The sequence below is a fragment of the Nannobrachium achirus genome (genome assembly GCF_963921795.1).
Source record: "Nannobrachium achirus genome assembly, chromosome: 16".
Lineage (NCBI taxonomy): Eukaryota > Metazoa > Chordata > Actinopteri > Myctophiformes > Myctophidae > Nannobrachium > Nannobrachium achirus.
Window position 1 is genome coordinate 19,355,860 of NC_137823.1, and position 123,430 is coordinate 19,479,289.

Here is a 123,430-nt window from a genome sequence, read left to right on the forward strand (position 1 = left end):
TCCCGGACCAGCTGGCTGAGGGGGCATCTTTCTAGAGTTTCTCTGTGTGCGAGTACCTTTTAAGGAGTGCATCTGGGTCGCTTTCTTTTAGGTGGTTTAGTGGTTATAACTAGGGCTGTCACGATATGACATTTTACATGACGATCAAATAATTGCGATTAACGATTTAATTGTGTTTTTGTCGTTGACAATTACATTTATGTTTGGCTCTTAGGCTTTGAAGTTGCACTTGGTAGATATGACACATAACAATATACAAAGAAATTACTGACATATTTGACAACTTACTACTTAAAAAATAACATTGATAGTGGTAATAGCGATCTATGCGACGCGTTGTGAGCTTGTATCTGCTATTTCCACTATTTCTGAAAATGTATGAACATTTTTCAACATTCACGATTATGACGATTATGACAAAATAATTGTGATTATGTCAAATAATTGCGATTATGTCTAATAATTGCGATTAGACGATTATGTAATAATTGTGACAGCCCTAGTTATAACATTTGAATGCTCTCTTTTTTTCATTTTGATTATGAGTGGGTATTGTCTTATTCTGCCTTGCATGCATTATTTGGCGTTTTGCACACACACACACACACACCCGACAATAAGTTGTAGCCACAGAATGTGTTGATTTAATAAGAATGGAATTCTCTCTTGTACACAAATAATGTGCCCAACATCCAGACCCAACACATTATGATGTATGTTATTTAAGCACAGTTATACACACATACAGGGTAAACAATATACATTCCTCGTATTTACATCAACTCAATAAATACTAAGTTCACGTCCAGAAAGACACAAAAGGAGACACGCGATACCGACAAACCCACACCCTCAAAAATATCTTCACATGTTTTAACAATGTTTCAAAATAGACACAAAAACTGAACAAAAAAATATTGTCATTGTTGGATAAAAAAAAAACATTACTTTTCAGGAAATGGACAAAAGCTCCTGTGTTTCAATGGATCCAATGTAGTTAGCCTATATATTATTTAGTCACACCTCTTGTTAATAGTTTTCATTGTTTTAACATCTATAAAACCCACACACATTCACTAAATAAAAAAGGGGGAAAATAGCAGATCTACAAGCTCACGTCGTGTTCTGAGCTTGTAGATCTGCTATTTCTGCTACTTTTGTGTGACATTAATCTAGAAAAAGGAAATTGTGGAGATACAGTATAAGGTTCCTTCCCGACAGCAACAATATATATATTTTTATATTTTAATATATTGTATTCCCTGGAAATATCTTCATTGCATCTTTTAAGTATATTTTGGCCACTCATGTATATATATATATATTTCTCCCATATACTTTTTCCTCAAACATTTTCTCTTTTTTACATTTTGAAACTATTTCTGATAAAGAAACAGAGCACAAAATACTTTGTTTTAAATGTCAAAAAATAAAGAATAAAATCCCAGTTGAGTTTTAGATTTTACATCCATAGAAATAATACCTACAGATATAACAACACAAACTATACACTAAACTGTCTGTAACTAATTAACATGATTTTACAGTGTAAGATTGGGGATCCCGGAGACGAAAATGGCATGAAATGGTGCTCTGATGCATCTCAAACGTATTTAACTCTGAGAGTGTACAAATGGAACCTACGTGTCCATTTGGTTATTTGTACACTCTCAGGCCCTGCTCTAGATTCATGGAAACGTGTCGCGAACCGGCTTGGGCGTTTCCACCAATTTAAAATAGAACCATTGTCAGGGACAATTGCAGGCAACAGTCCCCAAGTTGCCCAAGGTTCAATTCCTGGCCTGGCCAGCAATATGTTGAATATGGTCAAAGTGTCCATTCAATGCGGGGAAATTCAGTCGTCAATGGCAGTACAGTCTCACTTTTCGTTTCTTTTTTAAATGATGATTTTTCACTTGCTTTTGCCATTGTTTATATCAGATCTGCATCCAACCTGTAGAGTGGTGAGGTGACACACACAAGTTCAAGTTCTGAGCCAAATTTTAGGGTTCTGAACTGACTCAGTTTTCAGTGGAAACACTCTGAAGTCTGAACTGGTAGAAAGTTTGGTCCATTTCATTTGGTGCCATTTGTACACTCTCAGAGTTACAGACCCTTTATTAAGGTTCCATTTGTACACTCTCTCAGAGTTACAGACCCTTTATTAAGGTTCCATTTGTACACTCTCAGAGTTACCGATCCGAAATGGTCCATCTGGTGGGACCCAGACCTGAAGGTTGAGAACCACTGAACTATAAAAGACACGTGCTACTCATTAGTGGTGAGGTGTGAGCTTGTAGATTGGCTATTTTCAAAAAGCCAATTTGCAGTATAAAGGGGTTAAAGTGATTAAACAGATTTTGATGCACTATTTCGGTAGGGACCCCCAAGGGTCCCTGGACCACACATTGAGAACCAGTGGTTTAGTTCCTGTACAGCAGAATGTAATCTATTTAGAGGAAGCTGTTTTACAGCTTATAAATACTCAATATTAGTCAGTAAATACTATTGACATACTTTAGTATACTTTGTCTCCCTAATAAACCATAAACAACAAAGTACATTTCCCTTGCATTTCCAATGTGCTGCTACAGTACGGACGAATATCGGACCGAATTTCAGAGCACGTAAAATAAAAAATCAACCAGTGTGCAACCAGCTTAACTGTATGTTTTCCACAGGTTAAAACATATATATTATATAAAAAATAAGGATAATTTACAGTGTTACAAATACATGTTCAAAGACAAGTCCCGATCCCTTATTGAGCTCCAATATGGTAAATCAAGAGGAAATATAATTTTTTCGGATCAATCAACAGCAAATTTACTTTCTTTTGAACTATAAATATTTTCCCTAATCAGAAAAATATAAATTCTGATAAATCAACACAGGATCTATAGATTTGTCTGATCAATCAATAGGATCCATAAGCTTTTCTGATCGATCAAGAAGGAAATATACGTTTTTGTGATCGATCAGGAAATATAAATTGTGATGGATCAACAGGAAATATAAATATTTCTGATCAATCGATAGGAAATATACGGTAAATGGTTGACGGAGAAGACCAGAGCTCAGATGTGTCGTACACTCTGGTATCTAATTAAGAAAAAGAAAAAAAAAGAAAAGAAGAAAAAAACACATAAAAAAAGTCATCACCGGAATAAACACTTATGAATTATTACTGATACATGTGTATAAATATAATATTTACAGGCATCTATTATATTGTATTCTGTACATTACTGTAGACTCCAGTAGGCTGGGTTTGTTTAAAAGCACGTGTTTAAACCTGGCCTCCTGTTTTGAGCAAGTCATTACATAGGCAGCATTGTTCAAACATTAAAAAAGAACACCAAAAAAAGAAACGCTTAGGCCCCGTTGTTCAGATTGGCAGACTAAATTCCAGGGGGTCCCCAGCAAAAGTAGTTACTATAGCGTCACAATCCTTTTAACCACTTTATCTATTTATATGTTGGCTATTCATAAATAGCAGAACTACAAGATCTACAAGCTTGTAGATCTTAGATTTTTACCATTTGGGGGAGAGGGGGAATATAGTTTTTTTGTTGTAAACTTTTGAATTATTTTTGGATTATTATTAGCGTATTTCTGATCATACATCTTCTCTTCTGGGGGCCCCTCCCTGGCACAAAACCTTTTTCAATTAATTTACATTCAATGAATTTGGGGGTCCTTGACTTGAAAAGGTTTGGGAACCACTGACTTAAGCTGTTAATGTGTTTTTTTTAACCCAGCAGGCCAGTCTAAACACACAGAATGTATCGTTGCTGTCAAGCAGAAACCTTGTCGTTTTTATTTTGTAAATGAATGCCATACTTCGTCATACAAGAGTGCCTCGCCAAAGTAGCGCAAGTTAGCAGTTCTACAAATTGAAATTTAAAGAGTTTAAGTGTGTGTGTGTGTGTTTTATAAATGAAAGCATTAACACAAGCATGTGACTAAATAACTACATTGGATCCATTGGAACACAGGTTATTTATTTACATTTCCTGAAAAGTAGCGTTTTTACAAGGTTTCCACCTGACAGTGACGATATGGAACAACCGTCACGTGACGTTACAAAAAAGCCCCGCTGGATTTGCTATTTAAATAAAATGTATTATAATTATTTCCGTGTAAAATAAAAGTTCCATTATGTAAAAAAAAAGAAAAGAAAAAAGAAATAAAACTCCCACAGGAAGTGTGTGTTGTGTTCATTTGAGGTTCTGGAACTTTTCTCGAAGGTTTTTAACGATGCTTTGCGCTCCGTCGTCCGTCTTGTGCTCGGTGGAGTCGGGTGCGCTTCCCTCCTCACCGCTGGAGGCCCCGCCCATCTCTTTGCCCCTCCCACCTGCCTTTGGCGCCGCCTCCTCCTCCTCCCTCTGCTTGTACTCGTCTGACTCCTGATGGCAGAAAAAAAAGAAAAAAAGAAAAATGACATAAGTTATGTCCTTGTCAGGGACATGCAGAGAATGTTAGAGAGGCAGGGGCTGACATTTCTAAAGGGGCCTTTTGGTGAAAATATTGAAAATAGCAGACCTCCAAGCTCAACGCGTCGCACTGCGACAAGGCAATTCTCTTGAATGCTGCCTTCAGGTATGGCAAGGAAAGAGGGCATTTGCATTTCTTTCACCATAGTAAAAACATTCATGGTCTGGAGAGGGCACTTTTTTCAGACAGATAAAAGGGCAGGGGCTCAAGCCCCCTTTGATGTCTATGTGTGCACGTGCCTGGTCCTTGTGATTGCGATACCTGGTTGTAAATGTAATGCATGAACCCTTTCCGATGCCTAACTGGGTTGTTGAGTGAGACCTTGCATTCCATGAGATGTAGATGATCGATTTGGAACTTAGATAGCAATACTCTGTAGCAGTGTTATACCACCAATACTTACACGTGACATCATTTCTACGACTACATCACAAGTAAAGCTTTATCATTGGATGAATCCTAACAGTAATCAATAGAATAAATGCTGGACAGTGTCAGTGCCAGACTACCTGGTAGGCGCGGCACCGCTCAATGACGGCCATGATGGACATCTTCTCCCGGCTGGTGGGAGAGCGGATCTGGACGTAGTTGTCGGCGTCGTCCACGACGTGCTGTCCCACCCTCGCCTCCTCCACCTCTCTGGCTTCCTGCGCTGCCTCCGCCCCTCCCGATGGCGAGGAGTCTGGAACCTTCTCCACCACCACCAGCTTTCTGCCGCCGCCAGAGGGCAGAAGGGCCGAGCCGGAGATGTAGTAGCCGTCGTGGTCATGGTGAGCGCCACCGTTGGGGAGTTTAACCGTGTGCTGCGGGGTGGAAGAAGTATTCATAATGTTTTTACTCAAGTATAAAGCAGTGGTTCTCAACCTGTGGTTTATTTTGGAGGTCCCCCAGATGATTAACTTAATGTGCAACGTTGTAAACAAACCAACATAAGGTTTAAGTGTATACTATAGAGCAGGGGTTCCCAAACCTTTTTGTCTCAGGGCACTCCATGAATATTTTTTTAAATCCGAGGCACCCTTACATTATAATTTTAACTCCCATCACCTTATATTTATCATCCTCGTTGTCGGATGGAAACCTTGTATGTCCAAAACCGTTCGTTTTATATTTATCATCTATAAAATACATGTACTAAACTAGTGAAAACAGCCGATCTACAAGCACACAACGCCTCGCATCGCAAGGCGTTGTGTGCTTGTAGATCGGCTGTTTTCACTAGTTTTGTGCGACAGAGGTCTCTGCCTGACAGTGACGATATTTTAAGATTATGTTGCGAGGAAAACGTTGAGATAATAGCCATTTTTGTTAGAACTGACTGAAAATAACTTTGTACTTCAAGTTTGAAATGATACTAAATATTTTTTCAAGTGTCCAAATAAATTCCAAATGCTATAGAGGGCATCTCACCTTTCAGGAGGCCAGAGGCGGAGGTAGTTATCACTTCTCTCATAGACAGCCCCCCCCCCCCTACCTTAGCCCCACCCCCTTGTTTCCCCTATCCTGTACATGTGTTTTTATAACTACGATGATATTTGAATGTTTTCTTTGCTTGCTATTTGTTATGTCCATGAATTGAATACCAAGGACTTCCAACGTAAACAAGACCGTAAAAGGACTTATTTGGGATGTTCCTTTTAGGCAGGGTGTTTACTTGTGCTGTACAACATTTTTTATTGTATTGACTATACTTGTACTGTTCTCCATTTTTGTCTAATAAAATATTCAATCAATCAATCAATCTGCACATTTCTAAAGTGACAATTTAAGGACTTTTTAATACTTCTAAAATTACAAATTAAACATAGCCAAATTGACAGAAATTGTGAAAATAGCCGATCTACATGCTCACAACGCGAGTGAGCATGTAGATCGTCTATGTTCACAATAGAACCGTAATGCCTCAACTCTTAGTGCTCATCAGGTTGGGGGGCCTGCAGTTAAAATATGATTATTTTGGGGGTCGCGGCCTGAAAAGGTTGAGAACCACTGGTATAAAGTACAAAAGTATTGGCATCAAAGTACCAACAGTAAAGCTTTCACATTTCACAAGCTCGAAAGTTTACAAAGTTTGTCAAAATCTGTAAAAAATAGCACACCGGCTATTTCACAAATACCTGTAGTATAACATAGGGAAGGATTGGTTAATGGATATTGATTTGAGTGATTATTTTATTTGTGTGTCCTGCACAGTGCACACAAAGTGTGGGTTTATAAGACACGATTACAGCATGTTTGTATTCACATACGTAATGTGTGTTCTGTCTTCCCTCCCAATCTTGACATATAACATGTGCCAAAACAAAAGCTCCTTTCCCAAAACATATCTCACGCTTTTTCATAATCCTCTAACTCAAGGACAATGATGCACCATACAATGTACATGTATGTATTTAGAGAAAACCCAAACACCAGAAGCATTGTCAGAGACAGGATATACACCTGATTCGTAGAGTTGTGTATAAGTATTGTGCTGTAAGTATTGAATCCTAAATTCAATGCCGGGTGCGGCAGTGGCTCAGGAGGTAGAGCGGTTCAATCCTGGGCTCCCCAGAGTTAGTGTCAAAGTGTCCTAGAGCAAGACACTGAACCCCTACTTGCTCCCGATGAGCAGGTGGATGGTTTCCTCTTTAACATCATTGTAAAGTGCCTTGGAGAAAGGCTCTATATAAATACACCATTTACCACACCGTTTACCTAAATGATCACTATGTTTAACTTTGTTCATTACAGAGCCCAGTGTCCTGCCCGTTGACTGAGCTAGGACACTAACAGTTTCATTAAATGCCAAGATATTTGTAGTGGTCAGTATTTGACAACCGTATTGAAACACATCTGAAGTAACGGAGAAAAAGAAAAATCAAACAGCCGAGCAAAAGGACATATTTATATCAAGGAGAGGCGAAAACCAAACTGACCGTGTGTTTTGTCTCGGGGTCTCTGGGGTGGGTCCTGCTCAACCGGTGGTCCTCGGGGTCTCTGAGGGGGGCCCTGTTCAGCCGGTGGTCCAGGGAGCTGGTCCTGTGCAGCCTGGCGGACCTCCTCTCCTCCCTGCTGAGGTGGGCCTGGTAGGACGGACTGTCTGAGGACGCTTCTCCACACACACAGGAAGAGGTCCATGTTATTTATAGATCAGTAGCTGCTCAAACATTTACATGTCAAGGAAGAAAATGTGAAGTAAAAAAAACAAAAAAACAACAACTAAAGAACAATTCTAAACGATAATAACCTTGGAAGAGGTTGGAGGAGCAACTGGAGCGCCGCTTGGCGCCACCGTCCAACATCCTCTCCGGTACCGACTGGCTCCGGCCCACCGGCGGGGGCTGGCCGGGGTCGGGGTGGACGTATTTGGAGCGGAGCTCTCGTACGTGCGGCCAGTGGAAGCCCTCGGTGGGAGGGGTGGGGCTCAGAGGACTGACCCTGGCCGGGTTCTGGACCCCCGGGGAGGAGTGCAGGAGCCTGCTGGGAGTGATGGCCGTGGTGTCAGAAGTGGGAGCCGGGCTGGTAGGAGGGCGGAGCCGCTCTGCGAGGCTCAGCGGTGGCGTTTCATGGGAGGAGCTCAGAGGTAAGCTTAGCGTGGGTTTACCTGAAAGAACAAGATTATGTCAAGTTCAAAAATAATTTTATGTATTTTGAAAAGCTGAAAATAGTCAATCTCCAAGCTCACAATGCGTCCTAATAAAATAATTGATAATGGATAATTTTTTCAGAATAATTGATTAATGATTAATCCCTTTTTTGGGTATTAGTCTACTTGCCAGCCCATAGAGCCCCATTGTGAACCCGGACATATTGAGTACACCAAGGTTTTATGTTATAAATGTTGAGTAAGGGTCCCCAGCATGTAGAAACTGCCGGATGCTAACTTGCATATGTTGAGCAATTTTCATAATTTGCATAATTAGCTTTAATTAGCATAATCCCCTATAATAATGGATAATATGTCAAAAACTGATTGACCGATTTGAACAATATTGGAGTGGTTTTGGGGGTTATTGAGGATGCTGAATCCATTTTCTAAATTCAAAATGGCAGTTTTAAACCGGAAATGGCCTTATACCAACTTAAAGTGGGGTGATTTTGATACTTTTTTGTTGATTTAAGTTGGTATATTGGCCATTTCCGGTTTAAAACGGCCATTTTGAATTTAGAAAATGTCAGAAATGGATTCAGCATTCTCAATAACCCCCAAAACCACTCTCAACATATGCAAGTTAGCATCCGGCAGTTTCTAAATGCTGGGAACCCATACTCAACATTTCTAACATAAAACCTTACTGTACTCAATATGCCAGGGTTCAGATTCTGGCAAGTGGACTATATGGCATTATAAGTGAAAAAAAAATCCTTCTCTGATCCATGTTCAGTGGAAGGAGTGCTTGTTTTCGGTGATGACGACGGAGGCGCGCCGTCTCAGGCGACCTTGAGCCACGCAAGACACCGCCGAGGGAGCGAGTCGCCGCGTCGAGCCTTGCGAAGATTGCATGGGCAAACTCAGCGCCATCCGAGTTATGTCACGATATGGACAGAATAGGAAATCTTCATAACCCCGACTTTTGGCATCTCCGCGCGGTCCAGGTGAACACAGCGGAGTGCTCCCTAGCTCCGTACAGCCAATCACAAGCCTTGGATTCTAATTTATTCAACCCTGTATCCTACGAATTACATTATCGCGTTCAGTACCTGAGGAGTCTGTTTCCTCCAGGACGCAGGGCAGTGTCTTGTGCTGGCTCCTGTGTTGGACCAGCGGCTTGCTGGACTTGATCTTCTGGCTGTACTTGCGGGCCAGGTGCAGAACCTTGCTCTTGGCCTTGTCTTCGTCGTCGCTGTCCGGAGGCTCTGGGTCCCTGCTCCTCTCTCCCTCTGCCTCGGCCCTCAGCTGCAGCACCCTGGGCAGCCGAGCCCTGGGGATAGCATGGGTTAGAGCTGTCAGTCGCCATGACCGATCTCAGTCATTTTTACAAGAAAGCATAATTTTCTTTCATCTGTTAATGAACGTTTTTCAACAGATGAATTAATACAGATATATGGACTATTATGCAAAAAACAATTGCAATTATCCCAAGTAATAGGTAGGCCTGTCACAATTATTACATAATTGTCTAATCGCAATTACTTGACATAATCGCAATTATTATGTCATAATCGTCATAATCCACATTCATATATTTATAATATATAGCATATCTACAAGCTTGGAGACCGTCTATTTCCACTATTTCCACTACTCTTGCTTTTAGCTGAATGTTTAAATCCCTGTGCTGCTAATTGACGTCCGCACTGTTCTGAAATTGTTCTTCAATGTTTTATGTTTTTATTTCTCTGCTTTATTGTAATCATCTTAATTATTTATTTTTATTCTGTATTTTTTATTTTTATTTTACCTTTTCTCTGTTAAGCACTTGTGCTTCATTTTCTGCTCTGTAAAGCGCTTTGAGCTGCATTTCATGTCATGAAAGGTGCTATACAAATAAAGTTTTATTATTATTATTATTATTATCAATGTTCTTTTTTTTAAGTATATAGTTGTCAAATATGTCAGTCTTTTCTTTGTATATTTAAGTCATGTGTCATATCTGCCATGTGCAACTTCAAAGCCTACAAGCCAAACAGAAGTGTAATTTTCAACGACAAAAACACAATTAGATCGTTAATCGCAAATATTTGAGTGACATTTAATCATCATATAAAATGTCATAATGGTGACAGCCCTAGTAATAGGCTCTAGCAGTCATAATGTAAAGAAACTGTGCCCCTTCCTTACTTCTTACAGATTATGCCAATTCAGGCTCTGTTAAATTTAGTGTAGCACGGTGGTTCTCAAACCTTTGAATTCCAAAGACCTCCATAACTCTGTGTACAAATGGAACCAATGGAAGTGTCCATTTGGTTCCCGTCGTACACTCTCAGAGTTACACTCCTCTGTAAGGGTCCATTTGGAACCTCCTCAAGGACCCATGAGGCTCCCTGTACCACACTGCACAATATCAGCACCCTGACTCTGTTTGACTAGAATGGAACAGAGCCATTATCAGTATCATTGGCAACACCTTTGGAAGGAAGTAAGGAAGAGGCCCGATTTCTTTCCAATATGGCTGCTGTGCATAGAGCCTATAAGAGATGAAGCAGGGACCCCCACAACCTGTTTATAGATTCCATATAGTTTCATTGTTTGACAGCATAATCATCAGTGTATTTTCGATTCATGTCAATGTGTGTTTTCATATATTTAACCACTTGAACCGTCAAAACTTGACATTTCACTCTGTACTTAGTATGCACTTTTTCCCCTCTCTGCCAAACGTCTTAGCCGAAAATAGCCGATCTGCAAGCTCACAACGCCTCGCGCTGGCGTTGAGCTTGTAGATCGGCTATTTTTGGTTAAAGTTCTCAGGATATAGACGCTAGGATTCAAGTGGTTAATATAAAAAAGGAGAAAAAAGTTTCTATCACACAAAGATTTGGAGGACCCCCTGTAGTAACTCTGAGGACCCCCCTGCTGAAGACCCCCTGGCCTATTGGGATGTACCGACGGTGACAGGATTACCTGAGGAGCCCGCCCTCCTCGTCGCAGGACCTCCGGGCGGCCTTGAGGCCCCCGGATCGGCTCAGGCCGGCGCTCTTCAGAGGGGAGGAGCCGGCCGACTCCTCCGTGATGGTGGTGAGGTCGGAATCCCCCCCTGCGCCGTCTCTCTCACCGCCGCCGTTCTTCTTGGGGGTCTGCTGGTTTCGGTTGGGCAGACCCAGAGACCCGGAGACTCTAGAGTTCCTCGCCAGCTCCCGAGACCTTTTCTCCCTCCCTCCTCGGGGGCCCGCCTCGCCCGGCGGCGTCCCGCAGACGTCCCGCTCCATGGCCCGCCAGATCTTGATCATCTCGGACGAAGGCCTGAACTCGTCGTCGTCGACGGGCCTCTCCTCCTGGACGCGCGGAGGCCGGTCCGGACCGACAGAGTCCTGGGACGCACTGGACTCCGGGTAACCGCGAGAGCCCGTAGCCGACGAAGAGCCTGCTTCGGAGACGAGGGAGGGAGAGTTATCGCTCCAGGCCGTTTCGGGAGGCTGGCTTTTGTCCGTCGCTTCGGCGGCAGCGTCGGTTTTGTCCGAGGCTTCGTCGGCGGCGGTGTCAGGAACGCGATCCTTAGGGATGCTGTTGATCCTGGTGACGGAGTTCCTGACCAGGCCGGCGGGGATGTAGCTCAGGCTCTCCCTGCGCCGGAGGCTGAAGACGGGGTCCTGGCTCTCCGCCGTCTCGTAGTAGCTCTTGATCTTGCCGATGAGCAGCTGGTCCTGCTTGGACAGCGTGGAGTCCCTCCTCCGGCGGAGCGCCGCGGACCCCCGGAAGTCGCCGTCGAACAGGCTGTCCTCTCGGGGAGACAGCAGGTTCAGGTCGGCGGCTCCGAAGTTCTCCGGGGCGTCCGAACAGGCACTGTTCAGGCGCTGTGACCTGAGGTGACGTAAAAAGTATGTGTCGTGAGACAGAATACGATACGCATAGGCTTAGGTCATTGATTCTCAACTCCAGTTTGATATGCACGCACATTCCCAGTAAGCCAAAGAACAAATGCCCCCCAATATTTTGGCCTATTTTTTTTTATAATTCCCATGGATTCTTTGGACCATGACACAACTCCCCATTTGTTCCAGACTAGACTATCGTGTTTTCTTCTAAACACCCTTTCTGCTACTGCTTGTCCAAAACTCACACACATCATTTCTGGAGTCATGCAATCAAGACAAGGTTAAGGTGTCAATCAAGGTGTTAATATTTCTATGCTCTTTTAATGAATTATTTTGACTAATAAAGTATTCAATCAATCAATCAATCAATCAATCAATCGATTGGTCTGAAGATTCACCTATTTTAGACCCCACCTTAGCCCATAGCACTTACCGTAGCACTTTCCTACCCTCAAATGACCATACATGTAATTTAGATAGCATCTTATTTGTATTTTTATGCCATAATTTGTTATGAAGTTTTTTACTGAATAGGTGCTTTGTCTAGCAGTATTTCTTTCCATTTGTTGTATTGATGTTGATGTACTGATGTATTACCTTGCTTATTGTAAATTGCTCTGGATTAAGAGCTTCTGCTAAATGCTTAAATTGAAAATTGGGTGTCACCTGTCAGCAGGCTCTGCAGCCAGGCTCAGGGTGCTGCCGTGGCGGCTGGGTAGGCGTGGCGAGGGACAGCCCAGGGAGCGGGTGGTGTCGTCGGCGGGAACGCTGCCCCTCCTGGTGGAGGTGGAGAAGTGCAGGGCGATGACCCCGGCCTGGTCCAACACGGAGGAGGGCAGGATGGAGATCTCCTTCTCGTCCTCGTCAGACGACTCTGCGCTGCTCAGCGTCTTACTGTCCGACTCTGGGGTGCCGGGAGACGACACCTTATCTGAGGGGGACGAGACATTAGATACGATTAAGCCATTGGAATAAAAGTAGAAGAAGCGCTGCGTGGGTCCGTGAGTAGGCTAGTACAATAGGCTGAGAACAGGTGCTCTTTGGAGAGGGTATGTAGATATTGAGGCAAAAAAGATTCTAGTTCCATTCCATTGTAACAGAAAACAGTGCACTGATAAAGTGGGGAACTAAGAAAAATCCAAGGCAGCTCCGTTCAGTTCAAGGTAGAAAACAAAATGTATTCAGATCATGGCAGCATTAAAAGAAACGACCAACGCGTTTCGGCCTTGTTTGGCCTTCATCAGGGTCCGCTGCGGACCCTGATGAAGGCCAAACGAGGCCGAAACGCGTTGGTCGTTTCGTACTTAAATTGATGTCTTAAATCTGTGTCATGTTAGATGTTGAACCACTTTTTTATGCTTTAGCTATTGAAAAATAGCAGATATACAAGCTCACAGTGAGCTTGTAGATCTGCTATTTTTTCTAAACATTTGTGCAAGTCTTTGAATATTTTTGACCTGATTCTATAAATGTCTTTCTTCTCAAATCCTTCCTTATAAATCAGTGGTTCACATTTTCATGTCAAGGACACCCAAAATTACACACATTTGGCCGCAGACCCCCCCCCCCATCTCAAAATATGTTGTTCCAGGGACCCCCCGGAAGCAAATATTTGAGTTACAAATGTTCGCTTTTAAAAAGATATGTTCAAAGAAAATCACGATTTTTCAAAAATAGCAGATCTACAAGCTCGCAGCGCGGCACTTGGTGCCCCGGAAGCCACAGTCGAGTCCATGTTGTGGAAATTGACGGTCTGTAATGGTGGCCGAGTATGTTTATTTCCACACGGAAATGAAAAATCCTAACCACGGTCGATCCTCACGGCCCAGTTGTTTTTTAATTCATAATCTTTTATACAGGGTCTTATACACACAATTACTTCCAAGCACCAGTAGATGGTGCCATTATTTTTAACTGAATATTGGCACCTACTGTCGATGTCTATATGATATACCAATAAATAAAATAATGTAATAGGAAGATAAGATAATATGAATACAAGTATTTTTAAAGTCAAGGTTCACCTGCTGGGGGCGCTGTCCTGCGGGGGGATGTGGACAGTGTGGGTGGGGGGGTGATGGGGGTGCAGCCTGTGTCTGAAGGCAGGGTCTCTGGTTCGATTTTCCCCGTTGGCTCAGCGGGTTTCTCTACAGTAGACTGGACACAGAGCGGTGGTGGTTTAATGTCATCATTGTTATTTTATTCAATGTTTATCTCACCTTTATCCACTTCAACCCTCGATACTCGGTCAGCTCTTTTTTCCCTCTACGCCAAAATAATCTACCGAATGGTAACCTTTATTTACATAAAAGCCTTCTAATACAGGCCACAAAGTTCTTTATACAATAAAATAACACTGCACTAAATGACAGAGGCAGTAACACACCCGTAAAACAGCATACTGTGAGATATAGGAATAAGACTCAAAGAAATTACAACAAGCCAAAAAAAAAAAAAAAACAATCTCATTGCAACAGTTGACATTTGGTGGAGAGAAAGTGCACTGAATCCCTCCTACCTGCTTGTGTTGGAGCTCGTCACCAATGTCACCTGCTCCGTCACTGGCCATCTCTTCAGCCTTCACACAGACAGACATGAATGAGTTATTCTTGGCACAATCCCATGTGTCTCACAGACATGTGTGAGCACGCATGCACACACATGCTTGCACGCACATGCCCTACACAGGTGAAATGTCCATGGCTGCCAGTATAATAAAGACCTGTGATTCCCCCCCAAAATGGGTCTGCAGCCCAAAAGTATGGGCTAAAGTAGTTAACATAGCATCACAGTCATTTTAACCACTTTACAATTGTTTTTTGCCAATTGAAAAACATCAGATCTAGAAGCTCACAGTGCATCACTTTGTGCCGCGCTGTGAGCTTGTACATCTGCTATTTTCATTGAAAGATTCTGAATTTGTTAATAATTGTGTTAATAAATCTTCTCTTCTGGGGCGATCCCTGGCACAAAGATTTTTTAGATGGGGGTCTACAGCCAAATATATATAAATTTGGGGGTCCTTGACATGAAAAAATGTATTAATAACCACTGGTATAGAGTTGAACACTATGATGTGAGTGGAACAGCAGCAGTCAGATGTCAGATGAATGGATTAGCCTTCATTAGTAGAACCAGTCCAGAGTCAATGAAATGCACACAACACTTACAAAGTGTAACTTTAGTCAAGCAAAAGAAAGCACATCACACCCATTCTAGGAAGGCTAGGTTATGTCATTGGAACAGTTGTGTGTTTCACCCCAGACCATTGAGATTTTAAGTTGCTTGATCCCCCCCTATATAAATCAAACTCTATTTTAACCATGTACAGTAAGTCTCAATGAATGTTCGACTCATTGAAAAAACACGCCTCTGCTTCTGGTGACTGATATTGTCCTTCTTAGACAAAATAATGAATAAAAAAAATAAAAATAAAAATAAAGCACAGCCCCCTCAGGCATTAGATGGACAACTTCAGCTAACAGAAGCAAGGAACTGTGATTTATATATATGTCTGATAAAATCAGGCAACATAAAAACAGTCTGGGGTGAAACAGAAAAGCCTGAGTCGACGTTAAAATGACCCCAGAAGTGTTTTAAAGTGAAATGCCCCATTTAACCACAGCCGAGGACAATTCAAAGTCTCACAGAAGGCCCTGAAATACTTCTACTGGGACTCCCACTCAGAGCATTCTGATAGGCAGGCTATGACCGTTTTGGCAGGGGAACAGCTCCTCCCCCCGGGGTGGTCCAGAGGCAGAGGGCACAACAAACACCACCCCAGCAATGGACGGTTAGTGTCGCCGTGGTCCGACAAACCTCCTCTGTCAAAACAACGCCACCACAGAATGACACCCTTTTCCCCTCAGGTTGTCAGAGCCTTGAACAATGACTCAACTGCCTGGTCAACTGTCCTTAATAGATAGACAGACAGCCACACAGACAGACCCACGTCCCTTTCCCACACGTTATCCATAAAACTGATGGATTAAAAAAGTGTCCACTATCCACATACCTCTCTACCAGATCAAAAGCACTGATAACAAGGAGTGCATGTGGTGAACAAGCATGCTAAGAAATCACATCTTGAGTTTAACAGAGTTGTTTAAAAAGAGCATCGCAATGCATTCACCAAATCTTCACACTTTTGCGTTGATAATTAACTGCCTCGCGATTCATAGTTACATTCCAAATTGCCAGGGGACTTATGTGCTTTCAGTGCAAGTGGGAAAGGCACTAGTCGAGTAAGACAGACGGACAGACAGCCAGACAGATACCTAGTCAGACAGACACACACACACACACAGACAGCCAAACTGATATCAGACAGACAGCCAGACATACAGAGTTATCCTTGCATGTATCGAGGCTTCATGCATTGCCGTGTTGCTGTGGGTTATTTCCATGACTTTAGTATGTTATGAGCGGAGGCAAAGCAGCGGTGGGGTGACCATGCCATGACCATGACGCTGCTGACGACGATGAGGAGGAGTAAGCCATGATGCTTTGAGAAGGGAAAGCAAGGACAAGGAACTCAAGGAAGGAATGCAGGCAGAGAGCCTCACCAGGTGGTCCCATGCACCCATGGACAGTAAAGCCCTGGCCCGGTAGTGCCAGCAGGAGATGGCAGCCAGCATGGAGCTGGCAAAGTCCTCGTCTACCTGTTCATCCCGCATCAACGCGTCCTCCGCGTCACTGCCGTCTGCCGGCGTGCCCCGTCCTCCGGTGTCCTCCTCCTCCTCCGCTGTCTCCTCCGTCCTCGTCCCCTCCTCCTCCTCCTCGTTGTCGCTGCCGCTCAGGTGTTCCGGGGAGTTTGGGCGACCTTCGTCGTCCGAGTGATGATGCGCGGCGACCTCGGCCTCGCGGCGGTCACGGGGGGCGCCGTCGGATGTGCCCCCGTCCCCCGGCAGAGAACCCTCGCTGTCTGCGTGCTGGTGGGAGTGGGGGGCACACAGGCCACTTGCGGTGTCATTTTAATCGGCGTGAACTATAATGAACCCTTGGACAATGGAAGGTTTTTCTCTTTCCCCCCTTCATGTGAATATCATCTCTGTTGGGCGGAAGCTTATATATCTGCTACTTTTGATACTTTGGTGTGATGCTGTAGTGTGATCAAGTAGGGCCTTAATTTACGAAAAGAATCACAAATGTTTCGATATATGAGAGGTTTCTGCCTGACAGCAATGATACTGTATGTCACAAGCTTGTAAACGTGCCATTTTGTAAACATGCTATTTTCACTGGTAGACAGGTTTCTGAACTGCCCACAGACCGAGTAGATAAAAATGGTGCCATTTTATCATTAGTTAGGACCAATTATATGAAGAAAAGTGGTGAAGTCGTTCTTTAATGTTTGATTTAAATAGGGTGACACTGGTCAAGAATAACAGATCTACAAGCTCTGTGAGTTATTTGCAGTGCACGACAACTCAAGATTAACTCCAACCCCAACCTCTACCACCCAACTCTTCAAACATAAAACAGACATTTCTGTAGTGAGGACCAGTAACATTGTCCTAATAGCGTCTATTCCTCAACTAATACTACTATACCTTTGGTGACATTTGGTAACACGCACATATGCGCGCGCACACACACACACACACACACACACACACACACACACACACACACACACACACACACACACACACACACACACACACACACACACACACACACACACACACACACACACACACACACACACACACACACACACACACACACACACACACACGCAGTGTGTTGAGTCTTACCTTCAGGACAGCTGCAGAGGAAACAGAGACAGGATTAATGCAGATATGTACACATAATGTAGTTTAGTATGTATACACTAAAGAGTTTAATGGAAATATGACTTATTGATATAATTATCTTTAAATAATATATAATGTAAAAAATAAATGTCATGTCTTTCGTTACGACCTGGAACCAATTTAACCATTATTTTATGCTTTAACTATTGAAATACAATAGCAGATATACAAGCTTGCAGCGTGGCACATTTTAAATAGCGATATTTCTTTTAAAAATATTCCAAATATTCAAAGACAAAAATAGCAGATCTACAAACTCGCAGCTGTGAGCTTGTGTATCTGCTATTTTTCAATAGCATAAAATAATGGTTAATGAAATAATGTGTTCCAGGTCTTAATGGGTAAATGTGCACATAACTATGAATATATAAACACACATCTTAGAGTTTCATTACCTTTGCTGTTCTTCACCGTCTGTTTGTTTGGTTCTGCAAAAGGAAAGACATTTTACATTGTATTTTAGGTCAAATATGATGTGGACATTAAACGTTAAATACATTTTGCATACATTTTATGCATGGCTCTTATAGGTTATAGCATAAATTATGGTGGTAAACTAGAGCAATAATCATGCAGGTGCAGTGATACTTGCAGTCGTGTGTTCAGACAATATTTTACCACAACCCGCAAAATCAGAATCAAGGATTGGAACTATGGGTTGTATAAAGGTGCTTTATATTTTACCTGACAGAGGGCGTTCCTTTGGGCCCTCGTCTGACTGACTGGAGAGAGTTTTCTTCAGCCTGTCAGGACTGTAGCGATACTTGGACCGATCTGAACGTACAAAAAAAAATATATATTTTATGACATTTATATTATATACCTGGACCCATCTGAACGCAAATGACAACCAACAGGTTATTTTATATAACATAACAACCTGTTCCAAAAAAAACATTCGTATTTATCCAACTTTGAAAACAATCAATGTAACAATTAAGCTTCTCTTCAACTTTTTCACAATTAAAACTAATGTTTAGTCGCTGTCTGGCAATAACCTAGATTTATGCAATATGATGATCAATACATGTCAATACTTACACACTGAGTCCATTTCTAAGATGGCCTCTTTTGCCTGAAACAAATACAAATAAGAGTTTATTTCATTGGTTCCCAGTTGATGTTGGCCTACAAAGCAACCAAATGCATGGCACACCATATCTTCAGAGCCTGGTCCAACCATACAACCCCTCCCGCTCACTCAGATCAGCTAACACAGGGTATACTGACAGAACCTTCACTAAAACGATAGTTTATCCGGTGTAGTGTAATTTCTATAGTTTTTTTTGTTTGTTTTTTTGTTAAAAGGTTAAAGCTAGTGTGATAGTAATCATTACTATATAGTGTTTGTTCAGGAACAGTGTTAAGTAGCTCTATACACATACAGTACCTTCTGAGGTATAATGGCGTGGTGGTTTTCCAGAATGAGTCGTTTGATGTGATGAGTCCACTGTTTCTTCTCCTCCGCTGTCCTCGCCTGAACACAACACACACACACACACACACACACACACACACACACACACACACACACACACACACACACACACACACACACACACACACACACACACACACACACACACACACACACACACACACACACACACACACACCTAGTAAGACACCTCAGGGCGACATGCGACCTCGCCCGCATGCCGCCATCTGGCCAGTGATGTATATCGGACCAGTTACCCATATATGATAGTCAACAATGTCTAAGCCGACGTCAACATGGGGGAGAAGACGACAGCCAGCCCCATGGCCTCCCCCAAGTAACAAGGAATCTTGTGAAATTAAATGTCGTCAACCAATCATCAAAGACGATGATACACGAAAGAAGAAGAAGTCAAAAGTTCAAAACATGCCCATATATGGGTATTACCAAATATGGGCATTCCCAGATATGTCCTTAATATTGATGACATTGGGACAGGGATCTCCATATATGGGCGTAAAACGTATGTTAATTAGTAAAGCCAAGCAGGAGTTAGGGCCTGGGTTTGATGCCTCCATTTATGAACATAAGGGGGCACCCTAACATGGCATCATCTGGGAATGCCCATACTGTATATGGACATTTTATTTATCCTTTATTAATCCATATTAATCCATCTATATGGACTTAATATTAACGTTTTCGGGGAAGGTAGGGTGTAAATCAGAGTAAAGCAGGCTCTTGGGCCAGTTAGGGCCTGGGATTGATGACATCGGAAATCTCCATTTATTTATTTTATCCTTTATTTTAATAATAATATTTATCCATATACAATATATTGTATGCCCATACATGGAGATCCCTATCTGAACCAGCCACCCAGATATGGGCCATGTCGATGACATCAGGGATCTTCATATATGGGCATAAAAGGTCATCTCGACACAACTGTCAGCATGTATCTACTCAACTTGATGTGCTGATGGTGTGTGTGTGTGTGTGTGTGTGTGTGTGTGTGTGTGTGTGTGTGTGTGTGTGTGTGTGTGTGTGTGTTACCTGTACAGTAGTGGATTGTTTGGGGTATTTATAGTGGGTGACACTGAAGCACAGAGAATCCTTAGAGCTCTCTATCAGCATCAGAGTGGAGCACTGCAACACAAACACATACACACTGTAACACACATACTGGGTCACGGACCAATTTTTATGGGTCACCAAATCCAATGTTCCTTTCTTACATTTAAATATATTATATAAAAAACATATATTTTATTTTTTAAATATTATTTGTATACATTTTAAAATAAGCAAAGAAACAAATCTTAGAAAAATTCCATTAAAACATTGCGAGCTTGTCGATCTGCTATTTTTGGGTCTAGGGATAAAAAAGTTTTGGGAAGCGCTGCTCTATAGGACAGACATAGGTCCAGTCCTCTCAGACTGACCGTTATGTGTAACTTGTAGACGTAGTGGTCTCCGCGGCGCTTGGTGATGAGCAGCATGCGCTCAAACAGGAAGAGCGTGCGCTCGTTCTTGGCGCGGTGCACCTTGAAGGTGCCCTCCAGCACCAGCTCCCCGTAGGTGGTCAGGTCCGCTCCCTTCCAGTTCAGCAGCAGAGACTGCACCTCCTGGTGGACAAACACAGAATCACGCCTTTAAATGTCATTCATTTAGAACTGGGGGTCCCCCCAGCTGATGTAGCTACAATAACATCAACATCGGTTGGAGAGGAGAGAAGAGGACCGGAGAGGAAGGTTAAAGGAGTAGTTCACCCCAAAAAATGACTTAATTTCTATCAATTACACACCCCATGTTTTAGCTATTGTCGCATCCTAATAATTGCCAATTGCCAATCATTTCATGATCGGTGGACTCTTAGTACGAGACTCCAAAGAGTCTACATCGAGTACAAAATTGCGACTTGGTTGCCTTTATTGATAGGACAGTAGGTAAACAGGAAACAGGTGGAGAGAGAGACAGGGAATGATATGCAGCAAAGGACACCAAGGGTCGGGACTCGCGAGCCTATGTGGTCTACACCTGGACCACTAGGAACCCGTGTGAGCGTACCTGCAGTCTGACAGAGTGCTCGTGCTTCCTCTTCATGTCGTTGATGTACCAGGCCACGCCCGTCATGGTGAAGATGGCCTCCTGCACCACCTCATAGCCCTCCTCCTCCTCTGGGTCAAAGTGCTTGGCGATCTCCTACAAAACACAAACATACTTATTGAATTAATTGTTTAATACAACTAGTAAGGTTGCACTGAGTGTGGTTGCACTGATGCAAGTCGCAAGGATTCCACTGGGAAATTGACTATACTTGTACTGTTCCCCATTTTTGTCTAATAAAATACTCAATCAATCAAACAATCAATCAATCAATCAATCAATAAATCAATATATGATGTGAAGTGAAGCATGATCAAAAGCTTTACTTTTCTGATACAAAAATGTTTGGGAACCTCTGATATATTATGATTGTATGCACACACACGTTTACATTTGCCTCACACCCACTGTTGTGGCTGTACTTTCAGGGGGCCACACCCCACCTTTATAGACAAAGCACTATAGCTTGCCCTGGCCAGGGGGTACGAAACCTCCTTTATTCCTTCTTAGAAATGAGGAGATAAAGGGAATGAGAGACAGAGGTAGGGAGTGATTTGGAGGAGATCTATCTATCTCTCATCCCTCCTCTGCAAATGTCCAAACCATCTCAACCTCACCTCTCTTGCTGTATAACTGCATACATATCCTGAGCATATCACAAATGTCTTGACATCCATAATATGATTATGATTTCCTCTCTTAACTCTATCATGTGCTTTCTCTAGGTCCACAAAACACACAGTACAGTACTAGTATTACTGTTACATGTGAATATATTACCTGCAGTAATAAGTGGTATTATTATATTACATGTGGATATATTACCTGCAGTAGTAAGTGGTATTTGAGGATCCTCTGGACAGGTTTGAGGAGGTAGGAGCCCAGAGGGAGAGAACGTTTCAGCGTGGCCTGACGCTCCCGGAAGAATTTAGCCAGAGATTTATTCCTCATGCACTCTGTCAGGGCAGCCACGGAACTATGGACGGAGAGACAGACAGACAGAAAGTCATTTCTATCTTCAGCACTAGAGGGAGTATATTTGTTACTTTGTAGAGGAGGTTGAGCTGCGTACCCATGCCAGTTTGCCAACGTTTCAGAGTTTCAACACATCATAATTTAATTCCGTTGATCAAGGATTCCAATGCAAATCTCTTGCAGTAGACTACTAACTAAATCCTAGATTCCATTATTGAGTAGTCTACGCCTGGCATTTACTGGTACAATAGAAGGGCATGTTTGATAGCTATTGTAATTATTAGGTGTGTTGGTTCCATATAATACCCAACAGTCCCCGTCAGTTCTGTAATATCTCAAATCGCATCTTGGAAGAAAAAAAAAAGTCACAGGTCCCATGAACTATGGAATCTTCAAATACATTTTTGGAAGTAAATAGGGATGAGGTAGTCTCGTGTGGCCAGACTGTTGACTCCTGCGATTTGGAAATGCTCCCGTCATACAGTCTGGGGTAACGAGGGGTCTTCCCCACTTCCGTTTCATTTTTAACATTGGCACATTTATCCTTATATAAATAAAAACCATCTAAGCATATTTAACTTGCTGCTTAGCAGAAATGACATTTTAAAATATATTTTCATGAGCGGAAGTAATGCCAGCTTCCATTACTCGCCGTTCAGGAGCTGTAGTTCCAGACTCTACTGTATGTAGCATTCTGAGATTGTGGAATAGTTGACTGGCTATGCGAGACTAGGGATGAAGTGAGCAATGATGTGAACCATGTGGTTATGCACTGGTCTGGGATCAGCAGAACTTACTTAGGGTAGTTGGTGCAGTACTGTGTGTAGATGTCAAAGTCCTCCGTCTGCAACGAGAGACACAGGAGTTCAGAACAACTACGTCCACCATAGTGGCTATCAACCCTCTCTGAACAACTTCTTGGTGGGTCAGCAACCTTTTTGACAGGAAGTGTCATGTATTTATTTATTTTGTCAGTGTGCCATGTCAACATACATTTTAATGACACCCCGTCAAAATTCTGTCATTCTTTGATTGTCAGGACATTGTTATAACAACCATTAGACTCACCTATATCTCCTCGACTCCCTCCCCAGTCAAAGTTCAGAATTTTAATGAATGTAGAATTATGTGAAGGATGTAATTCGCTGACCACGTTTAAAACAATATTTGGTCTTAAAATATAAATCCTCTCTCTCACACTTCTGCCAGTGTGCCAGTGATCACCCTCCCCTGTGCCAATGTTGGCACCTGTGCCGAAGGCTGCCTACCCCTGCATTATAGTATAGGCTCTAACGATGCAGGAAATACAAATTAAATGATACAACGGAGCATAGCAATGTTTAACAGAGTGATTTCATTTTCAGTCGTGACCGTCTGACCTTCATGACGAAACAGCGGGCCACGGCGACCGGGTCGTTGTCACACAGATCCAATGACTGGAGCAGCTCACTGCAACACACAGCCAATCAGAGGTCAGAGGAACGCACAGCAGACAGCCAATCAGAGAGTTGTGTTGGACAGGCAATAACAATTACAATTTCAATAATCATAATAATACTCATCATCATGTACGTATTATTTCATTTGTTATCAAGTAGCACTATGATGGCGCAGTTGGTAGCACTGTCGCCTCACAGCTAGAAGGTCCTGGGTTTGATTCCTGCCGGGGGACACTGTGGGCGCTGGGGGGCGTGTTCTCACCTCCGCGCCATTAGCTCCCACAAGTGCCCACCACAGCGCCCACAGGTGGGGTTGACAAAAGGGCCTTTCTGTGTGGAGTTTGCATGTTCTCCCCGTGTCTCCTAGGGTAAGTACTCTCACAAAAACATGCAGTAATCCTGGTCTCTATACTGCCTCCCCCTGGCCAGCCGGGGTGACTGATGGAGGGGAAAGGAACTGGTTTGTTCCTTCCATGCGCTACATCCAACTGAGGAAGCTCACCCGTCAGGTGAAAAGAAGCGGCCTTGACTCCCGGAACAACTCTATCTTTCAAAACATGGCAGCCATGTTTGTTTACATTTGAAGAAAACACCTCTCAATCTCTTTTATGCTTGAACAGATTTCCAAGCGGATGTTTTTGTTTGAAAGCTCTGAATGGCGTGCACTTGTGTGGTGCATGATCAGTGCATTATCCGTGCATGACCCGTGCACCATTGTGCACATTAAAAGGTAAGAAAATGGGGGCAATTGAAGACATTAGTCGATTTTAATCCTGGGAGCAAGCTTACAATATAACTTATATAATTGGGGTGGTTATATTTTGTCTCCCTGCTCATCTATTGAGACATTTAGATCATGTCAAAGGTCATGCCTCACCTAGACACAGGATCTGACACAGATTTTGACCTGATGGTCAATTTATTCAAGTACAAGTGTCAAACATTGGTCCACACCTGTTGAATACAGAGCCTTAAAGGAACACTCCACAGTTTTTCGACCTCATCTCCTTGTCACTATTGGTAGAAGTAATAACCAATACATGATCGATTGATACCAATATCAATTAGTTACTGCAAGATACAACACACAGCCACTAAAAGGGGTGACAGACAGCCCTGCTGGGGAGGCAAGACTTTGCAGTGAATTGTGGGTATTGTAGGATGGACAGCAAAGTTTAGAATGGCACAGAAGAACTGTGTTTTATCAGCTAGTGTTGCAATGTCATCAAAATGTTTTTAAAGTGTTTGACAGTTAAACTTAACATTTGGCAGTTTAAAAACACACCTCATGGCAAGAAGCCCACACCAAACCAATCCAAACCATACACAGTACACACATCACACTCGCACACACGTACACACACACACCAAAAGCACACACACCAGTCCAGTCCGTGCATGTATCCATGCAGTTGTGTGTCGCTAAAACAACACACAGTGAGTGTCACACTGGCACTTACCGTCCCGTTTTTCAACCCTTGGTTGTGCCTATTCCGGGACAAAAACACGTTGCATTGTGACGTGTCATTAAACTAACCGAAAAATTAAAGAGATGAATTATAGTAATAATTACAAAAACAAAAAAATGGGACATGGAATGCAATCGATCATAATAATCGGTCATTATTGTGGCAGTTCGGCCTGCCACTGTTGTTTAATCACCTTTATATGTTCCCCAATATGTTTTAACTGACATTATTTCACAGTACTGGGTCACAAGTTTGAATTGCACTGTATTTATTGTTTGTTGCAAAGAATTATTGTTGTATTGATGTATTGTTTCATGATTCATTGGGTGCGTTTATATGCTCATTCAGAATGGCATTCAGAATGAACTTATTCTGAATAGAGCTTCATACCCAAACGTTTACATGGGACCTGAATACAAGTATCTCTCATTCCACTGTCGTTTACATGACCAAAGGATTCATTCGGAATAGAACTTTGGGCATGTATACTTCAGGTCGGAGAAGGGTGGGGTGTGGGGTGGGGTGTGGGGGGGGGTACTCAGTGCAACATACTTCATTTATTCCAGACAGCAGTTCATTCAGAATGGAGCGTTTATATGACAAATGTATCCCGATTGAAACGGCATAAACCACCTCTTCAGACCAGAATGAAAATTCATTCGGGTCAGACCGGAATGGCCATTCCTAAACGTTTATATGAGCATTTCTATTCTGAATGAGCAGTCATTCCGAATATAAGTGGAATACATTTGTGCATATAAACGCACCCATGAGTGCTTGGACTCCAGGGTAGGGAGCAAGCTTAAACACACCTGATTGCTCAATCAAGCTGAACCATACCAACTGTGGGTTTGGGTAAAATGGGAAATTGGGCTGTCTAAAGTGATGTAATTATTTGCGATGTTTATTATTTGAGTCGTGACGACTTTAATGTCTATGAATTATATTGTCATGGAATTGACATGGTAACTTGTCTTTGGACAGTGAAAGATACTGGTTCGTAGGTAAATTGTGGAATCAATTTAAGATTGGTATGGTCTGGGGGAGGGGCTTAGCCTATTTAAGGGTACCTGCCACCTGTGTTGAGTCAGTCATTGTAGGGCTGTGGAGCTAAACAGACCAAGTGCCAATCTGGCCAGTTTTATGTAAATAGTGTTTGAGTTGTGCTGTATTTTTTTGAACACCATTTCGTTGGACTCTTGAGGTGAATAAATCACTTGGTTATTTTCTACAAAGGTCTCTGTCTTACTATTTTTTTTTTAATATCTAGCCATTTTGCTATTTTTTGGGCTTCAATTCAAGTGCCTTTCGGCCAACACTACTCTCACTCTAAGCCAGAGTGTGACAATTATATTACTCTATTTAGAGTTTAATGTACACCACTCTACACTGCCCACTTGTGGTCAAGCTACAAATAAAGCAAGTTTCCAAAAACGTCAAGCAGCCTACTGTATAATGATGCTATGAGGATTAGATGGTGGAGTGCGAGTGAAATGTTTGTGGCTGCAAGAGTCAATACTTTTCCAGCTGTTCCTAGGAACTTAAAGCTATACTATGGAAGTTGCTCAACTACCGGTCAGTAGCGGTATTGCTTTTTTTGGCAGTTTTTCGCCCGGGGTTCGCCGCGGACCACCAGAGCCGATACACATCCGTAGAGGGGTCTCACGTCCCTTTGCGACCAGGCGTTGGGGAGTAACAGGCAAGACTCCTTCACCAGCGTAAACACTGTTGCTGAGGCAAGCTACTTCCTGAAGAGACGGCAAGACGCGCTGTGATTGGCCAGTAGTGTATGATCCGCGCTGTGATTGGCCAACGTATAAACAATATACGGAAAGATGAAGATGACGTAATTTTGCCGCGAAATCCGGTCCCCGGCCAGGATCATAGAAAACATATTTACAGAAGGCTTTTAGGGGCTGAAATTAACGGAGTGGGTGTTCTAAAACTTTAGTGATTTAATAGTTAGGACAATTTTAAGATTAGTTTTATTGGAAAAGTTACATAGTATAGCTTTAATGTATAGAGTCATGTGTCGCTTGGATGAGTCTGTGAATAATAGCATCATTGTCAGTATAATTAACCCTGTGAAGGGCTGCACTAGATATTCCTCTAGCCTTAGGAGGCATTGGCTTAACATGTTTTTGAAATGTTACATGTTGATAGTACAAATGAAGTCATTAAGACTCTGGTCGGGCTACACATTTTGGATCATAGATAATGTCATGAGTTGGATGTACTGTATATCAGGGGTTTTCATAGTGGGTGACTGGGCACCCTGGGGTGCCGCGAAAGCAGTCCAAGGGTGCTTCGAGATAATTTGATAATATTTGGACACTTAAAAAAATATTTAGTATAATTGCCAGACCCATGAAATGGGTAGGCCTACATAAGCAAATATCGGTCTGTCTGTCTGTCCTGGTTTTCTATATAAAGGGTATATATGATGATGACATGATGATGACATGCCTACAAAAGGCATGATGTCATAAATGATGATGACAGACAGGGGGTCTGGCACAACCAGGTTGACCTGTTCTAGTTTTAAACATGAAGTACAAACGTATTTTCAGTCAGTTCTAACCAAAATGGCTATTATCTCAACGTTTTCCTCGCAACATAACCGCTAAAATATGCTATAAATATAAGGTGCTGGGAGTGACAATTATGAATATAATATAGGGGTGCCTCGGATGAAAAATAAATCTTTATAGAGGTGCCCTGAGCCAAAAAAGTTTGGGAACCCCTGCTGTATATCAGTGCTTCCCAAACCTTTCAGGTCGAGACCTAAAAGAGATATTAGATGTTTGCCCGGACCAAAACGAGTGAAAACAGCAGATCTACAAGAACACAATGCGAATATCTTATTTTTTACTTCATGCAGGAAAATAAAATGTAATTCTTACTCGAGCCGTGACCCATAAAAAATTGGTCTGTGACCCACAAATGGGTCCTGACCCACTGTTTGGCAAACAGTGCTGTATATACAGTAACATGAAGCCATTGGGGTTTTCTGAGCGTCCTCCATTTACCTGTTGAACTCATAGATGTCCTCGATGTTCCCGAACAGAGAACACACCTGCTCCGGTCTGATGCTCACCTCAGCCTGGTCTATGATGTGAGACAGGTAGTCCTGCAAGACACACAGACAGACAGGCAGACACATTATATTTCTATTGTATATCAGATAAAATTGTGAGCAGGAAAGAGATATTCAAAACATAAGTCAGGGCTTGACATTAAACTTTTGAGGCACTTGTCCTTTGGACAAGCACATTTCCCATTCACTTGTCCAGGCACAAAAGTCACTTGTCCGGATAAGAATTTGCCATTTCACAGTCATTTCTTTTTTCTTTTCTTTTTTGACAAGACCCCCTTTGGCCCCTTCCACCCTCCACTCACTATCAGCATCAGTATCAGTATCATAGTCTGCACACAGCACAACAAGGCTGATAGGAACGTCACAGAAATAGTGAAACCAAGAGCCACTTGTACAACGGACAAGTACATTTTTAATGAACTTGTCCATAAAGATTTATTCGTTGTCCCGGACAACAGGACAAGCCTTAATGTCATGCCCTTATGTATTCAGTATTATCTGGTAAGGGACCATGTACTTTGGCTGCCTGCTCTAAATACTTTCTTAATACTTTGTTTATGTGTTTTCATAATGTTTGTACAGACATGGTCCGCTGTCATGCATATTTCTGGCCCGGATTTGTGTGCCCAGTCTGGTCATGTACAAACATACACAATCGTCTATGTTGGGTGGAAAGCTCATAATTATGTCCAAAGAATTTTTTTGTTACTTTTCAGGATTCAAATAAAAAAAAATAGCGAAAGTAGCAGATCTACAAGCTTGAAATGCGTCGTTCGCGCCACACTTCAAGCTTGTAGATCTGGTATTTTTGTTTTTTTTGTGTGAAGCTGTTGCAGTATGATTAAGTATGGCTGTTAATTTACAAAAAAAATAAAAAAAAATAAAAGATGGAGAAGTGAGGTTTCTATCTGACAGCGACGATATACACATCGTTGCTGTCCATATTTCATGTATGTATTTGTTTTTGGAAAGTTAATGCCCTACTTTATCATAATACAGCAGCACACCAAAGTAGCGAGATGTTGCAAATGTTTTTTTTTTTTAAGTGAAAGTGGTTAAGTAATAAGTAGTGTCTGTGTTTTTTATACTTTATACTAAACCAATTAAAGTATTAGTTAAGGTATTAACAAGGGCTTGTGATTAAATAATAACTACATTGGATGCATAATAAATATAATTACAAAGCCATTTTTCTGAATGGCTCACATCTGATATGTGCAGGTCATTTAGAGCTGCTGTTGTCTCATTGTCCCACTAGAGGGGGCACAGAGCTGCTTTTTACATTCAGATTTCAGTACAGAATTAGTTGTGAGATATGAGGGTTTCCTTACAGCAGTGGTTCTCAAACTTATCAGACACCCCCGCAGCAATAATCATATTTGAACTGGGGACCCCCCCCCCCCCCCCCCAAAACAATCATATTTGAACTGGGGACCCCCCCCCCCAAAACAATCATATTTGAACTGGGGACCCCCCCAAAATAATCATATTTGAACTGGGGACCGCCCCACCCTGACAAGGATGGACTCGGTTCCACAGATAAATATTGTAACAATGATTATATGAATGTATGACCTGTATGAAAATATGTGATGATCAAATAAACTAAACTAAACTAAACATACTATGCCTTTAAGAAAGAAAAAAAATTAAAACAAATCTGAGTACTTGTTCTATCACAGCTGTTCTCTGAGCCAACATCCTCCACACTCACTCACACACACACACACACACACACACACACACACACACACACACACACACACACACACACACACACACACACACACACACACACACACACACACACACACACACACACACACACACACACACACACACACAGGCATGTGTTCTTGCATCACATAACAAGTGTCAACAAGTTGTGTTGCAAAAGCAGCGAGGAGTTGCAGACACTCTGGCCTCACACAGCCACACGCCACACACACCCATTGCTATGTATATAATACTAAATAAAATGAAACACGCGCTTCTACTTTATTTGATTAATTCAAAAAAGTAACCGACAAATACAGAAAATAGGGTGAAATAGTCTATTCATATTGCGTAATGAGCAGGCACGTGCAGAGAATGTTAGAAAAGCAGGGGATGACATTTCTAAAGGGGCCTTTTGGTGAAAATATCGAAAGAGCAGACCTCCAGGCTTACAACGCGTGTGACACGTTGGGAGCTTGGAGGTCGGCTATTTTCGATGCTTGATGCTACACAGAGTGGGCAATTCTTTCAACATAAGATGCTGCTTTCAATTCAGGAGAGTTTGGACAAGACACAGGTATGTCATGGAAAGAGGGCATTTGCATTTCTTTCACCATAGTAAAAACTGCATTCATGGTCTGGAGAGGGCACTTTTTCACAGACGGATAAAAGGGCACTTGTGACATAGTATTTCTTCATTGTGGTATTGATACTTTTACTGAAGTTAAACCACCGATAGGAACAGGTGTGGATTAGCATAGGCACCTAACTTTTATCAGAGGTGGGGGGGCCCCAATTATCCCCCAACCACCTCTCTCTCTCTCTTGGTGTCAATAAGGATTATTTCCACTCTAATCCTCTCACGTTGTAAACTTTGACAACCAGGGACGTGAAGAGAATGTTAAGAGAGGCAGGGGCTGAAACTTCTAAAAGGGCCTATTCGTGAAAATACTTAAAAAAGCAGACCTCCAAGCTTGGAGGTTGTCTATTTTCGGTGCTAGATACTACACTGAACTAAGCATAATCAAGTCAATACTGGAGATGTGGCGTACGGCATTCAAGTTCAGGAGAGTTTGGACAATTAAGGCAATGGGGACTGCCCATAAGTCCGAAGGTTCATTAGTCTGAAGGTTCATTAGTCCGAATTTAGTTAGGTTTACTGAGGTTAGGGTTGGGGTTAGAGTAATGGATAGTATTCTTAACAAATTCGGACTAATGAACCTTCTGACTAATGAACTTTCAGACCAATGCCATGGCACCTAAGGCAATTCTCTTGAATACTGCTTTTAGGGGTTACATGCTGCCATTCAGACGTCCCCCCATTACCGCTTTTTAGGTATGGCATGGAAAGGGGGCATTTGCGTTTCTTTCACCATAGTGAAAAAAGCATACATACTGTACACGTAGTCTTATCTGGAAAGGGACTTTTTATAGACAAGGGCAGGGGCTCGAGCCCCCTTTGATGTCTATGTGTGCACATGCCTGCTGACAACTTCTTTGACGCGAGGGGGAGGCGAGTCTTTGTGTCATTTTCAGAGCCCTCCGCAACTAGCGTGCCGGGAGTGGCACCATTGGCCGCAAAGGCACAATACATCTTAACATTATTAAAAAGAGGCATGAAAATAAGTGCCGGTTGAGAAAGGAAGCCCACATAGGGCTTATACAAGGTTCTCACCTAAAGAAATAAACAAGTATCTGTTAAACCACAAGTCTAATTTCATCTGCCATTTCCATGAAGGTACATTGAGGGCAAAAATGTTGAAAGCACTTTTTCTATGTACATTTGCGGGGTTAGCATTTCTCCCCCCAGATGTAAAGGTGGGGCAGCCTGTGCTACACTAGCTGTGCTCCACAGGTCAGGTGCCAGTGTGGATAAGTTACTTTCTGTATGGTGGTGCAGCTATCATAGTGTTCCATCAGGTCGTCTTGCTCACAGTAGAACAACAAGGATTCCGGTTCAGATCAGTGAGGCTTAGGCATGAAACGATTTATCGTAAATGGATTAAAATAGCTTCAAACTTCAAACAGAAAACACAGTATTGTAAAAAATGTAAATAGAAAATAGAAGAAAATACTGGATTTGCCACTTCATGGATTCAAAATTCATAAAAACCCACACGTACACAATTAATAACTTTCAAACGGGTGTCTATTTTGGGCATGTCATTTTAGGTGAAATGTTTTTTACAAGATATTTTTCTAAATGAAAAGATGGTGTCATTCCTTTTGTGTGACACCATCATACGATGATAAAGGTATAAAATACAGAATGAATTTATTATCAAATCTAAATACTAAAACTGAAATATGCAGATACAATGTTTGTGCTAGGCAGTGACGATATGGAAAGTGAAGTGTATGGTATAAACAGAAGTCTGGTGGTAAGGTAAACTGTTGTTATGTAATCAGATAATCCTCTGTCTGTCTCTCTAACCTTAACCAGTGAGCTAATTATAGACCACTGTTACACCTGGTGTTAACTTATCTAGGGGGATGGGATTGCTCTTACCCATATGGTTATGGCTAGTGGACTCTTTTTGTATGCATTGGATTTGTATGCATGTCTACGCTGTAAAATCCTCCAGTATACATTTTACACTCTCAAAATGAAGGGCCATTCACACTGAGCACTATACATATAAAAAAATATATAGTTTTAAAACCCTTTCTAAGCCAAGTGGATGGCAGTATTCGCACCAACTATAAAACAAATACAATGGTCAGCTGCTACCCGTGACTTGTAAATAGACTAAGCCCCCATGCCCCCCCCCCCCTTTTTCTCTTTTTCTGCCTTTGTATTTGATGTTATGCTTTTGTAACTGATATTATCCTAGATAAAGTACTATGTTCTATCCGTCTGTCTTTCAATGTTATATGAGATACTTAAAGTGTAGTTCCTGTGGAAATAAGCCTCAGCTTTCTAGGATCTCCTTTTAGTTGACCTTGTACCAGTGATTTGTACTGTCATGAAACTGTACTTTTTTCTATTGCAAACTTCTAATAAATTCTTCAATCAATGGTGAAAGATATAGTTATCTTTATAGTTATCTTGCCCAGGCGCTTTACAGACCTGTAAAGGTCCTATCAACAAAGATTCTTTACATATCACCATGAGTGCCATTCTCACACCTTGCCATACAGTAGTATGAAATGGTAGTCATTTCCCATCTAGTAGTCATTTCTGAGTCTCAAAGTAGACTCAGTACTAAGTGACTACAGTTATATCACATCTCGCCAACATCCTATAATCACTGATGCTAGATCTGTTTAAATGTTTTACTGTTTTGACTTTGTGTTTTCAATTCCAGTTCCTTTATATGTGTTTTCAATTCCAGTTCCTTTATATATTAGTATAGCAACTGCCTCACTGTTGAACAAAACTAAGCCTACAAAAACACTAAACCTCCTCAAGGAATCGTGGGGGTCCCCAGACCCCACTTTGAGAGACAATTTATTTGAATAGTTTTTGTTTTATTGTATGAAATATAAACATAATTGTAAATGGCTCATGACCAAAATACATATTTAATAAATAAAATGTCCTGAAGGGGCAGTCACCTACATAATGTAACAACAGTAGGTTACACAGGTAACATAATTCAAGATACGTTTAGGATTTGCTTTAGAAATTGAAAGGTTTAGCTTTCCCATTATTGTCTGTGCTAATCAGTCATTTAGCCGGGGACTCCCTCTAGGTCCTGTAAGGGTCCATGGACCACATGTTGAGCATCATTCAGTGTTCCTTTTGAAATCATATTTTGATTTTTTAGTTTTAGTCAAAAGTCTTTTGAATACTATGTGTGATAGATGTGGTTTGCAGAGGGTTCACTGTCACATTTATTTTGGCAGTGTCCGATAATAACCACTTTCTGGGGAGATATTTATATTCAATTGGTTTTCCAGACAGTTGGAAAGTGATATATATTCAGCCAGATTGCCATTTAGCAATAATTTGGTTGCTCTGATGAGACAAGGGCCCTTCCCTTCCACCAAACACAGATGCTCAAGGCAGGTATGGTTGTTGCCAAAACATGTATTCTGGTAAACTGGAAATCTCTGACTTCTCCATGTTTCAAGAGATGGCTCAACGAGATGATCTCCTTTGCTAAGTTGGAACAAATCCGTCATGACGGACAGAATACTCAAACTAAGATGTGGAGGCCTTTCCTGGCATTGCTTGACAGTAGTTGAGCATCGGATATCTGGCTGCCATGGTGCAACTTTAATTTATCCACCTGTTTCCGCAAGACTTTACTGTCTGTACTGTAGCATTATCTGCAGGACACTTCCGGTTAACAGCAGACATACAAGCTCACGTTGTCGCAGACGTTGTCGCAGATGCAACCGTTGTGAGCTTGTAGATCACACTTCTGCGCAATGCATGATGGGATGTTGGAAAGTTGTGGATAGACTTTCACTAACTATCCCTGCTTTCTGATGGTCATCGATCCCACCCATGTGTCCCTTTTTTGTGTGGTTGTTTCTGTATGTATTGTCAAGCTTATTATATTGTCTTGTTGTGTATTATTATCAAAAAATCTAAATAAAGTCTTATGAATAAAATCTAACTTTAGCCATATTATTATTATGATTTCACCTCAGGTGGTGTAAAGTAACTAAGTACATGTACTTAAGTACTGTACTTAACACTTATGTTGCAATGATTTTTTCTCTTCAATGTCTCGCGTTGCCATGGTTACCATAGACTTCCATGTAATTGTGCAAGTGTGTAAAAAGTGCACGCCCATGCCTAGATGATGCACCACGTGTGTAGATGCTGTTCACAGCTTTCAAACAAAAAAATCCGCTTGGAAATCCGTTCAGGCATTCATGATTTATCAGCCATTATGTTTTCTACAGATGTAAACAAACATGGCTGCCATGTTTGAAAGAATGGGTTGGTATGGGGGTTAAACATGCAATTTCGCGATCGCGATCATGCCTAATACATTTCTGGAGGTCCAAATTTTTTTTTTTGAAAAAAAAACATTTTTGAAATTTTTTTTTTTTTTTTTTTTTTTTCAAAAACGGCCCAAACTCGGGAAACTCGGGGTTGGCACAGCACTAGTACCAATACAAACTCGGGAAACTCGGGGTTGGCACCATATGTGTTAAGTACAATTTTGATGTATTTGTACTTTACTTGAGTATTTCCAATTTCAAATACTTTTTACTTCTACTCCATTACATCTCGGATCCAAATACTGTACTTTTACTCCACTAAAATGTATTTTTGAACTTTAGTTACTTACAATTACAATATTGCAATACACACATTGAAGGTCGGGTGACATGGCCAAAACAGTTAATTAAGGCTATCAAATTAGCCACATTTTATCCAATCAAATTAATTTATTGTAGTTACTGTACTGAAAGAAGTACTTTCTGTACAGTAACTGCAATACATTAATTTGATTGGGTAATATGGGGGGAGGGGCGGAGTTGAGCGGCGAGCAGTATCTTGTGAAACCCAACATAACTGTGCGAGGAGGAGAAAATGCGACAATTCATAAACCGAATTTTAAAACAAGCAGTTCTAGGGGTAACATTTTTATAGAATCTGTTATAGAATCCACCTTAACCGCGTACAAAGTTCAAGTCTTCTAACAAAAAGGTGTCAGAGATTAGAACGAGGGTCCAGCGATCTCCTCCTCGGCCGCTCTGAGCCCTTTTAGCAGCCATCTCCTGCTGTCTCACCAGAGCACAGCGGAGGACTGAAGTCCGTGGCTCATACACTCTGTGTGTGTAGCCTGTGTGTGTGTATGTGTCAGAGAAGTTTGTGTGTGTGTGTGTGTGTGTGTGTGTGTGTGTGTGTGTGTGTGTGTGTGTGTGTGTGTGTGTGTGTGTGTGCGCGCGTTTGTGCGCGCGTGTACACACACAATAGCTCTCGAAAATAGCCTTGCGGTGCGGCGCTGCTACAAGCTAACAACAACGCATCACGTTGTGCGCGGCACAGCACGACGGTCGAAGTATACATTCACTACTAACTGATACGGCCCGCCTCCTTTTCAGACTGTTTGGAGAAAGACCACGTGACCTACTGTATCATAATGTTAAAATTCTTTGTGTCATCCGGCCTTTAAGAACTTTAGCCCTAATTTATACCTAGGATGCGACAAGTTGTGAGCTTGTAGATCTGCTATTTTCAAATATTTTGTGCTTTTACTTGTGGTACTCTAAGTACATTTTGATGCCAACATTTTCATACTTTTACTCTTGTAACTGAGTATTCCTATATTGCAGTATTGATACTTTTACGTAAGTAAAACATGCGAGTACTTTTTCCACCCCTGCTCACCTCCACGATCATCCTCAGGTCTCTGACGTACATGCGCTCCGTCTCTATGATCTCCATGACGACGCGGTCCAGGTAGGTCAGCTGAGGGTTGGGCGACATGCTGCCGCCGCTGTCGCCGGTCGCCGTGGAGACCGGCTCCTTATTGGTCCGATGGACCTGGTGGACCCACCCCCTGCAGTGGCCACGCCCCCCTACCGGTCCAGTGTCCTCCTCACCTGCCGTTCAACCCACAGCACATCATTCATTATTATCAGCAGGGAATTGGGGTGCAACAGCTAATCCATCTAATCCAGATGATTAACTTAATGTGCAACATTGTTTTCTCACTCAACAGTAAACGAACCAACATAAAGTTTAAGTGTATAGAGGGTATCTGCACATTTCTAAAGTGACAATTTAAGGACTTTTTAATACCTCTAAAATGACAAATTAAACATTGGCCAAATTGTCAAACATTAGAGGCAGAAATTGTGCTCACAACGCGTTGCGAGGCGTTGTGAGCATGTACATCTGCTATTTTCACAATAGGTCTTATACAAAATGTAATTCCTCAACTCTTAGTTCTCATCAGGGTGGGGTGGGGGGGTGGGGTCCCCAGTAGTTAAAATATGATTATTTTGGGGGTCACGGCCTGAAAAGGTTGAGAACCACCGGTCTGGAGCACGGCAGCTCTGAAAATGATCGGAGGATAAAGCAGATGTGACTGACGCCTCCTCGCCGCTTCCGTTTCGTGAAAAGAAATGACTAACAGATGACAGCTTCCGTTCTTGGATTTCGGGAGGTATAGTTCCAGACTTCTATATACAATAGCACAGGATTCCCCAATTAGTTTTCCCCAAGGGCCGAATCATGTCTAGGGTACCAAGCCGAGGGCCACAACATTGCAGGGGGCGACGGCAGCATTCCCGCTAGTCCAGCGACAGTTCAGATATCGTCGTTGTCGGGTGATAATCTTGTATGTCCAAAACCATTCGTTTTGCATTTATCATTTTAAAAATTATTTAAACTAGTGAAAACAGCCGATCTACAAGCACACAACGCCTCGCACCGCGAGGCGTTGTGTGCTTGTAGATCTGCTGTTTTCACTACTTTTGTGCGACGGCCTTGTATGATTTGCGAAAGAACGTACAAATTTGGAGATACGAGATTTCCACCCGACAACGACGACATACTAGTGTTGTTGCTGCTCTTATACCACCATTATTACTGGGGTTGGTGGGGGCCAGACAGTAGCCGCCTAGTATTGGGGGACCCTGCAATAGCATCTGGCGATTGTGGAATAGTTGTCTGGCTACGCAAGACTATATCATTGGTAACACCTGTGAAGAAAGTAAGGAAGAGTCCCAATTTCCGATATGGCTGCCGTGCATAGAGAGGGTAGACCATAGACCAGGGGTCTTCAATGTTTTCAGGCCAAGGACCCCTTAGTCGAGAGAGAGATGAAGCAGGGACCCCCACAACCTGTTCATAGATTCCATATTGTTTCATCGTTTGACAGCACAATCGTCAGTGTATTTTGGATTCATGACGATTTGTGTTTTCAGATATTTAACCACTTGAGCCGTCATTACCTAATAAACTTGACCTTTTACTCTGTACTTGGTCTGCTCTTTTTCCCCTCAACACCAAATCTCTTTGCCGAAAATAGCCGATCTACAAGCTCACAACGCCTCGCAGCGCGGGGCGCTGTGAGCTTGTAGATCTGCTATTTTTTGGCTACAGTTCTCAGAATATGGACGCTAAGGTTCAAGTTATAAAAAGGATTGGAAGATTTGGAGGACCCCTCGTTGAAGACCCCTGCCATAGACATTTTTTTTTTTTTGCCTTTATGCCTTTATTGATAGTATACAGTAGACTGACAGGAAATGGGGAGAGAGAGATGGGGAGTGACATGCGACAAAGGTCGTCCGGCTCGGGAATCGAACCGGCGTCGACGCGGCAACCATGCCTATGTGGCGGTGCCTATGTGGTATGCGCCTTGACCAGTAGGCCACCGGACGCCCCGCTATAGACATTTTCAACCCGTATAATTTTGTCGCCCTCTCGATGCAGCGTTTTATCGTCTGACCTGTATCTGTGTGGGCGTGTCCCTCCGGGGGGCGGAGCTCCAAGTCGATGTGGGCGGGGTTACCGCCGGCAGAGCTCTCAGAGTTGGAGGTGGAGCCCGAGGAGAGGGTGGAGATGAGGCTCACGGGGCGGGGCGGCTGACCCGCCGGCAGGGCCGGGGCGTCCGAGAGGTCAGAGGGCGTGGCGGACGGGGCGCGCTCATTGCTGCTGACGGAGGCCGTTGACAGACGAGGGGATTCTGGGAAAGGAAACGGAACTAGTGTTATTCATAGTATACAGCAGGGTTCCCCAATAGGAGGCCATTTGCGGCCCGCGGGGGGCTACTGTCAGGCCCCCACCAACCCCAGTAATAATGGTGGTATAAGAGCAGCAAGTATATCGTCGTTGTCAGGTGGAAACCTCGTATCTCCAAATTTGTAGGTTCTTTTGCAAAGTAAAGCCCTGCTTCATCATTCAAGGCCGTCTCACAAAAGTAGTGAAAACAGCAGATCTACAAGCACACAACGCCTCACGGTGTGAGGCGTTGTGTGCTTGATCGGCTGTTTTCACTAGTTTAAATCATTTTTAAAATGATAAATGCAAAACGAACAGTTTTGGACATACAAGATTTTCACCTGACATCGACGATATCTGAACTGTCGCTGGAGTAGTGGGAACGCCACCGTCGTCCCCTGCAATGTTGTGGCCCTCGGCTTGGTACCCTAGACATGATTCGGCCCTTGGGGAAAACTAATTGGGGAACCCTGGTATACAGTATAGGGTGGGGATGATGTTTTTGCCCGTCTGTCTGTCTGCGAGCATTTAATTTTGGACACCACTTGACCGGTCAGCATGAAACTTTACACGCCCCTGTAGGCCAAGGAAGGACCTTGATTGATTGTTTGATTATTTTATTAGACAAAAATGGAGAACAGTACAAGTATAGTCATTACAATAAAAATTTAGTACAGTACAAGTACAGTTAAACACCTTGCCTAAAAGGAACATCCCAAATAAGACCTTTTACGGACTTTTTTACGTTGGAAGTCCTTGGTATTCAATTCATGGACATAACAAATAGCAAGCAAAGAAAACGTTCAATAATATCGCAGTTATAAAAACACATGTACAGGTCAGGATAGGGGAAACAAGGGGGTGGGGCTAAGGTAAGGGGGTGTGCTCACTTCTCCCATAGACAGGCCAACATTTTCAAATCGGCCACACGGTGGCTATAAAGCCCCCTTCACGTTTTGGCCGATAACTCTTGAACTGTAGGTCGTACAAAAAAAGGTTTTCCCCAGGATTATTTGGATCATGACAATTCCCTACAGGCCCGTGACATGGCTGCCACCATTCCACGATTTGGCATTTTCTTCAAAACACACTTTTTTGCTTCTACTCCAACATAATTGGTCCAAAACGCAGGCAAATCAGTACACATTACCTCCGGAGTCATGTGATCAACATGTACTGTATGACAGATACATATTGATCACATAACTCCGGAGGTAACATTTGTCATGTTCCATTGGGATTGTCTACGATTGGCTTCCAAAGTTTGTGAGAGGGGCCTGTTCCTCCCAAAGATGTACAGTATCACACATGGATGGAGCCTCTAAGCAGCGCTAAGCCAAAAGCTATTTCACCCCCACCCATAGAGGGGGCCACAAATGTTACAAATAACTGTTTGAATAAACTTTCTGTTTTTTAGCTGGTCAGCAGGACCAGCTCTTTAAACAGATTACATTGTCCTGAGACATTCAGGGGACCTATTTGCCGATTGGCTGTCCATGTCACATGGTCACCGAGCTCATGATCCATTGGCCAGGCCCTCCAGATCTGTACTGCTGTAATGACATATTTTGTCCAGCAGGGAGCACCATTCCTTCACACTGAGGCGGTGCCTGTGGCCAGCCTGCTTGTGATAAATGAAACAGAAGAAAAGAGAGGTCTATACTTGAGTAAAAGTACAAAAGTATTGGCATCAAAGTACAAAATGTTTGTATGATTGCTTGTAGATCGGCTATCATTCTTTGATTTTCACAAGTCATTGTTGACATCATCATCCATTTAAGCTTTATAATTAGCTTCATACTAACATTAACATTATTTTTCTTCTTTCAATTCTAAACGTAGAGATTAGGTTATGAAAGGAAGGTGATTAGGTGATGAAAACTAGCAAAACTATAGCAGCCATTCACTTTAATCAACGCGATGCATCCAATGTAATTGTGATGAGGATGTCAAACAAACGTTAATCACGTCGTATTTAATTATACTTCATCTGTTACAGATGATTGTCCAAATAAACCGTACGTTATTTAAACTGTGAGCCATTTATAGACAATATGCAGTGTTGCCCTGGGCATCGTTGTAGGCTGTAGTAGGTGATGTGTCACACCATCTGCATACCATCTGCATTAACATATGAACTGAACGAGTATGCAAGTTGTCAATGATTTAACTCTATGACCATGATATGGGCTTTGGTGTGAAGTCATGAAAATATCGTACCCTACACAATTTACAAAAGCAACACAAAGTACATTCATTGATGAGCTGCTTCTTCCTGTCATCTGATCAGTGTCCACACAGTAGATTAATTCGAGTTGCATTTTAATATCAAATGAAACAGAGCAAAAACGATGTGCTGAATGAACCAATGCAGTTAGTATCTTCACAAATAATGAGCACATTTCTAGAGACACGGTAACACATTCATTGTACTAAATGACAAGAAAGCATATATTTAGAACGATATGTAGCAGTGAAATACCACAAGATTTTGGAAAATGCCTACAATCAATACACTTATTTGAACACCTTGGTTACATTAAGTTCTGCATAATGCGTACTTTCTGCTTTTGGTACATTTCAATACAAATACTTTTTATACTTGTACTCAAGTAAATTTTGAATACAAGTCTTCCACTTGTATGATACTTAAGTAAAGAATGCGAGTACTTTTCCCACTACTGCCTAATAAGCATGCTAGTTTTAGTAAAATCAGACATCACAGATAGATTTATAGAGTAATAGGCTATATGGCAACTGTAAACTTAGCAGGAGTCCTCCAGGCTATGGGGGAAAGTAGCTGTTGGAAAAAGTACTCAAATGTTTTACACTTGTTTTTTTAAAAGTATCTTAAAAGTATCAATACTGCACTGTAGATGTACTCAGTTATAAGTAAAAGTCACACACACACACACACACACACACACACACACACACACACACACACACACACACACACACACACACACACACACACACACACACACACACACACACACACACACACACACACACACACACACACACACACACACACACACGGGGGGGGGGAGTGACAAAATTCATAGATCTAGAACACAGACTTCATAGATATAGAACACAGAATATGTACAGTACAGTACAGTGAGGTACAGTATACAGTACAGTAAAGTACAGTAAGGTAATACGCAGTTATTACTGTTGTTTGAGCACGCCCGAGTTTTTTCAAAACTTTTTTTTTCCAAAAAACATTTTTTTCCAAAACTTTTTTTTTTTCAAAAAACATTTTTTTTTTTTTTTCAAAAAACATTTTTTTTTTCATCTGACCAGCTTATATATTGACTGTGTCAATTCTTGTTTTTTAAGTTTCTTTTTAAGTGTAATTTATTTTTTTCTATACTTCTGTCCTTTGTGTGTTTAAATGCCTGTTGTTATTTTGCATGAAGTGTGTGTGTGTGTGTGTGTGTGTGTGTGTGTGTGTGTGTGTGTGTGTGTGTGTGTGTGTGTGTGTGTGTGTGTGTGTGTGGTTGCTTGGGAGAGCCATCATTGTTAAAACAATGGAGAGAATGGACGTCACTCAGCTGAACTAGCACTCACCACAGAGATATTTCAGTTATTTAAGAAAACAACCAACAACGTCATTACAACAACACTGTGGTTACGTAATAACCAGTGGTGGAAGAAGTAGTTTGATTTGTTGTTTAAAGTACTGTAGCAATAGAAATACTGTTAAAGTCAATGAAAACAGCAGCTTGTCACTCACAATGCAACTCGTTGTTGAGCATGTGGATCGTCTATTTTTCTTAACGGACAGAGCATAGACAAAGTATCAATTAGTTAATGAAATAATGTGTTGAAATAATAATCAAAATCCACAAAGCAATTTGTAACTAATGCTCTCCTAAAATTGTGAGATGTAGTGGAGTAGAAGTAAAAGGTAATGAAAAATGGATATACTTGTACTCAAGTAAAGTAAATAAAATAAACACCTCCAAATGGTACTCAAGTACAGTACTTGTACTTGAGTACATGTACTTAGTTACATTCTGCCACTGGTAATAGCAGGGTAAGTGTTACAAACACAGCTCATAGTATGGAGAGATCAGAAATGAAACTAAAGCTGTTTAAATCTATAGACGGGCACATTAACACCACAACCCAGGCCAAACATCAACTACTGTTTAATAGGATTTAGGATTTATAAGACACACTTAAACTTCTCTAGCTCTGTTCAACCACCACCGGTAATAATAATGTTGGGAGAGACGGGGATAATGCATTATTCTAGCCATTAAGGTTGGACCTGGAATGATTTTATACTTTAGCTATTGAAAAAGAAGAAATACAAGCTCACAGCGCCACAGCACCAAGCTGTGAACTTTAGGCCTGCCATTTTTGAAAAGTTAAAGCATAAAATAATGGTTATCCCAGTCCAACTCACTGAATACAGACACATTCACACATGCACAATCCACAGGTTGTACTAGATAAACTAAGACTGAAATCCTTATCATTGGCTCAAAGGCTTGCAATAATGAGTAAACTCCGAAAGTTTGGCTTCACAGGTAAAACTACCTGTGGAAAACCTGGGTGTTATCTTTGGCCCTGTCCTCAATTTTTGATAGTACTTTAGCAAAGTCACTAAAATAGCCTTTCGCCATTCTGACAAGAGTCAGACCCTTCCTCCCTCCTTATAGCTTGGCTATTTCCACTATCAATGTTTTTTTTTTTTTTTTTTTTAAGATTTGTTTTTGGGCTTTTATGCCTTTATTGGACAGTAGATTGACAGGAAATGGGGGGAGAGACGGAGAGTGACAAAGGTTGTCTGGATCGGCAATCGGAGACGCTGCCAGGCATCCATGGACCAGTAGCCCAGCGGGTGCCCCTATCAATGTTATTTTTAAGTCATTTATTTGTATATTTAGGTTATGTGTCATATCTGCCAGGTGCAACTTCAAAGCCTACAAGCCAAACAGAAATGTAATTGTCCACAACAAAAACACAATTTAATCGTTAATCACAATTATTTGCATTAACTAACATTCATGTGAGTGAGTGATTGTGATTGGTGGGTTTTCTGCATGTCCAATCACAACATCAGAGGGCAGTTGTCATGGTGATTGGACAACGACACAGGGTTTGATTGACATGTCAGTGCAAGTGCAGTACTCAATTGTTCATTTGTTACATTGATCGATCGCACTCATCGGTGACCAATCATGAGCTGCTTTGAAACAGCTTTGATTGGTAGATGCCATGATGATGTTTGCGTGTGCTTGGCTGTCGAGGACGTACCAATGAACCAATCCAGTGCATGTTTGAGAGCGTATGTGACCCGACCACCTGCACAGAAAACACACATTCATATAGGTATAAACGTATTATAAGATATGATTTCAATATAAGTTCAAACTAGATATTACAGAGAAATAGAAGGCAGTCTCTCTCCTCGCCATGCTTACATTCAAAACACTTTCAAACAGCAACACTTTCCTCCTGACAGCCAACCACTGATGTGTGTGGGTGGGCCTCTCACACACTCACACACACACACACACACTCACACACACACACACACACACACACACACACACACACACACACACACACACACACACACACACACACACACACACACACACACACACACACACACACACACCACCTCCAATGTGACTCCTTCCTGGCAGGACACCAGCTACAACTGTGTGTGTGTGTGTGTGTGGGGAGGGGGGGGGGGCAGTGGACTTCAGACATGCTAGGGGCAGTCGTCGGTTTGCGACCTTTGTATACATTTGAATGCCAACGTGCACGTGCACACACACACACACACACACACACACACACACACACACACACACACACACACACACACACACACACACACACACACACACACACACACACACACACACACACACACACACACACACACACACACACACACACACACACACACACACACCGAGGTCTCTACTGTACTGTTCTATTCCAGTGCAGAGTAGAGTAGCACTGAGACAATGGCAGAGGAAATCACCCCATAGTTTGTAGATTGGCCATTTTTTGCCACGAAGCGAACACAGCACATAAACCACGAAGTATACAATAATAAGGGCTTAAGTGGTTTGTGATGATTAACGTTAAGTTTGCGTGGTGAACATGATGCTACTATGATTCATCCATTCATAAACATACGCAGCCAACACACTGTCATCATAACAATAATACTACAACTCATACCAAACATCAACCTATCGGTGACTGACTGATGACAGACATATTTCATAGTTTTATACTACAATGCACAAAGTGACCAGTTGTAAGCTTGCAGATCTGCTATTTCAGTTTTGTTCTTTTTTTAATATTTGAAAATGTATCAAACGATTATGACAAATATGCAAGATAATTGTTATCTCGAATGACAGATTTATCGAGGAGAGGACGAAATCAATTGAGTCGATGCCTTGCTATGACCCAAACATGTAACTCTGACAGTGTACAAACAGGTCCATTTGGTTCCATTTGTACACTGTCAGTGTTAAGGGGAGACCTTGAAATTTGAAAGTTTTTGAGAAACACTGACTTACCGAACCAGTGTTTGAACCTGCGATCCTCCCACACTCCCCTGAGGAAGACTGCATCCATGTTTGAACGCAGAAAGAAACATTGTCTAACTCCCTCTCTCAGCTGTCCTACTGTCTGTCTCTCCTACACTGTCTCCCTCTCAGCTGTCCTACTGTCTGTCTCTCCTAAACTGTCTCTCTCAGCTGTCCTACTGTCTGTCTCTCCTACACTGTCTCCCTCTCAGCTGTCCTACTGTCTGTCTCTCCTACACTGTCTCCCTCTCAGCTGTCCTACTGTCTGTCTCTCCTAAACTGTCTCTCTCAGCTGTCCTACTGTCTGTCTCTCCTACACTGGCTCCCTCTCAGCTGTCCTACTGTATGTCTCTCCTACACTGTCTCCCTCTCAGCTGTCCTACTGTCTGTCTCTCCTACACTGTCTGTCTCTCAGCTGTCCTACTGTCTGTCTCTCCTACACTGTCTCCATCTCAGCTCTCCAACGGTCCGTTGGGCTTTGTGTTCCGAGGAAGTTAAAGTCCGGCAGTAAAACTTCCTCTTAAGAGTCACTCCCTCCATGCACATGTGCGCACGGGTGTGTGCAAGCGAGAGAGCACACACAAACACACACACACACACACACACACACACACACACACACACACACACACACACACACACACACTTAAGGTACAGAGAGCAGCTTGCGGTCATGATACATACAAAGTAAAGAGGAGAGGAGGGGAGAGGATGACTTGAGGAATGTGAGTCAGTACAGTATATTGTCGGTATACGTTATAAGATTCATTCCTCTTCGCAGAACTATTAGTTATGGGCATAATACACACACACACACACACACACACACACACACACACACACACACACACACACACACACACACACACACACACACACACACACACACACACACACACACACACACACACACACACACACACACGAGAGGAAGTTCAAGTCAGTAACAGGCGGCAAGGCAGCTCTGCTGGATATGAAGGAAGTGGAGCTTACAAAGTGCTTTTCAGCCCTGCAGTTGTCATTAATGGCTTATAGGTGTGTGTGTCCCTGCTGGCTGCAGAATCATTAATTAATTAATAATTAATTACAATGGGGGAATTAACCTGGACTTTACACTTGATGTCATAATCATTGTCATAGATACTTTAGGCTTTGAAGTCCCTAGTTTAAAGTCCTCTTTCAATTACCATGATATGCGTTTTTGTAATATTGTGGTCCCATAATTCATGTAATAATTGATGATAAAGACAAATAATCTGTATTGAAACTATAGGGATTACAGGTAAACAAATTAACCTTTCATCTATCTAAATAGCATACTGATCTAGGATAGATGGGTCAAGTGCTATACGAATCAGATGAGTGGTCCGGGGGCCACCCGTGGTCATTGAGGGAGTTCCAGGTGGTCCCCAGCTAAATGACAAGAGTTGGTTGGACCCTTATAGATCATTTAACACTTGAGATGCTCTCAAGCAGTCTAGATTGTACAGACCACACACACAAACAATAGTGAACTATAGTGATGCTATTGTATAGATCAGTGGTTCCCAAACGTTTTAGCTCCATAGCACCATAAAGAGAAATCGTCTCTCCAGGACCCAAACTAGTGAAAATAGACAATCTACAAGCGCACAACATGTCCTTGTAGATCTACTATTTTCACTACAAACACCGATGATGATTAGTGTTTCCAGTTTGTTTGACAAGAATGGAACAAGAAAGCAAGGAAGGAAGCAGCCCAATTTCTTTACAATATGGCTGCCAGGCACGTGCAGAGAATGTTAGAGAGGCAGGGGCTGACATTTCTAAAAGGGCCTTTTGGTGAAAATATAGAAAATAGCAGACCTCCAAGCTTCTTGGAGGTCGGCTATTTTCAGTGCTTGATACCACACTGAAGTAAGCACAATCAAGTCAATACTGGAGATGTGGTGTATGGCATGGATTCCTTCAACATACTGTAAGATGCTGCATTCAAGTTCAGGAGAGTTTGGACATGGCAATTCTCTTGAATGCTGCCTGTAGTCTAGTAAATCTAGGGAAAAAATACACTCAGGTTGGACAAAATTGTATTATTTAGTTTTTCAACTGATTCTGACAGAAAATTATGTCTACTAGCCAAAAAATCTACCCTGATCTGCTCACTGCAAATACCCACAGTGGCCAAATCAAGTTGGCTCCCATCGACTTTCTATACAGGAGGAAAATACCCAGAAAAAAAAATCTGCTTTAAGTAGGATGTGAGGGGTCTAACTAGGGTTCTACCACTTTTTCTAGTCACATGTTCAAATACTGGATTCTGATTGGCTAAATTCCGGAGGTTATGACAAAACAACTGCCGCAAAGTTGTATGAGGACTTGTCCGAGATCAATGCACCTCAGTGTACATCCGGGGACTTCAGGAGGTAGTCGGAACACCTTTCCCCCAACCAACAAATGACGGTGGCAACGGTCCTATGTTTACTAACGTGCATGCTATAGTCGCCGATTTATTTGGATCCAATGCAATCCGCCAACTTTAAAGCCCCTTTTCTCTGAACCTATGCCTTTCTGGAAGCGAACAGCCTCTATTTACGGCCGGAACGGTACTTCTAACTGACGTTAGCTTAGCTGTAAGCTAGACGCATGGATTAGTATGGAGTTGGCGCCATCTGTTGGTGAGTAGAAGATGTTGTTTGTGGAACTATCTGCTGTCTCGCGGAAGTTTTATAGGCAATAATGATTGTAACTTAAGATCCTTGCAAGTTACAACTATGTGTTTTCTTTCATGTATACGGGAAAAAGTGGTAGAAAAGCTATTTACCACTCGGGGTCGGACATTATGCTCTCATAATGTCCTGAGTGAGGGTGTTATCGGACTCGGCTGCGCCTCGTCCGATAACACCCTCACTGCGGACATTATGAGAGCATAATGTCCTCTCACTCGGGGTAAATTGCTTACGTTTGACATGATGCTGAATCCATTGCAAGCATTTGTTTTGCACAAAAAACATTCCTTGGGCTAACAATGGCCCCAGAAAATGATGGTTTAGTGATGAAAAGTGATGAGTCATCACTTTTCCACAGTTTTGTGGGCGTTTTATGGGGCCAATGAATGTTTTTGTGCAAAACAAATGCTTGCAATGGATTCAGCATCATGACAAACCCCTAGTTAGACCCCTCACATCCTACTTAAAGCAATTTCTTTTCTGGGTATTTTCCTCCTGTATAGAAAGTCGATGGTAGCCCAACTTGATTTGGCCACTGTGGGTATTTGCAGTGAGCAGATCAGGGTAGATTTTTTATCCTGGCTAGTAGACCTAATTTCCTGTCAGAATCAGTTGAAAAACTAAATAATAAAATTTTGTCCAACCTCAGCCTTATTTTTACTGGACTAATGGCATGGAATTGGAAAGAGGGCATTTGCATTTCTTTCACCATAGTGAAAACTGCATTCATGTTCTGGAGAGGGCACTTTTTACAGACGGATAAAAGGGCAGGGACTCAAGCCCCCTTTGATATCTATGTGTGCGCCTGATGGCTGCTGTGCATAGAGCCTAATACCAGACCATTGTGGTGGTGTCCAACCCCATTTGTGGCATTTTGTGCACGACGGGCCACTACCGCAAACTTTGGAAGCCAAGGGAAACGGAAGACATCAAATCTGCCCTTTGGTTCTCAAGCTAGGACGTCTGTGAACCACTAGTCTAAGAGATCCCATCAGCCAGACCGACATGCCATAGCCTGGAGGGATGACAGCTGTAGGATCATTCATTCTGATAATTGACATAGACTATGCCAATTATCAGAATGTCACATAGTTGTAAATGACAGATTTGAAAAGGTACTCTGTTTTTGAGGTTGTTGGCACTGCTATCAGTCTGCACAACAAAAATGACGCTGACTGGCCTAGTGCGTAAGCAAGATTAGCTATACGCACACACATGCATGCAGGCCGTTTGATGGCAGTGACCTATCACCAGCTTTGAAGTGACTAGAGGCTTAGAAGAACAGAGAATACTAGTGTGTGTGTGTGTGTGTGTGTGTGTGTGTGTGTGTGTGTGTGTGTGTGTGTGTGTGTGTGTGTGTGTGTGTGTGTGTGTGTGTGTGTGCGTGTGTGGATACAGTGAAGGTCAGGTCAAACTGTGCAGCTTCCTGTGTGATGCTGTCTGCCCGGTGAGGACGCTCTGTGATTGGCCATAGTCTTTGCTTTGACTGGCGGTTCTGCCTTGGTTGCCTTGGTAAATGCCAGGATAAAACTCATAGTCTGCCCTACACATAGTAATAGGGCTGTCACAATTATTACATAATCGTCTAATCGTGATTATTTGACATTATCGCAATTATTTTGTCATAATCGTGAATGTTGAAAAATGTCCAAAATAGTGGAAATAGCAGATCTACAAGCTCACGTGAGCTTGTAGATCGGCTATTTCCACTATTTTGGAGAGGACATTATGCTCACAAGCTCACGTGAGCTTGTAGATCGGCTATTTCCACTATCAAAGTTATTTTTTAAGTAGTAAGTTGTCAAATATGTCTGTAATTTCTTTGTATATTTAGGTTATGTCTCATATCTACCATGTACAACTTCAAAGCCTAAAAGCCAAACAGAAATGTAATTATCAACGACAAAAACACAATTAAATCGTTAATCGCCAATTATTTGAGTGACAATTAATCGTCATGTAAAATGTCATATCGTGACAGCCCTACATAGTAATAAAGGCAGGCCCATAGCAGGAACCCCCCAGGCCCAGCCCAAAGGGAAAATAAAGGTATCTATCTACAGTATCTATCTACGTTTATGGAAGCATGATTGTTATTGCTTAAACATGAAACTTTAGAAATGTAGTGCTGCTTTAAGCCCCATTTCACATATAATAAAAAGAATTGCAGATTGACAAGCTCACAACATGTCACACATATTTCACTATACATAGGCCTACTGTATATGTATATATATTTTTTAAATTGTACTTTGTAAATAGTACTTTTGAATACTTGAGTATTTACTGGAGTACATCTTGTCCAGCCCAGAGGGTGTTTGTTTGTTTACGCGACGCCTCCATCCCAGGAGGGAGGGGCTAGGATAATACCAGCTTGTCTGCCCAGCACAAAGGCTTTGTTGTGTGTGTGTGTGTGTGTGTGTGTGTGTGTGTGTGTGTGTGTGTGTGCGTGTGCGTGTGCGTGTGTGTGTGAGACAGATGACACAGAGTGAACAAGAGCCTTGACACTGCCAGAGAGCAGCAAATCAACACATCCACTCTTGTCTTGCTTTTCACCAGAGCTCTTCTGAATGTGGAAAGAAAATTAATTAAAGTATAGAGATAAAAATGTATAAAGATTGATAAAAACGAATCAAATTAATCAAATAAATGTTATTTTTAAGTTTTCTCAGTTATTATGTCAGTAGAAGCACACAACGGCCCAGGTCTAACTAGCACGCAATTCAATTGTCTTGACTACACTTGTACTGTTCTCCATTTTTGTCTAATAAAACAATCAATCAATCAATCAAAAGAGAAAGCAAGGGAGGAAGTGTGTGTGTGTGTGTGTGTGTGTGTGTGTGTGTGTGTGTGTGTGTGTGTGTGTGTGTGTGTGTGTGTGTGTGTGTGTGTGTGTAGTGCAGTGCACTGTGCACACGCATGTGGACACGTTTAGAATACTTACTCCAATGACATCAACAGTGGTCAGTTCCAACAGATGTCATTAATGCAAGAACAATAGCTTCTATTTCAGCATGCTAACTTTCCAGGTATAGAGAGAATGGCTGTCGTTTTTATTAGCTTGGAATCCTCATCGATGATGTCACTGGTAGGCAGGTTTCACACCAATGTCCACCAATGAGACACAGAGTGAGTATGACAGAAACATAGTTATGCTTTAACTATTGAAAAAATAGCAGATATAAAGCTCACAGCCTGCGAGCTTGTCAATCTGCTATTTTTGAAAAATCGTGAAAATTAGAATTTTGACCCGATTCTATAAGCTTTAAGGTTTTTTGAAAAAAACTATGTTTCTATGTCAGCAATCTGGCCAGCCATCGTCAAAGAAAAGCTCCTTTTCACTTAACTGGAGCTCAGTTACTCTGTTCTTGAGAGACTACTATGTCAGCGGTTCTCAAACCTTTTCATGCGAAGGACCCCCAAAATGATATGTATTTGGCCACGGACATCCACCTCAAAATATTTAGTTCCAGGGACCACCCAGAAGCAAAATTTGAGTTACAAACGTTTGCTTTGAAAATACATGTAATCAAAGATTTGCACACATTTTCACAACTTTTTCAAAAAATAGCAGATCTACAAGCTCATAGCGTGGCACTCGGTGCCGCGCTGCGAGCTTGTAGATCTGTTATTTTTCAAGGGTTAAAGCATTCAATAATTCTAGGCCTAAATGGGTTAAGCAATATTACACGAGAGGGTGTGCATTATCATGGTTATTGGCAGGAACAAGCCGGCAGGGGAGTTCCGTAGGCAGGGCTGAAGTGCTGTGTATTTTCCTCTCAAAGATCACCTGACTGGCATTTTTACGCACTCTGACATTTATCAAAAACAAACACAGAAGACAAACACACCTGTTGTGTCCCACTGCGGTCTCCACACACACACAGGGTCGGCAACTGTCTCTTGAAAGACGGAACTGTCCCTATAGAGCTGTCACGATTACAACTTTAAGCTGACGATGATCACACAAATAATCTACGACTTTCATTGTTTGGCATTGGATATTGGAACTTAATAAAAACGTAATTTCTGTTAGCCTTTTACGCTTCGTAATCAGAAATTGCACAGGGGGCCTGGCCGACTGGCGTAGCGGTCAGGCACCTAGGCTCAATGCAGCCTGACAGTCTCGGCCTGCCAGTAGAGCTGGCACGATTACTGACAATTAATTATCACACAAATAATTGTGATTAACGACCGGAACATTATGAATACAAGCTTAATTTCTCTTTGTCATTTAGGCTTCATAATCACTAACCTCACAGGGCAGATTACTGACATATTTAATAATGTTATACTTTAAAAACATTTCGGGAAAATAGCGGAAATAGCTGATCTACAAGCTATTTCTGCTATTCCTCAAATTGTTCAACATGGAAATGATTATGATGTCAGATGATTAGGCTATACCTGTCAGACTGCGTAGCAGATCTTTTTCTGGGCATGCCTTGTCTTTATTAGAATTAAGGACATTTCAGAAAGTCGGCGACTCCATCCCAACTAGCCTAGCGCAGCTAGACAATCCACCCATGTTAAAACAAGGAGGGGATGTACTGCAGTTAGTTAGCTGCATTAGTATATAGTCTGGCCAAGCCAGGCTACATCCAAACAGCAAGTCCAACCATCACATTAAAACCACATGAACCCAAGTGTTAAAATGCTTAAAAAAAAGGATAGCATGCTATTTAGGTAAATGCCAGGTTAATTGTTCACCTGGTAGCCTATAGTTTGTACAGAATGTTATTTAGATAGCATGTTGTTTAGACAGATGCTAGGTTCATTGTTTACCTATGACTACTAAGGCACGTACTGACTACATTGCCTCTCTGCATTCTTTGTATGCGCTTACCTTGCTTATTGTCTCTGTGGATAAAGTGTGTGTGTGTGTGTGTGTGTGTGTGTGTGTGTGTGTGTGTGTGTGTGTGTGTGTGTGTGTGTGTGTGTGTGTGTGCGCATGCGTGCGTGCGTGCGTGCGTGCGTGCGTGCGTGCGTGCGTGCGTGCGTGCGTGCGTGTGTGCATGCGTGTGTGCTTACTAGGGTGATGGGCTGGAAGTCTTCTTTTTAAGGGGGTCATCAGTCAAAAACAGTAAAACACAGACAAGCACTTATCTAAAGGGATAAAAGTACTCCATAAATCCATTTGGATTGAACTGTAAATAATGAGGTTATGGAAACCTTGCTGTAGGAGTCTATGGTGGACATAAAAAGTATTTCTATAAGTCGGAATAAATGGACGAGAATTATTGATCCTCCCTCTGGAGTCGTTCTCTGACGGAAGCAGAAATGTTTGAAGGAACAGCATTAATATCAAAGCTATAGGATAATAAACCACATTATGATGAGTCAGCACACTTATCAGACGCTATTGATCGTCACTGGCGACGTACAAGTGATGATAGGTCTTACTGTAAACGTGGACAGGAGATCATTTATTATGAGGCGTTTCAAAGTCAGATCTTCAAGATGAGGAGGTTTGTCACAGGTGAAATATGCAGAAAACATTCAATGATCATTGCACTTTGGTAGAACCTGGGGTTGTATATTTGCCTGTAGTGTAAATATCGAATAGCTCATTAAAACTGGGAAGGCAAACGTGTCATTTTAGATTTCCGCAACATACTTTTTTCAGAAAGCTCTAAGGATTTAAAACAGTGATTTATATATGGCTACCATGATACACAGCATCAAGTCCTCAGTTAATGTACAGTATTTATGCACCGATTCATAGTAGATGAGGTGATTTACCGTATTTGTACCAACAATTTGTACAAATGTAACCAAATGGTCCATTTGTACACTGTCAGGGTTGTTTAATTTTATTAATATGAATACTTTTTTCATATTAGTCGTAATGCCAAACAATTCCTCCTACTACCTGTCACTGCAGTTGTACTGACTCACCACTCACCAGTCAGTTTAAAAGTGTGGGAGGGATTGTTGATCATCTTTGATCAGTTCTCCTGTGCTCCATGAATTAGCATTTTATAGTCTCCATTCACTGTCATCGTATGGGTCATTCGTTCATACTTGCACGTGCGCGTGCGCGCACACACACACACACACACACACACACACACACACACACACACACACACACACACACACACACACACACACACACACACACACACACACACACACACACACACACACACACACACACACACACACACGCCCTGCCCGTTAGTCATGTGACCCCCTGACACGCCCACCGAGGGGGCTTACAGCGGATTAGCAGCTAATGTGTGCAGCTCCAGGACGTCATCTAATCTGAATACTGGGAAGACTGGAACTCCTGACCCACTGCCCAGGTCCACCTCACACACCTGGGTGCTGTGTTCAGGCCAACACAAATGGGAAAGCAAGACCGGCGGCCATCTCTGGTTCACTTCCCGTATCTGTGTGACGTACAGTAGGTGGTTCACATTTCTGGAACGCACTTCTGAACCATTCTTTAGCCCCGTGGTCATTGAACTAAATATTGGAGCCTATCACAAGCTACACAATCTTCAAACTAACTTTTGCCACTAAATAGCTTCTTTCAGCAGTCCGGGCACCTTGGCTGCAATGCAAGCCTGACAGCATGTCACTCCCCATCTCTCTCTACCCATTTCCTGTCTACTACAGTGGTGGACTGGAAAAAGTACTCACATAGTTTAAGTAAAGTATCAATAGCCTACTGCAATGTACATAATATACTCCGTTACAGGTAAAAGTCTGGAATTCAAAATGTACTTGAGTAAAAGTATGAAAGTAATGTACTTGAGTAAAAGTATCAAAATGTTTGAAAATAGCATATCTACAACCTCAAAACGTGAGCTTGTAGATCGTCTGTTTTCAAATAGCCTAAGTAAGTATAAAATAGGGCTAAAGTGGTTCATGTATGTTTTATGATATTATAATTGGGTTAGGGTTAGGGTTAGTAACTAGTAAGTAAAGTTTTCAAACAAATGTAGTAGTACAATATTTGGATGGGAGATGTAGTGGAAAATTGTACAGTACTTAAGTAAATCTATTTAGTTACATTACACTATCAATAAAGGCAGAAAAAGACAAAAAAGAAAATCCTTTTTAAAAAAAGCTTTTTTCAGAGACAAAATGTAGTTATTATTTAGTCACAAGCTCTTCATACTTTTCATTGGTTCAGTATTTATAAAAAACCCCAAACTTTAAAAATGTTAACTGTGAGCTTGTAGATCAGCAATTTTCGCTACACACAAAAACCTTTCTTAAATAAATTAGGGCATTCATTTATGAATAAACAAAACAAAATAATATGGAGATTTCTGCCCGACCGCAATGATATACAACTATAAAACAATGATATGAACTGTTTTATTATTAACAATTTTACTCATTCGTTTTTTTCTTCCCCTGAATCTACAATCTCACAACCTGCCGTGCTGTGACATTTGGCCGTGCCTTGGGCACCAACAGGTTTGTAATCAGAGATTAATAGTGTAATCTGTAATTAATCTGTAATTACAGCGTTGATCTGGACGTAAACCAAGACGCACTGTGCCGCCGTAGCTGATGGGTAATTTATCCATCCATAGACTGAGCCTGGAATAGAACCAGCAAACAGTGGTGGGAAAAGTACTCAAATGTTTTACTGCTATGTAGAAATGCTCTGTAAGTAAAAGTAAGGAATTCAGAATTTACTTGAGTAAAAGCACAAAAGTAAACAGTACTCAATACTCATTATGCAAAATGTCCTATTTCACAAGTTTTCGAGTGTATACAAATATTTGAGAATAGCAGATCTACAAGCGTACAATGTGTCACATCACGACACATTGTGAGCCTGTAGATAGGCTCTTTTCAAATGGCCGAAAAGTATATAGGAATAGAAGTAAATAGAAGTAAAAGTATCGGAAATTGGAAATACTCAAGTAAAGTACATACCTCAAATGTTTACAGGCCGGGAAGTGGGAACACATTTTTGTGTTAGTACAGTACATGTACAGTTTTTTTTTTTTTTTTTTTTTTTATATTTGACGTTTTTTTTAATGAAAACGTAGGTCAGGTTAGGTCAGGTTAAGTACAGTGCTTAAGTAAATGTACTTATAGTTACTTTACACCACTGCCAGCAACCCTATGACAGCCTGGAGTGATCTAGCGCAACTCATGACATGGATGCACATGCACATGCACATGCACGCGCAAACACACACGTGCGCGCACACACGCGCGCGCACACACACACACACACACACACACACACACACACACACACACACACACACACACACACACACACACACACACACACACACACACACACACACACACACACACACACACACACACACACACACACACACACACACACAGTGACAGTAGTTGAAGAAGTGCACACCACAAATAACTTGAGTGCACTGCGTGTGCACTTTTCAATCTCAGCTTGCACAATAGCACAGGTCAAGCCACAACCACAAGTTATTATTTTATTATAAATCAATCTGTCTTCACTTCCTACCGAGACCTTCCCTTCAGACAAAACACTAACGCCACAGACAGACAGACAGACAGACAGACAGACAGACAGACAGACAGACAGACAGACAGACAGACAGACAGACAGACAGACAGACTCACTCTCTACTGGACTGAGTGTAAAATGTCAACTAAAAGCAAAGCTCAAAACAATGGATTATGTTTCAAAGAGCAGAGAGAGAGAGAGAGAGAGAGAGAGAGACCTTTAGGGCCAAGCCTTTATTGACCTTACCGTTTACCATTTCAAACAGACATCAGGACAGTCCTACTCATCCAAGGAAGATTCCACTAAAATGCATGCTTTAGATGCCCAGAATAATATTAAAACCACATTCACAAGAAAGAGACGGGGAGAAAGCGAGAGAGAAAGAAAGAGAGACAGAGACACGGAGAGAGAGAGAGAGAGAGAGAGAGAGAGACATACACACACACACACACACACACACACACACACACACACACACACACACACACACACACACACACACACACACACACACACACACACACACACACACACACACACACACACACACACACACACACACACACACACACACACACACACACACACACACACAGAGAGAGACACAGAGAGAGAGGCAGAGCAACAAACTCACTCTTTTCAGATCCTAGATAGCTGACGCTCTCATCCAGAGAGGAAGGACTACATGAATAAATAAACAAATAAAATAAATAAATACCCCCAAAAAAAAGATCATATTTGAACTGGGGACCCCCCATCCATGCACTCCAATTGCAGGAGTTGCGTCAGGCCGGCCTTACGTTTAGTTTGACTCGGTTCCACTGATAGATTGTGGAAATGTTCTTCTCTTTCTTGGGAAATATGTAATAATTTGGCCAGTGTGACACTTCTTTTGTTGTAGTTGTAGCTGGAGTTGATTTCTTTTGATGCAGTGATGGTTTTTATTTTAGAGGTATTGGAAAAGGTCTTCAGATTATGATTTAGAAACATGGTTTGTTTACTGTTGAGTGAGAAATCAATGTTGCACATATCACCTGGGGACCCCCTCTCTATCGGTCGGGAAACCCCCAGGGTCCAATATATCCTTACAGGTGGAACCAAATGGACCCTTACAGGTGTATAACTCTATGAGTGTACAAATGGAACCAAATGGACCCTTACAGGTCTGTAACTCTGAGAATGTACAAATGGAACCAAATGGACCCTTACAGGTGTATAACTCTATGAGCGTACAAATGGAACCAAATGGACCCTTAAAGGTGTATAACTCTGAAAGTGTACAAATGGAACTAAATGGACCCTTGCAGGTCTGTAACTCCGAGGGTTAAAGGCACAGCCAACAAGATAAAGCTCATCACCCTACTTGTGCGCTCTGCTGGCGCAAGTAATACAATAAAATATTTATAAATAAAAATAAAATAAATAGAAAAACATAATAATAATCGCAGTAACGAACTGGACACTGTGGTATGCACTAAACAACGGCGGTATTGCGGTTATTGCACCCAGCTCTAGTAGAGAACGAGTGAATCAGGGACTTAATCAGGGTGAATATAAAAGTTGAGTTTCAGTGGGGAGATACTGACACACTTTACAGCTGAAGCATTGAAAGGCAGCATTGTGTCCATTTGGCTCCTGTCCACTTCATTCCCTTCCCTTCACTGGCAGCACAGCAGCAACACACTTTACACAATGCTCATCTTACTGTACTACCTACTGCACACCTTTACAGCAAGGGTTGTCAACCCTTTCAGGCCGTGACAGGCCAAAATAATCATATATTTGAACTGGGGAGCTCACAAAATAATCATATTTGAAATGGGGACCTCCAAAATAATTTGAACTAGGACCCCAAAAAATAATCATATTTGAAATGGGGACGCCACAAAATAATCATCTATCTATAAATGCGACAAATCTCTGTCTGTTTGTTTGTTTGTTTGTTTGTTTGTAATCCGCGTATCTCGAGAACCGGAGGAAATCGGCGCAAAATCGGTCATTGTGACATCACTGCAGTGCCGGGCGCAAGCGCTGACTCATTGTGACATCACTGCAGTGCCGGGCCTTGCCTCGACCCGACAGATATCTCCGTATATGGGCATAAGACTGAGAACTCCATATATGGGCATATGGGCAGATACAGAGATCTCCATACAGTATATGGGCATATATAGACAGATATCTCCGTATATAGGCATAAAAGGGACACAGACCCTAGACCCGACAGATATCTCCGTATACTGAGAACTCCATATATGGGCATCTTGCCTCGACCCGACAGATATCTCCGTATATGGGCATAAGACTGAGAACTGAAATCGGTGCAAGCGCTGACTCATTGTGAGATTTGTGACATCACCTCATAAAAGGCTCTGACATCACGTACGCCACATGAGTCAACAAAAAATCTCTGTGAGTGTGTATGTATGTATGTAATCCGCGTATCTCGAGAACCATTCGTCCCACCGGCACGCGCGTTCTCCATATATGGGAATAAAATGAATGCCCGTATGCGGAGCTGATGTCTGACATCAGAGTTTTCCGCAACCGGTACTGTGTGTCCAGAGATCTTCATATATGGGCATAAGTGGACAAAGACAAACAGATGGTCAAAACGGGTCCTATGACAACAGGTATATTGGGGTTTGCATTAAAGGGTGGGGCATTCATGGGGTTTGCATTAAAGGGTGGGGCATTCATTCCCTATTTCAAATCCGGCACGCGCGTTCCCCACCGCAGCAGGTAGTGCAGTGCTCGGCCTCGACCCGACCCGATACACGATTTTCTGTAACCAGCACGAAAGGTTCGGATTCTGATGTCTGACATCAGGATTTTCCGGAACTGACACTGTGTCTGCATAGATCTCCATATATGGGCATAAAATGGATGCAGACAGCTGATACAGATATCTCCATATATGGGCATAAATGGTCACAGGCAAACAGATGGTCAAAGATCTCCATATATGGGCATAAAGTGGATGCAGACAGACAGATACAGATATCTCCATATATGGGCATAAATGGACACAGGCAAACAGATGGTCAAAACGGGTCCTATGACAACAGGTATAATGGGGTTTGCATTAAGTTTGTCTCCTCCTCCATCTGTTTGTCTGTGTCCCTTTATTCCCATTATGGAGATCTCTGTATCTGTCTGTGCCTCCGACTGTGTTGCAGACACAGTGCCGGTTCCCCCTTTAATGCAAACCCCATTATACCTATTGTCATAGGACCCGTTTTGACCATCTGTTTGAAAAAGCGACAGAGATCTCATATATGGGCATAAAATGGACGCAGATAAACAGATATCTCCATATATGGCATATATGGGCATACAATGGACGCAGAATCACAAAGTTCTCCATATACGGGCATAAAAGGGACACAGACAGACAGATACAGAGATCTCCATATATGGGCATAAAATGGACGCAGATAGACAGATATCTCCATATATGGGCATATAATGGACCCAGAACTATAACTGCAGTGATCTCTATATGGACATAAAATGGACGCCGACAGACAGACAGATACAGATATCTCCATATATGGGCATAAATGGACACAGGCAGACAGATGGTCAAAACAGGTCCTATGAAAACAGGTATAATGGGGTTTGCATTAAAGGGCGGGGCATTCATTCCCTATTTACATTGTTCCGAGTTGGCCAGATCTATATTGTGATAGTTAGTAATCATTTCTATGTTTGTTCAGTTTCTCCCGGTCTCTCAATCTCTTTAAATACAAAATACATTTTCAGGTGGGATACCAACTTGAGGGAAAAAGGAGGCTACCCATGTATCAGCTTAATTGTTATATGTTGTTTCAGTTCCAATTGTGCCTGCTCATTGCTTGGCTTCATCACTTCCTCCTTCGCTTGTTCATCCTGTATGCTGGATGAGTTCTCTCTCATGATTGGATGCAATTGGTATCCCAACCCGAACATGTATTTTCTGTTTACTAAAGAACAGGGGAGACACGGAGTACTGAACACACACTCAGAACATATTTAACAAAACCAGTTAATGCACCTTTAGCTAGTTATAATAACCATGCATAGTAACTACTGTAGTTAAATATGTGTATTAATAAGTCATCTATGTAGAAGGTATAACTTAAAAACACACTGTCCTACTGTAAATAATACTGGAAATCTTCTAATGTATCCCTCACTGCCTGATGATCACAGCTACCCTACAGTATTAAAGCAGATCTAGACTAGGACCACTGTCACCAGCTGAATCAATACATTCATATCATTTACATCAGTGACTGTTAACCTTTTGAATTCCAAGGACCCGCGTCTCATGCATTAGTTCCACAGACACCCTTAAAATAATGTCCAAAACCGCTTTCAGGATTCAAATTCGAAAGCAGCAAAAGTCACAGATCTACAAGCTCACATGCCGCGTTTCGGGCTTGTGGATCTGCTACTTTTGAAACGCTTGTACGACGTTGATCAAGTAGGCTGTACAAAAAAAGGAAAAAAATATGTCCGACATAGATATATAATTACATACGTCTTTCTCTCATCTCTGGCACCCCAATCTACACTGGAAAATCATCTCTTTATTTACGTGTCTAACCAAATGGACCCGATGTGGTTCCATTTAGAAGATAAATGAATAGAATAGAATGTTTTATTGGCAACAATTAAAAGCACAACATTGTCATTAAGAGTGCCAAACATTTGTACACCCTCACAGCCCTATAAAAAGACCTATGCACGGCTCAGTAACGGTCCATCAGTTCCTAAATATCAATCATTTTGCTGGGGACCCCCTGGAACACCCCTCAAGGACCCCTGGGGGTCTGCATCACATACGGTACCAGCTAACCATCTCCCAACATGGGAAAAGTGTTGTGATAGACTGAAAACCCCATGAGAAGAGAATGATGGCGGAGGCTAAACCCTGAACCACAAACCTTCAACACTATCTCCAATCTCTGTCACTGGAAATGAAAACAAGGCTGTCAGTATAAATGTCTGTTATGAAATCCTGACGTACCTTAGATGACGTCTGTCCTCTGTGGAGAAGAGAGCAATCCCATAGCGTCCCCCTTCGTCTGTCTGTCTGTCTGTCTGTCTGTCTGTCTGTCTGTCTGTCTGTCTGTCTGTCTGTCTGTCTGTCTGTCTGTCTGTCTGTCTGTCTGTCTGTCTGTCTGTCTGTCTGTCTGTCTGTGTGTCCACACCAACACACACCTGAACACTCTCTGTACTCTGAGCAGACAGAGCAACTTCTATCCAATTACAGGATGAGAGAGAGAGAGAGAGAGAGAGAGAGAGAGAGAGAGAGAGAGTGTGTCTGATCCTTTCCCAGGGACACCTGTTGGCCAGACTAGAGTACTGCACTTTCTCCTCTCATCTCTCATCTCCCATCCACCTCTCCTCTCCTCTCCTCTCCTCCGAGACAGCCCACTAGCCGATCTACAAACTCACAATGGCGGACACTCTAACTAACCACAAGGCCACTGAGCTGGTCTCAAGAGATTATGACTAAAACGTCACAACACGTTACTATGAGACACGTTGTGAGCTACTGAGCTTGTAGATCAGCTATTTCCACAATCAATTCTTTTTTAAGTATCAAATATGTCAGTAATTTCTTTGTATATTTAGGTTATGCGTCATATCTATATATTCAAAGCCTACAAGCCAAACAGAAATGTAATTGTCAACGACAAAAACACAATTAAATCGTTAATCGATAATTATTTGAGTGACAATTAATCATCATGTAAAATGTCATAATCATAAGCCCTAGTTGAGCAGTGGTCCATTCACTGTGAGCTCTTCTGGAGCTTTTTAAACAGTTTCGTCCCAACACATCCGTCTGTCTCACTAACACCTCTGTTCTGCTCCGCAGCGCTGAATAACATCCACTAAACTCAATTATAGAATCTGCTTCAAAGGAGCTGACAATGCATTCCACTGCTTTGGTTTGTTAAAGAAAACTGTGCAGGCCGATTAAAGGAATGAGACAGATTACCGGTAGGCATGAATTATACTCATGGACTCTGGTGTGGTGTCTATTACCAACAAGAAGTGATTTCTTATGATTATAATTCTTTTGATTATGAGATTATGACTCATAGGATCAGGGTTATTATCAAGCTTAAATGGGGTGTGAGAACCATTGATATAGTGTTTGTTCAGTAACAGTGTTAAACAGCTTTACATTGTGATAGAAACCATTGATATGGAGTGTTTGTTCAGTAACAGTGTTAAATAGCTTTATATTGTGATAGAAACCATTGATATAGAGCGTCGGTTCAGTGACAGTGTTAAACCCTAAACTATCCTAAAACTAAAACTTTTCAGACGACTAAAATATGACTAAAACTAAATGGAATTTGATTTAAAAGATTATGACTAAAACTAAATAAAGATTTGCTGACTAAATTAACACCGACACAGCATCAATATCGGATTAACCATTGTCTATTTTCAGAAAAATCTTGACAAAAGTAGAACAATACGTAATACAACACAAATCTTGTACGGCCTTAAATTAAACCGGGGATCCTTGACATGAAAAGGGTTGAGAGTTTAGGCTACATAATCATATAGGGCAGCCATCGTATCACGTGTGCGTTCCGATTGGCTAGCAGCCCGGCACAGAAGACTATTGTGATTCTGCTGGAGAGGCTAGTGTGAGGGTCAGTCTCTGTCACACACACACACACACACACACACACACACACACACACACACACACACACACACACACACACACACACACACACACACACACACACACACACACAGTACAATCAGCTCAGTGTTGCGGTGGGTGGACTGGACGGTGGGAGAGGTTCTGGTGTTGGACGGTGGTTTTCAAAGTAGGGCTCGTGGGCCCCCCAGGCCCCCACAGCCAGGGGGCGCCCAATTGGAAAGGAGTGGATATTGGAATATGAAACAAAAGAAGAAATAAAATAAAATAAAATAAAGTGTGTCTGTGTCTGTGTGTGTATGTACTATGTACTATTTGAGCATGCCATTATTGTCGACTATTTGAAAAAACGATATACAGAGCAAAAAAAAGACGTCATGTCTTAGTCGAACCGGACCTTTTGACCGAAAAGTTTGGTTTCGGTCAAAGTATGGACAGGCCTTTACTTTTACACTATCGAACCGTTCAATACGAGGGTGTACCGAACCGCATGACCCTGTACCGAACAATACAATACAATACCAGTCCACATCCACATTCCCCTGGAACCCCCTCAAGGATCCCTAGGGGTCCGCAGAGCCCACTTAGAGAACACAATATAATATATTTTTTTAGATGGATCTGTATATTTGAGCATGCCATTATTGTTGTCAATTTGACAAATTGGACGGACAACAATATACTTTTACTTAGGTTTTGGGATCTGGAACTGGAGCAACCGGATCCCACATTGAGGAACCAGAAATCAGTTCCATCACACATTGGAACCGCGAACGGGTTTATCTTAATCACAATGTCACAGCTGGTATGTCCTGTCTGCTATACGGTTACAAAACCAGTGGTTCTCAAACGTTTTGTTTTTGGGAGTGTACAAATGGAACCGAATAGATTTGGTTCCATTTGTATGCTCTCAGAGTTACAAACCTGTAAGGGTCCATTTGGAACCCCACATTGTTAAAGGGAATCGGTAAGGAATGGTAAATTGTTCAAATTCCAACCCCATCTTTGAACAGACACAAACTCAAACCAATGACAACTTCCAAGAGAAAGTCTCCCTCTTTGACCCCCAACCCAGACCTGCCCTGACCTGCAGCACGTTGCACACGCCAAGTCATCATTTTTGCGCAAGATGCATACTTAAAAACAACAGACAACACAGCTAACAATGCTTCATATCCCAACATGTTGATAGCTTGTCGATCCTCTCTTTTTTAACACGTGACTACCTTGCTTGACTGAGCTCCCGCACTCAGGTGGATGGATATAGGCCTACACATTTTCCCCTCCACAAAAAAAAGTACACTTTGAAACTAAACAAACGAATACATCCAAGATAATCCCATAAATGTAAGAAAGTAGAAAGAAGTTGTGAAACTATGACGAAAAATGTTTGTCGACTGCGTTTTTTTCACTGACGAAAACGAAACAAGAACGAAATAAAAACTAAGCTGTGATGACTAAAACTAAGACTAGATATATTGACAATTTTGTCAACAAAATAAAAACTAGACTAAAAGTTAGGGAGGGACTAGTGGAGAAGAGAGTAATTTTATGTTTGGTTGCTCTCAGGTGTTGCATGGTGAAAATAGCAGATCTCACAACGCGTCGCAGCGCGACGCGTTGTGAGCTTGTAGATCGGCTATTTTCAGCATTTACAATGTCATCAAGGCCTGCCAAAATACATTTTAGTAAACTTTTTCAGGTGACTAAATTATGACTAAAACTAAATTACATTTTATTCAAAAGACTATGACTAAAACTAAATCAAAATTTGCTGTCAAAAACAACACTGTCGCAAAGACAGACAATGCTGAGAAGAGAAGAGAGAGCTTATCTCTGTCAAAGATTAATCAAAACATTACTACTACTTGGATTAACCGTAATAATATCACTGTTGGGCATTTGGGGTCTGCAAGGGTCCAACAATAAGGACTGCCCGCAACGTTAAAAAACAAGAAAGGGCAAGCAAAAACCTGTCCAGACATGCCTGGACAGGCAATAGCTGACTGGACCTTTGTACCTATTCTACAATTAAATAGAATGATTTCATTTTGAGGAAACTCGTGTCCTGGAGCGTTTTAAACACACTCACCAGGCAATGGAATTGAGGAATATGTTGCGAGAGAGATACTGTATACGCGCTGCACAGCTAGCAATGGTAGGCTACCCACTACCCCCTAGGCATGGGCAAGTAGAAATGCAGATGGGGACTATAGTAGATTGGAGAGGCACAAAAACCTTGATATAGGAGCACAAAAACCTTGATATAGGACCCTGTACAAGTACATGACCCATAAGGTTCTGTGTGTGCGGTAAGGCCCCCTACTACACTATATTTCCCCACCTAAATCTAAACTCTTCACGGAAAATAGCCAATCTACAAGCTCACAGCTTGTACATCTGCTATTTTCACCAAAAGTACGCTCCAGAATAGGGAAGCTGGGGTTTATATGGTGAGGCTCTGTGGGTGTGTGTGGGGTCTTACCTTCACCCATGGATCCCTCATATGAAGGGGTGACGGATCCTTCAGGCATCTACAGACATGAACAGAAGGAACATAGATATCAACATCTTGTACACTTCAACAGATCTGTTGTTGTAGATGTAACACTACTGTCAAATACAGTCGACTCATAGACACAATTTAAGCATTCAGCAGACGCTATACAGAGTGACTTACACATACTGTATGAGATCGGGGAAAAAACCTTTAAAAAGCTAATATGGTTAATAATCCCAGAAATAGAGTGCAGACTGCAGAAAAACTGCCTCAAATGCCCCAAAGAAACTAAGATCCCAGGTAAACAATGGCATCTGTCTAAACACAATGCTGTCCAAATAACATTCTGTACATTTTAAACTATAGGATAGCAGGTAAACAATGACAACTGTCTACACTCTACAGCATGCTATCTAACTAACATTCAGACAAATCTAAGCAACAAAAACAGTGACAACTTTGTCAAAAGAACGTGTGCACACTTGCAGAGTAAGCCAGCATCTATAAACAAGACGTAGGAGAGGAGTGGACAATAGAGCCACATATTGTATTTAGTGTCATCATGACAACGGACAACAATATACTTTCTATCTTTAACTTAGGTTTGGGGATCTGGAATCGGAAGAACCGGATCCCACATTGGGGCCTTTTCCACCGGGTTCTTTCTTCCGCCTATGGGATGGCAACTTTCTTGGAACCAATTGGTTCGTTCTTGCGAACTGGCCACAAACCAACTTTTTACGGTTCGGAACCAACTCGCTTCTCGGTGGAAAAGCTCACCTTCTGGTTCATCCCATAGGGGGAAGAAAGAACCTGAACCGGTTCTTTGCCGGTGGAAAAGGCCCCATTGAGGAAGCAGAAATCAGTTCCATCACATATTGGAACCGTGAACTGGTTTATCTAAATCACAATATCAGAGTTGCTATGTGGACTTCCTGTCTGCTATATACAGTTACAAAACCGATGGTTCTCAAACTTTTTAACTCTTGAGAGTGTACAAATGGAACCAAATGGGAACCCTATAAAGCTATTACTTTTTTTTTTAACCCATTTTCTCACCCAGTGCCAACTACCTAACCTGTAGTCCTGGTTTCCGCTCTCCCCCTGCCGCGCCAGGGGAATTGGGGAGCACCTGGCTGGCTAGGGGGAGGTAGTATAGAAACCAGGACTACTGCATGTTTTTGTGAGGGCATCTACCCTAGGAGACACGGGGAGAACATGCAAACTCCACACAGAAAGGCCCTATCGCCAACCCCACCTAGGGTGTCGGCGGGAATCGAACCCAGGACCTTCTATCTGTGAGGCGAAGCTTTAACCACTGCGCCACCGTGCCCCCCCCCCCTATAAAGCTATTACTAAGTTAGAATTCTGAAACCTTGCAATGAAAAAGAAAGTGTTCCAATGGATCCAATGTAGTTATTACAGTCACAAAGCTCTTGTTAATACTTTTCATTGGTTTTGGGTTTCCACCTGACAGTGACGATATGACATTTAACCAGCAAGGTGTCCTTGTGTTAAAGTTAGCAACACTTTGATCAGTGTGTTATATTCAAAACGGGATCTCTGATAAAATCAAAGAAGAGGCCTGCACACTTGCAAAAAAGAAAAGTAGCTTGCCTATGCACTTTTGTCCATACGCACCTGTCACCAACCTTTGAGGTTTGCATCAGCCTTGTCTTTAAAAGATTATTGCGACCGTAGGTCGCAGTTACTTATACTATCCAAACCTCCACAGGCTGTCCGTGAGTGAGTCAGTCAGTCAGTCCGTCAGTCACACGTCACACGTCACACTCTTGCCCTGCTCATATCTCCGCAACCGTTGCCCCGATCCATGCCAAATTTTGCACACACACTCCTTACCTGCCAAACTACAACCTCCAAGGACCCCCGGAGCTCCAGGGACCCCCAGGTCCCTGGGGGACCCCCAGATGTAAAAAATGACCAAATGTGCTAAACTGACCAAATGACCACCCCAACGGGGCTGCTCACGGGGAATTCCCGGGGACCACCGACTCCTGGTGCTCCAGAACGGATGTAAAAGTGGTGGCGCCCCCAGTGGAGGACCCCCTACACTGCAGCTCACATAAAATGCCGTAACTCCGGCTAGGAGCGACCGGGACAGCCGGGGCCGGTACCTATTTGTCCGCCTTGGCGGCGCGGAGACCCCACCCCTCATTTCTCACATGGCCCTCTTCTAGCGCCACCATGAGGCCGATTCTTGCAAAACACATTTTTGGACACTGCTCCTAAAATGTTTGCCCTAAAATCACGCAAATCGGTACACAGTATGTCTACACTGATCCCATCAACATGAATCTGTCCCATATAGCGCCACCTCCAGGCCGATTTTTAAAAAGACATTTTTGGACACTGCTCCTACAGATTTTGCCCTAAAATCACGAAAATCACTACACAGTATGTCTACACTCATGTCATCAACATGGATCAGGAAGATTTTGGAAAAACTAATTTTTGCCCTATTTGTGGAGATAAGTGACCTACGGTCGCTTATCTCCCGATTAGGGAGTCTTACTGGTAGTGTGTTATAAAATGGAAATGTTTAATAGCACCTATAATAATACACCTGGATGGAAGCACGGCATGTAAGGAACACTGTCAGACAGACAGACAGACAGACAGACAGACAGACAGACAGACAGGCAGGCAGGCAGGCAGGCAGGCAGGCAGGCAGGCAGACAGACAGACAGACAGACAGACAGACAGACAGACAGACAGACAGACAGACGGATTACCACACACAGGCATTGTGTTGTAATGGTTGTGCTGGCATGCAGGGCCTATCAGAGCTGTCGTAACAACACCTTCATCAAGTTTAAGATCAAAGAATGTTCAGAGTCTAGAGAAGAGCAGTGTTGCTCAAACCGTGGTCTGTGGGGAATCAGTCAGAAAAGGAAGACTGAAGTATGTTCTACAAACATTCTCTATAGCAATGATTACTATCACAATATAGAGCTATTTAACACTGTTACTGAACAAAAACTCTATAGCAAAGATTACTAACACAATATAGAGCTATTTATTGTATCACTGTTAAGGAACAAACACTCTATAGCAATATATAAAGCTTTACTTTTTTAATTTACATTGTTTGTTTTAATACAAAACATATGACTTACACGACTACCTGTAAGCTGTAACCCATACCCCCTGGGTTCTAGTGAGGATTGCTGGTCCCTGCTTCACAATGAGTTAAAAAACCCCTAATTAAATGTAATTTAAAAACACTTCCGGGGTCATGTCCACGTCTACTCAAGCGCCTGTGCGACTTAAAGGTATCTGGGGGTGAACACAAAGGTCAGAGTAGATGTGAAGATGACCCCGGAAGTCTTTTTAAGTAAAGTGAAATTCTCTTTTAAACCATTAAAACCGGGAAAGCATCTGTGTGTCATTTTAGATTTTAGCTATTATGAACATAAGTGTCAGATGTTTTTGCACAAATCTTCTCTTCCAGGGGTCCCTGGCACAAAACATTTTCAGATGGGGGGTCCGCTACCAAATATAGGCAATATCAATTTGAGTATCTGTGTCATGAAAAAGTTTGAGAACTACTGATCTGGGAGGCATTTGTAGAATCAGCCTCAATGGGTCAATGAATCAAAGAAACGTCCAAAAGGCCCACACTGCAACTTAGAAGTAAACATATGGCCTATGTCAGGGGTCTTCAACTGGGGGTCCTCAGAGTTACTACAGGGGGTCCTCCAAATCTTCCAATCCTTTTTATATTAGCAACTTGAACCCTAATGTCCATATTCTGAGAACTGTAGCCAAAAATAGCTGATCTACAAGCTCACAACACCTCGCAGCACGAGGCGTTGTGAGCTTGTAGATCAGCTATTTTCGGCAAAGAGGTTTGGTGTATTGGGGAAAAAGAGCAGACTAAGTACAGAGTAAAAGGTCAAGCTTATTAGACAATGACGGCTCAAGTGGTTAAATATCTGAAAACACAAATTGACATGAATCCAAAATACACTGACGATTGAGCTGTCAAACGATGAAACTATATGGAATGTATGAAAAGGTTGTGGGGGTCACTGCTTCATCTCTCTCTCAACTAAGGGGTTCTTGGTCTGAAAACATTGAAGACCCCTGGCCAATGTTTAAATATGGAGTTACGACGAGTTGTACATCCTACATCCTTAGAGACATGAGGGAGGAGTCTTTATCAAAGTTTGGGTGTGTGTTTGTGAAATATGAGGCCACCCAGAATAAACAGGAAGCGATGTCCTATACTTCCTAAAGCAACCGTCAGAACACAGGAAGTGAAAGGTGAACCACATCCTCTTGATGGGGGTCATTGATATGAGTCCACCCATCATGTGCTGAATGCACATGATACAAGATAACAACTTCAGTTCACACACTCTGTGATGGCTGCTTAGCAAAACTGCATGATCCTCCTAATCCTTCTTAAAGTGGGGTCCAGGGAGCGAGTTTCTAAATTCTAGGAGAGCTAAGGCAAGGAGCGCTCGTTTTCACCAGCGTCGGCAGGTTAGCAACTCACCAGCGTCGGCAGGTTAGCATTTCACCAGGTTAGCATTCACCAGAGTTAGTTTTACTGAGGTTAGGGTTAGGGTTAGAGTTAAGGTTAGGGTTAAGGTTAGGGTTAGAGTTGGGGTTAGGGTTAGGGTTAGGTTAAGGATAGGTTCAGGTTTTGGTGCACCTCTGCCGCGGTCCAAGTGACTACAATGGAGCGCTCCCTACCTCCGGTTCAGCCAATCAGAAGCTTCAAAAATTAGTCCGGGCGTGGTTTTTCCTTAGCTCTCCTAGAATTTAGAAACTCGCGTCCAGCAACCCCCATGGGCCCTTGAGGGGGTTCCAGGGGGTCCCCAGCAAAACTAGTTAACATAGCATGAAAAGGTGTTTGTCCACTTTAACCCTATTTGCTCACAACACAGTGTGCCACCACAATGCTGGTTGATTTGATTGGGGGATCTAACAAAAATTGGAGAAAAATAAATCTTTTTCAGATGGGGTCCTTGGTCAAATACATTTGGTGGTCCCTGACAGGAAAATGTTTGAGACCAGATTCATTTATTTATTTTGAATCCCTGGGAAACCAAACTGTAAAAAACGGTGTTAATTTAACTGTGTACAAATGGAACCAATGGACCCGATTTGCACTCTCAGAGTTAAATGAACACTAAGGATTTGACAGGGTCTTCTGTCTGGGTTCAGATTACCCAGCAGGCCTCTGGGGTCAGTTCTTCTGCTCTGGACTCAATCCAATTCTGTGTGACTGCAGGTGAACTTAACTGATTTAGTGCACAGTTCAAAAGTTTAAATGGCCATTTCACACGAGCGAGCACGCACGCACACACACACACACACACACACACACACACACACACACACACACACACACACACACACACACACACACACACACACACACACACACACACACACACACACACACACACACACACACACACACACACACACAGTCCCCCGGTGCTAAGTCATTTGTTTTCAGAGTAAATGTGAGTTAATGGTTTGTGTGATGCCATCAAAGGAAGGAGTTAACTGCATTTAGACCAAAACAGCGTAGGTCTGGACTGTTCTGTTAAGAAAAGTGTGTCTGGGTGTTACAATCTTGCCCATGGTGCATCTGGCGCTGCGGAGCGCATATAATGTACGTATGTGAACACAAGTGGTCGTTTTCAGGGCAGGGAGGGTGATCTTGAGCCAATAGGATACAACATCGTAGCCACTGACAACACACACAAATGTGTGGGGGGGGATTTAACCCTTGGAGTTGGACCATAGCTTTCCTATTCTATGGGCCGGAAATAGCAGATCTACAAGTTCACAAATCGATGCATTGTGAGTGAGCCTGATCTGACATTCTGGGGGAGAACATTCTGCAACAAAAAGAAAGAAGAAATAGCCGATCTACAAACAAGCTGCGTTGTGACACGTTGTGAGCTGCCCCAATCAACTAAGTATGTAAGGTGCATAATCTGCATATGTCGTTAAAAGGCAATTTTCCACTCAAAAATCATAATTTAAGAATCACTTAAATTGATTAGTTTGATTAACTGCTGCTCCCCTGGAGATGGTTCTGTTCAAAGTTGGTTTACAATGGAAATACAATTCTGTTGGCTTTGGGAATAGAACCCTTACCCCTGACAGGGCTCAAGGGCAGGTGGTTGAACTGAAGTGGACACTGAACCAAACCATTGCAACACTATTCAACCTCCTCCCCCACTGTGTGTGTTTAGACATAAATGACCAGACAACTAGATCATCCAACGTGGCGCGTGTCATATTACTTATCTGCTTCCTATGAGACTCCTCATAAAAGGCCAATGACCATTTCCTGTCTCACAGGAGGTGAGTCAGACTGCCAGGGGTTTCCCAACACAAGAGCTTATTTCAGCCAGAATGTTTGATATCATCAGTGTCAAATCTCAATGACTTTTACAGAAACTAATGCGCGTTTATTATAGCCTACGTTGCTTATGTTGCAAAAAATATAGCTGAAGCTCACAGCTTGTGGATCGGCTAAGCCTATTTTTTTCAATTTCTGAAAATGTTCTATTATAACATAGCCAAGAGTGGCCGGTAGAGCGGTCGGATGGGAACCCTGAGGTTCCCAGTTCGATCCCGGGCTCCCCCAGCGGTAGTGTCGAAGTGTCCATGAGCAAGACACTGCACCCATAATTGCCCCCGATGAGCAGGTTGGTACCTTGCATGGATTCCTCCGCCATCGGTGTGTGAATGTGTGTGTCAATGGGTGAATGTAATGCATTGCATAATCATTGTAAAGCGCCTTAGACAAAAGGCGCTACATAAATGCACCGTTTACCATTTATGTCTGTCTATCTATCCTTCTATCGAGCTATCCCATCCATCCATCCATCCATCCATCCATCGTAATGGGATTATTCCATTGTCATTAAGTACAATGAGGCATCTACTTAGACAAACAAACACTGTCCGTCTCTCTGTTTGTCTGCCCGCCCGCCCGCCCGTCCGTCCGTTGGTCCTACAGAAACAAACAACATATTTACTAAAAGCGCCTGTCTGTTTCTTCCCAGCGTATCTCGAGGAACTGTCTGACCGGTCGATTTCACATTTAACGTTGTGTGTCACAGAGGTGTGTGCGTGCGTGCATGTGTGAGTGTCTGTGTGCATGTGTATGAGTCACAGAGGACCTGAGGACTCAAGGTGCCGGGTTATCCAGGACCAGAAACATCTAGCGTGCCCTGTTATGCCCATATATGAAGATCCCTGATGTCATCGATATGACGTCATAGTCCTGACATCATAGACTGTCCTCCAACTACTATACTAATGTGTGTACTGCTCTAGGAACACTGACAACGGGTACATATATGCATCCCTCCATTCCGACATGTCTTCTTTCTGACAGACACTAATCTCTTACCCTAACCTCTATGGAAGTGTTGCCACTCCGACAATAAGAAGTCACTGTCGAAGTGGCGACATGTCAGAATGGAGAGCGCCCCCCTGACCATTCATTGCCATGCACATAGTTTCACGTTTTAATTGTGTGGCGTTTTAGGCCATGTAAACAAAAGTTACACGAGGGCAGATATGACAAAATAGATGTATGACAGTGATGACATCACACCACAGTTATGGCATCACACCACAGTGATGACATCACTCATCCCCACAGTGATGACATCACACCACATCACACCAGTTATGACATCACAGATCACACCCTAGTGATGACGTCACAACAGTTATGACATCACAACTGAAATTCAAACGTGTATTTTAAACCATTTTACAGCATATAGCCATTACAATCAGCCCCATCTTTACCAGCAGCAATATTGTAACAAGAACTGACAAAACAATTGAATAGCTACAGTTACTAATTGTAATCCAAATATATGATTGTGAAATGGAATTTTGCATAATGGCTTTTATGATTGGTAACTGTAATGCACTTTTAAGTAAAGTCTCAAAAGCAAAACTTTTACTTACAAGTTGAAGTAAACGGCTTGCAATGTTAAACAGAGAAATATTGTGGTAAATGCAATGATAGCCTACTTTTCAGTAGCAAAATAAAAATATATAAAAATCTGACCTCCACCAAATCAGAGCCTACTTGTCGCATCACTGTCAGTCAGGTTAATTCTGCCTGATTTACACTTGTTTGCGTGCCATGTTTTTTGCACTTGAAAACAGCCGATCTGCTATTTTCAAGTGCGCGGAAGAAAACGGGCACGCAAAGCAACCAAAAGTAAATGTAAAGAAAGGTAACTTCATGTCATCCCACAGCAGGGGTGCACTGACTGTGCATAGACACTTTGAAGCGACTCACCTCCTAGAAGAAGTTGATCATGAACATCTGCATTCACAGTGCTGTCTGCTTATCGGTTTATTGTTAATACCCGTAGATGTTCATCTATGAATCATAAAAGTTATTAATCCAGTGTGTCGTGATTGAAGAATCCGGCTCAGTTTGAACGCTTTCTCGTCTGACGATCTTGTTCTGTTGCGAGAACTGTCTAGAGGAGAGGAGGGAGGCAACGGGGCATGTAACATCGCACTCTGTGACCCGTCACAATCTGTGACTCTTCAACGTGGAAGGGGAACACAAATCCAATTGAGCTTTTAATAATCGACTATATTGACGTGGAAAACATGCGTGTCTCACGTTTAAAAAAATGAATGAAAAAAAAAATGCAAAAGACAAGTAAAAGAACTTCTGGGGCGACGGGATTGTATGAGTCACCGATGTTGTTGTAACAGAACAGTGAAAATCCACGCCCCTTAGCGTTTCTCCGTAACAATCCAAAAGTATCTTCTTTTTTTAATAATAAATAAATATACAATTAATTAAAGAATTGACACGTGCTGCCCTGTCTACTTTATAATAACCACATCTATGCTGATATGAAATATTATTAATATAAACATATGGCCTCGTTGTTATTGTTGTAGGAAGTGATGTGATCTGATGAAGCATTTTTCAAACTGGCTCTAGTAGTACTGGGAACTCTGGGAAGTGAAGGCGGGTCATGGAACTGTATTGGACTGGATTTATTTATTTTTACATGTATACAAATACATATTGGCCTAAATACATTTGCTGTTGGAAAGAAACCTTGTAGGCTAGTTTGACATAACTCATTCAACTCAATACCCTATAATAACTCAAGTGTAGCACACAAGTTGTGAAATAGCTGATTTACAAGCTCTCAACATATCACACAGTTGGTTCACACAGCTATTTTTATGTAGTTTTAAATAGGCTAATACAAAAAAGTTAAATATTTTTGCACGACCGAGGTCTCCACATGAATCTGTTGCTCAGCATCAGGTTGCTAGGGGGGGCTCGGGCTGTTTATAAGCACAAAGAACATTGAAAGGGGGTCCACGGTATAAATCCTTGTCCCCAGGGCCCAGAATTGGTGCGACACCCCATCAACATTATAACCTCCTATCTCCACACACACACACGCACGCACGCACGCACGCACGCACACACACACACACACACACACACACACACACACACACACACACACACACACACACACACACACACACACACACACATATAAATACAGTATTAAGCCCTAAAGGTATAAGTGACCGGCCCAGCCAGCCAAAGGAATGACAACTATTCTTTTCATGTCAACATTCCTGCCCTCCTGGTGTTTTCAAGCCTTGATTCCTTTAATAAGAGGGCTCTACTATGCACAGCAGCCATATTGGAATTCAATTGGGCCTCTTCCTTTACTTCACAGGTCTTACCAATAAAACTAATGCAGGCTCTGTTCCATTCTGGTCAAACAGGGTCAGGGTGCTGATATTGTGCATGTTGGCTCACTGGAAACACTCTGCTACATCAGTGGGTCTCAAAGTGTGGTCCAGGGACCCTCATGGTTCCTTGAGGGGGTTCCAAAATGGCCCCTTACAGGTAGGCCTATGTAACTGTGAGAGTGTGCAAATGGAACCAAATGGACCCTTACAGGTCTGTAAATGTGAGAGTGTGCAAATGGACCCTTGAAGCCGACATCATAGTCGCCTGGGCGGTGGAAGGCTTTACACCGTGGTGTAGTCTTTTCGAGTCTTTTTGAGTCATGAAACTACAACGTTACGTCATTCCTCGCGGTGGAGAGCTTTCCACCGCGAGTCCCGACACATCTCTCTATTTTTACTATCAGACAGACACCCCGTTCACTGATCTACACCCCGTTCACTGATTGGTCGATCTAGACCAGTCAGTCACGGTGTACAGGACTCCACCGAGAGTGACTATGATGTCCTGCACTTATTTTCTGACTTGAGGTGGAAAGCTTTCCACCTAAAATTTGCGGTGGATAGCTCTCCACCGTACACTCTGATACGGGTAGGTCTGTAAATGTGAGAGTAGGCCTACATGTACGGATGGAACCAAACTGACCCTGTGTAACTGAGAGTGTAGGCCTAAAAATGGAACCAAATGGACCCTTACGGTTCTGTAACTCTGAGAGTAGGCCTATGCAAATGGACCCTTACATGTGTGTTACTCTGAGAGTGTACAAATGAAACCAAATGGACCTTGAAATTAAAAAGTTTGAGAGCCACTGCATGCTGCACTAAATGGAACAGAGTCTGCGTTCGAATTATTTGCGTTCTAGTAGGCTGTCTGGTTGGTGCTTTGCATACAATACAACTGTAAACACGTTTCAACCAGCATGTCTCAAGATATTTGTTACGCACTGAAAATGTCAGGTATGTAGCTTTAGTATGAGTGAGTCAATGTGTGAGAACTTGTTTAGAAAGAGAGACAGACAGACAGACAGAGGTGACTTAAGGCCTGTCTATACTTCGACCGAAACCGCCGTTTTCGGTCAAAAGGTCCTTTTCAACTATAAATTTTAATTCCTCGAAAGTTCTGGAATGCTTTTTCTCCGAACAATAGTTCTGAAATTTGCACTACGAGATGCTGTCACTCGCCGAAATCATGTTCGGTGAAACGGCAAACGTGATTGGTCGGTGGACCCCCCCCCCTCCTACTGTACATTGGAAAGCCTGGTGACGCGAGGCTACTGTACATTTTAGCTTTTATTTTTGCTTTGCGACCCGCGAAAACTACTATACTGTGTGTCGGTGCATGCTCAATGAGCGGCGCGACACGACGCATAGGGACGAGAAGGTCGTCAAAACGACTGGCAGACATTCTCATTATTTCAAAATGTTTCTCCTCGTCCATGCCCCTCTCATCCCCTGAACGAGAGTCTGATTAGCGGGCGCCGCGGGCGGACATACCACCGAAGGCTAGATGTTCTCGCCTCCTCAGCCGCACAAAGCAGGGCAAAATCCTCCTCCTCCTCCTCTCTGCCTCCGCTAACATTTCCTCCTCGTCTTCCTCCTCCTCCATAACATAACCTCCACAATACGTGCCACCGCCTCCAACTTCCAACGTGCCAACCCTCCGAACAGGAGCGAAGTATGGACATCCGACGCTTTTTTTTCGGAAAAGATAAAAAATAAAAAAGTTTTTTTTCAACCGAAAAGTTCGGTTCTGTCGAAGTATGGAGATGCCTTAAGAAATAAAGACTCAAAGAAAGAAAGAAAGAAAGAAAGAAAGAAAGAAAGAAAGAAAGAAAGAAAGAAAGTAAAGAGACATTGAGAGAGAGATTGGTTTCTTATCTCGCTCTACCATCAGCCCAACAAACATCAGTGAATTTATGAGGTGTCCATTTGGGTATAAAAGTCTACAGCATGCTCATGTGACCTTCGCACAGTCCTCAGGGCCAGCAGTGTGTGTGTGTGTGTGTGTGTGTGTGTGTGTGTGTGTGTGTGTGTGTGTGTGTGTGTGTGTGTGTGTGTGTGTGTGTGCGTGCGTGTGTGTGTGTGTGTGTGTGTGTGTGTGCGCGCGCGTGTGTGTGTGTGTGCGTGCGTGTGTGTGCGTGTGTGGTTACACCAGAAACCACCCCCATCACACTGTCAGCACACTGTTCAGTACAGCAATGGTTCTCAACCTGCCCCCCAGGCCAATCCCCATTCAGTATGAAAAACCTGCAGATCATGTGCGTGCGTCATGCTTCAGCCCCATATGTGGACATAATTGTGTCAGTCTCTGTCATCTGTTGCTTCAGTGCAACCTCGCTTCTTGCCCTTAGGGCGTCTTACTGGTTATTATTATTGTTTCTTTTTGTTGGGGATGAGAGATTACTGAAAATTGTCAATTTAAGGACTTTTTAATACAAAAAAGCAGGAGAAAAGAGAAATAATAAAAAGAGACATAAATTGTGAAAATTGAGCTTGAACAGCTATTTTCAGTTTTCACAATATTTATTTGTGGAACCGAGTTGAATGCTTTTCAGGGTGGGGGGTGAGGGTTCAAATGTGATTATTTTTTGGGGTCCCCAGTTCAAATATGATTATTTTTTGGGGTCCCCAGTTCAAATATGATTATTTTGGAGGGGTCCCCTGTTCAAATCAAATATGGGGGTTCACGGCTTGAAAAGGTGTACCACTGCTGTACAGAATAGCTTGCCTTTGACCCTAAAGTTTTGAATTCCTCCTCCTGTCCTAACGACAGAGGGATGCTGTCCATGACAATGGATGCCTGTCAATGTTTGATGTGTTTTTTGTTATAAAACATTATTTATAATAATTCTGCCAGAAACAAGCCAAAAACAAACTGACACAATGGTGTGTGGACAAGTGTATTGGTAACAATAAACCTAGCACTGTATCCTCCCCATGACCCTTCATTGTATACCTGATGATATCTACTGCATAGTACTGTAGTACTGTCTGTCATTCAACATTATATGAGTTAAAGAGAAGGATCTCAATGGAAATCGCCTCGTCTTACCTGAGTTGCTTTTTAGTTATCCTTGTACCAGTGAACTGTACTGTCATGAAACTGTATCTTTCCCTGTGCAAACTTCTAATAAATACTTCAATCAATCAAAAAAGATAATATCCTAGGCCTATTCAGTTGGCTGGTTAGTACATTTTAAAATGCAAATGACATTGGCTCCCTCCAGTGGCTAAAAAAGGTAGTTACTGCAACAGCAACTGAGGGAGTGGCATTATAATGTAGGTCTATTATTTAAAAAAAACTTTAAACACTTAAGCCCTATTTTAATATACTATATGCTATATATATGCCAAATAAATTGGTCAAGGAGAGTTGAACTTATCTTTCATTTACATCTCTATAAGTGTTGCACTTTAATTTACATCTCTTACTGGGACCTCTGTTGTTCCTAATATACGTGAACGACATGGCATCTGCTTGTGACTGCAACCTGTTCCTGTTCGCGGATGACTCGGCTCTCCTAGTCTCGGGCAAGGACCACTTGCAGGTTGAGAAGACACTTAACTCTGAACTAAGTAAGATCTGCACATGGCTTAACGACAACAAATTATCAATTCACCTGGGTAAAACAGAGTCCATCCTCTTTGGATCAAATCATAACCTCAAAAAAGTTGATAACTTCACAATCAAAGTGGGTGACAAGGTCATAACACGAAAAAACGAAATCTCTTACTTAGGATGTATCCTTGAAGCTAATCTTTCCAGTGAAAAGATGACTTCTAAAGTAATAAATAAAATCAACCAACGAACTCGTTTCCTACAGAGGATCGCCCCGATGGTCAATTCCAACACACTGAAGACCATAGCTGGTGCAATAATCCAGCCCCTCTTTGACTACGGAGTCCACGTATGGTATTGTGACGCCCCACAAGCCCTGAAAACTAAACTACAAACAGCCCAAAATAAACTAATTAGGGTCCTGCTTAGACTTCCCTATCAGACTCACCTCACCGCTACTCACCAGTTAAGAGTGGGGTGGCTCAGAGTAGTTGACAGAGTACAGCAACTTGCAATGGGCCTGGTGTACAAGATACACTACACCACTATGATACCCAAGTACCTGTCAAAATACTTTATAAACATTAAGGATGTCCATAATTACAACACCAGAGGCAGCGCCACAGATCACTTTCAACCCAGAGTCAAAACCAACAAAGGGTCAAACTCTTTTTTCTGCTATACCACCAAAATGTGGAAAGCCTTACCGAAGGCCACAAAGGAGTGTGGATCACTAGCATCCTTTAAAATTGCCCTGAAAAACCACTTACAGGCAGCAGCCGTTCGCAACTGGTAAAAAAGAATCTAGCCCAACCCTACCCTCCCCTGCCCCTTCTTTGTATATACTGTTTGTTTTGACTTACTGTCTTCTATTTTGTTTTTCTTTACATATCTACTGCATAGTACTGTGTTCTATCTGTCTGTCATTCAATGTTATATGAGATACTTCAATGGTTTCCAGTGGAAATAAGCTTAGTCTTTTCATGGATCTCCTTTTAGCAGACCTTGTACCAGTGAACTGTACCGTCATGAAACTGTACCTTTTCCTATGCAAACTTCTAATAAAGTCTTCAATCAATCAAAAACTCTATTATAATTCAAGAACTTGTTAGGCGAGACACTACAGGTGAATAGGGTAAAAAAAAACCTAATAGCTACAACAATGAAACTTTTCCAGTTGATTACTTACATCAAGACTAAGAATTTTTGAATTACAAGTTTTCTGAAATGATATGTTTAGATATGCAAATGAGGCACTATATGCGCTAATTATAATGCCCAATTTGCATACTTTTCAGGTAGGCCTACATAAATCTGAAGATTGGATAATGCCAGGTTCAAAACTATTGTTTCCCTTTCTTGACATATTAGAGACAAAACAAATTACAGAGGGGATTTTAGATATCTCTTTTTATCACTCTATAAATCATAATTAAAATAGTGTCAACAGTCATAAAAAAACCATTTTCGCCATGTTTTTAGTGATAAAATGTGATGTAAAGCAGGCTATGAATGATATATCAACAAACCCCTCTGTAAATATCTTCAGGATATAGATAAGAATAAAACTGGAAGGTTTGGTGTATGTGGGTGCAACTGAAGTGGAGATTTATGTACCTAAGTATGAGGAAGAACACATTTTGGGAAACGGCCTTTAAAGATTGGACACACCCCCATCCTATACAAACCAATTGTAACTTCAAACTCCATTTTAATCATGTTAGATTCATCAAAAACACCTGTCCTCGGTTCTGGTGACTCATACTGTCCTCCTAATACGTGAGGGGGCCATGTTTCTTTGATTCATCTTTTATTTATTTTTTATTGTCTATATATATCTATATTTTGTAAAATATGTATGAAAACAAATGCTGTTAACTCGGCACTTTCATGTATGAAATGAACATCTATATGTGTATTTTGAACGTTAATTTTGCATTTGTTTGAAAGAAGGCATGTTTAGGAAGCAAAATAGTAAAAAATCTCATTTTTTTTACATTTTGATTTTTTACATGTTTTCACCTGCCATGTCTCCCCTTAAGCAGAATTCTAGAAATAGTTGATAAAAATGGTTTCAGAACGCATTCCCCATGTCATTTTCAGCCCCAGAAAGCCCATATGAGGCTACACGAATAATTGTGTCCACTGTAGTCTAGACAGAAGTCTATATAATCTGTCCATTGGACAGAAACCCGAGACAACCACAACAACATCCCATGATGTAAACACCCACCACCATAGAGACAGTGATGTGATCACACATACATACGTGTCTAAACCTGCCTAGAAGAACCCGTTCAGCCTGATTTCTGCCACACCAGTCATAAGATGGGGGATACAATTAAGCATCTAGTTTAGGAGTAATGCTCATGTTCATTGCACATCAGTATGAAACTAGGGCGAACCAAGTCTATATGAGTCAAAGGTTGTGGCAAGAGTTATTTTAGGTATTTCTCTTCGCAATGAGCTCCTCTGTGTCAATCTCAATCTTAACTGTCCTATAAAAAATATTTTTGGAGCCGTGTGCAAAGCACATGAGCTCCCTGTGCACAGCTTTCAGCTTTTGTCCCGTCTAGTGGGAAAAGGATGTTTCGTTGAGTTCGAACAGTACCTTTTATGACCACACATGTTAAGGGAGGGGCGCTGTTTTCAGGCCAGGCCAGGCCAGGCACACACACACACACACACGCACACACACACACACAGGGGGGAACACATAGAATCAAAAACATAGATCTGGAAGTGCTCAAATTCACGGCTCCACTTCGAACCAAGGTTTGATTTTTTAAAGGTGTTCAGTGTCATCATGCTGGCTTGTGTTGGATATTTTTGTCAAAATTTTTTTTTTTTGCCACAGCAGACATAATGTTACCAGAAACACATACAGTAAAGAAATAGCCCTGAATGATCATAACAGGTCTATAACTCAAATGTATGTACAAATGGAACCAAATGTTCACGGGTCCATTTGGTTCCATTTGCACACTCTCAGAGTTATGGGGGTCCATCAAAATAAAACATATAAGAACCACTAGTACTAGTGGACTCCAAATCTGCCATAGTGTCCTAGTAAATCAGTGTCATACACGTTGTGAAGAAAACCTGGAGACTTCAGTGATTGGGTTTTATGATCAAAATAAGAACATTATAATGGTGTTTACAAAAGAAAATCTACAGCCCACAGACCAGTCTTTGCCACAGACAATGTGTTCATGTACAGACACATTTGATAACCCGTTTGTAGCTCATGTGACATTGTATTGGCGTCATGTAATTTATTGGACTATTTATTGTGTGTTGCAAAAAGTATAACCTGGAGTTATATTGTGTTTACTCGTATTTATTTTACTGAAATTAAATAGACTAAATCAACTCTAAATGCAAACATAGGACGACACAGTGGAGAGAGAACGACATTCTAACAAATATCTACTGTAAGTAAATTCTTGTACTCCTTACAAGAGGTAGCCTCGGAAACCCAGGCTTTTATATACAAGAGGTAGAGTAGCCAAGTAAAAGTATTTACTTTTAAAACAGTGGTTCTCAAACTTAATTTTAACCAGCTCCCTCTGAAAGTGTACACATGGAACCAACTTCCAAGTAGACCATTACAGGTCTGTAACTCTGAGAGTGTACAAATGGAACAGGTCTGTTTGTTTCCATTCATATACTCTCAGTCACAGACCTGCTTGCTCAAAAACAAAGCAAATATAACAAAATTAATCATCTTTCTTCAACTGCTTTATTGAAAACTTACATTTCATAAAATGTCATTCTTCATACGCTTTTCTGCATTACACATTATTTTAGCTCCACCTTCATATTTACAACAAAACCAGAAAAAAAGTCCAAACATAATGACCACATTCTCATGAATATTTACATTTGGTTGCGCTTGATAATAGTTTGAATAAAACGACACTCAAATACAACTGTAACCCTCCCTCGCATGAACACAACGTACATTAAGAGGACATTAATAACATAAATCTATTAAAAAGCTAAAGTAGAAATAGTTTCCCCCTGAGAATAGATGCCACACACACACACACACACACAGCAAAAACATACCAATTTATGTCTATTAAAACTCGTGTGCAATAACCCTAACCCAAACAATAGATTTTTTCAATTTCATCTTGAGAACAATTAATACGATGTAAAAACACTGTGCACACTGCATGAAAACAACTAAAGCTTAAATCAATTTTTCAGATCTGAACTGAGTTGAGGGCTGAGGCATTACATTGTTTGACTCGTATAAATATTGCGAATATAGCCGATCTACAAGCTCACAACATACAGCATGGCATTGCTGCGATATGGTTGTCTCTCCATGAACTGACTGTGATTTTATTAAGTGGTGTTTTAGGTTTTTAGTTTTTAGTATTTTATAGCAGTGACTTGACTACTATTTTAACATTCTTTTTAAACTAGGAGTATCAAAGTAAGCCAGTGAAACAACATTTTGTTCACTTAATGCATCTCATGTGTATGTTGAATGACAATAACGCTATCTATCTATCTGTCCTTGTATGTCCAAAATCATTACCTTTTTTGTGTGTGTTTGTGTGTCAGTGTGTGTGTGTGTGTATGTGTGTGTGTGTGTGTGTGTGTGTGTGTGTGTGTGTGTGTGTGTGTGTGTGTGTGTGTGTGTGTGTGTGTGTGTGTGTGTGAAAATAGCTGATTTACAAGCTATAGAAGCTATAGCGATGCAACGTGTTGTGAACTTGTAGATCATCAATTTTTGCTACTTTTGTGCAACACTGTTGTATGATGAAGAAGGGCCTTAATCTACCTGCTTGACAGCAATGATATTTAGCAGTGTCAGGAAAAAAAGCACTTTTCATGGAAACAGTCTCCTTTTGCCAAGGTGGTTCTGTCTCCATGTGATCTTTGCCTATACTTATACCTTATACTGTATGGTACACCGTGATGCAAGCAACACAGCTACAGCTAATCAACTTAACGACTTCTGTTTTAGACTCTGGTGTATCAATCGACAATACTGGTGACTATACTGCAGAGGTTAACCGTTTTAGCTATTTATTTATTTCAAATTTTGTGAATTTCTTTGATTTCATGAAAATTCATGAAATTCAGTTAATAATAATAATAATAATAATATGGCCCGCCATGTGTTTAATCTGCTATAATTTTCTTTTGTTTTTCAACTGGCAAACAAACTACAAAGTTGGTCTAGAGTTTCACGGCCCAAACTACTTTGACTACGAATGATAGCACCCATATTCTGGGGCGAACATTCAGTGAAAACAGCCGATCTACAAGACTGGTGTTGAGGGAAAACAGGAAGGGGAGCTAGTGTATAGATAGACCTTTTTTCCCAGAGCGCTGCCATGTAGCACACACACACACTTGACACCGCAGTTATGGTTGCCGCTCTGAGAAATCGGTCAATACTTTGTTGCCTCGTCGGACATACAAGGTTTCCAACCCGACAATAACGCTTTCTTTAGTTTTTGTTTGTTGTAATCTTTGAATAAATATAGTTAGCTTTTCAGAAGTCTTAGGTGAGGATTCAGATGGTGTTTTTTAAAAACAGGCCTCAGTCCTAAGTGGGTTAAACAGGCTTGGTGGTGCTGGCGTACACAGAGCTGTCGTCGCTGAAGGGGGTGTGGGGGATGCCGGTGGCCACGGGCTGGTGGCGGGAGCGGTCCCGCCTGGAGTGGATGAAGCAGTACGACAGTACGGCCACCACCGCCAGGATAGCCACCGACAGCACCACCGCCACGGCTATGGAGCCTGTGGGGGAGAGAGAGAGAGAGAGAGAGAGAGAGAGAGAGAGAGAGAGAGAGAGAGAGAGAGAGAGAGAGAGAGAGAGGACACCTCATTATTCTCCATAGTTCAATGTCTTTGTGCATTTTTGTAATTTGCAATTTACAGTTCGGGCATTTATCAGACGCTCTCTATCCAAAGCGACTTACGGAAAGCAAGGTAAGCACAAACATATAATATGCATTCTATGTTTGGGCTTACCTTGCTTTTTGTAAGCCCGACAAAGGCAGAGTGCAGTAACTACAAACAACAGAAATGGGTTTAAAAGTTTTTCACCTGGTCAGCAAAAAGATATAGGCGTACAAGTGATATTACACTGATTGTATATCTGTTCTTGAGGTAATTGTTTGTCCCCCAAAAATAAGTTGGTGTGTCCAAAAACGTAGTTACTGTACTTTGGCTTTTTGGGTAATAAACCAGATTAGAATTCTCTTAAATAAACCTGATCTTGGCTTAAACCAAGCTTGCTTTAAAGGGGAGAACCACCCATTTTCAACATTGAAAACTGGAGGATTGATTTTGGGGTTTGTATTGCAAAGTACACCGTGATAATATCATCCCGTTGTACTTTGCAATACAAACCACAAAATCAATCCTCCAGTTCTAGGCAACACAGAAGTGTGGGAACCTTTTTCTTATTTCCACACTCATTTAAGGTATATTAATGACATAGTTCAATGTTGAAAATGGGTGGTTCTCCCCTTTAAGCAAGCTTGCATTTTTATTTTTTATTTTTTTAATACATTTTGCATCTCAGAGCAAATATAGTACTTTAGTCTGGTGGTTCTTACCAGATTCAGTCTCTTCTTCTTCTTCTTCAAAGCGCTCAAACATTCCTCTGGCGAACACGTGACGTTCTGTAGGACATAAAGCATGACTCATGACTCGGATGAATACATGACTCATCACTATGAACACATGCATGACAGTGTACACATAGAACACAATAGACCTGTAAGATTCCATTTGTACACTCTCAGAGTTACACACCTGTAAGTGTCCACGTGGTTCCATGTGTACACTTTCAAGAGTTACAGGGTAAAATCTAAATATTTCTACGTCCCATTAGTATGACTAAGGGTTAGGGTTAGGTTTTAGGGTTAGGTTTAGGCATAGTTTTACTGAGCTTAGGGTTAGGTTTAGGCATAGTAGCATTCACCAGGTTAGCATTCACCAGCTTGTAGGGTGGGGGGTCCCCAGTTACAATATTATTATTTTGAGGTCGCGGCCTGAAAAGGTTGAGAACCAATGCTGTAGAGTAGTTGTTTAAGCAACATGACGTCAGTAAATGACCGTCCACGCAAACATTGAATCACCCATGCAACACTAGGTAAACCATAGAGCTAAGACCCCTTTCCACAATGGGTGATGAGCAGAGTTCAAACATGGAAATGATTATGACGATTATGCAAAAAATATTGCGATTACAATTTACAATTTAGGCATTTAGCAGACGCTCTTAATCCAGAGCGACTTACAATAAGCAGGTAATACATCGATACAATAGGCAAGTCATACATCAATACAATAAGCAAAACGTCGGACATGCGAGTGCGTACGTCAACAACAATACATCAAATGCATAGAAATATCAGTCTAGAAAAATAACGTAGGCAGACCAAGCACCTAATCATTAAAACCTAAAAATGCTATCTAGCCTTCATGCAGGGTCATTGAGGTTAGGCGGGTGCTACGGTAAGTGCTATGGGCCTAGGTGGAGTCTGAAGGGGTGAGTCTTCAGGCCACGGCGATTACCTCAAATAATTTGCGATTAGACGTGCATGTAACATTATTGTGACAGGCCTGTTACCTGTGACCCCGCGGCAGGTGCTCATGCAGACGTCCTCCTGGTCGAAGTTGTTGTCGTTTCCGTCGCAGCCTCCGTAGGTGAAGCGGTGGCACTCCTGGTCCAGGGGGTCGTAGTACCAGCGGGTGTGGCTGGCTCGACACGGCCCCGTCCGGGGAGGCTCCGTGCAGCGAGCTGCAAAACGCACGCACGCACGCACGCACGCACGCACGCACGCGCACACACACACACACACACACACACACACACACACACACACACACCGTTTATATCGTTCATACTATAACCCAGTTACCTTTTCAGGCCGCGTTTGTTTGTTTTTATGTCAGCCATCGTCAAAGAAAAGGTCCTTTTCACTTAACTGGAGCTTAGTTAGTCTATTCTTGAGAGACTACTATGTCAGTGGTTCTCAAACCTTTTCATGTGAAGGACCCCCAAAATGATATGTATTTGGCCACGGACCCCCATCACAAACTATTTAGTTCCAGGAACCACCCAGAAGCTAAATTTGAGTTACAAACGTTCGCTTTGAAAATACATATATTCAAAGATTTGCACACATGTTCACGACTTTTTCAAAAGTAGCAGATCTACAAGCTTGCATCGCGGCACTCGGTGCCGCACTGTTAGCTTGTATACCTGCTATTTTTCACTGGTTAAAGCATTCATTAATTCTAGGCCTAAATGGGTTAACTGGGGACCCCCCCACCCCCACCCTGACAAGCACTAAGAGTTGAGGCATTACATTTTGTATAACACGGTTCTGTTGTGAAAATAGCAGATCTACATGCTCACAACGCCTCGCAACGAGGTATAGGGTCAGGTTTAGGCTTGGCTCAGGGAAGAGGACGCCCCTGCCTTGCATAGTCCAACATGAGCACATGACGGGCACCAAATAATGCACTAGTTGTTATTCTTTTCTTTTCTATCATATGTAATGAAACTTCACTGTATTTTTTTTATTTGACGCCAGGAAGAATAGTCACTGCTGAGGCAGTGACTAATGGGGATCTTAAATAAACAATAAACAATGTTTCCCCTAGAATATGGAAGCTGGGGTTCAAGTGGTTTTAAGTCTATGCTATGAGGTGTTGCTGTTAAATTAAACTGTCAAGAGAGATCAGACAGACAGACAGACAGACAGACAGACAGACAGACAGACAGACAGACTGACAGACAGACAGACAGAGAATAAACTCACCTCTCTTCTGATTGACATCAATGTCCAGGAGACGACTGAATGTCCGATTGACTGAAATCAACACAAATAGCATATGAGTTAACGGCAAAAGAAATGGCAAAAAAAAGAGGTTTAGGCATAAAGGGCAAGGCGCGCAAGATAGGGCCCTGTGTGTGTGTGTGTCTGTGCACGCTTCTTACTTTTGTCGCAGTTGTTTTCGTCGGAGGCGTCGTGACACTGTGCGACGCCATCACACTCCAGCCCTCTCTGCAGGCAACAGCCACTCCCACACACAAACTGACCTGGCTGGCACGCTGCTCCACACAACTCCCCTACACACACACGCACACACACGCGCACGCACACACACACACGCACACACACACACACACACGTTTTATCAGGACGTTGGTTGATGTCAGATTGTATGGTTATCACACGTGGCAGCCAACAGAGGAAGTGACATCATCAAGGCGAGGTTACCTGTGAGTGGCAGAGTGCTGCGTGTATCAGCTGGAGCTGTGAGAAAAACACACACTTTATTAACACACACACAGACACATTCATTATACACATATACACACACTTTATTAACACACACACATTCATTATACACATATACACACACTTTTAACACACCATACACCAGCAGCTCTCAAAGTTTAATTTCAAAGAACCAAATTGTTTCCCGCTGTTTCTTTTTGTGTGTGTTTATGGGTGTCTAGCCTATGTTTTACGAAGTTGACATGGCAATTAAGTTATTGAATCTTGATGGATCAAATTGAACCAAATTAACCTGTAATTGTCCATTTGGTGCTATGTATCACTTCGAAATGCAGTCTTTGATTGGATGAAATTGGTATCCCAATCCGAAAATGCATTATTGAACAAACAAGCTACAGGAGTAATTATCATCACAAAATATAGAGATATTTGAGACTTACAGGTATATATAGTCTCAAATATAGACGACAAATAGACAATCTACGAGCTTGTAGATCTGCTATTTATCTTGAAAACTTGTGAAATGGGACATTGTGCATAATTTTATTTTCTACTTTTGGTACTTTAATTACATTTTGATTACTTTTGTACTTTTACTCAAGTACATTTTGAATTCTGACTTCTAATAGAGTATTGGAGCATTTGCACTTTTACCAAAGTAGGTAAAATGGGCCCATTCCCATTCCCACTGGGCGCGATAAAGATAACGGTAATTATCGTTAACGATAATTATGTGGGCGTTCACGGCATTGCCATCCACTTCAATTGAGAATGTTATTTTGTATCTTTATCGCGCCCAGTGGGAATGGGCCTTAAAGGTCCTACACCATACATTTAAAAATAATTTATATAACACTGTTTGTGTCCCAAAAACGTTTTTGAAAAGGTTTGAGGCTAAATTACCACTCCTGAATACAGAGCCCCTGTCATTTCTGCCTGGCTTTCAGAGCATTTTCAGCTGCAGTACCACCTTGTCCTGAGTGGGAGGACTGCGCTATTGAGCCAGTTTTGGCCCCACACTCCTCCCCACCTCCTGCTCAGCAGGCCTGCCCACCCCTCCCCAACCCTCTCCCAGCTCCTCCTGCTTCCTTCTCAGGCCTGACCACCCCTCCCCAACCCTCTCCCAGCTCCTCCTGCCTCCTTCTCAGGCCTTGTGACATCACAAATCTGACCTTTCACAATCAGGACCGTTCTGAGACATGCTAACATAGATCTGCCCATAAACTGAGAAAGACACAATGGTCAGAAATAGGACTTTGTGAGGATAGAAGTTGCTGGTGGGACACCAAGAAAATACATAAAAATTGGAAAAATGTAAATTCATGGTGTAGTCCCTTTAAGAAACGTGAGTACTTTTTCCACCACTGGCTAGGTGTTACCTGGCAGCCCATGGCATGCGGCGGAGCATTGAGTCTCGGTCAGGTAGTTGTTGAGGTTTCCTTTGCATCCTCCATAGATGAACTGCTCACAGCGCTCCGACGTCACGTTGTAATGCCACCGCACGAAGGCTGCGCGACACGGACCCACCTGCATCGCTGCTACACAATGCACTGGACAGAGAGAGAGAGAGAGACAGAGAGAGAGATTTTGATTTGATTTTAAAGCTCTATTAAAACCACATCATTCCAATTCAGCTCATATTACTGCAAAAGTTAATCAATTCAGTTCATCCCAAGAGCATACAACTACACATACACAAACCAAAAACACAAAGAGAGAGAGGGAGACAGAGAGAGAGAGAAGGAGAGAGAGAGAGAGAGAAGGAGAGAGAGAGAGAGAGAGAGAGAGAGAGAGAGAGAAAAAGACGAAGAGAGAGACGGAGAGAGAAAGAGACAGAGAGACAGCGAGAGAGAGACGGAGAATAAGTGTTTTTTCTCACTTGTAACACTTTGTTTGTGTGAGTGAAGGGTCAAGAGTTCACCACAAAGGGTCAAGAGGACGTATGATGCATCTGTTTGTATTAAAGCTGCAATCCAGGACTTATTTGAATGAATACAAATGTTTATTTTTACCCAATATGTCAATGCACCTACTGGTTGACAAGTAGTGCTGCCTGAAGCCTAAAAGTACAATATCTAACCCTGGCCAAGAAGGGATTGGCTCTTGGATGTTAACAGCCAAAGGTTAAAGTGCATTCGCCTGTTGTATACCGTCGTGGAAGTACACCGACACCAACATCAACAGCACTGGACTGAACTGACACTCCGGGGGAAACTCACGAGTAAAGGCCTCTCCATACTTCGACCGAAATGTTCGGTGAGTTGTGTTTTCCCACGTGCAAATTTCCGAACTCTCGTTCGGTCCAATGCTTTTCAGAAGTCCAGGGATATAAAGTTATGGTAGAAAAGGACCTTTTGACCGAAAACGGCGGTTTCGGTCGAAGTATGGAGAGGCCTTAACTCCTTAAGAACAGTGTATTCATGCGGACATACGGACATAGACACTCGCTCACTTGTTGGAGTGGCTGGCACTGCTCTAAAAGCCTAATATCTCCTGCGGCCAAGGGGGAATTCCCCTTTAGGCTTGTGGTTAAGATGGTAGCTTTCCACACATGCAGGAGACATGGGTTTGAATCCTGGCCGCAGAGAAGCGCCTAAATAGCCTGAACCTACGATCCCAGCCAAGAGGAAGCCTTTATGACCAAGGTCATTAAATACCAACCGCTCCTACATACCATCTCAGAGCCGGGCTATAGGTGCAGACTATTTGTTCTGGCAGCTTAGGACACTCCCACAGAATGCTTGTTAGAGGGTTTCAACAACTTGGGATTCCCGATTGTTACTTACTGTATATGCTATGATTATATGCCCATTGTACCATGAAGACATACTGATACTGTATGCCATGGTTCTGTGAATATAACTCTACTGCACCTTTACTATTTGCGTCCTTGTATGCTCTCATCACAAAATTGCTGTTTGCTGTGTGTGTGTGTGTGTGTGTGTGTGTGTGTGTGTGTGTGTGTGTGTGTGTGTGTGTGTGTGTGTGTGTGTGTGCGTGCGTGCGTGCGTGCGTGCGTGCGTGCGTGCGTGTGTGTGAGCGAGTGAGTGTGAGAGAGAGAGGTGATTCAGGATCATGTCTGACCTGTCTGACTGAGTTAGATCAGAGGGTGTGGCCACAACGAAACTGCCGGTGTGAGTGTGTGTGTGTGTGTGTGTGTGTGTGTGTGTGTGTGTGTGTGTTCAGTTTCAATTCACCCCTGGGAATTAATAAAGTATTTCCATTCCATGCATGTCTGACTGGCAGGCGGTTGTTAAAACATGTAGCTTTTGCAATAAACTCACACATGGCTCAAATGCATTCCTCACGCACTAGTCTTTATTATGTAACGTTGTTGTGCTTTTCGAATGTGGATGTCAATGTAATTCTTAAAAAATGTATTTTAAAACCGCCTTTCCCGCAGTAACTTTAGTTCATTAGACTACATTTAAGTGGCGACCCGTGGCTCTGGCGGTGGAGTGCCCGCTTGGGAATCGGAAGGTTCTCGGTTCGATTCCCGGCTCCCCCTGGGTTAGTGTGGAAGAGTCCTTGAGCAAGACACTGATCCCAACTGCTCCTGACGAGCAGGTTGGTGCCTTGCATGATTTCCTCCGCCAGCTGTGTGTGTGTGTGTGTCTGAGCTATTATTATTCGTTTTTCTTTGTATCCAGCTAGAAGGTATTTGATCAAATGCCCAGAGATCATGACGTTCTGGAAAGAAGTTTTGGGTATATTATCCCAGATAATCTCAGAGGAGGACATTCCTATTTGCCCACAGCTGTGCATTCTGGGCATATTTCCTGATAACTTCAAAATAAAAAGTAAAAAGAAGAGTATGATCATATACTCTCTTCTCCAGGCAAAACATACAATTGCACTATTTTGGAAAAACCCAGACAAACCTGACATCAAGCAATGGTACAGAGAACTATCAAGCTGTCTTGCACTGGAGAAGCTGACTTTTGCTATTAAACGGAGTCTGACAAATTCCAAGAAATTTGGGTTCATATATTTTATGAAAAACAATCGTTAGGACCTGTATTGAGCGATTCTGTTGTTCTGTAGTGTGTGAAAGAGGAATATGACCTTTATTGTTGCTATCTGTTTTTTTTTTTTTTACGTTCCATGTAATTGTTTTTTTTTTATTGTTTGTGTTTTGTATGCAGTGTCTATATGTCTTATTGTTCTAATGTTCAATATATTAACATACATATTACATACATATTCTGTACATTTTGAAAAGTTTCAATAAATATATTGTAAAAAAAAGAAAAGAAGGTTTTTGATCAAGTTTTTTGTTGCCTGCTCAGGACCCATGTTAAGACTACATTTCCCATGAGTACTCACAGAGGGACTGCTCAGGGCTGAGGACGAGGACAGTGACCTTGGCGGTGTCAGACAGCTGGTTGGAGTCGCTGACCTGCAGCTGGAAGACGTAGCGTCCAGGGAGCAGGTTGGACACGCGCAGCTGGTCCGACAGCTCCGTTTTCTGAAGAAAAAACAAACACGTTTAACACTCACATTATACTGTATATCAGGAGCGCAGCCAGAACAGAGAAATAGGCTGGGCCTGGCAACTTCAGGGTGGGCACAGGGGGGACTGCCTGAAATTTCTGGATTACTGGTATTTATTTTAAATTTTCTGTAAATTATTAGGGTTTCTGGGGGTTAAAACGGGTGCGGGAGGCAGTATCAATGAACAACAATTAATAGGCTAATACAAAGCATTGTGTTCCCAGCTGCACTTCATCCCAACAACACATTTCCAAATATACTGTAAACTAAGACTCCCTCTCCAAACACACAGTAACCAACTGCTGCTAGTGTAAAAGATGCATAAGCGGAGCGAAAGTTGTAAAGTACTATTCATTTTTTAATATTAAGCAAGTCGATGATCACACAAAGAACACAAGAAAAAACATTTTATTTAATGAAAGAGACATAATCATTATTTATTTTTAATTTTTTTGCCATTGATGGTTGAGCCAGCTTTCTACATGGGTGGGCCGGCCCACCCATAAAAACAACCCTGCTGTATATCGTGGCTGTCGGGCAGAAACCAGCTATCCCCATAGATTTTTTTTTATAAATCAGCATTATTGAACTCCCTTTAATGTGTAAGGTTTTACAAATATTGAACCAAATGTGTTGCATCGCGATGCATTGTGAGCTTGTAGATTTGCTATTTTTGGTCCCCCACCCCCAAAATATGGATGCTGGGTTTTCTAGGGGTTAGCAGACTCACTATCCCACTTCTGACAGTGGTTGTGGGGCCATTCAGCCATAGCTGAATGGGTACAGAGGCCACCTGTGAATCAGGAGGTCCCAGGTTAGATTCCTGGCCCCGGGCAAAGTGTCTAGGTTTCCCTGAGCAATAAGCTTAACCCATAACCCCATGAGCAGCAATCAGTCTGTCAAGACACCACAACCCAGGGTTCCCACACATCTTTACCAATTAATTTCCAAAACTTTTCCAGAATATTTAACCCGATTTCCAGGAATATATAACAATAATTCAGCTCAATAACGAGTCGTTTACTCCTATGCACAATGCCCAAAGACAGGTAGTGTATGCCAGTGGTTCTCAACATTTTCAGGCCGTGACCCCCGAAATAATCATATTTTAAATGGGGACCCTGGCACCCTGACGAGCACTAGAGTTGAGGAATTTTGTATAACACGGTTTTATTGTGAAAATAGCCGATCTACATGCTCACAACGCCTCGCAACTTTCTGCCTCTAATATTTGACAATTTGGCCAATGTTTAATTTGTCATTTCAGAGGTATTAACAAAATCAATAACCAAAGACAATGCATAGCTATTTTTTCCAGGACCTTCCAGGACCCTTGATCAATTCCAAAACTTTTCCATTACTGGAAAGATATTTTTTTAATTTCCAAATATTTCCAGTAATTTCATGACCGTGGGAACCCTGACATCCACAAGTTGCTTTGACCGATCGCCATGTCAAAAGTCATCACGTTTGTTTCCTTTTAATCTGTCGTAGACGTGTCTCTCTCTCTCTGTCACGTCTGTCTCCTCCTCGTAGAAATGTCTGTCTCCATCACACACCACCCCCGTCGCCCCACTCGGACAACACCAGTAGTGAAGTAATGATCCAGATAAATATCAAACATGTTTGAAATGATCAGGACAGCACAGATCATCTTTGAGCAAATTGGGAGATTGGCTCATTGAACCCCTCAGTCACACTCATTTCTCACATGGCCCTCTTCTAGCGCCACCATGAGGCCGATTCTTGCAAAACACATTTTTGGACACTGCTCCTACAGATTTTGCCCCAAAATCACGCAAAGCGGTACACAGTATCTCTAAAGTCATGTCATCAACATGGATCTGTCCCATTTCCCATATTCCCAACTGATTGGCTACCATTGCCTTCTAAGGTCTGTGTATGCGACCTGACGGTCGCTTATCTCCCGATTAGGGAGTCTTACTGGTGGTTAAAGTGGTTAAATCTAAAATGACACGGATGCTTTCCTGGTTTTAAAGCGTTTAAGGTACCTCCATGAGCACAGAGGAGTCTCCTTCCAGCAGGCTCCAGTGGTAGCTGCTGATGCTTCCCTCGCCCACAGCATGGCTCTCTATGCCGTTCAGAATCACCTGCCCACCGGGCTGGACCACCCTGTCACGCCCCGCGATGGCCCTAGGGGGCGCCTTGTCACCTGCAAAGAACAACACCTTACGATCAACGACCTTTAGAAATGCATTGTGTGTTTCCTAATTCATGGGAGACAATATAGATGTTATTTGCTCTGGCTCTAAATGGCCATGGCCATATATGCAGATGCAGCAAACAACTCCATTCATTCATATTCTTACATTAATTTGTCAAAGTAGAGAAAATAGCTGATCTAAAAGCTCTCAACATGTCACCTCATGGCACGTTGTGATTTTGTAGGCTATTATCTCTCCATTTTCTTTTCTTTTTTGCCTGGTTGAAAGTGGTTAAAGGAACATACTTAAAAAGAAAAAAACAAATCCCCCCCAAATAACTTCAATATTAAACAGCGACCAACTCCAGATAAGCGGTTGAAGATGGATTAAAAGGTTACATAGAAGTACATTCAAATTGGGGACATTTCCTGAATTCCTACAATTCCTGAGCCTAACTATTCATTTCCTTGTGGAATGTCATTTGGCGACCCTCTGTAGGTGGAAAACAGAACATACCACACCCCACCTACTGTACTTGTGGGTGAAGATGGAAGGTGGCTTTGCAAAGACGTCACCTTATTTATGACATGAATCAAAGCTTTTCATTCCTTCCTTATCCAGTATGGTATGCATTAGACCCCAGACCACCATCCAATTGTGCTATCTCAGAGTTACGGACCTGTAAGGGTCCATTTGGTTCCAATTGTACACTCTCAGAGTTACAGATGAGATAACTATCAACAATAAGCCCTATTCACGGCCCGCCCACTCATAGCCGGGGAGCCACTGTGCCAAAATGAGAGAAGACCGGTGATGTCATGACATACTCCAAATTTTTGTTTTTCCTAAATAACAAACCAATAAAGTCAATTTATTGGTCAATCTGGTCAATAAAGTACACAGAATGAGAGGCCTGCTCTGCCGGAAACATTGCAAAAAAAGGTTTCCCATTGACTTCACTATACTGGAAAAATCACACCCGTGTGAACTGAGCGGTGGTCGTGGAGGCTGCGCAACAGCAAAACAAATATATAATAATAATTATAATTATAACTAGAGAAATTGCAATTTGGGAAATTGCGAGTGTGGTTGCCTAAAAAGTTACCTTACTCTTACATCACGTTAAAGTTACTCACTATATATGGTGTTTCCCATTCAAAGTCAATGGGAAAGGTCAGATACCTAAAAGTTACCTTACTATATATGGTGTTTCCCATTCAAAGTCAATGGGAAAAGTCAGATACCTAAAAGTTACTCACTATATATGGAGTTTCCCATTCAAGTCAATGAGACTAAGAGTTGTAAAAACTGCAAAATTCCCCAGAGTAATAATGTGGTTGCCCTGGCAACCACACTAATAAAAAAGATTAAATAAATATTTAAAAAAAAAAAATTAAAATAATAATAATAATAATACTATTGGGGGGTGCTTGCTTGCGTGTGAGAGAGAGAGCCATCCATCCATCCATGTCACTCAGGCCACCACTGGTATTGCAGTTGATGCTCAGGGCAGACTAGACTCAACAGCACCTCTCTGGTCACCAGGGGTACTTAGGCTACATACGGACCCACCCACATACCCACATACATAGACGGACGGATACACACACGGCCACGCTATGGAGACGGTGTGACCACCGCTCAAAAACACACCAAAAAAATATGCTTTAAGTAGCATGTGAGGGGTCACACTAGGGGTTCTTCATGATTCTAAATCCATTGCAAGCATTTGTTTTGCATGAAAAACATTACTTGGGTCAGATTTCAGCCTCTCAAACCTGTGAAAAGTGAGGAGTCATCACTTTTCACCGTTATTTTGGTCCGTTTTCTGGCCCAAGGAATGTTTTTCATGCAAAACAAATGCTTGCAATGCATTCAGAATCATCAAGAACCCCTAGTTTGACCCCTCACATGCTACTTAAAGCATATTTATTTTGATGTGTTTCTTTCCTGTATAGTGAAGTTTCTGACAGAGCAGGCCTCTCATTCTGTGTACCTTAATGACCAAATTAATAGAAAAAACAAAAATGATGATCATGCTAGCCGTATTTTATATTTTACTATTCCGAAATTGCATTAAATTTGCGATTTCTGTGTTAACTCTATGGGCTTTTAGCAGGGTTATACCTATGGGTTATACCCTTCAAAACGTGACTTCAGCACCAGGAAGTTGCTGAGTGGGCGGGCCGTGAATAGGGCTAATTTAGCTGGGGACCTCCTGGAACCCCCTCACGGACCCATGGAGGTCCCTGGACTAGACTTTGAGAACCACTGATTCATTCATGAGATGTATTTATTATTACTAAGGACAGGGATGCTATGGTGACAGGATGATGACAGGCAACCCGGACTTGAACCTGTGACATTTTAAATACATGGTCTGGTTATTGTAACTGACTGGACACCAGAGATGTTGTACTGGGTGGGAGCTGACCAGTAAAACCACAATCTAATCACTGTCTAATGTTCGACTGGGAGCTGACCAGTACAACCAGAGTCTGATACTGTTGTACTGGGAGCTGACCAGTACAACCTGTCTTTGTCTGTAGATCAGCGTGTCACATGTACAATTGCAACATGATTAATTATGATGATCATAGCTTTTGTACAATAATAGGGCTTTTCAACAAAATATACATTCAGGTTCATGCTGGTGAAATGTTGAATATCATGTTTTAATAAAGTTATGTCAATTTGGCTCCATCAGTGCTGTTGAATAAATAGCTAAAGCACTTCCCCCATTTGTAACTCAGAGTGTACAGATGTAACCAAATGGACACGTAAGGGTCCATTTGGTTACAGTTGTTACACTCTCAGAGTTAAAATCCTTCATCCATCCATTCCTCCTTACCAGACAGCCCCTTGGGTCCCTTCAGGTATTGGGATATAACATTCATTCATCAATCCACATTCACTCATCCACCCCATGATTCATATGAAGCTTCTGTCTGTCAGTCAATGTTATATATGCGTTTAAAAAAAGGTCCTAAACTGAAACAAGCCATACATAGGCTTTTTTGAGTGTATCCTTTTAGTTGACCTGTACAGTAATGACTCATGAATGATGAAACTACATTTTGCTATGCAAACTTCTCATAAAGTTTTCAATCAATCAATTCATAATCCATCCATTCTTACCAGACAGCTCCTTCAGATATTTCTCATAGACTCTCATTCATTCTATCCAAGCACCCATTCATGCATCCATTAATTAATCCTTTCATTAATCCATTCTTACCAGACAGCCCCTCGGGTCCCTTCAGGTACTTCTCATAGACGGACTGCAGGATGTAGTTGACGAATCCCACCTTGTTGACGAAGCGACAGGCGTATCTCTGCTGGTGCACGCAGTTGAACAGGAAGCAGGTGAAAGTGGGGGTCTCCCCTCCACTCCCAGCAGCGGTGTGGTTGGTGGTCTCCACCAGGGCCAGGTTGCACCGAGGAGCCAGGCCGCAGCAGGCGGCCACGCACTCCTGGACGCCGCGGACCGGCGGGGAGGACAGGTAGGAGGCCCCGGACCTCACCGCGTCCTCCGTGTCCAGGACGAAGTTGTGCTGCGCCTCCTTGAAGCCCCCCGCGGACCCCGGACACGATGCCTGCTGGCCTTTTACGCACAGAGCGCGCAGGGCGCACGCCAGCAGCACTACGCGCACGGTCACAGACATCATTGGTAAAAACACTGTGTGAAACCGTCCCGAGTGGCACGTTTTTACCCGGTTGAAGATGATAATAATATGCTACTGAAAACAAGACAGCCTTAACAACCGCCTGGATTCGACACAAAATAATGACAACAGCAATAAAAAGATGGGGAAAAAAACGTCTAATTTCAAATAAAATAGGGGGTTTAAATAGTCCTCGCCAATCGCCGTCTCGTTTAACTCCGTTTATTATATCCACATAACTGTCTGAATTCCAATAATAAAACAAAAAAGTCGTGGCCAGGGTTTTCTTTGAGAAAAGAAGTGGCGTTGTGTTTGCTTCCTAGATAAACAGAAGGTGGAGTCATGTCATGTCTGTCTGACACAAGGCGTGTCTCTCTGCTCTGAGTTATTATACTTCGTCGTGCGTCGGTGTCGCGCGACGAAAAACACCCGATCTACAAGCTCAAAGCTCGTGGAGGCGAGGGAGGCGCTGCTGTGAGCTGGTAGATCGGGTGTTTTTCTTTCCCCACTAGGCAACAGGTGTGTGTCTCTTGCAGTCTCTCAGGTGCGTGTGCGTGCGTGCGCGCGCGCGCGTGTGTGTGTGTGTGTGTGTGTGTGTGTGTGTGTGTGTGTGTGTGTGTCCTCAATACCTTGTCCTCAATGAGGAAGTCATCGTCTCCAACCATAGAGTCTCCAACACACTCGTGAGAACTTAAGGTTTAAGTGAATAAATAATGATGAATATGATTGACAAAATAAACGTTTGCAAACCACTTACAGGTTGCTGGTAAGACAAAGCCTATACCCGACCTATTTACTGTAGCCTATTTATATTTGTATTTCTTATTTCTTATAATCTTTTACATAGTCCTGTGTAGGCCTATATTATATGTATTTGGCCACGGACCCCCATCTCAAAATATTTAGTTCCAGGGACCCCCCATGAGCAAAATGTGAGCGCTGCGAGCTTGTAGATCTGCTATTTTTGAAAACGTGTGAAATTGTTTGCAAACCTTTGAATACCAGTATGTATTTTTTAAGCGAACATTACTAAAATTTTGCTTCTGGGGGTCCCTGGAACTAAATATTTTGAGATGGGGGTCCATGGCCAAATACATATCATTTTGGGGGTCCTTCACATGAAAAAGTTTGAGCACCACTGAAATAGAAACATAGGTTTTTCAAAAAACCTTAGAAGGATTTGAAATATTCAACACATTTTCATGATTTTTCAAAAATAGCAGATCTCCAAGCTCGCAGCGCAGCTGTGCGCTTGTGTATCTGCTATTTTTCAATAGGCCTAGTTAAAGCACAAAATGAGAGTGAATCCTTGTACCCAGGGCGCAGAATTTGGTGCGACACCCCTGTACTGTACTGTCCTGTGCTGTGCTTATGCGAACTCCTAATAAACTATTCAATCAATCAGTCAATCAATCAATTAATCAATCAATCAATCAAACAAACACATACAGCCCCCCCCCCCCCCACACACACACTTTTCTGACTGATGGCGTTTTATGGCTGAACCAGTTTCTGCTCAACTGCAGTTTGTAGCTACAGCTAAAGCAATGCTTGTGAATATCATTTTCTTTCTTTCTTTCTTTCTTTCTTTCTTTCTTTCTTTCTTTCTTTCTTTCTTTCCTTCCAATGGGACTACAAGGGTAAACCTACTAAACCAGGGGTCTTCAACAGGGGGTCCGGGACCCCTAGGGGGTCCTCAGAGTTACTACAGGGGGTCCTCCAATTCTTTATGTGATAAAAAGAAAAAAAAATCCTTTTAAGCCAGATTCTAAACCAGATACTGAGAACCTTAGCCAAAAATAGCAGATCTACAAGCTCACAACGCCTCACAGCTAAGAGCCGAGGTATAGAGGGGAGAAATATTGACAGTTCAAGTGGTTGAATTAATATCTGAAAAAAATTGAATCACGTTTGACAAAATTATTTGATCTAATTGACAAAATGACACATTTCATTTACAAAATGACACATTTCATTAAAAAAAAAGATCCTTTCAACCTGGAGTCCCTATTTTGGCATGATTATTGTCAACTCATTTTTCCAAATGTTTTAAGTTGAATAAACACACACACACGCTCGCACACGCACGCACGCACGCACGCACGCACGCACGCACGCACGCACGCCCCCCCCCCCCCCCAGATACACAACCTGTGTATGTGTGTATTTATGCGTGTTTGTGCGTGATCCTTTATCCAGTGTGTGTGTGATCCTTTACACAGTGTATTCATTCTGTATCATTATAGCAAGTGTGTGTGTGTGTGTGTGTGTGTGTGTGTGTGTGTGTGTGTGTGTGTGTGTGTGTGTGTGTGTGTGTGTGTGCGTGCGTGCGTGCGTGCGTGCGTGCGTGTGTCTACGTGCGTGCGTGCGTGCGTGAGTGTTACTCCAGGACACAGGATGCTGCTGTTCCTCCTACACCTGACACAAACACACTGAGGAGTCAAGCCAGCAGTAGAACCCAGCATAGAGAGGTTCAGTGAATGTGGAATGGAAGGTGTGCAGGTGTGTTAATGAGTCAGGGGACACTTTATAGAAGGACAGAATCCCAGTAGGACAGTCTAGATACACTCCTACTCTGTTGGAGCCAGAGGGACTGACAGGGAAGACAGTGTAGTTATTATTGTGAAACACAGTGTACTTGTTCTTATCACCGTCACATATCAGACTCCATGACTTGTCATTGGATCCAAACAGACTGTCACCACCCTGTCTGTCTATTCCTCTGTTTGTCACTGCTACACTAACCGCTCTACCACTCCACTCTACCTCCCAGTAAGAGCGTCCAATCAGACTCTCTCCTGTGTAGGCCTATATTTGTCTGTAATTTGACGTCTCTATTAATACAGTTTACCTTGTATCAGTGAACTGTAGCTACTGTGCTACTGTCCTGTACTTTTTCCCATGGAAACTTCTAATAAAGAATCAATCAATCAATCAATCAATCAATCAATCAATCAATCAATCAATCAATCAATCAAAATCAACCAAACAACCAACCAACCAACCAACCAACCAAACAAACAAACAAACAAACAAACAAACAAACAAACAAAACAAACGAACATCAACATAAACAAGCCTGCTTTCTTGGGTTTAAATCCTATTAGACATTGTATCTCTGTATACTGTACTGTACTGTACTGTACTGTAGTTGTACTGTAGGCAGGGGCGTCACAAGGGGGGGGGGGGAAGTGGGACTGATTTACTAGGGCCCAAGGGGCCTTAATTATTTTATGCTTTAGCTATTGAAAAATAATAGTAGATAAATAGTATACAAGCTCACAAGCTTGTATACTTGCTGCGCTGCAAGCTTGTAGATCGGCTATTTCTGAACATTTGTGAAAATTTGTGCAAGTCTTTGAATACGGTATTTCAAATCCTTCTTTGAAAAACATATGTTTTTATGTCTGTGGTGCTCAAACGTTTTCATGTGAAGGACCCCGAAAATTATATGTATTTGGCCACGGACCCCCATCTCAAAATATTTAGTTCCAGGGACCCCCCATGAGCAAAATGTGAGCGCTGCGAGCTTGTAGATCTGCTATTTTTGAAAACGTGTGAAATTGTTTGCAAACCTTTGAATACCAGTATGTATTTTTTAAGCGAACATTACTAAAATTTTGCTTCTGGGGGTCCCTGGAACTAAATATTTTGAGATGGGGGTCCATGGCCAAATACATATCATTTTGGGGGTCCTTCACATGAAAAAGTTTGAGCACCACTGAAATAGAAACATATGTTTTTCAAAAAACCTTAGAAGGATTTGAAATATTCAACACATTTTCATGATTTTTCAAAAATAGCAGATCTCCAAGCTCGCAGCGCAGCTGTGCGCTTGTGTATCTGCTATTTTTCAATAGGCCTAGTTAAAGCACAAAATGAGAGTGAATCCTTGTACCCAGGGCGCAGAATTTGGTGCGACACCCCTGTACTGTCCTGTGCTGTGCTTATGCGAACTCCTAATAAACTATTCAATCAATCAGTCAATCAATCAATTAATCAATCAATCAATCAAACAAACACATACAGCCCCCCCCCCCCACACACACACACTTTTCTGACTGATGGCGTTTTATGGCTGAACCAGTTTCTGCTCAACTGCAGTTTGTAGCTACAGCTAAAGCAATGCTTGTGAATATCATTTTCTTTCTTTCTTTCTTTCTTTCTTTCTTTCTTTCTTTCTTTCTTTCTTTCTTTCTTTCTTTCTTTCTTTCCTTCCAATGGGACTACAAGGGTAAACCTACTAAACCAGGGGTCTTCAACAGGGGGTCCGGGACCCCTAGGGGGTCCTCAGAGTTACTACAGGGGGTCCTCCAATTCTTTATGTGATAAAAAGAAAAAAAAATCCTTTTAAGCCAGATTCTAAACCAGATACTGAGAACCTTAGCCAAAAATAGCAGATCTACAAGCTCACAACGCCTCACAGCTAAGAGCCGAGGTATAGAGGGGAGAAATATTGACAGTTCAAGTGGTTGAATTAATATCTGAAAACACAAATTGACATGAAGCCAAAATACACTGATGATTGTGCTGTCAAACGATGAAACAAGGTTGTGGGGGTCCCTGCTTCATCTCTTTCTCAACTAAGGGGTCCTTGGCCTGAAAACGTTGAAGACCCATGTACTAAACTATAGGGGTATTAAATCACATGGCCAAGGCACTAGTAGATAAATATCTCCATCTAGTGGTGAAGTGTATTATCTATAATGGGCTTCATTGATTGATTGATTGAAGACTTTATTAGAAGTTTGCATAGGAAAAGGTTCAGTTTCATGACGGTACAGTTCACTGGTACAAGGTCAACTAAAAGGAGATCCTAGAAAAGCACTTGGCTTAATTACACAGGAAACCTTTGAAGTATCTCATATAACATTCATAGAAAGTGTTACAGAGATATCTTTTGTGGAGGAAAAAAGGAAAGACAAAAATAAGAGTATAAACACAATAGAAATCACCAGAACAAGACAAATGACAGCTGAATATAAAAAGAGTCAGTTCTCCACTGTGAGCTTCAATCTTTATTAAAACATAATGTTTTGGATTGTTTGAGTACATTACTCCAGACAGTGTCTCTAACAAAAACAGTAAACGTTTTAACACTGTCCCAAAATTGAATCACGTTTGACAAAATTATTTGATCTAATTGACAAAATGACACATTTCATTTACAAAATGACACATTTCATTAAAAAAAAAGATCCTTTCAACCTGGAGTCCCTATTTTGGCATGATTATTGTCAACTCATTTTTCCAAATGTTTTAAGTTGAATAAACACACACACACGCTCGCACACGCACGCACGCACGCACGCACGCCCCCCCCCCCCCCCCCCCCCCCAGATACACAACCTGTGTATGTGTGTATTTATGCGTGTTTGTGCGTGATCCTTTATCCAGTGTGTGTGTGATCCTTTACACAGTGTATTCATTCTGTATCATTATAGCAAGTGTGTGTGTGTGTGTGTGTGTGTGTGTGTGTGTGTGTGTGTGTGTGTGTGTGTGTGTGTGTGTGTGTGTGCGTGCGTGCGTGCGTGCGTGCGTGCGTGCGTGCGTGTGTCTACGTGCGTGCGTGCGTGCGTGCGTGAGTGTTACTCCAGGACACAGGATGCTGCTGTTCCTCCTACACCTGACACAAACACACTGAGGAGTCAAGCCAGCAGTAGAACCCAGCATAGAGAGGTTCAGTGAATGTGGAATGAAGGAAGGTGTGCAGGTGTGTTAATGAGTCAGGGGACACTTTATAGAAGGACAGAATCCCAGTAGGACAGTCTAGATACACTCCTACTCTGTTGGAGCCAGAGGGACTGACAGGGAAGACAGTGTAGTTATTATTGTGAAACACAGTGTACTTGTTCTTATCACCGTCACATATCAGACTCCATGACTTGTCATTGGATCCAAACAGACTGTCACCACCCTGTCTGTCTATTCCTCTGTTTGTCACTGCTACACTAACCGCTCTACCACTCCACTCTACCTCCCAGTAAGAGCGTCCAATCAGACTCTCTCTACACATCACCTGCCAGTATGTAAATCTGTCAGGGTGATCAGGATGTCTCTGATCCTCTCGCATCCATGTCACCTTCCTGTTGTTCTCAGACAGAGAGAGGTGTCTGTTTGCTGTGTTTGGATCCAGTGTGAGTTCACACACATCTGATGGAGAGAACAACACACAATAACACCAGTTTACACACAAATATAACTTAATCATAATAATAATAATAATAATAACACACACACCTGCTAAAATGATACAGAGTGAATACAATGTAAAGGATCACACACACACACACACACACACACACACACACACACACACACACACACACACACACACACACACACACACACACACACACACACACACACATTCTTACATTTGTGACCTACTTAGGACATTACATAGCACTTCTGGGACGCTTCCGGTGTCGTTACAAGCCACGGTGACCCTTTAAGGCCACCTTCACATTTTTGGTCCAAATTAGAGTATTCCCACTTCTCCAGTTAAACCAACACCACTAATGAAAATGTACTCACGTTTCAAAAAGTCCTGTCTGTATGTACTGTTTACTGGAGGCCCTGGCAGACCTGAAGCATGGACTGTAGACACAGCAGACCCTGGAGAAACTGAAGCATGGACTGTAGACACAGCAGACCCTGGAGAAACTGGAGTGGAGACAGTTAAAACAAATCTGATCAGCATAATCACGACATGATGTTGAAGAATGACATTAACAATCGAGCAGATGAATTTCAGAGAAACATGTTCATAGAAAAACTGCCAATCAGGAGTCCAGGAGGCTAACTTCAGACCTCCCTCCAGCCACTGCAATTCCTTGTTCTACCTTAAACTTGGTTCAGATAACACTGATGTTACCCTCTCTGGTTCACAAAAAAACAGTGAACTGTATTGTCATGAAACTGTACCTTTTCCTATGCAATTTTCTAATAAAGTTTTCGATCAATCAATCAAAAAACAACCCCCAGCCCTTTATTTTACTCTCTCCTGGCTCTCCAGACGAGGTCCTAAAACCGGTGACATCTACTACTAGACCAACCACCTGTCCTCTAGACACAGTTCCTTCCCCGATCTTCCATCTGGACAATTGCCCATGATCTTTCATTACAATCATAATCAAAACATCTGATCTACTGTCATTCATTTCATCATCAATGCCTTCAAGAGTCCAATCTAAAAGTTGGCAATCTACAGCATATAGCGCCACCTTCAGGCCGATTTTTTCAAACACATTTTTGGACACTGCTCCTACAGATTTTGCCCTAAAATCACACAAATCGGTACACACTATGTCTACACTCAGCGCCACCATCAGGCCGATTTTTTGCAACCACATTTTTGGACACTGCTCCTACACATTTTGCCCTAAAATCACGCTGTGACCTGACGGTCGCTTATCTCCCGATTAGGGAGTCTTACTGGTAATATAACATTGATTTAAAGATCTCTACCCCCTTTTCACCTACCTGTTGGTGTGGTTTCAAATCTCCCCACTAGATCTTTCCTGTTGATCTTGGTCAGAACATTTACCATGATTTTGAATTCTTTCCCGGGAAAGTTCTGTGTGATCAAGTCCACAGTGTTTGTCCTCTCAGCATTCTCCAGAAGACTTTTTTTGAGTGGCTGGAGACCTTCAACATTTTCAGCCTTTTGAAGATACCACTTGAACCGATCAAATTCATCAACACCCAGCAGGTCCAGAGTGTTCAAAAGGCGATCGTCAAGTGTCTCCATGGTGGAATCCTAAAAACACATAACGTCTACATGTCAGCTTCATTCTTGCAATGATTTGGATGTGAACAGACTGACCCACAAGCTGTAGTTGAAATACATCCTGAAATACGGTAACAGGTAGACTCGCCGAAATGAAGGTCGCCGGAAAACGTGGAAGAGTCGCCGAGGAAGGCTCACCAATTTCGGTGGAATTCTCGCCTGCCGGATTTGGAATTGTCGCCAACAGCTTTTACATGTCGCCGACAGTGTCGCCGACGTTTTTGGAATAGTCGCCTATATTTATACCATTAGCCTATAGACAACAAAGGTATAAAGGGAGTGAGTGAGTGAGTGAGTGAGTGAGTGAGTGAGTGGGGTATTCAAGTGAGTGTAGGCTACCCTACCCATATATTTATAAACCATTATAGCCTACTTAGCATTTAAAACTCTGATGCCCAAAATAGACAACAAAGGGAGTGAAGTAGGCTAGTTATATCTATCAATGTGAAGCCAATCAAAGCTCAGAGCTTTGAGAATCAACGTCGGGAAATGTCAGTTTTGGGACAGGAGTCTGGAGAGCTGGTAGATAAGCCAACGTTTAAATATTTAGATTTAATAGGGACACTAGGCTACTATAGGCTACAGTCATTGGTCATGGAAGTGGGGCTTTCCAATGAATGAGGTGACGTTTTTTTTTTTTTTTAATCGCTTCATAATTGACCGAGCCATGTTCGAATGAAACTGGTGTCTTAAACTCTTACTTTGCTTCCTAAGCGCATATGGACAAATCAGCAAAGTGGCATTTGACATCGAATACCAGTAGAGTCGCCGAAATGAAGGTCGCCCGGAATGGTCGCCGACAAGTGTCGCCGACGTGTTTGGAATAGTCGCCTGGCGTTATAGAAAACTCATCCAGGCAGTGAGAAATCTCATCGAGAATGGTCGCCGACGTGTTTGGAATAGTCGCCTATATTTATAAACCATTATAGACAACAAAGGTATAAAGGGAGTGAGTGAGTGAGTGAGTGAGTGAGTGAGTGAGTGAGTGGGGTATATAGCCTATTTATAAACCATTATAGCCTACTTAGCATTTAAAACTCTGATGCCCAAAATAGACAACAAAGGGAGCGAGTGTAGGCTACCCTACCCATATGTCACCCATTCACACGTTACAGTAGTATACTACTACATGTTTTGTACCTGTGCTATTTAGAGAAACTATAGGGTCTAAGCTTTATAACTGTACAAGCTGGCTGCTGGCAACTTTGTCTCTGACCAACGACTACAACGTATTGGATGCACAGATCGCTTCGTTGGGATTAAAACTCGTAGTCCTACCATAGTGGTGCGGTGGTACGTGGCTTTGGAAATAAACGTCATGAAACTTTACCTTTTTCTATGCAAACTTCTAATAAAGTCTTCAATCAATCCATTTCATCCTCCATGACACAAACTACTTTAACCGAGCCTATGCTCGCGCCTCCGACCAAGACGACACGAGGAAAACAGTGTGCATGCACTCCGTGCAGCTGTCAGTGTGTGCCAGGGACGTGCAGAGAATGTTAGAGAGGCAGGGGCTGACACTTCTAAAAGAGGTCAATTCTTTCAACATACTTGCATTCAAGTTCAGGAGCTGCATTCAGGTATATGGCACGGAAAAGGGCGTTTGCATTTCTTTCACCATAGTAAAAAAAACGCATTCATGGTCTAGACTGGAGAGCAGTAATGGCGAGTGCCAATGTGCGGCCGGAGGGCACTTTTTGCCAGTGGATAAAAGGGCAGGGGCTCAAGCCCCTATGATGTCTAATGTGTGCACGTGCCACTATGTGCTGAGTCGCGGCTCGCAACATGATGCTGTCAGACAGTAAAATAAAACTTTGTGGATATAGTTTGATATAATTAGGCCTACATTTCTGTTGATGTTTCAACCAAGGGACGAGTTTATTTTATTTGTGATTCCCCCAAAACACTCATGATAGCTGATACAACAGAAGTAAATGACATTTCACAGAAGATCTTTTTAATTAAAATGGTCGGATATTTTCACTACTTCATAATTATATTTTTTTATTTATGGAATTTCTTGTGATGCGTTTGCTTGACTGAAAATAATAATAGGCCTACATAATCAAGCGGTCGATCGGTGAACTGATGCACAGAGGAGGCATATAGCCTACACACTGGACCCATTGTACTATAGGCCTAGCTATAGCCTAGCTTTTGTCTTGAAATAAAAGATAATTTGACAGACAACAGCCTGCATACTGACCATAATGGAATGTTATTGCAGTCGGGGTTAGGCTATATTTCTTGCAAAAGATTTTAAGACAACGGGTGTGTCCGCATAACCTTATATAACGAAGTTGCTTTCTGTTTCACCAAACAGAAAGATTAATAGCCCACTTTGAAATTCAAAGTAGGCCTAAATACAAAGTGCATTTTGTATGGACATTCAACAATCATAGGCCTATTAAGAAAACAATCCCAGGCCAGTATGAAATAGTATTAAATGAGAATAGGCGCAGATTTTTTTTCTTTCTTTTTTCTAAGATTCGATTAAATCAATGCATTCTGAGAGAGTCTCAGAATGCATGTCACTGCATGTCACTGGTATCAAATAGAAATAATGTACTAAATGCCACAACTTAGACCTGACATTATAGAGTAGGATATCACATGAATCTTATAGCTTTGCGTCAAGAGTTAGGGATTAGGGGAACGTTTAGAGTTCACATCATCACACTAATTGTAATATTAGGCCTACATCCCAGCCAATTATTGTAGGCTATTACAATAGGCCTATAATAGGCAATTTGTGTCGGAGATAAATCGCTGTCTGATATGACGGTAAAAAACAATTGAAACTCAGCCTGCAGCCCTGCACAGGACCTGCCAAACTAAACGGACGTGGGTACCCTTTTAATTGATTGACTGATCATTTACAGGCTACAGCTGATGGCTTTGATTACTTCTACATGGCCCCGTATAGAGAAATCTCTCTGTCCATATGGCAATGGCAAAACGCAATTAAATGGGCTGGATGGCATTACGCACGACGCGTAATGCGTGCCATGTCTCTCCATTAGTGTTCCACACATCATTGTTGCATCAATTGCTATAATATAACACCCCTTGTCTTAAAATCTTTTGCAAATTAAAAAGATCTTCTGTGAAATGTAATTTACTTCTGTTGTATCAGCTATCATGAGTGTTTTATATGGATATGGGGGAATCACAAACTCGTCCCTTGGTTGAAACATCAACAGAAATGTAGGCCTAATTATATCAAACTAGACCTATATCTACACAGTTTTATTTTACTGTCTGACAGGCATCATGTTGCGAGCCGCGACTCAGCACATAGTGGCATCGTTTGTGTCATGGAGGATGAAATGGATTGATTGAAGACTTTATAGTTTGCATAGAAAAAGGTAAAGTGTCATGACGTTTATTTCCAAAGCCACGTCGTTGCGAGCCGCGACTCAGCACATAGTGGCATCGTTTGTGTCATGGAGGATGAAATGGATTGATTGAAGACTTTATAGTTTGCATAGAAAAAGGTAAAGTGTCATGACGTTTATTTCCAAAGCCACGTCGTTGCGAGCCGCGACTCAGCACATAGTGGCATCGTTTGTGTCATGGAGGATGAAATGGATTGATTGAAGACTTTATAGTTTGCATAGAAAAAGGTAAAGTGTCATGATGTTTATTTCCAAAGCCACGTCCTACCACCGCACCACTGTGGTAGGACTACGACCGAGCGGTTTTAATCCCAACGAAGCGATCTGTGCAGTCAGACGTGCTGCTATTAAATCTGCAGATCCAATACGTTTGTTTCTCTCGCAAATGACAATCTGGCAACACCACTGGCTGGCTGCTGCTGCGTCTCTGATTTCCTCTATCCCAACATAACCGCAATTTAGCGCATGTGTTTAAAGCAACAGTTGAGGGGCCAGGATGTTTAACAGAAGACAGGTACAGCTACAGTTATAAGCTTATGTAACGTGTGAATGGGTGACATATGAACACTCACTTGAATACTGGGCATCAGAGTTTTAAATGCTAAGTAGGCTACACTCACTTGAATACCCCTCACTCACTCACTCACTCACTCACTCACTCCCTTCCTTTATAACTTGTTGTCTATAATGGTATAAATATAGGCGACTAAGTAGGCTACACTCACTTGAATACCCCTCACTCACTCACTCACTCACTCACTCACTCACTCCCTTTATACCTTGTTGTCTATAATGGTATAAAAATAGGCGACTATTCCAAAAACGTCGGCGACACTGTCGGCGACATGTAAAAGCTGTCGGCGACAATTCCAAATCAGGCAGGCGAGAATTCCACCGAAATTGGTGAGCCTTCCTCGGCGACTCTTCCACGTTTTCCGGCGACCTTCATTTCGGCGAGATTACCTGTTACCTTTGACATCATATTGAAATGTGCACAGTCGCGCATATATGGACAAAGCAGCAAAGTGGCATTTGACATCATATTGAAATGTGCACAGTCAAGTATCTGTTTCACCAAACAGAAAGATTAATAGCCCACTTTGAAATTCAAAGTAGGCCTAAATACAAAGTGCATTTTGTATGGACATTCAACAATCATAGGCCTATTAAACAATCCCAGGCCAGTAACATTAAATGAGAATAGGCGCAGATTTCTTTTCAGATTAATAGCCCACTTTGAAATTCAAAGTAGGCCTAAATACAAAGTGCATTTTGTATGGACATTCAACAATCATAGGCCTATTAAGAAAACAATCCCAGGCCAGTAACATTAAATGAGAATAGGCGCAGATTTTTTTTCTTTCTTTTTTTTAAAGATTCGATTAAATCAATGCAGTCACTGGTATCAAATAGAAATAATTTACTAAATGCCACAACTTAGACCTGACATTATAGAGTAGGCTATCATATGAACATTATAGCTTTGCGTCAAGAGTTAGGGATTAGGGGAACGTTTAGAGTTCACACTTCACATCACACTAATTGTAATATTAGGCCTACATCCCAGCCAATTATTGTAGGCTATTACAATAGGCCTATAGGCAATTTGTGTCGGAGATAAATCGCCGTCTGATATGACGGTAAAAAACGATTCAAACTCAGCCTGCACAGGACAGACCTGCCAAACTAAACGGACGTGGGTACCCTTTTAATTGATTGACTGATCATTTACAGCTGATGGCTTTGATTACTTCTACATGGCCCCGTATAGAGAAATCTCTCTGTCCATATGGCAATGGCAAAACACAATTAAATGGGCTGGCATTACGCACGACACGTAATGCGCGCCATGTCTCCATTAGTGTTCCATACATCATTGTTGCATCAATTGCTATAATATAACATTCCAATTCATAAGTAAAATGTATAAGGTAGTCATATCTGTCAAATATTGTTTTAGTTCACTAATAAAAAAGCTAGTATGAAAGCAACTTCGTTAAGGTGATCTTTTGCAAGAAATATAACCTAACCCCGACTGCAATAACATTCCATAATTATGGTCAGTATGCAGGCTGTTGTCTGTCAAATTATCTTTTATTTCAAGATAAAAGCTAGGCTATAGCTAGGCCTATAGTACAACAGGTCCAGTGTGTAGGCCTACTGTAGGCTATATGATGCCTCCTCTGTGCATTAGTTCACCGATCGACCGCATATTATTTTCAATCAAGCAAACACATCTAAGAAATTCCATAAATAAAAAAATATAGTTATGAAGTAGTGAAAATAGCCGATCTACAAGCTCACAGTCACAGCATCGTGAAGCGAAGCAATGCGTTTTGAGCATTCCATTTTAATTAAAAAGATCTTCTGTGAAATGTAATTTACTTCTGTTGTATCATGGCTATCACGAGTGTTTTATATGGATCACAAATAAAATAAACTTGTCCCTTGGTTGAAACATCAACAGAAATGTAGGCCTAATTATATCAAACTATATCCACAAAGTGTTATTTTACTGTCTGACAGCATCGTGCGAGCCGCGACTCAGCACATAGTGGCACGTGCACACATTAGACATCAAAGGGGGCTTGAGCCCCTGCCCTTTTATCCACCTGTAAAAAGTGCCCTCTCATCCAGTCTAGACCATGAATGCAGTTTTTTACTATGGTGAAAGAAATGCAAACGCCCTTTTCCGATGCCATACCCGAATGCAGCTCCTGAACTTGAATGCAACATCTTATGTTGAAACTTGAATGCAACATCTTATGTTGAAAGAATTGACCTCTTTTAGAAGTGTCAGCCCCTGCCTCTCTAACATTCTCTGCACGTCCCTGGCACACACTGACACAGCTGCACGCACACTGTTTTCCTCGTGTCGTCTTGGTCGGAGGCGCGAGCATAGGCTCGGTTAAAGTAATTTGTGTCACGGAGGATGAAATGGATTGATTGAAGACTTTATTAGAAGTTTGCATAGAAAAAGGTAAAGTTTCATGACGTTTATTTCCAAAGCCACGTACCTCCGCACCACTGTGGTAGGACTACGAGCGGTTTTAGTCCCAACGAAGCGATCTGTGCAGTCAGACGTGCTGCTATTAAATCTACAGATCCAATACGTTGTAGTCGTTGGTCAGAGACAAAGTTGCCAGCAGCCAGCTTGTACAGTTATAAAGCTTATAGTTTCTCTAAATAGCACAGATAGGCCTACATGTTGTAGCAGCATACTGTAACTATTATTTAGGGTAATTGGATCTGCAAGTGGTGAAAAATAGCAGATCTTCAAGCTCGAGCTTCGATCGGCTATTTTCAAATAAACTAGGGCTTATTAAGTGGATTGATTGATGATGTATGTTTGTTAATGCAGTATTTTTTATTTGTGCCCATTGTCTCTCTCTCTCTCTCTCTCTCTCTCTCTCTCTCTCTCTCTCTCTCTCTCTCTCTCTCTAGTGACCCCACTGCACAGACCTGGGTGAAAGGTCCACCACCTTTTTTCTTTCTTTCTTCTTCGTCAAATACAACACAAGAGCTCAAATGTAGAAGTATAACAGTTTATTTGACAAACGAGGCAGTGTTTAAAAGAGCAGGTCACAACACAGGTGTAATAAAATATAGGCGACTATTCCAAACACGTCGGCGACCATTCTCGATGAGATTTCTCACTGCCTGGATGAGTTTTCTATAACGCCAGGCGACTATTCCAAACACGTCGGCGACACTTGTCGGCGACCATTCCGGGCGACCTTCATTTCGGCGACTCTACTGGTATTCCTGAAATACATAGTGTAGATTTTTACATTTATATGTTACAGTATGTTTGAAAAACCAGCAAAATTGAAAAAGGAGCGCTCGTTTTCTCTCCTGGTAGGCCCTGGGTGCGTAGCATTGTTCCGACTATCCCCATTAGGCTACTAACCCTATCTCTAACCCTAACCCTATAACCCTAAAACTATGCCTAAACCTAACCCTGGCCCCTAACCTCAGTAAAACTATGCCTAAACCTAACCCTGACCCCAAACCTAACCTTAGTAAAACGATGCCTAAACCTAACCCTAACCTCAGTAAAACTATGCCTAAACCTAACCCTAGCATACTGTAGCGTAGCTGCTAATGTTTTGTTGCGACCGTAGGTCGCATTTACTACCAAAACCTCCATCGGCTGTCCGTCCGTCAGTGAGTGAGTGAGTCAGTCACACGTCACACGTCACACTTTTGCCCTGCTCATATCTCCACAACCGTTGCCCCCATCCATGCCAAATTTTGCACACACACTCCTTACCTGCCAAACTACAACCTCCAAGGACCCCCGGAGCTCCAGGGACCCCCAGGTCCCTGGGGGACCCCCAGGTGTAAAAAAATGTCCCTCCGTGAGTCACACGTCACACTTTTGCCCTGCTCATATCTCCACAACCGTTGCCCCCATCCATGCCACATTTTGCACACACACTCCTTACCTGGCAAACTACAACCTCCAAGGACCCCCGGAGCTCCAGGGACCCCCAGGTCCCTGGGGGACCCCCAGGTGTAAAAAATGACCAAATGTGCAAAAATGACCAAATGACCACCCCAACGGGGCTGCTCACGGGGAATTCCTGGGGACCACCCACTCCTGGTGCTCCAGAACGAATGCAAAAGTGGTCCCCCAGTGGAGGACCCCCTCCACTGCAGCTCACATAAAATGCCGTAACTCGGGCTAGGAGCGTCCGGGAGAGCCGGGGCCGGTACCTATTCGTCCGCCAAGGCAACGCAGAGACCCCACCCCTCATTTCTCACATGGCCCTCTTCTAGCGCCACCTTCAGGCCGATTTTTAAAACACATTTTTGGACACTGCTCCTACAGTTTTTGCCCTAAAATCACGCAAATCGCTACACAGTATGTCTACACCAGGGGTCTTCAACAGGGGGTCCGCGACCCATAGGGGGTCCGCGGAGGTACTGCAGGGGGTCCGCGAAATTATTGCAAAAAAAAAAAAAAAAAAAAAAAAAGATTTCAAAAAATGTTTTTTTTTCACATTTATGTTAAAAAATAAATCATGATTCTATCCATTTTGAATAGCTTGAATACATGATTACTATGCAATTGACAGATTGTTGATATTTTTGACATTGGTTCTCAGCTAATAAGTAGTATGTTTAGAAATGGTAGTGGTACGGCCCACCCTGCTCGCTGTAACTTGTACATGTTTAAAATAAAAAATATGTCGTAGCCCCGACCCCCCCACCCTACGAGGTGGTAGGGGGTCCCTACTCCATCTCCCCATCAGTTTGGGGGTCCCCGGCCTGAAAACGTTGAAGACCCCTGGTCTACACTCATCCCATCAACATGAATCTGTCCCATATAGCGCCACCTTCAGGCCGATTTTTAAAAACACATTTTTGGACACTGCTCCTCCAGATTTTGCCCTAAAATCACGAAAATCACTACACAGCATGTCTACACTCATGTCATCAACATGGATCAGGAAGATTTTGGAAAAACACATTTTAGGGAGTCTTACTGGTTGTCAGTGTCACGGCCTCAGGGCCTGTGGTGTCCATGTAGTTCTCCCTGTATGTGTGCTTTCCTCCACAGAGCCTATGGGTGTCGGCCCATGATTATGTGCATTGGGAGCACCTGGGCAGTGCGCCCTGAAGCCCTATATAAGACTGGCTAGGCAGCCAGTCTTTCTCCCTCTCTCCAGACGACAGCACCTTTGTTTGAGTTCTCACCCTTTACAACACCCCACACTACACTTACCACACATCCATGCATTGCTGACACTACTGATGACTGACTTACACACTTCATAACCTTTGTATATATTATTTATCCTTTATATTAATAAATTATTGTTATTATCTATACCACTGCCGTGTGTCCTCCTCAGTTTGTCTAAGAGCCAGGTCGTGACAGCCTGTGAGCAGAGTGCTCCATTTCCCACGCAGGGACATCAAGGCTTCCTGCTTACTCCGCCTCACACCAAAAAACAAGTGTAGCTGCAGCCTTTCCAATCGTGCTGTATACAGTATATACGCTTGAACACTGCAAATATCTAGTAAAGCCTTAAGCTGGTTGCACACAGCACTGCGTTCTTTCGTTGCGTTTTGGTAATCCGAAGTCTGGAGGCCAGGGAGAGAGAGAGGAAAGAGAGAGTGCAAGGGACTCAGTGGCAACAGTTGCGAAAATCTGAAAAAATTAACCCTGGTCCAAAATAAATAAATACGGAACGGGCGGCAGTGTGCAAACGTGATTGACATAACGTGAGGTTGATTTTTTTTTGCCAGACCCAGAGGGTCGGCCTACATAAGGCTTTGTCTGTCCTGTTTTTCTCCATAGATGGTCATGATGATGACATGATGATGACATGAGGGAGGGATAGACCGACAGACAAAGCCTTCATGTCATCACAATGACATGAGGGAGGGACAGACCGACAGACAAAGCAAAAGGCTTTGTCTGTCGGTCTGTCCCTCCCTCTTTTCTCCATATTTGGTCACAATGATGTCACAAATGATGATGACATGAGGGAGGGACAGACAGCCTATAAAGGGACAGACAGCCTATAAATGTACCATAAAATTTATAGGCCCAGAGGGTTGGCAGAACCGGGGTCTGGCACAACCAGGTTGACCTGGTCTAGTTTATTTACATGTTCTGAAATTCACTCCGATAAAACGCAGCAGTGTGTAAAGACCTTTACTGTAGTGGCCTGTCAAGTGTCATCATGACCAACTTGATGAAGATGAATGTCATGCATTTTCTTACATGTTCTACATTTTATTTATCACAAGATGAAAAATAATATTGAGTTCAAATGTAAAATATATCATCATCATGCCCTTCCCTGCAAGACACTGTAGTATTATTGACCCGTATTTGCATACCATTATAAACAATTACCTTAGATATACAGTAGATTCAGCTATGTGCAAAACTGGTGCAAAAGTTTATTTAGCACCCAGGTGGTCACCTCCACCCTACAGATGAGGACCCTCACACTGATTCCCATCTCATCTACACCTGTGCTTTTTGTTCATCCTCAGAGGATATTTGAATATTATAATTTTTATTTCTAAGTTGTAAAATAAGTTCTTTAAATATGACATATATCTGATTGGTCAATCATTGCCTTTTAGACTTCGGCTGTCTACTAAAGCTACTGTAATGTAACACACACACACACACACACACACACACACACACACACACACACAAACACGCACGCACGCACGCACGCACGCACGCACGCACGCACGCACGCACGCACGCACGCACACTCACACACACACACACACACACACACACACACACACACACACACACACACACACACACACACACACACACACCTGTGTGAACCTTAGCCCCCATTCTCCTCATAAATCAACTTATCAACGAAGGTGTGTGTCTTTGTGCACAGTGGTGGAGTACTGTACCTGAGTACAACTGTGAGGTATTTTGACTCTACTGGCAAATGTTGTACTTTTTACTTCACTGCAATTATCTGTCAGCTACAGTTTGCACGCACGCACCACAAACAGCATCACAAACAGCCACAGTCTTATCATAAGATTTCCGGGCCCACTGTAATGTTTTTAATATTCACATGAAATTATAAAATTAATGAATTGCATAAGCTTTCAAATCCTATCTTGATTTTTGACTCAATCCATAAGGAGTCAGTCAGTTTAATTTGGGCATATCATGGCTCGCTTGGATATAATGAAATTGACAGGCTAATCAATTTACAGTTTGAGTTTTAAGCCTTGGAGCAGATGCATTTAAGCATGGCCAACAGTAAATAACGACTATGGGCACCATAACTACGGTATAAAGATCACTGTAACTATATCGTTCACCATCGTATTTTTATTTATTATATTCTTTTGTTAATAGTCATTGTGAACACTGCCATCCATTTGACAACAGAAAAAATTGCTCACAATAAACACAAATCAACATTACAAACTTGCCTTACATGAAGCTGCTTCTCTGTCTCAGCGTCGAGTCAAAATGGAGCCTGAAATAAATGGCACACTGTTAAAGTTCACGCCACTGCCACACACACACACACACACACACACACACACACACACACACACACACACACACACACACACCTGTGGGCACACCGACTTGCTTTTCCTGTAAATCACATGACCTGGTAATGATCGATTTACAGTAATCAAGGACGACACAAGGTAATACATCAAATGCATAGAAAGTGTCATCTAGGATATAAAACCAAGAACCTATAGTATCATCAGTCTAACAGTAGAATATCCAAAATCTAAATAGAATATAGCTGCAAGCAGCGATACAGGGGCCAAGCAATGCACTAAGCAATAAAGTGCAATAAAGTGCAAAAGAATAAATGCAATATGTTCACTAAGCCATAGAAACATTGGAGACTAAACTTGAGAGAAAGAAGGACACGCAATTAAAGGACCACTTCACCTCTGGGACAACCAGATCTTATTTTATTGTTGTTTGGGACACGATCAACACAATCCTGAGTAATTTATTTTAGTTCAATCTGTGTTTTTAGATATTTTAGTATTTCAGCATGCTACAAAGCATCATATGATGCATTTTGCATCATATGATGCATTAGATGATGCAATATCATGCTACAAAGCATGATATTGCATGAGTTGTAGCATGCTCAAATACTAAAATATCTAAAAACACAGATTGAACTAAAAAAATAACTCAGGATTGTGTTGATCGTGTCCCAAACAACAATAAAATAAGATCTGGTTGTCCAAGAGGTGAAGTGGTCCTTTAAGAAATGAGCATTTTAAATACTTGACCCTGCCGGGGTGAAAAAGGTGACAACGTACTTCATCCACCTCCAACCATCTCCACCCACCCACACCATGCAACATCTTGTATGAGGCTGCTGTCCTAGAAAGCTTCATTCACTTCAAAGCCACTTTGTCAAGAGCAAGGGTCTTCAACAGGGGATCCGGGACCCCTAGGGCATACATGGGCAACTGGCGGCCCGGGGACCACATGTGGCCTCCACATTCACTTAATGCGGCCCTCAGGTTAATATCGGAATACTGATATATTATTGATTTCAGCTGTTACAATTTTAAACGTGCAAACATGACCCGATTTAATTACTTCAGTCAATATTAGTAGCGTAATGACTTGGCACTAGTCTTTTTTATGTCCAATTTATTTGTATTTAAGTTCATAAAGTTAAGTGAATATAAATGCATTTGAAATTAAATAAGAATGTTACTTTTCAGGATTCCAATACAAAAAATGCTAAAAAGAATTCTGGATTCCAATTCGAAAATAGCAAAAATAGCAGATCTACAAGCTCAAAACGCATCGCACTGCGACGCGTTTTGAGCTTGTAGATTGGCTATTTTTGCAATTTTTGACTGTATACAGTATGCATTGTGGCCCTCTGGAGTGAATGTGAAAATATAGTGGCCCTCTCCATCATCAAAGTTGCCCATCCCTGCCCTAGGGGGTCCTCAGAGTTACTAAAGGTGGTCATCCAAATCTTTGTTTGATAGAAACTTTTTTCTCCTTTTTTATATTAACTATTTGAATGCTAGTGTCCATATTCTGAGAACTTTAGCCAAAAATAGCAGATCTACAAGCTTAGCGCGAGGCGTTGTGAGCTTGTAGATCAGCTATTTTCGGCAAAGAGATGTCAAACAATGAAACTATATGGAAAGGTTGTGGGGGGTCCCTGCTTCATCTCTCTCTCAACTAAGGGGTCCTTGGCCTGAAAATGTTGAAGACCCCTGGTCTATATCGAGAGTTTGAACAAGCTCCACAACTACTGTACAAGTGCAATAACTTAATCTTTCTAGACAACACAGATGAGTTTCAGTGATATTTGGAATGTCCCTCTACCGATGGTGCAAAGTTTCATAACAATGTGACTGCGTTTATGTAATTAGGGGCAGATTTTATGATTTTATTTCATAAAACTGCTATAGTGTGCTAGAGTGCTTTGCCGTCCCCTGTGCCAGGTAGGTTAAGCCACTACGTAATCTTTGAGAGCACCTATCAGCGCTATATTGAACTAATACCGATACATTACATTATTATATAATTTATTTATATTGAGCTCATTGCTGATTTTTTTTAAGCCATTAACGTTCATGTTATCATTGCATCAATATCTGTTCAATATTGGTCAATATTGGTGAAATAATATCGGTCAATATCGGTGAAAACATATCGTCAATATCTGTGAAAGAATTATACCGTTATTGCATTTTTAATGAAATATGTGGCGATATCAGTTTACAGTTTACAGTTTGCAGGCAGTGAGTCTGTAATTCTAAGTGCGACAGGGAGTTTATTCCACAGTTTGGGGGCCAGGAGGGCAAATTGTCTAGGAGGGTAAATTGCCTAGGACGAGTGGATATTGTTATCTTTCACACCAGAAAGATGGGCAGAGGCAGGAGTGGCAGGGCTTATATGTTAACAATACTTAAGACACACACGCACGCACGCACGCACGCACACACGCACGTGCACACGCGCACACACACACACACACACACACACACACACACACACACACACACACACACACACACACACTCTCTACTGATTTACAGTAAAGGACAGGATCAAAGTTTCCCAGAGGCATACAGTAGATTAGAAGTAGGTGTGGTGTAGAAATGAATAAAGGCATCTATCTGTGAGTCTGAAACAACTATACCTGGTTTGAACCTATAGGCTTACTGTAGGCCTACTGTATATACATTTAATCCAGGGTTTATCACAGTGGTTGCCAGGACTCTGGTCCAGGGATTCCACAGAATACTTTGATACATATATATTTGATATATTTGGAATTCATCGATATCACTTCAGTTTAACCAATTGCACACACACACACACACGCACGCACGCACGCACGCACGCACGCACGCACGCACGCACACGAGTCACGACTGACTTACAGGAAAGGTGAGGAGCAAAGTTCAACACAGGTGTGTGAGGTAGATTAGGAGAAGTGGGTGTAGAAGGAAATAAGAGAGTAAATATTGTATTCCATTGAGAGAACAGACACACACACACACACACACACACACACAGAGGCAAGGAGAAGAGGAGAAGGAGCAACACGTTCACCAGGGTAAGAGTGTTTATACCATAATGGTCACTGTCAGGTGGAAACCTTGTATGTCCAAAACGGTTACCTTTCAGTGAATGGAAAAAAGTAGGAGTTGTGTTCCAATGGATCCAATGTAGTTATTATTGGATCTACAAGATCACAATGCGTTTGAGATCTTGCACATCGGCTATTTTGTCGTACTTTTGTGTAGCATGACAAAGTAGAATGATGAAGAAGGGCATTCATTTGGGGAGGGAGGGGGACATAAAACATTGAAATATGGAGATACAAGGTTTCTGTCTGAGTCGAGAACCAGAAAAAAATCCCTCTAGTCTGGCATTCTAATACATTGGTTCTCAACCCCAGGGGGTCCCTACATGATTTATTATTCAGTTTAACCACTTTAAACCCAGTCGATACTGTACTGTATTGGCAATTTGAAAATAGTTGATCTACAAGCTTGTAGACTGGCTATTTCAAAAATGTTTCGGCGGTCCTTGACAGTTTGAGAAACACTAAAGAATAGGGTATTTATTATATAATTATTATTATTATTGAATTTCATTTCGGGGGGTTAAATAGGCACAATGTAATAGGAAATGTTTGTGTAATTGCTCAGGAATTAATCAAAAAGAGACAACAACATATTCACACATATCATATTACCCATGCAAACATTAGGTACAGAATACACCACTGCTGGTATCTCAATACATTAGTCATTTCAGATAAATGTTACTTTGTTCTGGGATGGAGTACGGCCACCTGCTCTTTCATGCCCTTTTTCTTCTTGTGTACATGCAGACCTCACAGACTTAACAAAGTAATATAATGATGTTATAAGTACTTAACGCTTGTGGATACAAAATGTTCGTGCTTTGTTCGTTCGACTGTTATCGTTTATAACGTGAACTTTAGGAACAGAGCTTTATGGAGATCCCCGTGTTGCCAGGGTAACCAAATCCATTTTATGCCCATATATGGAGATCCCTGTGATGCCAGGGGAACCAAATCCCATTTACGCCCATATATGGAGATCCCTTATGTCATCAATATTAAGCCCATATCTGTGAATATCTTTGGGTACCAGATGTCTCCATATATGGTTAAATGGTCCGATATACATCACTGGCCAGAAGACCAAGAAATGGTGCAACCTCGCCCTTTGCTTTTCTCCCTTAGGCATCTTACTGGTAGGTAGTTTAATGAGGAATGCAGTATGGTGGTAGGTAGGTAGTTATGGCCTTTGATGTAAGATTTTCACTTTCTAGGATAACTATATTTGCTATTCCCAGATGATGCCCTTTTAGGGTACCCCTCATGCCCATATATGGAGATCCCCAGGCTTTACTAATTAACATAAGTTTTATGCCCATATATGGAGATCATTGTCCCAATGTCATCAGATATATGGGCATAAATGGACACAGGCAAACTAGATGGGCTGTATGGATATCCAGATGTGTGATGTAAGTGTTTTATTCCAAATGTGGCACCCCACAGACATATTTCCAGAAACAAAATCCCTTTCATGCCCATATATGGAGATTTCTGATGTCATCAATCCCAGGCCCTGTAAAAAACATGGTTGCTATGGTAAACAGTTGGTTGCTAGGGTAAACAGTTGGTTGCTAGGGTAAGAAAACATGGTTGCTATGGTAAACAATTGGTTGCTAGGGTAAACAGTTGGTTGCTAGGGTAAAAAAAACATGGTTGCTGTGGTAAAAAGTTGGTTGCTAGGGTAAACAGTTGGTTGCTAAGGTAAAAAACATGGTTGCTATGGTAAACAGTTGGTTAGTAGGGTAAACCTTCAATGATTTTGACATCTTGTTACTAATCTGTCGGTAGATAATGCCGGTCTTATATAAGGGTCATTTGTGTACGGTGTGATGTCATACTGATGTCAGCAGTGTGACAGGAGATAAGCGACCAACGGTCGCTTATCTCCCGATTAGGGAGTCTTACTGGTGTATGGAAGAACGCACGTGTGCAGACTGTGCAGTGTGCAACCTGGTTCAATATCAGAATATCACTCTGTTTACTAGCCGGCAGCCACTTCCTCTACATCTCTTATCTGTGAGCCTACGTCACAATCTCTTAAAGCAGCACTTGGTTCTCAACCTGTGGGTCGGGACCACCAGGGGGGACCCCACATGGGTCCCCAGATGACAGTGAAATGTCAATTTAAGGATGGACTTTAACAGAAAACAGAAAAATGATATCAAAAGTAATCAACAAATATATATAAAATATACTATAAAAACTGGGCAAACATTGGGCAAATTGTCAAATAATATAAGAAAGACGCAAATTAGCAGATCTACAAGCTCACAAAGAGTTGTGCTGTGAGGCATTGTGAGCTTGCCTTGTAGAGCTGCTTTTTTCACAATTTGTATCTGTGAAACAATATTCCAAGAAGTGCTTAGTTATCAGTGTGGGGGTCCCAAGGTCAAATATGAATATTTTTGGGGGCCTGAAAAGGTTCAGAACCACCACTGCCGTAAAGGCACCCCAGAAAGGTCTAGTGACTGATAGCGAACCCTAAGTATTTTATGTCAGTATTTCTCAAACTAGACACCCACAGTGACAGGTCCTTCAGGTCTGTAATTCTGAGAGCGGTACAAATGGAACCAA

The 123,430-nt window shown here is 42.1% G+C and overlaps 2 protein-coding genes across 2 annotated transcripts; both read right to left on the reverse strand.

Annotated features, from left to right (window-relative positions):
* Positions 1-3,782: 3,782 nt before the first annotated feature.
* LOC308300873 (pleckstrin homology domain-containing family G member 3-like) lies at positions 3,783-74,065 on the reverse strand. The gene is made up of 26 exons (XM_080744769.1): positions 73,917-74,065; positions 65,579-65,627; positions 38,384-38,620; positions 36,316-36,530; positions 28,234-28,334; positions 23,676-23,745; positions 23,094-23,140; positions 22,147-22,297; positions 21,283-21,417; positions 20,658-20,840; positions 20,269-20,361; positions 19,165-19,251; positions 18,816-18,849; positions 18,459-18,548; positions 18,170-18,202; positions 17,715-17,725; positions 16,617-16,886; positions 14,474-14,533; positions 13,980-14,112; positions 12,622-12,886; positions 11,045-11,941; positions 9,181-9,401; positions 7,727-8,083; positions 7,416-7,588; positions 5,007-5,300; positions 3,783-4,409 (listed from the first exon to the last, which is right to left on the reverse strand). The coding sequence occupies exons 2-26, from the start codon at positions 65,625-65,627 to the stop codon at positions 4,221-4,223; spliced, it is 4,395 nt and encodes a 1,464-aa protein (XP_080600895.1). The 5' UTR covers positions 73,917-74,065; the 3' UTR covers positions 3,783-4,220.
* A 10,436-nt stretch (positions 74,066-84,501) lies between these two features.
* LOC308300874 (kunitz-type protease inhibitor 1-like) lies at positions 84,502-98,531 on the reverse strand (the record flags this gene model as incomplete). Its single annotated transcript, XM_080744770.1, has 10 exons — positions 84,502-84,683; positions 85,508-85,573; positions 86,527-86,697; positions 87,725-87,775; positions 87,904-88,035; positions 88,187-88,222; positions 89,587-89,757; positions 92,534-92,675; positions 94,714-94,874; positions 98,105-98,531. The coding sequence occupies 10 exons, from the start codon at positions 98,529-98,531 to the stop codon at positions 84,502-84,504; spliced, it is 1,539 nt and encodes a 512-aa protein (XP_080600896.1).
* Positions 98,532-123,430: the final 24,899 nt, after the last annotated feature.

What these genes read in the sequence shown, in the direction of transcription:
- LOC308300873 (XM_080744769.1), bottom strand. Translation starts at nt 65,627, where the DNA reads ATGCCTGAAGGATCCGTCACCCCTTCATATGAGGGATCCATGGGTGAA. An exon ending in ACGAGCTCCAACACAAGCAG is followed by an intron (nt 14,113 to 14,473) that starts GTAGGAGGGATT and finishes CTCTGTGTCCAG; the next exon opens with TCTACTGTAGAGAAACCCGC. An exon ending in CTCCTCCAACCTCTTCCAAG is followed by an intron (nt 7,589 to 7,726) that starts GTTATTATCGTT and finishes TGTGTGGAGAAG; the next exon opens with CGTCCTCAGACAGTCCGTCC.